We start from the raw sequence: 140,126 nt of genomic DNA on the forward strand, positions 1-140,126 counted from the left end.
ACTCCAAAGATGAAGTTTTTTTATATCTAAACTTTCATATGATTTCGATACATCATGCTCGTATTAATTGACTTTGAATCGCAATTTTTCAGTGTAATTTAAATTGTATGTATACTCATGGGCACTCATGAGTTGCTAGCTTTTGGATTATCCATATCGTTTGATGGAGTCTCGCGAGATAAGCTGCAGTGCAAAGTTTAGCCCACATTAACATAATCGAGGAGTAGTAGATATTGGTAATTAGTGTTTGGTTTCGTAATCGAAATAGCAATTTCCCCATTTGGCTTGACAGAGGAATAGCGAGACTAAAGTACATGAAATGTTTATATGGTTGTCTGTCTATTCTCACTATCTCCCACATCACTAGTTACCTTAGATTCGTTGCGGGCGAATATGTAACCACCGATCGAATGGAGGTTAGCTAAATGCATTACGGAGTCAGCACCGGGGTTGCCGGTATCCGTTTCACCAACTGCCTATAAATAGCGAGAGAGAGGGGTGGGGGATAGGTGAATGTATGTCGGAATTATGCTCTTTCACTAATTAACTCGCGATTTGGGATGATTACATGTGTCATTTGTGTTATGATCTTGACTGTAATAACCATTGAACATACTTCAACTTTATGCCAATCTCTTTGTTATAAGCAGGTTTCTGGCTCGCAGGAGCATTCACATTCGAACCCTAGAATGACTTTTAAGTCCTTCAATACTTGCACTGGTCCGTGAGTACAGTCATGAAAGATACTGTCATAAGTTCCAAAGCAGATGCGTGCATGATACCACTTTTGAACGCCCATCAACCAGTACCAGCGAAAGGGCACATCCTTTGGTGAAAAACGTAGAAGAAAGCAAACTTTTTTTTTTTTTGTGTTTGCTGGTCATCATGTGGTCAAACCTAGCTCCCCTTTATTTACTGTTTCCAAATGTTGAAAAGAAGCATGCAACCGGAGAAATCGGCTCAGCCTGTCACCACCCCACCCCTTTCCACGGGAACAGTCCAAAAAAGGGGGCGGGGGGTTTCGAGAGAAATAGAGTGGGGGGGTCGAAGGCACTGACACGTGTCAGTCACATTCCTGCGAATTTGGCCGCAAAACCTGAAACGGCGTGACGAGGAAGGGTTTTTTTCCTTTTCTTCCTTGGGGTTGGTCCAAATTTAATGAACCCCGTTTGGCCCCTTTTCCTCTTTTCCGCTTCAGAAAAATGGCCGGTGGCGAATCCCCACCAACACGTCATCTTCCCCTCTTCATTTCCCATCTTCCCCTCCACAGTTCTCGAGAGAGAGAGAGAGAGAGAGAGAGAGAGAGAGAGAGAGAGAGAGAAAGAGTCTGAGATTCTTGTTTCTTTGGCCACAGACTCCAATGGCAAGTTTTGCTCATATTCAAGCCTATCTCCTCTGCACTTCTTCTGCGGTCATCCTCGTTCATGACGTGTGTTGTTTTTACATTTTGCTTGCTTAGGTTATTCAGTGACAGAAAAAAAAAATGTTGTTCTCTTCTGATATTTTTTTCGTTTCCTGCCGTTTCTTCTAGGGTTAGGGAAAGTACGCGAAGCCCTGAAGCTGCTTTCTTTCTTTCTTCCTTCTTTTAAGGGCGTGAAGTGAAGTGTAGCGAGGGGCGTGGGTCCTGCCTCCACTCTTTCTGGTCAACATATTCTTTGTTTATAGAAGTGTTTTCTGGACAGGAATTTTTGGCGGGAAGTGCGGCATCATCGGACCGATATAAGCAGGTGACTCTGTTCTTTTTGTTTTGAGCCAAAGAAGTCGTGTCGTCTTTTGTTGTGTTGTTTTCGGATTCTCTCTTCGGCTGTTTTCACTTTTAATTCCAAAGGGAAGGCACGCACGCACGAGGACACACGGTCAGAGATTGATTTTTTTTTTTAATTTTTTTTCCAGTCCAGTTCTAACCACAGATTCGCTGACATATAAAGAAACTTTTGCATGTAAATTCCATTCGAAAGATGGCTCTTTGAAACCTTTTCATGATTCCATTTCGGCACTGTCTCTCTCTCTCTCTTCACATCTTGTATGTGTATGTGTGTGTCTATATATATATATACACACACACACATATATATATCAGATGGATGAATTCACAGCTATAGTATATCCCATGTATTTCAAAAGTATAATGCACCCAATCTTACTATGAAACATCATGGTACTGAGTGTAGGTGAAGCAACAAAGTACTACCACGTGTGTAAGAAATGGAATTGGCAAATTTTACGACTGTTGTGTCCTAGTTGCAAAACTCTCACAACCTTAGTGATTTGAAATTGATGCGGTCGTTTTTTGTAATAGATTTTGTTAAGAGGAAACTATGATATTAATAGGTCTTATGTATTTCGACATGTTTGACTCACTAATACGGTATGAGCGACATAATATAGAGAAGTCCATAATAACTATATGCTCAAAATCTCTTTACACTCAAATGTTTTGGCTAGCTATATGTAGGCATTCAGTTTTCACCTTATGACCATAGTGATGTTTTGGTTAGCTATTTGTAGGCATTTGGTTTTCACCTTATGACCATAGTGAGGATATAGGTTTGTTCCTTGAGAGCACCATTACATAAGGTCGCGGTCAAGGCGTGTGGTGTGCAGTCATGTATGAATGTTGGGTGCTTTGATCCTAATCTCTCTCACGACTGGCTTCGTCCATGATTAAGCTAGATCTAGTTTTCAAGTTGGCTTTTCGAGCGAACAACATTTGCCTCGGTCGAGGACGACAGAGCCTCGTTCGAGTGACCACCAAATCTATCTCCGCCAAAGTCATGGCTCCCCGATGACACCAAAGTGAATGCGAATTGGATCTATCCTCATTGAGGAGCAATGTTGCTTTTGGGTTGCCCTTTCACAACTTGTCTCTTGTGGAGTTTCAACATGCACGCGCGGACACATATAGCTCCTTTGGATTTTACTTTGTAGGCACATCAACAATGAACTATTCTGAACTCAAATATACAATTAGATTAAACTTTATGTAGAGAGTTTGACATAGCTAGCACCAGCTTTGTTGGTCATGCGTGGTTAGTTTGGTCCATTTTCATTTTTTTTTTGTTTGGGGGGGGGTCGTGGTTAAATTACTAAAAAATTGGCTAAACTTAATTACTCAAAGGTACAAAAAAGACACAATTAGCTGTGCTAGCTTGCTTCTAGTGTGTTATGAAGACATGCACTGGACCGAACATATTAAATTCAATAAACTAAGCTTTTTGCACATTTTGACCGGTGCGAATACCAATTAAGTGGTCAACAGATTTCTACTTGGGAAACCCAACAAAATCCTCCAATTTCTCTTTGATATTTTACTAGGGGGGAAGGGGGTGGTCCGAATATTTTACCGAACGTGAGCTTGGTGGCATTTGTTGAACAGGAGTGAATTTTACTCATCTCCCCTCCTCGAGTCCTTTTTTTCAATTTGATATGTCGGGTTCATGAAGCCAATAAGATAATGCACGTCCGTACACACACATCTTTAACACATGCATGACTCGGGGATCAACAAATCTTGGCTTGCTCGTGGTCGATGGTCCATGACCGTCTCCCCCGAACTTTAATATATATTTCAGAGAGAGATTATAGAAGGAGAAGGGCATTATTTCATAAGATAATAATGGTGATACTAAAGTAAATATATGATCTCGTGTCTTCGTGATTCATGAAGTTGCATGTGGCTATTAAAAAGCAGTGTTATGTACATGCAACTCGTGCCGGCTTATAACTATGACTGATGCGTGGCTTAACGTAAGTTTTTCTTCTTGGTACAATAGTATTTGTGAATATTTTTGGACATTTTGCTCAATATTTTAAGGAGAGGGAAGAGAGATGATGTGGCGAGTGTGGGCATGCTGGGCTTTGGGGAGTCATTAGTTGAAGAGAACGAGGACGAGAGTTCCGATGAATCAAGTGGGTATTGAATGGAGAGAGAGAGAGAGAGAGAGAGAGAGAGAGAGAGAGAGAGAGAGAGAGAGGATAGTCATAGTGAACTTAGGGTAATGATCTTTAAGTTGTTTCCAGTTGGAATTTGAGGGTTTGTCTTTCGCCCACACAAATAATGACTGAAAGAACTTTACCTCATTTTCTCAATCGGACATCCTTGTATGTGTGTACATATATACACATACATATGTGTGTGTATACCTATTTGGATGCACAAACAGTACAATATGTTTCTTTTACTTAAAGTAATTGCTTGGTTTTGAAGTTCTGGACCAAAGGGTTATGCTAGCATGCACTTGGTGTACAGCGTACATTCAAACAATTTATATAATATATGTGAGATTATTAGTGGATATCACATGATGGTTCACTTAACTTAAAGACTTTTACGTGCCATTTGGTGTACTCTTCTTTATTTTTAGTCCTAATAGGGTGGATAAGGAACACCCCAGTTGAAAGTTCAGCTGCCATTTTCAGTCTGTGCTTACTGCTTAGCACAGAGAGAGAGAGAGAGAGAGAGAGAGAGAGAGAGAGAGAGAGAGAGAGAGAGAGAGAGAGAGAGAGAGAGAGAGAGAGAGATAGGGTGGATAAGGAACACCCCAGTTGAAAGTTCAGCTGCCATTTTCAGTCTTTTTTTAGCACAGAGAGAGAGAGAGAGAGAGAGAGCGCATTTAAATAGCTGGTGTATTCATTCATGGTTTTTCCTTTTTCAGCCTCTCCTCTCCTCTTTACTCACTTCTGTCATGTTCTCAGAAACCCTACTTCAATAGAGCTCAAAATTTTCTTCTGCTCCTCCTGAGAGAGAGAGAGAGAGAGAGAGAGTGAGAGTTTTCCATCATCAGACAAAAGATGCGACCCTAGTTTTCGTTCTTAGGTGAATATGTCATATATCTCACCCCAGTTCCTTTCCATGAGTACTCTTTAGCGTTATGGATTGGCTTGTATTCCTCCTGATTATTTCTGACAAGAAGATCTGATTCTCTCCCTCTCTCTCCGCGACTATCTTTTATCATTGTACATGTGCAGGGAAGGTTTTTGTCTCTGGTATTTTGCTCAAAGACATCAAAGAAGTGCAGTTGCGACTAACTACTACTGATTACTGAGCAAGAAGAAGAAGGAGAAGAAGAAGAAGAGAAAGAAGATTTTTATGGGCTCAATGAATTCAAACAACTGGCTATCATTCCCCCTCTCTCCATCATCTCACTCCTCCTTGCAAGCAAATCTTCACTCCACTCAGCCTCATCAGTTTTCTCTGGGGCTAGTCAACGAAAACATGGACAACCCTTTCCACAACCACGGTAGAATTAATTAATTGAGGAACCCCACCCGGAAATCGTAGTTATTTTGCTGTACGTGTTCATGATTTATCTTGTGTATATGGTTTTCATCAGAGTGGACTGTGATCAATGCTCACGGGCCGAGCGGGGAGGTACCGAAGGTGGCCGACTTCTTGGGGGTGGGCAAGTCGGAGAACCAGTCAGATCTGACGGCCTTCAACGGGATGAACCAAGCCGGCGAATCCGATTACTTGTTCCCAAGCAGCAGCCTTGTCCCGGTCCAACAGAGCACGGTTGTGGCCGTGGCGACCTCGAGCAACTACGAGCTCCAAGAGAATGTAGGCAACCTGCAGTCTCTGACTCTTTCCATGGGCAGCGGGAGTAAGGGCTCGGCTTCGGAAATTAGCGGGGACAACACTAGCAACAACACTGTGGAGAATGCGCCGAGAAGGACCTTGGACACATTCGGGCAAAGAACTTCGATCTACCGGGGTGTTACAAGGTTGTCGAGCCTTGCCAAAATCCTCATCATCTTTGCAATTTCCTTCTTGTTTGTTATTATTATGATGAATGTCACAAAATTGAATGACATATGGTTGCAATGTGGCTTTTTTATTTTCATTTGATTTGACTGGGTTTGTTTTGGAGAAAATGCCTGCAGGCATAGATGGACAGGGAGGTATGAGGCTCATCTTTGGGATAATAGTTGCAGAAGGGAAGGCCAGTCAAGGAAAGGTCGCCAAGGTTTGCATCTTCATTTAGTCTTCTTGTCTAAATTTACTTCTATTTTCACTTTGATACTGTGTGGGCTGACAAGACACATAATTTTTCGTCCGTTGGTGTTGTTCTTGGTGGTTCCAACGATCTTCTGTTTCAGTCTATCTGGGTGAGTGCTCTTTCTCTCTCTCTCTCTCTCTCTCTCTCTCTCTCTCTCTCTCTCTCTCTCTCTCTCTCTCTCTTCTTTTTGGTTGACATTTTTGCATTTGATGATTTTGGTTTATTTTGTTTTTTGTGTAACTTTTTCTTTCTTACGTAGGAGGTTATGACAAAGAAGAGAAAGCAGCTAGGGCATACGATCTTGCTGCGCTCAAGTACTGGGGAACATCCACCACTACTAATTTTCCTGTGAGTTTCTTCTTTGCTCTTTCGATTTATGTTAATGAGTAATCGCACGGAATCAAAGACTTGAGTTAGCGAATAAAATGTCGTTTAAACGCAAGCGGGACTCGAAATTTTTTCGCATTTTCTTGGTCTGCAGATAAGTAACTATGAGAAGGAACTGGAAGAGATGAAGCACATGACCAGGCAAGAATTCGTGGCATCCATTAGAAGGTCAGATAACATATTCAAACTCGAAGACCTTCGTTTTTATCTCGATAACGTCGATACTTTCTTCGCTACGGAGCGAAAGCTTATGAAGTTTTATAGTTTGGTGTTGTGTTGCTCTTCTTGACAGGAAGAGCAGTGGCTTCTCCAGAGGGGCTTCTATGTATCGTGGAGTTACAAGGTACGCTTCTTCTTCTTCTTCTTCTTGTTCTTCTTCTTCTGCTGCTGCTGCTCCTCATGGATTTGAATGAAGTTTAAACAGGCACCACCAGCATGGACGTTGGCAAGCAAGGATTGGGAGGGTTGCAGGAAACAAAGATCTCTACTTGGGAACTTTCAGTGAGTCATTTAATATAAGATCTTGGGCAAATTTCCTGTTTTCAATTCGAAAAAAATAAGATTCTGAAGATGCATCATGGGTCAGCCTTATGTTTTATTAAACATAAACTTTGTGGAACATTCATAACTCAGAAGCTGCTCACACATAATATTTAACTGGAAAAGTTAGAACCTTGCTGAGAAAGTTTCCAAGGATCTATCATTTATATTTGGAACATTCCATGCATGCACACACACTCAGTCGGTCAGTAACTATCAAAGCCAAGGCACATTTTATTTGATTGAAGCACGTGCCCCTTTCTACTTTAGGGTTACTGAATACTGCCATTAACACAATGTGCATTGACCTTTCTTTTGGCTATTTCAGGCACCGAGGAGGAAGCGGCTGAAGCCTACGACATCGCGGCGATAAAGTTCCGGGGCCTCAACGCCGTGACCAACTTCGACATGAACCGCTACGACGTGAAGGCAATCCTCGAGAGCAACACGCTGCCCATCGGCGGGGGCGCCGCCAAGAGGCTCAAGGAGGCCCAAGCCCTAGAGTCTTCCAGGAAGCGAGAGGAGATGATCGCCCTCACCTCGGGCTTCCAGTACGGGCCGGGCTCAAGCTCGAGCCGCCTCCAGTCTTACCCTCTATTGCAGCCGTCTTTCGATCACCACCACCAGCCTCAGCCGCTGCTGACCCTCCAGAACCCCGAGATCTCGCACTATTCGCAGCAAACCGACCCTTCTTTCCACCATAACTACATCCAGACGCAACTGCAGCTTCATCAGCAATACCAGAACCACCCTTACTACAATAGCACTAATTATCTTCAGACCAACCCTGCGCTGTTGCACGGGCTGATGAGTGTCGGGGCTCCGACAGCGGTCATTGGGGATAACACTAACAACGGGAGCTCGAGCGGGAGCTACAGTGGAGGGTACTTGGGAATGGGCTCGAGCAGCGGCGGAGGTGGGAACGGGGTCGGGTCGGAGGAGCTTGCGATGGTTAAGGTCGATTACGACATGCCTAACACCGGTTATGGAAGCTGGTCGGCGGACTCGGTGCCAGGTTCGAACCCAGGAGTTTTTACGATGTGGAATGACTGATGATGGTTCAAAGATCACGGCGTGCGTGGAAGATTTTATATATAGCTTTTGAATGCTTCTTTTACTAACAAGTGCACCAAGGAAACCAACCTTTTCTTAATTTCTTCATTCTTCTTATCTCTCGTTTTTTTTTTCGTTGGTTTTTATTATCGGAATAGAATGTATTAGATTCTTGGATGAATCGCTAATCAAGTCAATCGCATTGTCAAAAATTATATCCGGTCGTGCGTTTGATGCGTCGTCATTGCAATGTTGATTGACTTGATTTTATTAGCGATGATGATCGTTCGTGCCCGAACGAAAATTTTGTTGCCTCGAATCTAATGAGAAAATCCAATTGTTGAAGACTTTAGATTATCGTTGTTTTTTATTTGAGTCTGTTCTAATCTATACACAATAATACTATGATGTAGCCTCGGTAGAGGAGGTGTATTTACTATGTTATCTTTCATTTACAATATGAAATAAAGCCTATCAATGCATTTTTTTTTCTAATCCGTAAATATAAGTCGTGAAATTTTTAATGCTTTTCGATATTAGACATTTTTCTGTGCGTACCTTTTATCGAAGACTTTGGATGTTTATTGTAAATAAAACCTAGTAAACTACAACGGTAAAGCCAACAATTAAAAAGACAACCCACGACACATTCGCGTAAGGTCCTAATAGTACAGCTCATTCATTTATAATATAATTCGATAAACGTCGGTGAACAGATTAGTCCAAGGAAGATCACATCACATGCTACGGCCTAATTCTTTAAAATACCCTCAACTTTAGGTCCAGTGTCAAATCTGATCCGAACTTTTTTTTTGTCTTAGAAAAAACCCCAAACTTTAAGTCCAACCCTAAATCTACCCCAAAGTTTATTTGTCACGGAAAAAAAGTCCCAATTTTATGTCCAGTCCCAAATTTATCCTCAACTTTTTTATCTCGGAAAAAATGCTCATCTTTAGGTTTAGTCTCAAATCTACTCCAAATTTTGTTTTGTCTAAATAAATCATAAAGTTTCAAGCCATGCTCCATTCGGGACTGGGGGCATGGCTTATATATGAAAATAGATAAATCGAATTTCCAAGTTGATTAAAAATCCACATCACCAAAGTAATAGGGCGATAATTAAGGATTGACGTGGCATTTCCACGTGGATAACTAACACACCCTAATATAAATTGTTGAAATTATCCAAAATGAAACCATTATATGATATGAAAATCGGAAGGAATAACGTCGATTTTTGGACATATAGCTAATGGGCGCAGATTTGATATTAGAGTAAAGATTATTGACTTTTCTTAGACAAAAAAAAATTTTCGGGATAGATTTAGGACTGGATCTGATGTTTGGGTTTTTCTAGAACAAAAAAAAAAAAGTTTGGAACAGATTTGGGACTACACCTAAAATTTGGGGTTTTTTCCGAGACCAAAAAAAAATTCGGGGTAGATTTGGGGCTAAACCCTAAAGTTGGGAGTTTTTTAGGGAGTTAGGCCATAATACTACCAATCAAAGAACTGTACAAAAAAAAATCTACATCTAAATGAAAGAAAAGGATTAAAAAAAAGTTCGCGGTGGTTGACTCCCTAGCTGGCGAAGTCGGAACGATGGTGGCTCCTCAGACCATCTGCAATCTCTTTCTCCTCTAATTTTTTTTCTTTTTATTTTTTTGGTTTTTTCTTTTGAATCTTTTTCTAATGTTTCAAGCGCCACATCAACCTAATTTATTCTGGAAAAATATAATAGTGCCCGTCAGATTTTTGACGATATTTATTGATAAAACCTTAACGAAGGGTAAATGTGTTACATGAGTATAAGTTTGGGCTAAATATATCACAATTGACATAGTTCAGAATTTTTGATTTTACAAAATAAAGTTTGGGATATATATGTCACAATGGGCATAGTTCGGGATTTTTCGTGGTATTTTCCTTTTAATTAATCGGTATGATGCTACCAGGGGAAAATTCCAAATTAAAGCCCGAAAAAACCCTCATTTTCCCAAAAAGGGCATAAAGTGAATATTATTTCTAAAAATGTCTTTAAGTGTTCTCATTATTTCAAAGAAAGGTCAAACCAAAGGTATTTTTGTCATTTTACATTTTTTGAACTTTTTTTCCTTTTCTTTCTTTCTTTTCTTTTTTCCTTTCCTTTTCATTGGTGGTCGGTCACCGGCGAGGGCCGGGCAAGGGTCGCCACACCCGTGCGAGGTTGGCCCTGCTGCCCCCGGTTCTTGAGGGTTGGCCTCGCCTCTGGCGGGTGAGGTCACCAGCTGCCAGCTAGCCCTCGCCGACCCGTACATAGAAAAAAAAAAGGAAATATCAAAAATTAAAAAAGGAAAATATTCAGAAAATGTAAAATGACGAAGATACCATTGATCATGCCTTTTCTTGAGACATTGAGGGCATTTTAGGCTTTTATTTGAGAAACCGATAGCACTTCAAGCTTTTATTTGGCATTTTTCCTTCTACCCACCTTCTTGTTCAAATTTGGCTTTTTCACCTCGCTTTTACTGGCCTCGTGCACTCGTGCCAGAATGCTTATAACTCATTCATTAACAGTTTGCTTAGGAAGATGACATAATCGGTACAAGACTACCAACCTAAGAACTTTACAAAAAAAAAAAAAAAAGATCTGCACCTACATGAAATGAAATGGATAATTGGTTCCTTAATTAATCGGTACAATGTTACCAACCTCCTTGTTTCTTTTTTTTTGTTGGCATATACCAACCTCCTTGTTCAAAATTGGCCTTTTAAAAGGGGCTTGACCGATTAGGCCAGCCCAATATTGTTCAAGCGACTCCCCTTTCCGAAAAATGTTTACTTAAAATAAATCCATTAATGAAATTTTAGGACTCAAATTCGCGATCATTGAATGATAAATATCACTTAATGAAACAAGCAATAAAATTTCGTGCGAACAAAAATAGCACTTTAACAATGATTTGAGCTCGTTTATTGCTTTGTTGGGTTTTCTAAATAATAAACAATTAGTTCTTAAGTTATAGATGGTTGTGGGCTCGAGAGTCTCGGGCCAAGTAGCTCAAAAGGAAATATGGATAAGTGCAATGGAAGTTCTAAAGTTTATTGTGAACATGTAATCGAATCTTAAAACTTTCAAAAAATGTAACTGAATCCTAAAACTTTTAAAAAATGCAATCAAGTTTCAAAACTTGTCAAATTAATGAAATCAAGTCTTTCCATTGATTGTAACTTTTGAAAGTTTTAGGACTCGATTGAACTTTCATGAGAAGTTTTAGGATTTGATTGCATATTTTGAATGTTTTAGAACTCGATTACACATTCGTGATAACTTTAGGACTCAATTGCACTTTTTAAAAGTCTTGAGACTCATTTACACTTTTATGACGAGTATTATGACTTCCAATTCACTTATTCCAAAAAAAAAAAATTAATAATAAAGAAAAAACGGAAGGCTAGATGACTTAACCAAATATTCAATCTATTTCAAATTGGTTAAATGTCAATTATTTAACTAACCGTCTGATAATAAGTCAATAAATTTGACTTTTGGAACTCATTTCTTATTTGATTTTTTCTCTGAGTTTATCTCAACTTCAGTTAAATAAATTCTCGACAAAATTGTTTCCATTTTCAATGTTTTGCTAAACAAATTCGCCTCGCATGAACTAAGGTAAATAAAACAATAAGGATCTTAAAAGTAGGAAACTTAAAACTAACGGTGTGTTTCTTTTGCGGAGAATAAGTGATTTGAAATTTTTTTTCAAAAAATGATTTCTCATATCGCTTAGAAAAATTAGTCAACGAAAAATATTTTCATCATTCATAACAATCTATACTTAACTATTTTCATGGGTGATGAAAAAATTAGCATTCATCTATTTTTCTAAGAAATATAAGCGATCATTTTTTGAATTTTTTTTTTCAAATTGCCTATTTTCTGTGAGACAAAGGCACCCTAAATATTAGATAAGTTGTAACTTTTGTTCTTTTTGTTGGAATGTTCAAATTTTATCAATGTGAGTTGAAATTTATTCGAGCAATAAAACAAACTATCTTACAAAATATTTTGACTAATAAAAGGAAAGTTGCACTTCAAAGATAACGAGTATTACTCAAGCAATATGATGTATAGTTCTCCCTTTGGTATCTGCTTCACATTTTCACCCACATCCCCTCTCTCACCTTCTCTTCGGCTAGCTCTTCGCCCTCTGCTCTACTATCGGCGAGTCCGCAGACAAGGTTAGCATCTGCTTCTTCTTCTTCTTCTTCATCTCGATTTTCTCCTTCCTCTTTGCCTAGATCGTGCTCGGATTCTTGTTCGTTGCGAAACGATTCGTTTTGGTGGGTATGTAGAGATTCGCTAGATTGTAACAGCATGGAGTGTGATTTCTTTCTGTCTATTTCAATTGGGTTGGCAAGTGAGATGGTCAATATGAACATGGATAATAGTCGACTAGGCGCAAGATAAGGTGAGAGGGTGAAAGAATCTCTCCGACATACTCCTCAACTTACAACAAGAATGAGGGAAGAGCAGAAAGGTTGATAGTTGGAAACCGGAACAAGCGATGTCATGTCGAAAGAAATAAGGACATAAAGTGGTCAAAACGTCACAAATAAAAGTCTGATGTGACCAAAATCATCTCGGATAAAGACTTCTGACCGGCCAACGAGCATGTCACTATTCCAACCATCGAAGAAAAGATATTTTAGTTCAAAAGATTATAAGAATATATATTATTTTTTAATTTTTTTAATTTTACTTTTTTTATTTTTCTTTTCCTCTTTCCTCCCCGTTGACGGCCGTCGCAAGGCCTGGCAATGGCTGGTAGAAGGAAGAGGGGAAAGAAAAAAAAAAGAAAAAAAAAAAAAGAAACAAACATAAAAAGGAAAAACTCATATAAAGAAAAAAATCAAAAAGGAAAGGACAAAAATGCCCTTCAATCAGCAAGGTCAAACCCTTCTTTAAGACTAATTAGCCACTTCAAGCTCTTATTTGAAATAAAATCTACTTCAGGCTTTTATTTGAAAAAATGAGAGCGCTTCAGACCCTTATTTCAAACAATGTTCATTTCGGGCCTTATTTGAGAAGATGAAGGCACTTAGACCCTTATTTGAAAATTTCCAAAATGATTTTGTAATTAACCGGACATCCGATATTATTTCGAGTTCGACTTAGATAAATGGCAATTTAATTGATGTGCGGGACGATTTTGTATTTAACCAAACATCCAATGTACTTCGAGTTCGACTTAGGCAAGTGGCAATTTAAACTAATTGTCAAGTCCGTTCATTTTTTTGTAAAACAAATTTCTCCGGATGATGTAAGCAATCGACATAAGTGAGATTTATGACGAGGATTTTGAAATTTTATGAGTTGCCTTTTTTGCCCTAAAAAAATTACCAGAAGTTCAATTTTGCCCATTTTCAGGAAAATAAAACCCTAGATCCAGCCCATCATTTTCCTTCTTCGCAAGACAGCCCCTCCTCTGTCGCTCGCCCTCTTCGCTCGCCGTTCGCTCGAGCTCAGACCAGTCGCTCGACTCCTCCTTACTCGCCACTTTTTTTGCTCGGGGAAAGAGGTACCATTCTGCACTTTCTCCGTTAGGGCATAGGATGATTTCGGAACGATTTCTTTTAGGAGATTTGTGTCGTTGGTGGTGATAGCGATACCGATTTGCGTTGGTGGAATTGTTATCGACTGTGTCTTTCTTGGAGCTTTTTCTCTATTCATAAATCTCGACCCGGATGGCCTGGCGTCAAGTTGGCTGGGCTTTGGACGTATTTTGCGGCTCTGATATCGAACGGTGTGCGAAGATTGAGTTATGATGGATTGGCATAGCTAGGGTGAGAAAAGTGGGGGTTTATGCGAGTTAACATGACCTGTAGCACCACGCTAGTTATCCTTTTGTCTGAAACTAGAAAAGCTTGTACCGAAATTTTAACAATTTAACATCGAAAAGTAGTTATGCAAGGCTCAGGGGAAGTTCCATTAATCATGGCAAGGCAATGGCGTTGTTGAATTGAGTTTTGAGGTGCTGCTATTTTGCCACGTGAAATAGTTTCTTCTGTCTGTTGTTTGCTGATGCCAAAGTAGTTTGCAGTACATCTCGCTAGGTTGCTTTTGCAATATTCGACATAGGGTGTATTCGAGAAAGAAAATTCATCGTAAATTGCAACATGCTTTTGGTGATTTTGAGAGGAATATGTTGCGATATATCACACTTTCGTTTGTCTTCGAGAGGACTATGTTACCAAAATAGAAATGTGATTTTTCTTTCGTTTATAAATTTGTTAATAAGTTTCTTTTACGCTGTTGTCAACATTTAGATTGTAAAAGTCGCGTAATTGATTTTGTTTTCCATTTTCAGAGAAATTTAAAATTGCAAAGCTTAAATTGGTCATCTAAAAGTCTTTTCTTCCACCAAACAGCCTTTTTGTCAAAGTGGCTTCCCAATTCACTTTTCAATTATAGTTTACCAAACAATATTTGCTTTGCACAAAAACCCTTTAGGCTAAAATCCTTTGATTTCCCCAAGGCTTTCTGCAAAAGCCGAACCAAACGCAGCTTTAGTACCCATTCTCTTTCTGTTATTCTCCTTCTTCTTTGCCTGAATCATGTTTGAATTACTGTTGTCAAGAGGCGATTCGGTTTGGTGGATGTAGAGGGATTTGCTCGATTGTGACGTCGTGGTGTCTAACACGAGATTGCAGTTCCATTTATCTTGGTTGATTGCGGTGTGGGAGTAGTACATATATCTTCTGCTAACTCACTTTCTCAATTTGTGATCTTCTGTTTGTGGCAACACGGTCTGTGGTAATCTTTCCGGTAGCAACACATGGGACATCCACTAGTTGATAACTTGACGGAAACCTCATAGAAATGTGTGGTTTGACAAGTAGAATTTTGTCTTGTCTTGAGTACTGTAAAATTTGATGGTCTTTGGTGTCTTTTGTTCTTCCAGGGATATTTCTGCTCCCAGTTGGATATGGCAAGAAGGCACGAAAATGATGATTCTGAAGATGGGAAAAAAGATAAGCGTGAAAGGGAGAGTAGACACTGGCATGAGGATGGTAATAGTCGACGAGGTGCGATAGAAGGTGAGACGGTGAAAAGATCGGATCGAGACGCAAAGGAAGACAATGATACGAAGGATGGACGGGAAAGAAGGAGAGATCATCGACATGAGCATGAGCGCAGGGAACGAGATTCTAAAGCTGGTCACAGAGACAGGGACAGGTATTCATCACGGGACTCTCAGTATGAATATGAAAGGGCCACACACAAGAGATCAGAGCGTAGTAGGACCAACGATGATAGACATGAGAGACGGAGGTACGATGATAGTGATGTGAAGCCTCGAAAAGATAGAGAGGTTAACAAAGGGCGAGATACCCCCACCGACAATGAGGAAGGGGGAAGAGATGGCAAGAAGGGTGATGGTTCGAAATCAGAACAACCAACATTGCGGGAGGGCAATATGAACACTGATGCTTCAAACTTGGGCAGAAGTGGAGGAGTTTACATCCCACCGTTTAAGTTGGCTAGAATGATGAAAGATGTCCAAGACAAAAGCAGTGTTGAGTATCAAAGGTTGACATGGGATGCTTTGAGGAAGAGTATAAACGGTCTGGTGAATAAAGTCAATGCAACGAACATCAAGAATATTATTCCAGAACTTTTTGCTGAGAATCTTATCCGAGGAAGGGGTCTTTTCTGCCGTTCTTGTATGAAGTCTCAAATGGCTTCTCCGGGATTCACCGATGTCTTTGCTGCATTGGTTGCTGTTGTCAACACAAAGTTTCCAGAGGTTGGAGAGCTTCTACTAAGAAGGATTGTTTTGCAACTCAAGAGAGCTTATAAGCGGAATGACAAGGTATCACCACACGCCTCTTGGTTCAGATTTCTTAGTTCACCAGAATCTCGTTGGTTATTCATACTTTGGATGTTAATTTTCTTTCTTTCCGTATTCTCAACAGCCTCAATTACTTGCTGCCGTTAAGTTCATAGCACATCTAGTTAACCAGCAAGTGGCTCATGAGATTATTGCTTTGGAGCTGCTTACTGTTCTGCTGGAAAATCCTACTGATGACAGTGTAGAGGTGGCTGTTGGTTTCGTGACTGAGTGTGGTTCCATACTGCAAGACCTTTCTCCTAAAGGTCTACATGGTAGGTATATTTTGCGAAGTTTATATTATATCCAGCTTGTTGCTCTTCTTTTTTTGCTTGTGCACATGTAATCATCAAATTGTGAGGCAATCTGTTGGATAGTCCTCTTTCATGGTTGGATATGAATTCATCAGATCAGAGTTGGAGATCATGAAGGAGATGGAAGTTTTGACTAATGATTAAGCTTGTACCATCCTCAAATTATGTGTGACCACGCCATATCCTAAGGCTTTGGATAACCTGTCATATCATCCAAACTCATATTCGTATGTAGTTAAGAAGATATTTTTGCTGTACAGTGTGCATGACCAGGAACGATGCTGGTGAACCTTGCTCTTTGTGTTTTCCTCAGTAATTTCTTGTGTTACGGCTTCTTAATTTTGAATTTTTTTTCAGGTATTTTTGAACGGTTTCGTGGAATACTTCATGAAGGTGAAATAGATAAGCGAGTTCAGTTTTTGATTGAAGGACTCTTTGCCATTAGAAAAGCTAAGTTTCAGGTCAGTAAATCCGATCTCTCTTGCTTGGTGAGAAAGTACAATTCTTGTTCTGGAGAAGTTAATTGAATCATAACTAAATTTTCCCGTGTACATACAGGGTTATCCTGCAGTTCGCCCGGAGTTGGACCTTGTGGAGCAAGAAGATCAGCTGACACATGAGATATCACTCCAGGAAGAGATCGATCCAGAAATTACTCTTGGTATCTGTCTGCCTATCCAGTTATGGGAAGCTACTTATGATCTGCATATTCTGTTGTCTGATTTTTTTTTTCCCTTATTGTCATATTTGTTTCTGGACCAGACATATTCAAGCCTGATTCGCAGTTCGTGGAGAATGAGAAGCGTTATGAGGATTTGAAGAAAAACATTCTTGGTGACGAGTCTGAGGAGGAAGAAGATTCTGAAGAAGGCTCAGAAGATGGATCTGCTGAGGAATCTGAGGAAGAAGAGGATGAAGAGATGAAAATTAAAGATGAGACAGAGACTAATCTTGTAAACCTCCGGAGAACAATCTATTTGACGATTATGTCCAGTGTTGATTTTGAGGAAGCAGGGCATAAGCTATTAAAAATTAAACTGGAACCTGGACAAGAGGTGAGACACCTTTTCAGTCACTGCAGCAAATTCGAATACCTATCTTCTTTCTTTTCCTTGATTTCTAATAAGGTTGTTCGTGGGATGAAATGGCTTTAGTCTATTTTTTTGTCATGCGATTTTGGAATTTGAGTAAATATTGCTGTTTTTTTGTCCCAAACTAGAAGTGGATTTAGCTGATGTGCAATTCTTCTTTTGACTTATCTTTTAGGCCTGTACTTTCACAGCTGATTGCTTTGCATGTTATGATAATCTGTAAATGAGGATGGACCGGTGTGGTTTTTTGTGTAGTGCATTGCCTTTAAAACTGCATCAATTGTAAATTCTAGATATCCAATTCATTGCGTGTTACGCAAAATTGGTGCTTTTGCTTCTCCCAATGTCGTCTCTGTATTGTATATACTCCTAGTATTTTGATAACTAATCAATTTTGTACTTATAAGTATTATTATTGGAAGACTTTCTTCTGCATTAGTTGTGCCAGATGAGTTTCGAGTAGATTTGGAGTTGAATGAAAAGTTGAGATCCTGTTGACTTCTGGTTTCTCATCTTCATTGTAATTTTTGCCTTATCATTCTGAGTGACTTAGTTGATAAGATAGCAGCTAGACCTGATAGCTTGAAAGTAGAGTCCTTTTATTTGGAAGCATTCACTGCCCACTGCAATTAGCATGGTAGATGGCGTACTATGCTACATTAGTAATGTTTTGCTTGGTTATGTGATGAAGTGTCAGGGGTTAAGTTTACCCAGAATGCAGAGATATCTAAAATTGACTTCTTCATACATTGACATGGGTTATCTTTCAGAGGAGGTTGACTTGTTCATACGCTGACATGGGTTAGCTTTCAGAGGAGGGGCTGGGCCTATTCTAAGCTAGATATTGGATATTGTCAATATCTTTAATTGCAACTTTTGCGATGATGCTAATTATAATGATTTTGTGGTGCTTGTAGTTTCTCATGCTGATTTGTTAGAGAGGTAAATTATTTTCTAGTTCATTTTAACATTTTGTTTTCTTCCAATTATGTGTCTTTTCCTTCTTTACATCATGGAATTCTTTTAGAATAATTATCTTAGTCTATCAGCTGCTTCATGCAGCCCTTGGAACTAGTTTTTTTTATACTTACTGTCTTATTTTTTGGGCTGTGTGCAGATGGAGTTGTGCATTATGTTGTTGGAGTGCTGCAGTCAAGAGAGAACTTACCTCCGCTATTATGGTTTGCTGGGGCAGCGTTTTTGCATGATCAACAAAGTCCATCAGGAGAATTTTGAGAAATGCTTTGTTCAGCAATATTCAATGATTCACCGTCTTGAGACAAACAAACTGCGAAATGTGGCAAAATTTTTTGCGCATTTACTTGGCACAGATGCTCTACCATGGCATGTCTTAGCCTACATACGATTGACTGAGGAGGACACCACTTCTTCATCACGTATATTCATTAAAATCCTCTTCCAGGTGAGTGAAAACCTAACTCATAATCAGACTTTCTCTAGGTTTCATTTGTTTCTTTCACTAAATTACCTATGGTGGGAACCACTTGTCAATGCTCTGAAGAATAGTATTTATGTTATAGATGTCTGACTGACAAATTGCTTGCTTAGTCTGCATTATGATTACAAGATTTTGGTTTTGACAATGATTTGTCATATGGACATTTAAATGCTCCCCAATAGGTCTCTCTCTACTTTGATTGTCGCACCACACTTCTGCGGTCCATGAAATAGGTCTCTGTGTCATTTTTCCTTTTATTATCTAACAATATTTATGCTGAGTGGAGCATGCAGTCATGACTGGGGAAATTTTTGTTAAATTGTAGACAGATGCAACACTATGGTGCGCCTGATGAGTTGTGGCATGTTTATGTTTTCGAGTACCCTTTTGTACTGCTCTATTCATGGGCAGATGTCAGTGAGTTCTTTAAGCATTTAGTACCTCTTTTGATCTTAAATTAAATGCTTCAGATTGCTGATGTAATTGTTATCCGCTAGGACAGAATTTCATCAGTTTTCAACTTAGAAGTATCTTTGGTTTATCTCAAGTGGACTATCTATTGATGGAAGTTCTTTTGCAGGAACTATCAGAGCATCTAGGGATCCGCCAACTTAATGAACGCCTGAATGATCCATTAATGCAGGATTCCTTTGAGTCAATATTCCCTAAAGACAATCCCAAGAACACAAGATTCTCGATTAACTTTTTCACATCCATTGGTCTTGGTGGCATCACCGAGAACTTGCGCGAGTATTTGAAGAACATGCCGCGTCTCATTATGCAGCAGCAGCAAGCCCCATCGGAAACAGATGAAGACCTGGGAAGCTCGAGCTCATCGGAGTTGGACGAATCTGATTCTGAACCTTCTTCTGAATCAGATTCAGGTTCATCTGAAAGCGACAGGGATAGAAAAGGCAGTAAGAGGAGGAGGAGAAATTAGGGGATACATCCATTTTGCTTGGGCCTTTCAACCAACTGTTGCGTTTTACATTTCTTTGCCGTCATTGTCATGGAAGGAATTTGTATGTAAGTTAGAAGAAAATCTTTTCCTTTTCCCCCCCTTTCTTTTGGTGGGGTTGGCTTGAGACGAACTGTAATTGTGTACAGCGGGCGACATCGCCGGAATTGCAATGGCGAGGATCCATGTGATTTTGTGCTACGCCGTTGCTGAAGCTCCGGTCATACCTTCAGGTACAAACTTGTCTCTCACTTTGAGAGCCATATCGTGCATACCATGTACATGTCTTAACTTGATGTCCGTGGTTCAATCGAGTGTCGGTTATGTTCAATGTCTGTTTTGGATTTACAGTGATCGAGCATCTTTGATCGGATGCATACGGCATGTGGCATTTGCATCACGTGGAGATGCTTTCCGCAGTAATTTGGAGTTCCAGGCATCGATGGTCATCTTTCGAACACGTCTCTGGTCTTCAATCTGCCCATGCCTCCTTCACATGCCCTTTCATGGCAACATGGGACCTCTTCCTGCTCCGCACTAATGGGCTTCACGTGCAATGTGTCGTCTTCAACTTAAATTCTTACGGCGTTTAACTCTCGTAGGGCCGGTTCGCTTGCGGTGAATTGAACTGGATCTACTGCTTTGATTTTGCCCGGTGTCCACCGCCGAAATTGCTGGATTTTGCCGCGGCCGCTCACCGACGAGACAGAGGGATTTCTCGATCCCTCGCTCTGTGATCCTCATGAATCTCCTCCACACACGAGTTCACCCCCACATCGAGATCCTAAACGGGGTTCACCTTCCCTGGCGAGTCTATGTTGACTTCATGGTACGTACCTTGGCCTCCTCGGGCTTTTCAACATCTTACCCTATGAACCGATGAACCATCATGACATTTTGGGGGAAGAAGAAATCGGATTTGACATGCTTTTAACTTGTCGAGAAAATTGTCCAAAATCTATTTATAACGGGGAATTCAGTCTTAAAAGCTTTTCAAATTTGACATTTATTTATTTCGGTCAATTTTTGCCGGAAGATCGGTGACTTAAACGTCAGCCGTTCTACGCGGCATGATCGCCACACAACGTGAGTGATTTTGAGTCAAAATTAAACGAAAATACTATAATGATAGATCGTCAAAAGGTCTAAAATTAAAATTTTAAAATTACAAATATTATGATCGAATTATCCGTCGCATAAGAGATAGGTTTACGGCTTTTTGGAACAGTTACCCCAGACTTGTCTACGTGCTATCATTTTCCATCATTTCACCTGAAGAATGGATGTTTTTCCCCGTCTGCAATCATTGTACAATCTTTTGGCGATGCTTAGCTAAGAAAAGGGGTTCGATAACTTCGTTTTTGGTCACATCGATTCGAACAGAACATTATCTTCCAAGTCCCACATGACTTGTCTTTTCTTGGTTGTCTGAAACCCCACATGAAATCAGATCCCCGCCGTAATATTATCAATCATCGTTATCTTATGCGACATATACCTAAGTAAACCACCACACGACTTTATCCTCACATCAACAGGTGCGCACGTACAAATTTCGGTAATATTCGGGTCGAGTATAGATCTGGAGCTCCGGGACCTCGATCGGGCTTAACAGGCTTTGAGGGGCTTCCCGCAGAGGCAGTCGTTGTACTTGAACGACGAGGCTTCGAGGTGGTCGAACGGCGGCCCGCCTGGGATCCGCCCGCATAAGTGGTTGTGGCTCAAGTCCATGTGCCCGATGAACGACGCGGATGATAAGGACCTCGGGATCGGGCCGTGGAGGCCGTTGTACGACAGGTCGAGCGTGGTGAAGTAGGACCTCGGCCCGAAGACGTCCGGGATCGTGCCTTGGAGCGCGTTCCTGCTGAGATTTAGGTTGCTCACCGCGGAGTTGATCAGAGTTTGGGGGATTGGGCCCGAGATCTTGTTCGAGTCGAGGTTCAGCGTGGCGAGGACCGCCATCTTGCCGAGAGAAGCTGGGATCGGACCTGATAGATGGTTATAAGAAAGGTCCAAGTCCGCCAACCGGTATATATCTGAAACCGAGTCGGGTACGGACCCGGTGATCTGGTTCCCGCTTAGCAAAGCCCGGCTCAACATCCTCAGCTTCCCGAAATCCTGGGGCAATGGACCCGAAATCCGGTTGTTCCTCATGTCCAAGTGCATCAAGCTCGAGAGATTTGTCAATGACCGTGGGATCTCACCCGTGATAAGGTTGTCCGCGACGTTGAGCACCGTTAGTCGGTGGAGCTTCCCGATGTTCGCCGGGATCTCGCCGGAGAGGCGGTTCCCTATCAAGTCAAGGACCCGGAGGAAGGGAATCGTGGTGATGCAGCTTGGGATCTCGCCAGTGATGCCCTTCCAGTCCGCAACCGTGAGGCTGGTGAGGCCCTTGAGCCTGCATATCGCCGGGGAGATGGTGCCTGTCATGTAGCCAGGCCGCTTTGCCCGCTCGAAGATTGGGTCCTCCGACTCGCCGCGGAGGTTGATGTCGGCAACCCTGCGGGTCTCGGCATCGCAGCTGACGCCATACCAGTTGCGGCAGCAGTCAGCGCCAGTCCAGGAGTCGAAGATGCCCAAGTAGGGCTCATGGAGGGCGGCTCTGAAGGCGAGGAGGGCTGCACGGTCCGACGGCTGGTAGGAGTCGACGGTGGACGCTGAGGCAAGAAGTAGCAGCGCGACGCAGAACAAGGTGAAGTCCATCGTCTTCCGTCGCGTGCGTGGACGTTGCTAGGATTCCTCTCTTCTAGCGTTATGGAACAAGACTATGTTCTTCGGTAGAGAGAGAGAGAGAGAGAGTTTACAGAGAGAAGAGAAGATGCATGCATGAAACGATAAGAGGGAGGCGAGGGTTTTATAGAAGGGGACGAGGGTAAGAGTCAAATCATTTTCTTGCGAAGTATTCAACCGGTCGTCGCATATGATCATGTCGGGGAGGTTCACGTTATATCATTATCTCTCTCTCTCTCTCTCTCTCTCTCTCTCATCTGACATGTTACGAGAATTATTGAATTGGTTTCGAGTTCGAAAAATTCTGTATCAAAGAAACTTACGCGAGGATGGTGAGATAGATGGGTTTAAAATAATTAACTTGCTTGTGATATCCAAATAACAAACAAAAAAATAGACTCAGATCTCTTATATAGATCGTCCAATGATTACGGCGTTCGTTGAGTCGTTGTTGCCGCCTCCGCCACCGATCACTGCACCGACGTCGGCATGGCGCTCTTCGTGTCACCGAGCACCACAATGGTTTTGTACATCCGACGAACTCCGTCACGGCAGACCCACCCATGGTCAGTACTAATTGTGCTCGAATCTAACTCGACTCCGGCTGAGCTCGTGTGTTTAGAGGGGGAGAGCGGAAGTGCGACGCGGCAGTGGTGTAGGGGAGGCGCGCGGCTATGGATCTACGCCGGCGGCGATCGCAGACGGAGTGATTATATTATGTACAGTAGTATGGATCAATTCATGGAACTTATAAGGTGTTTCTTGAATTTTTAGGTCCTAAGCCACTATTTCTGCACTCCTGAATTATTTATAATAAAAAATATTGATGCAAATTGAAAGAAAATAAAAATAAAAAGACATTGACGGCATCCAATCAGCGCGTTCAGAATTTAGCATAGTAGATATTTAAGAGGGCCAGAGCTTTTGAAATTATTTGGAGATTATGGTTTGAGAGTTTGTTCTTTTTAGGCTCCGTTTGTTTGGCGAAAAAAAATTTTAAAAATATTTTCTCCAATTTCTAGCGTTTGGGATGCGGAAAATATGTGGTCAAGGAAAAAAAATTTCAGTCAACGAAAAATTTTATAATGTTTTTCAGTCGACGGAAAATTTCCTTCTAAAATTAAGAAAAACGATTTCCATTTTTGAGAAAGGGAAATCATTTTCCCCTCTATCTTAGGCTTATCGCGCATGCAACTTTCTGAAATAGAGAAAATCTTCCTCTCTCTCTCTCTTCCTCCATCCCCGTTCTCTCTCCTCGTGAATTCCGATTGCTATTCTAATAATAGTTCGATAAGCAGCTTAATCAGACCATCGCGTCGATCGATAAAAGAAAAGTGTCGCTTCCAGTAAACCCTAGCAGGAACGAAGGCCGTACTAAAGAACAGATCGGAGGATGGAGAAAGAGTAATCGCAAGCTTCGATGGTGAGGTCGAGAAACGACCGTGAGACGGAGGCGTTGGGTTGGGCGAGAGTCGGCTGTTGAATCCCCCATAGCTGTATCATCTCCGCCCCCGCCGCCTCCTCTCCTTTCTCGTCGCAACCTTCGCCACCACCGACAACCTCGTCTTCCCTCCGTACGAACTCAGTCCCACCACCATTTCGCCGCCGTTGTGTTGTTCGAGCTCCTCCACACGCACTTCGCCCGCATCCACGAGCTCGCCAGATCTGGCGAGGCCAAGGCTCGCCTTATTGCCTCGAGCTTGCCTGCCGGTGGCAAGGCTCAGCGGCCGATCGCCTTGGCCACTCGCCAGCCGAAGAAGTAAGGAAAAGAAAAAAAAAAAATTAAAGAGAAAAAAGATTAAAAATTTTATTTTTCTAAAAAAAATTATTAAAAGAGGTATGCAGTAAAAATTGATTTTCTTTGCCAAATGGCGGGAAATATTTTCTGATTCGTTTTTAGATTTCAGCCAAATACTGAAAAATATCGTCATTTTTTCTGGAAAACAGCTTAAATGCTACATTTTTCACGATATAAATGGAGCATGTTGCACTTCATTTTCTAGTAGTCAACTTTAGTTCCTTCTTTATTCATAAGTGTAGTTACATAAATTAAACCACGTAAATTTTCTTATGAATTTTTCTCGTTCAAAGCAATTGTAGGGTTGAATGGACAAGGCATATCACGTTGCATGACTACAAAAAAAAAAAAAAAAAAAAAAGGAAATTTTTTCAAAAAGTCTTAAACTTATTGCACTTTTGTCTATTTAATCCTTGCCAATTAAATCCAAAAAAATTTCATGTTTCGCCAATTAAGTCCATACAAACAAATTTCTCCTAAAATCATTGTTTACATGGCACAACCGATACTTTCATAATATTTTAATATTTTTTAATTAATTAATTGTTTCTTAATGTGGTCGATCGGCTTCGCTCGCGATGGCCTCGCTATTGCCCGGATCTAGGCAAGATCGCTTCACCCGCGTACGCAATGGCCTTATCAGCCACTTTGAGAAAAAAAAAATAAGGAAAAAGAAAATAAAAATAATAAATTATTTTTAAAAAAAATTTAAAAATTATTAGAATATGTCCATATCAAGATCGACCATGCATCGTGGGATGGTTGACGTATGCAAATGCACTTTATTTGCAAAATTCAAAATATTTAGGACTTAATTGATGAAATCAAAAGATTTAGAACTCTTAATTGATAACATCAAAAGATTTAGAACTAAATCGACACAAATACAATAAATTTATTACTTTCGCAACAATTTTTCCCAAAAATCTGCATGCGTCATGTAATATGGTCCCGCAAAGGCACTTTATTTGCAACTGCGTGGAAGCCTCATGTCCCCTACATAGTTCACTTTTATAGGAGACCTAGAGAGTAATACCTATGAACCTATGAGGCTTACTATTCCAACAATACACAAATAATGTCCCTCAAGAATCTCTCAAAAAGAACAAAAAACGATCTTAAAAGGAAAATTCGTTCAATTGGAGACCTAACTTTGTTAGGTGTACAATGATATGAGTGGGAATAGATGTTTTCGTGTGGTCCGAGCAATTCCATTTTCCTATTGCTTTATTTTGCCTACTTTTTTTACATTATTTGGAGCGACACAATATCGAATAAAACAACTAATGTTTGACTCTAAGATGGAAAAGAGTGGGCTGCTTAAATGTTTCAAGTGCACTTTAGACATGACCCAACTTTTATTTACATTTGTTGTCTCACAACTGTAATTTGTTATAAAATAGGGATTTGAGCACGGTCTATGTGCTTGGAATAAGACGGAGTCCACATACTAATGATGTGAAAAATCGGGGGTTAATTTTGTTTATCAAATTTCACCACGATATTTTGTTAAAAGACCCATTATTTATATTGAAAATACCAAAAAAATAGGAGAACTACACTAGAAGTGCTAAAAGTTATGTATGACGTTCACTTTAATGCCCAAAATTTTCACAAATCACTTAACTGTTGATTTTTTTTTTGTTTGAAAAAGATGACTTAAGTATCAACTCTGATCTGTTTGGTCGAAAATCCGATGTGATATTTTTTTTATTTATATTTAAAGCTAACATGGCTCGTTGGAGGTCCAGTTAGCAATCAAAAAAAGTAAAAGTTCAAAGAAAATATAACATACAAAATTAATAAGATTAAAATAATAAAAAATTTAAAAATAAGCTAAAAAAACCAATAGACGGCGCCCCACCATCATGGCAATGGCCGGTGAGAATCGCCGAGCCCCTGTTGTCCTCACCTCCGCCGTCGCCCCACCATTGCTGAAAATGGCCGGTGAGGGTGGGGGATAGCCAGCCGGGTTGCCGAACCTCTCGCTGGGGCTCGATGACCGTCACCAACCATTGTCATCGATGGTGGGGCAGCGAGGGCTATGCAAGCCCTCACTACCTATGCAATCTTTCTTCTCCTTTTTCAAAAAAAAGATTCTTAAGTTTTTTCAAATTTAATTTAATTTTTAAAATTCTTAGCTTGTTTTTAATTTTAAAAATCCACGTGGACTGCATTTTTCAAAAATTTTGTTACGTCAAATTAAAAAATAAATTATAAATGTCACATAATCATTTTGGCCGGAATATCTCTTTGGAGGCATTTAAGTGATTATTTTTTTCTCCGATTTGGCATTTAAGTGATCCGGCGAAAACTTTTGGCAAGCATCGTACCCAACTTTGACACTTCTAATGTACTTCTCCCCTCAAAAAAGTGACATCGTATCTCGACACCAAGTATCCCGCGCGCTTGCATGAACACGCCGCCTTACACGCAGGCACATATAGAGGACTCCTCTATTAGTTCCAAGTGTAATTCTTACTTTAAAAAATAGGATTATAAACTAAGCATGATAACTTTGGCAGCAAAAAAAAAAAAAAACATGATTAATTGAATTACCCAATCAGTCCTTAATTTATTATATTGATGTCAATTCAATCTGAATTTTTTAATTTTTCCAATTTAGTAATAAATTTTTGCATGACATTGCGGTCCAATCATAGCCACGTTGACCGTGTTACATACACTCCTATATTGTAATCCTTCATGTGGCGATCTACTCACCACCGATCGCCCTACATGACACACCATCACGTCAGCGATTTTACGTAGAAATAGGCGGAAATGACCACATTGAAATTTCGCGCAAAAATTTAAGACTTAATTGGCCAAATTAAAAAATTCAAGATCGAATTGACATCCATATAATAAATTTATTCTCGATCGGATAATTTCTCCACGTGATAAATAATTCTTTAGATAACCAAATCAAAGCTCCAAAAAGCTATCGAAGTGATCGAATTGTCCCTACCGGTGACCTGAGCCCCCGCCTCGAAAGTCGAGAGCCACCAATTTCTGCTTGTTTGGTAAGCGGTCTATCACTATAATAAATGCAATTGGATTCAGTCCAAAGATCTGTAGACATCATATAATCGAGCATCTCGATTAGGTCCGTTTGTTTTTGGGTTGAACGAAAAACGTTCGTGCGGCAATTTCTTCGTTTCATTGTTTTCTCTCTTTCCCCCCACATGGTTTCGAGACGCTGATTTTCGCTTCGAAACACATTGAAACAACCCCGTTTTTCCGAAATTATAAAGGCGACAATTTACGACATTTCAAAATATCCGGGCTTATCCAATCCGTCTTTGTAGTCCTTGGTCGTTTTTCATATGCGGCTTGAAGTTGATATTGGCCCTAATCCAATTTGCACGCGATCACGGTACGTCGGATATATGGAATATGGTTAATGATTATTATTTGAGTTATGTATGGGAGCAATCAAACTCAGTCAAAGTACTAACAACAGAAAAAAAAAATATGGACTTCCGTGAATTAATCCTCGGGATTAAGATAGAGATAATAGTTCAAAGCTAGCTTGACTTGGTTGACTGAAACCAAAGTGCAGAAAACCAAGCATAGAGACCACAACCTCAACCACACAGCTGTTCTTGTTTCTTTGCTTGTAAGGTAAGTCTTAAATGTGGCATGCTCTGTCTTTTCCTCATAGTTAGGCCAATTTTTTTTTTTAAAAAAAAACTAGCATTAAAGTGGTTATATATGCCTCTTCATAAGTATGATTAGTTTTTTTTTTTTTTGTCTCTCCTATATCTAACTCTTCTCTTTTTTATTTTTGCTCTACGCAGGACCTCATCCCCCCAGTCTCTTTACTAGCTTGGCTGCATGCATATTGGCACATATAATTAGCTTTCAAATCATGATATTTTTAGGCAGTAATGTTGCCGAAAATTTATTATGTTATGAACCCAATAAGGGATTCTGTAGGCAAAATGCATTATACAAATCACAAACTAGCAAAATTGTGTGTATTGAAAATTTGCAAAAGGTTTTAACGAACAAGGATAATCGTGATTTGGATTATTCTAGGAAATCGATTTAGATTATTCCTTGATGAGAATGGTCACCTAAAATTAGATTAAAGTGCTGGTAAAAGAAATTGGAATCTAGTTGTAAGTTATTTAGTGGTTAATGTGATGGCTTTGTTCGAATTTGTCCATTATTTAGTAAAATATCACAATTGTTGTTTTTTTCCTTGTAAACATTGGGTAATTTGTGAAAAAAAAAAATTAGGCGAAAGTTTGAGACTATAGGTTTCTTTGATGTTTGCTTAAGTATAAATGTTAATCACGTCATACACACTACATGCATGCCCAATTCGAGTTGAATTTCGATGATTTTTACCAAGAAAAATTGGATATTATTAATTTCAAAGGTTAAAAATAGTCACTGCGATAAACTAAAGTGAACATCCGAGAAAAGTACATCAAAAGTGCTAAAAGTTGTGTACGGTACTCACTTTAGTACCAAAAGTTTGGAAACAATTACTTAAGTGCCAAAATCGGAGAAAAACGATCATTTAAATTTCGGTCAAACCGATTACGTGACTTTATAATTAAATTTTTAATCTGGCATGTCAAATTTTTTTAAAACCTCAGTCCATGTGGACTTCCACATGGATCTCTAGAATTAAATTTGAGAATAAGCTGAAAAAAGGGAGAGAGGGCTGCACAAGCGGCGAGGGTTGTGCAAGTCCTCGTCGCCTTTTAAATATTTTTTTAACTTTTAACTTTTTTTTTAATTGTTGAGTGGACCTCCAGTGAGCCGTATGGGCTTCAAATATTAATAAAAAATGTGACATTGGATTTTCGGCCAAGCATATCGGAGTTGACACTTAAGTGATCATTTTTTTTTAAAAATTAGCATTAAGTGATCGTTTCGAAATTTTTTGTACTAAAGTGAGCGTGATACATAACTTTTGACGTTTCTAGTATACTTCTCCCTAAACATCCATTCCTCAAGCAGACAGACCGCTTTTTTCACGTGCAAGGAGTAGAAAAATTTATTAAATCGCCAATAATTTCGGGGCTAATTAATTGACCAGTTTGGGTATCATCTGGTGGAGCTAATGCTCGTGACAGGTGACCCTATTACCAAAGGCTCAATTGAGAGCATGTTCCTTTCATGTGACCATGCATTAGGTTACATGACAAATTACATTATCCAAAGACAACTTTTTGCTAATTATGTATTCGAGACGTGCTTAAGGTATAATTATGCAAGTAATTATACGTCTGTTTTGCTTCATAGTTGCATTTAGTGTAAAATGCAAATTCAAAAGAATTAAATAGAAGGGAGCGTCGATAGTAAATTCGAAATCTTTCAGATATTTTTCTTGTCAATATCATGAAAAAGGAGAAATTTCTACGTTTAGTAGCCGATTGTGTCGGCTTAGTGATTAGGAGAGAGGTTTGGGTTTTTGTGGATTAGGTGGGCGGTATAGGTTCGATTCGCACATCAACCGCTGCAAACAATTTCTTGTTCGGTTCAGCCGCTAGGGTTTTGGTTGCGTCTCACCCGACTTATGCGGTCCGTTTTCAGCGACACGAGTCTAAATATGAATTATATAGAGAAAACCTCAACACGAAACGCCTAACTTTTTAAAATCAATAAGAATTGATACGTTCTCGTCGTAAATCAATCAGTCGGCGTGTAGGATGTTTTAAGAAATTAAGACGTTTTAAGCCGACGCCGATTGGCACGAATTACAGACACGATTACGATACCCCGATCCTAAATATCGGACTTGAAAAAACGGACGGCATCAACAGTTTGTAGGAGTAACTCTACAACTACAAGTTCGATAAGAAGTGGCCCAAGCCCATGCAAATGTGACTGGTTTGATCCATTGTGAACATTTTCTAATCTATCTTTTTATTGTTGCTTCTGGACCATGTTCTCTCTTTGTAGGCCCATGAAAGATCGGGTTTATTTTATTAGCTTAATTTCATATCAACAGGTAATTATTGGTGAGTAATTGACTCGCGAAACAGGATCAAGGGACTAATGATTTCGACTATGTGGATTAAATTCTGGTCATAACTCAACTCAAATTGCAACGATATGTTCTTGCTCATTCAATTCGCATGTTTCGACCAAAAGAAAAAAGAAAATGAAAAACTCAGCATGCGACATATATTGACTAAAATTTTCAGATCTTATGCGTGTGTAAAAGTAGTTTTTTTTTTTTTTTTTTTTGTCAGGAGGTACATAACTTCAAAACAAAGATGCAAATTCCACAAACCAAGTAAAATAGATAAATCTGAAAAGTAAATTAATTTGGTATAGCATGCATAAATTCATTCATTTCATTAATAGGATTTGTTATAGCATCAAAGCCTAAACGACGGTTGATCACCCAAACTCGCATCTTCATTAGTGATGAGTACACTCCGAAAAATCCCTCTCTAATAGCTAAAGTTTTGCCAAAAAATGGTCAGCCTTTATGTTGGGCGTCCCAGCAGCATCACCGTACAGACCACAAGCAACGCCAATACATTGAAAGAGCATATAAAATGCCTTGTAAATCCCAGAATTATATCTACAATCGGGATAAAAAAGCATCCAAATCAAGATCTAGTTCTGGATCGGGAGAAAAGTACATAAGTTGATAATAATAAGATGATTATTGAAACTTAACTTTACAATGAGCTGCGATGATAGGGTGTTTAATGTGCCGCAAATGAAGCATATTGATCCAATAGCCCGTCAATCAAAATTACCAAAGAGATACATATCTTTTTTGCAAGTGAAAAATCGTTGACGTGGCGGTCCATTCATTGTCAGCCCACGTCAGCAATTTAGATACAAATTGGCCGAAAGGACTACATCGTAATTTCATGCAGAGGCTCAAGACTAAATTCGCAAAATTGAAAAGTTCAAGACGAAGTCGCCATCCATACAATAAATTTCGGAATAATTATATAATTTCTCCCTCAATTGAATACTCATGGAGCAGGGCGAACAAAAATTGATTAATTCATATCACAATATATTTTAAGTTTCGTATGGTTATGAATGTCACGCGTCACATAATGGCTTGGTAAACTAACCTTTCGATGAAGGATTACGTTATCTTAGTGTGTCGGAATCACAATTAAGCACGGCTTAATTAAATGCTCAGCCTCCTCTCAACGAGGTTTAATTTTGTCGTTTAGGTAAATTCGATTACCGAAGTCAAAGGTGTCGATCTCCAAATTAATCAAAGCCGAGGCACGAATCACTTCTTCGCGACCTCATAGGTCGCAAGAAGCTGATTATAATAGCCAGCGAGTGGCTGGCTTTAGCTTCTTCTTTCTTATTCCAACTGCAAACCATTTCAGCCTCAAGCAAATTGGAATCACAACATAATTAGATTATCATAATTATTCTTTTTTCCCCTTAATCTTTGGAACGTTCATTTATTTTTTTCCAATATTTCTTGCTAGTAAAAGTATGAATTTACACATTTATAGTCTTAGTCACATCTCCCTCTAACAAAACATATGTGACGTGCTGGAAATATGAAAAAAAAAAAATGCGTGACCAACTGAGGAGAGTACTTTATCTATATAAGCTTTCATTGCGATTTCGTAACTCAGCTTAATTTTGGATAATTGATTGACCCGGACAAATTTTCGTCATGCATGGAAACGAAAATCTTCACAAATTGGTTTATGTCTTCTCTGAGTCAAGATCAAGAGAAATCTTGATGTGCCCATGATGGTATTGAATTAGAATTCGTCATTTGATTTTGTAAAGCCGAAATGTTCGAAATATTTCATATGAGAAGGAGAAAAAAGGGAAAAAAAAAAAGAGAGAGAAAATTCTGGTTTGAGGATGATATTTTCTCCTAATGTAAAACGGTTGTCAATTTTGTTCGTTCTTATTAAAATTAAGTCGTTTGATTTACGAAATAACAAAAGTTAAAATACCAAAGTTTTTTTTTTTTATCGAAAAAATATCGGAGTTAAGAAAATAGCTAGGCATATGTTCATCCCCACAATAAGTGAGGATTTAGAATCATTTTTTTTGGAAGTGAACATGTTAAGAATAACAAGTACTCACCTTCTTTTTAGCAATTTTAAACTCTTAGCGAATCGATGCGTACTCGGCTCTTACTTGCATCATATAATTAAGTGAGATTCAATTGGCGACTTTTTCTAATAGTTTAAACTTGCAAAGGAAATTTTTTTTTTATACTCAACTTACCACATAATTATGTCATAATTCGAGTTTAGCTTACCTAAAAATTCTATTAGTCGTGTCAACGAATGTCCATGAACGCTCATTAAGCTAAAGTTCGAATTTTTAAGATGTTGATTGTATGCATTCCTATAAAACTTAAAGATCTGAGGAATAACAATCTCTTCATTCATTGATAGAATTTAAGTATTTATCAACGCGGGCAAAGGAAAAAGCTAACATTGGCCTCGAGAGTTTACTTAAAATAGGGTGCGAGGCATTTTTAGAGTTTACTTTAGTCAGACAGAGACGCTGTCGGACACAAATCGGTGCACATGGGTTACTGCACAGAACGAGTAAAAAAAGAAGAAGAAGAAAGATCTGCAAGATTCGTATCTCCTGAAATCTAGGAAGGCCCCCGTCTTTCATCTTTTCATTAGTTACATTGTCAATTAAATAAGAAGACACATGTAATATCACACTCCACCTTATTCCCTAAAAAACCTTTGAATTTAAAATCGCTCCCGAATCTACCTAAAACTTTTTTTTTTAATCTCAAATAAAACCCACGACTTTAGGCCCGATCCGAAATCTGCCCTGACATTTTTTGTCTCGAAAAAAAAAATCCTAAACTTTATGTACAATCTTAAATCTACCCCGGATTTTACTTTGTCTAGAAAAATCTCAAATGTTTAATGTATTCTCAAATCTACTGTGCAATCCAATCCCAACTTGACGTGACATTTTCTTGTCAATAAAAAAATCACATTAGCAAAGTAATGGGTGATAGGTACAGACGGACATGACATTTCGACGTGGATAACAAATTCACCCCAAGTAAAGAAATTCATCAAAATGAAATCGTTTTAGGACATGAAAATTAGGGACGACTACCGATGATTTTTGAATAGAGGACTAATGGGGCATATTTGAGATTAGAGTAAAAGTTTTAGATTTTTTTTCTTAGATAAAAGAAAATTAGGGTAGATTTGAGGCTAGACATGAAGTTTAGGGTTTTTTTTTTTCTGAGACAAAAGAAGTTCGAGACAGATTCGGATTGAACCTAAAGTTGGGATTTTTTCTTAAACAAAAAATGTTCGGGATAGATTTAGGACTTGCGCTAAAGTTGGATTAGGCCCACCTAGGGGCAGGAGTCCGAGTAAATAGGGGGTCATGTGAATCCGTAATTTAAACATTAATGGATATCTTAATTCATTGGACCCAAAGAAAGGGACGTTTATTCCAATTATGGCCGTTTTAGCTTTCAAATGAAGTCAGAGATCAAATCATGAAGCCACTCAATCGACAATAATTACATTGGAAGACATTACTTTCGTCAAAAGATGACGTTTCGATGCTTTCGGACGACACTTGTTATCCACACGATCAGCCCGCTGCACCAAACGCTTCTCACGTGGTCGACTCCTTAATGTTAGCTATAATTCCTAGTTGACCTTTATATTTTCCTAAGGACATTGAAAAAACATATGTGGAGAAAGAATAGAATTCTAGGGTCTCATAGTCGCCAATGAGTCTTGTTAACCGCTATTTTCGGGGGCATCCATCGAGTATACTTAGCGAGAAATTTCGTGGATTACCGCGGTCTCGATTTATAGGTCTTCTTCATTCTCTTGCTCGACGAGTTTGTTGATGTCACGCGTCGGTAGTTATCGATGCGAGTTAACCATGGTGGTATGCGAGTATGTTGCAAAGCCAGTGCTATCGAGGTTGTAGAGCAATCATTAGGGCGGGAGAGCTCGAGCTATCCCCGGTTCCCGAAGGATTTATAGGTTGGCAAAAAAGGGAAAGAGCGCCGTTGGACAATCGAGGTGAAAGTGGACCGACCCCTGAAACTATGCATTTTGATACAATGGATTGGATTAGCATAGAAACGTTATGATGTAATTACGATGTTAAGCATGCAAGAGTGAGAGCCCTACCGGCTAGGACATGTGATTCTTTTGGGGAAGCTAAGGTCATGCTAACACCAATAGACAAAAAAACGCGAGATTTCACGTGGAATAAGCCAATGTTAACAATATCTCTCCAAAGAAAAAGAGCATAGTCCCTCTAAGGATAAAATCGCGAGTCTTACTCTTTGTTGCTTTGTGTATAATAAAAATATTGTTTGTTTATTTGTTTTTTCAAAACGTTATAAACAATGTTTTATTTAGATTTTTCTTTTGGATTGCATCGATTCATTTTCCGAAGCAAACAAAACCTTAGTACGAACACAATAATTCATACATGTTAGGCCCAAGCTGTCACCTTGACTTTTCCAAATTATTATGTCCTATTTTCTTAGACATGAGTTCTAAATATATTAAAAATTTGTAGATTTCGAGATTGGTCGTGGTCTTTCCACTCTAAAAACAACAAAATGCACGTGAACAGAGGCTTTGCATTTGACACTTTGAGAACGTAGGCCAATACTCATACAAATAGCGAAAGGTAGATGTAGAAGTAAAGTACTCTACGTTTCTTACTTTTGTAAGTTAACTTTTTGAAGGTCTGGTCAGATCAAGTAACATTACCACATCAAAAATCAAAAGTTTTTTTTTTTTGTCTGTTCTTATTCTATTCTATTTTACAAGCCACTGTGTATAAAAAACAAAAGAGCCTGTAGCCCCCTCGTTATCCATTGACGAGAACTCTCACATCTAATCAAGCGAGTGTTGAAGATGATCGTTCCGGTTCTTGTCACGGACACATGACCGATCATCTAATACTAATGATCTTGTAGCGTGGCCCGGCATGCGGCTCTCGACTAATACCTTCTCACTAAGTAGCAGCCGGAATAACAGAGAGCCGAAAAATGTCGAGAGGGGAAATTTTGGCTCGGACTCGGTATGTGGAGAATTGATGGTATCATAACTGCTTTTTCTTCGGACGAAGAAGGCAGCGCTTGCGATGCGTTCGATCCGTTGGCCCCAGGGTCACCCAATTTCCCATTTAAAGGGGGGCGTGGAATCCATTACCGGAGCTTTCACTTGCCCACCATTGAAAACCTACTAAAGTTCTAAAAGGAGTTGTTATCTTGATGAACCAAACTCTCACCATGAAAACTGAGGCACTTGGTGCAATGAGGAGCAAGTGCTTGGGGGTCACTCTGGCTCCCACTGTTCCTTTCTCTGTGCTGAAAATGCAAATAAAAAGAGAAGGTCCCCCCTTTTCTTAATTGACAAAAAAAGAAATGGAAAAGGACAATCATTTGGAGTTTCTAGTCTCATCTTCTCTCTCTCTTCACCCATGGCATCAACCACACACCACACCACTCCCAGCATCAACTGTGCCCAGAGAGAGAGAGAGAGAGAGAGAGAGAGGGAGAGAGAGTTTAGTCAGAGATTCACTGGTCTCTGTTTCCCTGTTTCTTGGTTGCTGTTGTCACCAGATTGAAACCCCATTTCAGTTACAAGAACCCTGCCTTCTTCCAATCGTGGTGGTTTGGAGCTCATTCTTGGAACCAAGAATGGTAAGGAAAAACCTGGGTTGCTGTCGGATTTGGCTGATCTGTGTGTGTGTGTGTGTCTCTCTCTGTTCACATGAAGAAGAGCAGAATTGGATGTCTGGTCTCTCTCTAGTTGTCGTTTGCTTGTGTTCCTGATCTCCCCGAGGAGACGCCTCCTTTTCGGTGCTTTAAGTCAGAACAAGCAGAGATCTTTTTCTGGCTCTGACTTTTTGGTAACTTGTCCGCTCGGGAAGCTCCTCTTCTCAAGGCTCTCTCACATTTTATCAACCATTTGGAAGGTCGAAACTCCTAGCTCATATTTCAAGAACCCGCCATGGAATCGGATCTTCAACAGCAGCCCGGTATCTTCTCCTCCAATTATCAACCCCAGCAGCACAACAACCAACCCGGCAACAACTCGGGGTTGTCCCGATTCCGATCCGCCCCGAGTTCATACTTCAAGAACTTACTGGACAGCTGCGAGGATTTCCTCAACAGGCCTTCGAGCCCCGAGACGGAGCAAATTTTCGCGCACCTCATGTCCTCCTCCGCCTCGGGCGGCGGCGGAGGCGGAAACGTTTTTGGGTCGATGAAGACCGAGGCAGACGTTCTTCAGCAAGAACAGAGCAACTTCTCCTCTGCTGCTGCTTCGCAAAACTTCTATCAGGGGTCGTCTCAACTGCAAAACCAGAGCATGGAATACAAGGTGGTGGGCTCGATGGGTATGGATCGATCGCCGTCCATGAAAACGGGGAGCAATAACTCTTCGAATCTCATCAGGCAAAGCAGTTCACCTGCCGGATTGTTCTCCAACATAAACATCGACGGTACACGAAATCTCTCTCTGCCTCTATGTTTTATTTTCTTCAGTTCTGTCATTTTATTCGTGGGATTCCTCTGTAGAAGATGAAGAGAAGCGAGGAAGTTCCAATTTTTTGGGGGGTTTTTGCAGTGCAAGTTGACATATATTATTCGAATCCTTGTTTTATTTTTGGGTCCTTCCTCGTACTTTAATTTTTCTATTGCTCTTCCAGAACCCCCGTAAGTACATCAATCATTCGAAATGGAACAACTTGGAACTCGAAAAAGTCCTAAAAAAGAAGAAAGAAAGAAAGGCAAAGTCTTGCCAGCTCTTAATCAAATCCGTTGAAAGAGATGTTTGGAAGCTTCTGTTGTCCTTGATTTTGATCTCAACGAACTGAATGGAATGATTTATGTGCGCGATCGATTTGAGAACAAACCTATGCGAATGGCAGGGTATTCTGCTTCGAGACGCGTAGAGGATTTCGTCAGCCGCGGCACTGCAGGAGAATCATCCTTCTCTCCGGCAAGCCGGCTTGGCAACCACGTCAACTTCTCATCCAGGCCGCCCCCTTCCTCGTCCGGAAAGGTGAGCCCGGTTGCTGATATGGGAAAGAAGAGCATGGATATCAATAGCCCTGAAGGGGGCGATTTCGGCGATGGCCATGGCAACAACTACATCACGGGTTTCCCCATCGGCTCATGGGATGACCCGGTGGGTCTTTCGGACAATTTCGCCAGCAGAGATGAGGATGAAAAGGGATTTTTGGGTTTAGATTCATCAGAAACCGAGGTGTTAGGTGCTTTTGATTCTTATTTGTTGTTTGCACTAAGGCCAGTTTATCTGATGAATGAACAAGTGTGGAATCTGTTCTTTTTTATCAGGAAGGGAAAGGCAGAGTTCCAGGTCTTTTAGCTCGCCACTTGAGTTTGCCGTTGAAAAGTTCCGCGGACATTGACAAGCTTTTGCAGCTCCAAGATTCTGTACCGTGTAAAATTCGCGCCAAGAGGGGTTGCGCTACTCATCCTCGCAGTATCGCGGAGAGGGTAAGTTCAATCAATCTTTTCTCGTGCTACTCGAGTTTCTTCATCTATGTTTCGTTGAGGGTAAGTACCTTTTTCAATGCGAACAGGTGAGAAGAACCAAAATCAGCGAAAGAATAAGGAGACTACAGGATCTTGTTCCGAACATGGACAAGGTACGGCTTTCGAATTCCTGGATATGAAACTGAGATGTGAAATTGAGTTTCGGGTTGTTGTTTTCGGCAGCAAACAAACACGGCAGACATGTTGGACCTGGCCGTTGAGTACATCAAGGACCTTCAAGAACAGGTTAAGGTAAGGCATAAACCAGAAATTTCGACTTGAAATTCACGAAACCCTCTGCAGAAAAAGAAGTCCGTGCGCTACGTACACAACGTTTTCATGATTTGTCCTCCTTGCTTTTTCTTTTTTTGTGTGTTAAGATGCTCTTGGACGATCGCGCAAAGTGCACTTGTTCAAGCAAGCAACAGCTATAGCACAAAAAGGAAGGCCAAGAAGTCACTTGCGTACAGAACCACATCGCATTTGGAGAGGGAGTGTTGAGTAGTGATGGACAAGAAGAGATGTCTCTGTCCATTGTAAAAGAAGCTAAAGCCAGAACAATGTGTTGTTTTGTTCCTTGCTCTGCATAGACTGAACCTCTTTGGTGCCCACTGTCAGTCCCCACACTGTTAAAAGGAAGAAGTTCAAATCAGTGTTTTTAGCCATAAATTCTGCAGCACTTACTGTGTAACGTTGGCTGCCAAGTTCAGCTAATTGTGGAAACATCTATGTATTGTGAGGGCAAGAAAGAGAGAGACATTGGTATGAATGGTGGAGCCATTAAATGGGATGGGGAAACAGCTGGGGGGCTACCCTTTTGTTGGGTGGATCATAATTGAAGGCAGGTGAGCGAGTGAAGCAGATCAAGGATTCTGCAGAAAGTCAATCTCCCTGTTGCATGATGCTTCAATAGGATGGTCAGTTTGTGGTTGGTCTCTCTTCTTTTTTTCATTTCTTTCCCAATTTGGGAACCAAAAGCAAATTCTCTGTGTTGTCATTGTCCTATTTTGTGCATCTTTCATCTCTCTTTTGGCTCATGATTGTGTCCTTTTCCTCTCTCTCTCTCTCTCTCTCTCTCTATCTCTCCATGTTCTTTTGCTTCTAAAGGTGGGAAAGATGAAAAAGTGGGCGGTGGAGTTTGTCCCGTGATGGGGTTAATGCTTTGATCGGGAAACTCCAAACCTCTGAATGTCAACGACTTTAATAGGTGCCCCGTTGGGAAAGATCTCCAATATGGTTTTTGTATATGGCTTTTTGTTGGGTCACAATAGGGTTTACATAATTCATTCACGATGTCATGAGCCACGACCCTTGTTGAGATTCGATCATCGTGCTGCTGCGGCAGCGTACGGGATGCTCTTGACTTTATTGTCGTTCGGCTTGATATGAAACTCTTTAGATCGGAACAGATGAATCCTAACGTACAGAATCGTATACTGTTCGCGCCGTTTGTTCTCTTAACGCGCATAGGCTTGCTCTCTTTTCTCTTCCTCTTTTTCTTTCGGAGCAACAAGGGCTGATTTGATTTTCAAGAGAGAATGACTCTGAATTTGTGTCCCACAAGTGTTGGGAGGCATTAAATGAGGACCCCACTTCATTCATATAAGGGTGCCAAAATTCAACCGAAAAATTGAACTGAACCACTAACATAACCGAACTGATCCAAACTAAAAATTCGTGATTTTGGTTCAATTTTTTTTTTCGGTTCGATTCATTGAAAAATAACTGTTCTTTTCTGTTTTTTTGGTTCAATTCATTTTGATTTGATTCGGTTAACCGAATTGAACTCAAAATCTCTTTTTATTTTTTTATTTTTTCTTTCTTTCTTTTGCTTTTTCCTTTTTTGATGGCGGAAGGCCGATGGAGCTGCAGGCCGATGGCCGCTAGTTGTCAACTAATGGTCGTAATATTCGATGAGTTTTAAGTTGTGGTCAGCCACCTTTGTAGCTCGTGTACAATTGTGATCTTTTCGTAGCAAGCAACTCTCATATTATAAGACCCCCCTTTTCTTTCCCCTCTGCCCCTACGGTTTCCCTTCCTCCCAAAGCTGCCGACCATCCCCACTTCTGCTGCAACTATCTGAGGATGAGGCCTCTCTCTCCTCTCCATCTCTTTTTATCTTTCCCTTTCTTTTTGATATCCTCGTCTTTTTTAAGATTTCTTCGTAGATTTCGGAATCGATCCCGTCGATTTCTTCTACGTAAAGAACTTTATCCGGTGAGCTCAAAAGTTCGAAGCGTGAGGATCCCGACGAATATGCTCGCTCGCTCCGGCTCTAGTGTTTGCTTCATATAGTCAATCTCATCTCATCTACTACTTCATCGGTTGGCTTATCTGAAAGTAATTTTGTGATTAGTCGACATCTTCTTTACTGGTCTTTTTTTCCGATCTAGAGTCAGATTTAGATTTGGGTACTCTTATATTCTAATTTGAAAATATATCGAGGATTTACAATGCTTTTTATGTATTTCAACATGTTGGGGTTGCTATCTTTTAACTTGTTGTGGTTGTTGTTATCTCAATATGATGATGACGGTGCTGGGGACGCCGAATCTAGGTATGCGCTACCGCCTTTTACAGGCTGGATCAAGTTGATTTATCTTTTAGATTTACTTGTTTTGTTTGATTTGCCTCTTTATCTTGAAGTTATGTACTTCTTTTTAAGTGAAATGAAAATTTTTCTTGCGACAAAAAAACAAAACTCTTTTTATAAAGCTCTTTCTTTACCGAGGGAAAGAGTAGCTCCTCTTGTTAAAGTCAAGCCCTAAACTAAAGACCAATTCACAGCTTATAAACCACCCAACACAGACTTATGTTGGCTATTCGAATTTTCTAAAAAGAGCCCAAAATCATGGGAAATGCATAGATCATTTCCTTCACGAGTACGTTCACCTACTCCTCCAAATACGGATACCAATTCATACGGAATTTATTATTATTGTTATTAGTACTATTATTAATTTTATTTTTCTTAGCGGCGTAATTATTTTTTTAATCTCAATATAGTGTTTGGGATTCTTTGAGCAACCGACTAATCCCCATCGAGTGCAGTTATCTCTCGGCATCATACATGTCGGATTATTATACCCGAGAAACACATATCCATGCTACTAGGTGTGGCCCCAGCAAAATGCTCGAGTGTGGTGATCCAAATTCACACCTTGAGCGGGAAGGACGAACATGCTTGCCAGCCGAAAACACGAGACAAAAATAATAAGACATCACCCTGATTCATATATTGAGCATAGACTACGAAATCAGGAGCCGTATCAGTATATTGATGTTTTGAACATAAAGACATGTTGTCTCCTGGATTGGTCCTAAGAGAACGACAAACGTAAGATCGGGACGGAGATTCATGCCATGAATGTTCAAGTTAAATCAAGTCGACCTTCTCGGTTCGACTTTCGTAGCCCATGATCTCTTACCTTGCCATCGAATCCTAAAGCCAAATGAGCTCGATGCACGACTCACCCAAATGCGAGTGTCAGACCTTGATTTCGATCTTTCTCTCTATATATAATCATTTAGGCTGTGGTTAGTCGTCCGGATTTCTAGTTAGAATAAGATTGGATATGAAATCTAGAGATTTTGCCATATCCTATCAAGTATTTGGTGAATCGCGGTAATAGAGCCGCATATGTTCATATCATATCATGTTCATTATTTGATATTTACAACATATCAATGTAAATGAATATAAAAATATACAAACGAAAACTGTAAGAATATTTCATAATGCATTGCCGGATCCGGTAAGAGAAAGAAAATATAACCATTCATCTTTGTAACTATGAAAAGTTTTGCATCTCTTGCTATATTTGTTAAACTTCAACACGAAACACAAAGTTACAAAGGAGAAGGAGGTTTGACTCTTTTTGAGGTTTGACTCTTTTTCTACATTTCTTAGACTTTAGATGTGAACTGCAAAGCTAAGAAAGAAAAGAAGTTTCAACTCTTTCGCTGTTTTTGTAGACTTTGATAGTGAACTGAAAAATTACAAAGTAGTCATGAAACTTCCACATGAACTAAAGATATAGATGAGAAGGAAATGGATATGCGATTTATTTTTAGGAATGTCATTGCCCCTCATTCTTCAAGAATTAGAAAAATCATTTTCAAGTTTGAATATATTCACTTAAAATCTGGGTTCTTCTACTCCATTTTTACTTATTTTTTAATTATAAATCCCTTTTTATCATTATTTTAATTCCCTTTCATCATTTATTAATAATTTTTTCATTAAATAATAACCTACACTATTATACTTAAAATATTTAATGATATAGATACTAGGATATATATGTATGTATATACATATATATGTATATATATATCTATATATAGACACACACATACAAAATACGTATTATAAGAAGAAAGAAATTAGATTTTTACTAGATAAAAATGAAAATTAGTTTTTTTTTTATTTTGAGTTTTCTTTTTAACATTAGAATTCAAATATATTAAAATATAATAATTATTTTAATTTTATTATATAAGAAGTTTGTTATTCGGAAAAATAGTTATTATACCATGAACAAAAGAAATCCTATCGACCTTTATATCTCACTATATCCTATCATGAGCAGGAACCAACACATGATAAAATTTATCTTATCCCGACTTTTATCCTGATCGCCAAACGTAGCCTTACTCTCTCTATATATATAATCACTTATAAAAAGAGATAATTAGCCAATCTTGCGAACGTGGGCCTAACGTTTGGGCCAGAATGTTAAATTGGGCGGCCCAATTAGCATGCAACATATTCCGGCCCCTTTATACTGTGGAGTGGACTCCACGAAAAGTTCAAACCACAAACCGAATCTCTTGAAAACTCGTGGGGCCCAAATCACGACAAACAAAGTGGGGAAAAAGCTTTAGTTACAAACGCACTTCTAACACTGGTTTCACTTTTGCACAAAAAGGGAGGGATTAAAATGAGCAAATCCACGATAATTTGAAACAATACTTACTCTATAACTTCTCATGCGATCTTAGTTTGTACATATGGCATGCTATAATTTTATGGGGAAAAGGGGATATGAGTCTTCTCCTTGCCCCCTTTTTTTTTTTTGGGTCGATGCGGAGATTAAGAAATTGGAGAGCTAACTCGATGTTCAGTACGTGATATTCTTGAATTAGCTCATTCGATGTATTGTTTGCTTTGGCTCATTTGATATCGCGACTCACGATTTTGTCTTTTCACTTAGAAAGTCGCACATCTCTTGTAGCACTCTCATCCGAACACGCTTAACTTGGAATTCCAATACTAAGCGTTGTTGTTATGAAAAAAATATCTTCTTTTGAGTTAATTCCAATGTCGCATATATATTCCAAAAACACTCTCCTCTATTTAGTGTGCAATTTGATTCATTCCTGCTTTTTCATTCTAGAAGTTGGCTACGAGTTGCTCAGTGCTATTGGTCCCGACAAACACCCACATTCTCATCGAATCGGGTCATCATAGGCCCACCATATTTCATGTGGCTTGTCCTTGAACCACACGCCTATTGGAGGGGGTCCTACTTTGATACCATATTGTAACACACTATAGTTTAACTCACTAGAGGTGTTGTCTGCTTTGGCCATCCTAATTTATTATACAAAGTCTCACAATTTTGTCTTTTAGTTTATAAGCAAACACTTTCTTAGAAGGTTATCGATTTTGGTAGTACTGTCAACTGAGCACTTTAAATTTCGAGGTCCCAACGCTAAGCATTATTGTTATGTCAAAAGAAGCCTTTTGTAAGTTAATTTCATTTTTACATATATATCCTAGAAACCCCCCTCCCTCTCTATCACTTCGATACATAGTTCGATTCATTCTTGCCACTTCGCCATTCTAAAAATCTACCAAGAGTTACTCTTTACGCAGACCTTCTAGCCCTAGAAAACACTCCCTGCTCTTGTTGGACAGGGTCTTTTACATAATATGCTTGGGCACGTGCTTTAAATTTGAATTTTTTTAAGCCTCAATGAGTTATTCAAATTGCAAGTATATTCGTCTTCACTGTTCAACATATGCCTTTTTTTTTTTAATCCGGTTTTATTCTATTATATTCTATTATACAAGTCACACTGTGTGCGCTATGTGCCTTGTGCAAGTTACAAAACCTGTTCAAAATATGTAATTGAATCACTATTTTTGTGCATTCTCTTGGAGCCTCCCAATGAGGTGGGATCTCAAAATGGATAGTTTTTTTTACTCCTAGAGAGAGAGAGAGAGAGAGAGAGAGAGAGAGAGAGAGAGAGAGAGAGAGGCCACGATGATGACTTAGATGCTTGTCGGAGGCTTCGATTAGTTATTTAAGCATGCGAAAGCTCGATCTCTTAATTGACTCATGTTCTGATTGGCCCATTTCAGATCATTGATCAACCAAAAAGCAACAATACTCAATCTCGAAGAGCACCTTTATTTCACATCTGTCGAACTTATTCCTGACCTATGTAGAATCGACAGGGTTTTGTCTTAGATGGTAAAGAGACTTTTGCTTCTATCCTTGTGGTTTTAGGTTCGAATCTTGGCAGTAAACACTGCATGAACAAAATCTCGAATGCATCAGGCCGATGTGGAGGAGTGCATCCCGGGAAGACAGACCGATTCAGGCCGGTGGAACTGGCCCGCCCGCCGCCGGCCATACAGACCTAGCAAAGGAAGGGCGAAAAGGACTATCCATGAAAGACAAGGGGGAACTCTAGGTAAATTTAGGCTGCTAAGTGCCATATTATCTGCAATCTCCCTTCTTCTACTTTGGGAGGCAACTTGATCAAGACGTGAGCAGCCACAGTTGACCCGTTGAAGAAAAGAGTTTGTGCAAAGTCTTGAAACATGTTGATCATGTCTACTAGTTTGTCTAGAATGGAATACACAAACCTTCCCATGTGGCTTGACTTGGAATATTTGTGTCCAAACCAAGAAAATTAATATGGCTTGTCACGTTCCATCCTTGACAAGAATAATATCCTCTCAACCAAAAAAAAAAAAAAAACAGAACAAAAACAGAAAGAAAGGAAGGAAAAAAATCAAATGATGATCCTTCATACCAAATTGGCTTCTAGAAACATTGTTTGAGAGCACCATATGTTGACTATGCCAAGTCAAGTAAAATGAAGGCTAAGTTAGGAGGAATAAAATCTACATTATATATATATATATATATATGAAGAAATCAAACTGTAAATGATTTTTAATATGCTAAAACGAACGCCGATGTTGAGGCAATCGCATCTTGAGAAGACAATGGATAACTCCTACAACACGTCTTTTATAATTTTATTTGGGATTTAGTAATATATCCTTATCGATTTATATTGTTCAATAATTCTATGATAAATTCTGCCTTCAAATTAAACATATCTTCGCCGACAAACAATCCGATTTCATTTCCTCAAATAACATGATACCCACCTTTGATCAACCCTCATTCTATTCTTCTCCATTTTTACAGCCTCTTCCCCCTCATTCTAATCGTTTTAGGAAATAAATCTAGATTGAAAAGTATGCGAGAGGCTTAAAGGGGTTTCAAGAAAACTCCAATGTGTAGCCGCATGATTCTATACAATAACACACGTTCTCGATCCGATATCGACCTAAGATAGCAAAGTGACAAACCATCAAACATCAAATAAGAATTGGTAATTTCGACAAAATTCTTTTGGAGTGCAATATACGATGAGAAATTTAATCAAATGAACGGCATGAAATCTTATCCTATCAAATTCGAAAATGAAACGAAGTAATTCCAAATCGAGATCCAATCCATGAAGTCCACCTTGGCATTCTTCCTCAGCAAGTCGGGGACCATTCCTGGGATTTATGAAGATTCATTGGATTTGACCCCTGATTTTTTTTCCAAAAAATTTCCTCAATCCTCATCATCCCCTCCTTGACTTTCCCTCACCCCCACAACATATATTAACCCCCCCTCCAATCAATCGAAAGAAAAAGGAAAAGGAAATATAATATTACACATTGTAATGGGCAAACGAGACAAGAAATCAGTCTCTTCAATCTCCATCCCTTGAATCCATTCTCTGAAAGAGCTCTCTCTCTTACAAAAGCATTGACTTGACTTACTTATAAGATATTTGGGCTTTTGGACAGCCGGCTCGAGATAATTTTGATTCGAATGCGACGGATCTCGAATACGCATTCTAACTCGACGTAATTTCGAGAGGTCGAGAAATCAAGTGAGCAGATCGATTCATGCGTATCGGTGTCAACTAAACTAAATAAAGGATTTCGAAAATCTAAATAATCGCATTATTCGAAGGGTCTTGTTAGCAATATCTGTTTTGGACAATATAATCATATGCAGTAACCGGATTCCAATTATGTATAAGGCAACATATTCTAAGGTCTTGTTAGCAATGACTCCATTTATTTGGCGGAAGATAAATGGTTTGGACAACTTTTTTTAGAATTCGATGGTTGTTTTATTTGAAATAATTAGTGATTAAAAAATATTATATTTAAATATTTTTTTACGGACGACGAATCTTTTTTTTTTATTTAGGAAAATGCATTATCAATATTTTTTAAGGAGAATTTTTAATTTTTTTAATTTTTTAATTTGATTTGATTCTATTTTATCCTTTTTTAATTTATTTTCCTGGGAATTTAAGGAGTGACCTGAGAGTTCCTATATGAGAAAGAAAAGGCTTTGGACATATGGAGTTTTCTCTCTCTACTGTGCTGACTTGAGAGAGAGAGAGAGAGAGAGAGAAAGCAGCTCCTCTCACTCTCTTCCAAACTGTAAAGAATACACAACTCGCTCCTCCTCCTCCTCTTCTTCTTCTTCTTCTTCTTCTCGCCTCTACTTCAATCTCTTTCTCTCTCTCCTCTTCTCTCTAGAAGCATACGTGCATGTCTCGCTCCTCTAGTCCCAAGGCCAAAACAAAAAAGTATATTCATTGAGGTTGAGGTTGAGGTTCAGTTCCATCCTATTCACTCTCTCCCTCTCTCTCCAGAAACTTGACACCAAAGGCCATGAATTGATATAGAGAGAGAAAGAGAGAGATGACAAAAATGGATCGAGGGGGCCAATCAGCAGCATCCTCATCGCCGCCGCCGCCGCCGGACTCGCCGTCGTCGAGAGGCCTGGCCAGCGTGCTGTCGATCGAGTGCCTGAAGGGTAGCTCGAAGGGGGACGAGTGGACCGGCGACATGCTCCAGACCGGCGACATCGTGGAGGAGCTCCGGATCGGGTCCTCGGTGCTGATCCGGTCGCCGTTCAAGAACGGGAGGAGCGGCGTCCAGAAGGTGCTCCACGCCTCCTTCAAGAGCAAGGACACCTTCATCCTCGTCCGGGTCAGGCGCGGCCTGGACGAGTTCGCCGAGCTTCAGGCCTGCATCGTACCCAACGAGCCCGCCGGCAAGAAGCAGTACATGCTGCGGTCGATCGAGGACCCCAACTACGCCGTCGGGTTCTGCGACCGCAGCGAGGCCGAGTGCCTCCACTTGCAAGGTCCGTTGTTCTCTTCGTCTTCGTCTTCATCTTCGTCATCGTCGTCGTCGTCTTCCTGCGCGCTCCACGTTTTCGCTTTGACTTTTCCTTCATCGTTCCTTGCACGTGGAACGACTTCGCGTGATTGACCGCACGCGTGGGGCCTCTCTGTCTCCCTCCCCATGCGCGTGGTATGAGAATTAGATTCTGCTTACAAAAATTAATCCGGGAAATGCCAACTGTATTCCTCATTGATTATTCAATTGCTCTTAATCATTTTTACTTTGAAACTTGATTTGCTGATCATTCTTGACCACGTTGGTGGTTGTGGTCAACGCATATGATTCAGTGGTTAGAACTTTGTGATGAGAAACGAAGCCATGGCTGAGCAATGAAGCCTTTACCGGAGACCATGGAACAGACCCTTTTCATCCAACATGGTTGTCCTCGTCTCTCTCAAATTGATACGAAGAAAAGAAGAACTTTTACATTCGGGAGTTCATTTTGGTCATGGTACTAGGAAATGGAATCCTAGGATGGTAACTTAAATTTCTGCCAAGCGTACTACTGCTATTCTTGGTTAGGCGGGACCAAAGTTAGATAGGCCCTGATCTAGGAATGAAAGTCATCAGATGATGTCCATGATTGGTAATAGCCGGCCACGTGATTAGTATTAGTTAACTGTTGTGTGTGCTGTGGTCTTGGCCACTTTAGTGCTTGATGAGATCTAGAAAGTTTTGAGTCAGGTTCGATATAAATGAAACCAACTCCATCACTGTTGCACATTGTCAACTAGGCAAGTTGATTTCACAATCGCCCTTTTCCAGGTACCAGGAGAGCGTCGCATTCTTTCTTGTGTTTCATTTTTTCCCCGTTCCTTTTGTTTTGGGTCGTAGAAGCAGTATCACTTTCAAGAATGTGGCTTGCCATCTGAAAGCAGCAGGTATTGTGGTGTAAATGGTCACTTGGTTTTTTGCACAAATTGACTACTGCATTGGTTGGGTCATCGCGTCCTCCTTTTCGGTTCACCTAATTCTCCATTAGATCATGAGCTTTCTGTCCAGAGTCGATGCCTGACATTTCTCAACTTGCTGTATTTCTTGGACTCTTTTTAAAGACCGAGAATGGATGAGGAGGGAAGTCGTCCAAGCCGGTCAAGAGCAATACTGCCTCCTTGAAATAGAATAGATGTGTATACGGACGTGTGCATATCAGATCTATGGAAAGCTGATGTGCCTCTGATGTATGCAATTATGTTTCCGGCTTGTGAAAACTTTTCTCCTTTTGATTGCCGACTGTTCCTGGGTATGCGCATGAGATGTATCTTGAAGGGCCTAGTTTTTATTCTCCATGGTGACTGCTAATATGGTTCGACAGATTGGCAGTTATGGATGGTTGTCAATGCTGACTTGCTTGAAAACCATAAACTGGTAGAAGCTACCCCATTTAAAGGATATACTGATGGATTATTGTCAGGCTCTACTTGCTCATGAGTCCAGTCCAGGCTTAAAAAATGGCAATCTGAAGAAATGCCCATCTATCCTCTTCATTGTTCCCAATATAAACTGAAGAGCATGGTTGGAATCGTACTCATTGTAAGAAGGATATTCTGTTTTAAAAAGCCATAACCCAATGAAAAGGTGCAAGGGGATTGTCCATTTTAAGTCTGATGCCTATCATTCAAAACAATGAAGTCTTCACCTGAAGTCCAACCACACTCTCACAACCGATTGAATGGAGCTTAGATGAACTGTGAAGTTATAATCTTATCAGTAAACATACACGTGTCGGGGATAATTATAAGTTACGCCAAGAGAGAGGGTTGTGCTGTTATATATACCTTCCATTTCTGTGAGGATCATGTGATTTTTCACTTCATTGTGTTTTTGGTCCATCAAATCAAAATATACCTGACAAGGAACTAATTGCATCAGTAATCATTTGAGCACTATCTTATCTCACTTGCAGACAGAACAATCTTGCTGATAAATTCATGATACAAACTATAGTTGATCTCTTTTGACCCATATGTATATAGTTGACCTCATTGATTGCGCATCTTGCTTCTATATCATTTATCAGTTTGCCAGCGACAAGTATATGACGTGAGGGCTCCATGTTATTCGCTTTCTGAAAAGCCTCACACTCATAGTTGAAATGATATACTTTGAATGTGACTGGTTTTAGTTATTTTTGCGGAAGAACAGCTACAAATTTAGCAGCAGAAAACTTCTGCTCAGAATATTTCTTTTGCCTTTCCAGTTTTGCGTCGTAATCGGTGCAAGTGTCAAACTTGCCTTGTGGAAACACAAGTTTCAAGATTGAGAGTTGAACTTCTTTCCCTCATTTACCGTTCTTTATAGAAGGTAGTACTACTTGAATAGATTCTTGGCAGGAAAAACTAATTTTCTGTTGGGAAGAATATTAATCCTTTGCATGGTTATTTCTTAGAGATTGCAAGGTTCTTTTTCTGCTGCTATCTGCTTCTTCATGCACTTTGAGATGTTTATTGTAATTTGCAGCTTCAAGGAGTACAAGGATTGTAAATGCACTGTCCAGGATCCAGCTTCAAGATGGATACGTTTCCTACCGATGGGACCGCAAAATGCATGAGTTGCTTTTGGTTCCCAATTCAAGCTGCTTTCTCTCCATACTTTTCCTTCCAAAAGCCTCTGATCAGGTTGCATCTCGTTATAATGACCTAGAAGACACACTTGCTAGAGCAAATGCTTGGCTCAATGCGTCCCAGCAGTCTGGGGTACCGATTGTCTTCATGAACATACAGACCGAATCCCTGCTTACCAAGGTAAACTTCTGATTCTTAAACCAAAATTTCACGTTAAAAAGCTGCATGTGTTTGCCTTACAAGTTTCTAGGGCCACTTTCTTGAAGCATTTAAGTAAATCAAGGTACTTTGTCCATTCATATATTTCCGGATCTTCAAGTTGTAGTGACTATGAAGTCAGGCTCACAGACACTTGGGTCCATACTTGTCCATATGACTGCCGTAACATATTTCCTGAGATGGTGTTTTTTTCTCTCTTTTTCTTTTAGATTTGGAATTGATGTTGCTTCGAATTACTGTGTATATGGATTGTTACAGATATCAGGAGAGACGGCTTCTTCCACTGTAAACGCTAGCTCATTATCTGACTTGTCCAATCTCGCCAATGCTAGTCTATACGGGTTCGAGGACTATCATGGGGTAGACATTGGTGTCGTGAGGGCAGTTCGTCTCTGGTTTGCTGCTCTAGGAGGAGAGTTTCCTATAGAGATTAAACTACAGGAAGGTGACACAAAGCTTGGCTTCGCCATAAGCCGAACAGAGGAAGTACGGTATCCTAATTTCTCATGCCTCTTCTGATACTTATAACGTTTTTCATACTTTTTAAATCCCACTTCTTTTTGTACTATTGTAAAATTTCAGGGGTTTATTTATATATCAACAGTCATAGATGGTGATGAAAATGTACCCTCAACCCGGTCAGGGCTTAGCAATCTGTATCGCGAGGCGACTAGCTCATCTAGGCTTCTTGTCGTCTCAAGAGTATCGAACCAGAAAGTCCTCCCTTGGATTGTCTCATCGACTGGAGCAGTCCGATGCTATGACACGGTCTCTCTGAGCCAGAAGCTCTCCTTGCACCGCCATGCCAAGGTGCCCATCCTCATGCACATCTTCCTATGGGACCGCTCGCTCGTCCCCATGAGCAGAGGCAGCTCGAGGTTAAGGATGGCCCACTCACGGCCGCCTGCCATGGCCTTGGGACCACCCGAAGCACACTTGTCGCAGCAACCCAATGAGAACCAAGTGCAGCCTCTGCCTTTCGATTTATCAGACGACGACATTGTGATCAACGATAACCCGCAGTACAGGCTCGAGCGCGACACGGCTGGCGAGGCGTCCTTTAGGTTCCATGATTTTGCTCTTCCAAATAATTGGGTCTGAAAAAACCGGCTCCATACTCGATTCCTAGTTTATCACAATGTGCACATAGGTAGAGAGGAAAAATCCCCATGAGGATATATGTATTCTGACTATGTTTATTTTTCAATACTTGAAGAGGAGGGGAAAAACTTTTACTGTCCCAAGCATATGAGCCATCACTGGTGACATTTATAGCTGGAAAACAGTTGTACATAGCTGCTAAGCCTGGAAGGCAAAATTTGGTTTGTGTGGAATTCCATCTATTTTGCAGATTGTTCAATTTATTCCGACCATAGGTGATCTGTAAAACTTACTGTCCTATGGAGAATTATAGACAACCGTAGGATGAATTGTCAGAACTGGTATATTTCTAGTCGCAGCCGAGCGTGAGAATAGACCGGCTCTGAAGGGCGCGGTGCTTTCTGTGAAGTTCATGGAAAGTTGTGGAGGTGATGGAGTGTGAAGTCTTGAGGCTTGCTATTGACAAAGACTAGAGACTGTGAACATCTTTGTTCTCTTGCACAGTCGATCGATTTGTTTAGTTATACTGTCTTTCTGTTGCTTACGTGTTAAATGTCTGCGGATGATTTTTTGTATTGGAGTAGGCATCATGTTAGGAGTGAAGGCTAGTTTACTTGATCAAATTAGTGAAATCAGTATATTAACAGGGTATGTCAATCCACAGTCGATCATACAGATACTGAGTAATAAAGAAACATTGATTCGACGACTTGGCGGCATGGTGCGGGGTCCTAGGAAATGTCTTCTTTGTTGAATATGTCTGAAGCAACTATGGAAGCAACAAGAGCAAGCAAGAAAGATAAACTAGTGTTGCAATCGAGAGGAAGCAGAGGGCCAGGGCAGTTCGTCAAGAATTGAGCTCTTTTCCTGTGTCTTTTCCATGAAGTAACGCTAGAAACACCTTTGATTTCTGAAGCTGATCTCAAGTGTTCCCTCATCCTCCGTTAGCAAAGCTTAGACTTTGGCACGGCAGTAGCTGTAGTTGGTGGAGCCGTCCTCTCCGCTTCGCTCCAGATACTACTCGACAGATTGGCTTCCCGCAGGTTGATAGACTATGTCTGGAGACGGAACGACGAGCAAGTTCTGCTGAAGAAGCTAAAGGCAAGCCTCGTATTCTCTGAGCCGGTGGTGTCTGATGCGCAGCATAAGCATATTACAGACCTGACTGCAAAAGGGTGGCTAAACCAGCTAGAAGAAACCGTTGCCGAGGCTCAGAATCTTTTGAACGCTATTGAAGACAGAGATTCACCGAGGAGGCTAAGAGGTGGATCGAGAAGCAAATTGCTAGAAGACATGCTCGACAGATTAGAGCCTCTGGCAAGGCAAAGAGATGCCTTTGGCGTCATAGAACTGGGTGCACAGACATTGCACACGTCCCCGACGACGTCTTTGATGCAGGAGCCTAACATCTATGGTAGAGACGAAGATATGGAGACGATAGTCAGCTTGTTCTGTCCGATGATGATGCGCCGGCTGACCCAATATGCGTGATTTCTATCGTCGCTGTCCCTGGGATCGGGCTTACTCACTCTGTCTACAACGATAACAGAGCGGAGGAGTATTCTGACTTCAGAGTTTGGATCTCTGTCTCGAACAGGTTAGATGTTTATTTGAGGCAAAAGTACAGCAAAAATGTCAATATTTATGTACGGCGCTCACTTTAGATAGCTAATATTTTTTTTTGGATAACTTAAGTACCAAATCGGAGAAAAAACGATCACCGAAGTGCCAATTCCGATCAAAAATGATTATTTAAGTGCTCATTCAAATCAAATATTACACATGGCATTTTTTATTAAATTTTTAATGTTATGTGTCAATTCTTTTAAAAAAAATCAACCCATGTGGCGTTCACGTGGACGCCATGTGGTGGTTCAACTTAAAAATAATTATTTTTTTTTAAATTAAGCAGAAAATAGCCTACAAAAAAAATAAAAATAAAATAAAATAAAAAAGGAACCGTAAGTTTGCAGCCGCGAGAGTTGTGAGCTCTTGCTGCGGCCACCCCCACCATCGCCGGCAACGGTCGGCGAGAGGTGGGGGATGGCCAAGGGGGGGTCATCGAACCCTAGCGACCCCTGCCAAGGCCTCGTCGGGGTCGGTGAGGCCCGACCGTGGTTGGCCTCGCAAACCCACAGTGAGGTCGACCTTGCCTAGATCTGGGCAAGGTCGACGGGGCTAGGCATAGCCGGCCTCGCCCAACGACCGCTTGGCAAGGCTGGCCATGCCCCGCTACGGCGAGGCTCGACCTCACCTAGATCCGGGTGAGGTCGGCCTCGTCGTGGGTTTGCAAGGTCGGCAACGGTCGGGCCTCGCCGACCTCGGCGAGGCCTTGGCGTCGACGAACCCCCTCAGCCATCTGCCACCCCTCATCAGCCGTTGCTTGCAATGGTGGGGGCGGAGCCCTCGCCGCTGCACCCGACTTCTTCTTCTTCTTTTTTAAATTTTTTGACTTTTTTTTAATGTTTTTAATGTTTTGCTTTTTTTTTATTGCTAACTCGGAAGTTCCGGCGAGCCACGTGGACGTCACATAGGATTTTCGGCGAAACTCGTTGGAGTTGGCACTGAAATAACCATTTTTTAAAAAAATTAGTACTTAAATAATTAAAAAAATATATTGATACTAAAATGAGCACCTTACACAAATATTGACACTCCCGTACTTTTGCCGTTTATTTGAATACCAAAACGATCCCAGAAGCAATAGCTATGCTGACTTGGGATATTAAGGACCTGAATCTTCTTCAACCGAGACTCAGAAGAACTAATCGGCCGGAAACTCTTACTTGTTCTGGATGATGTTTGCACCGGGCACCGCACGGAATGGACCACACTGCGAAGTCCTTTTAGATGGTGACTACTCACAGTGATATCACAGCAGCGATGACGTGCACGCTGCCTTCTTTACCATTTGAGCCCACCATCGTGCGCAGATTGCTGGCTGACCTTCGCTCAACATGAGTTAGATAGTGGACGTGGTGCTGCAGATCCAAACCTAGAAGCAGTAGGCAGAGAATTGGGGTTCAGTTCTGTTCTAAACCAAACCGTGGGGAGTGGATAGAAATCTTGACGGATAGCACATGGGATGCATCAGATGATCTCCTTTTATCTGCATTACATAACGCCACTCATGTTAATGATTCTTCTGCTTAAAGATGCGAGAGGCTCTTGCGAGCTACATGGATAGTGCTACTTCCGCACGTTATGCAGAACGGGCGGCTCATTCCGAGAGGGAAATTTTTTAGAGACGGCACGGATGGAAGATAAGGGATACGACCTTTGACAGCCGGCCTGTTCAAGAAGAGAGTATGCACCCGTTGTTTTCTGTCAAGAGGACATCGCTCATGTGAATTCACTGGACATGTTGACGGGAAAGGTACGTGATCTGTTATTTCCTCTTCACATGCGGCCTCTTCCGCTTTCCACAACACCGACCCTTCATTGGGGCGCGAGGTTGTGTGCTGCATGACGCAGGAAGATCGAGATAACGCATTGAAGGCAAGAGCTGTTGGAAAAGCTGTAATATCGGGGCCCTTACGGATGTTACGATCGAAACGGATTGGAGTGATTTTGACATATCCTGTTTACGGATCCAAACTCTCACCAGGCATCAGTGTGGAAGAGTGCATTAGAGCCACTGCAGGGTTTGTCGAGCGTTTCTCTTCCTCGCAGCATTCTTTAGCATCATCAGGATCGATCGAATGAGCATATGGTCGTCTCCAAATCATGGTTTCTCTGAAGAACTGACTAACAAAATGTTTGACTGTTAAAAGAAAGCACCTGATGATATGTAGGTTAGTCCATCCAATCAGGCGTCGTTCAGAGAGAAAGTGTTCCTTATTGGGCTGACACTAACCACGCAGGTATCGAGATGCGGCATCCTTGTCTTGGATCCCAGCCATTGTCGCAGTGGTGATCGTTGCCATCGGTTTTTGTTAGCACCATGAGTGCTTCATGCTGCGGCAATTCACATAGTGAAAATCAGACAAGCCTCGCTAAGAATTCAAGGATTGGAAGTTCTACTGCAAGTTGCAAACACGGCCAATTCCCAGGTAATGTTTTCAGGGAACTATCATAAGAGCAGTGTGGCTTGTCCACTTCCAGGTGATGACAGGTTTTATGCTAACCGCGATTGATTTTCTATGTCAATAACAGCTGCGAGCTGATGCTTCAGAGATTAAGCAGCCCGCTTATATCATCATCCGTCCGACAAACACAACTCCCTGCATCATCTTTTTTCCTTTTTTTTTTTCCTTTTTCATAGCTCTGGTACGATCAAGGGATCGAATCTTTACAGAATATGTGCTTTCATTTTCTGGCAGAGACTCTAGCCATGCTCCTCAATACTGAACCCACTTCAATAAAAAGGGGCTACGTTCAGATTGTTCAAGCTTGTGGCAGAAGGCAGATAGCATTAGTAAACAAAACCCTCAAATCACCAAATTCGCCAGTCATAACTCAGACCATCTAGAAAGTTGCCATTGCCAATCACAAGTCATTAACATATGAATGTTACTTGGACAGTTCGAGATCGAGTTTCATAATTCAGCTTTCAATTCATGAGAGTTTCCAGGGAGAACTATTTGCAGGTCAAACAGAAAACTTCTGGCATGATTGGCTACCCACAAGGTTTACGTAAATTTCTGCATTCGCACAAGAAAGGAGTAGACTTAAATTCGATCCTGAACATTGTCAATTCCTTGGAATCATCTCAGTGATCAGAAAACACAGTTACAATCATGTGATTTTCTATTGTTCTCCAGACAAACCAGACCATCATCTTGTCTTCCAAGAACATCAATTCACAGAATCAAACCCATGAATACTGAAAAGCACAGAAATTTGCCAGTAAGTCAAAGGGAAGCAAACCCACATTCCATTAATGGCCAAACATGTACATCTGCATAACACCGATTCAAATTCTTCATTACTAAGCTAAAAGAGAAATCAGCCTCGCCTGCTACAATCAAAACATCCCCTGTAACGATGACGATCTAACCACATTTCCTTTTACTAAGCCCTCTCTCCTCGGATCCTCCTGGCGAGCTGGATGTCCTTGGGCATGATCGTGACGCGCTTGGCGTGGATCGCGCACAGGTTGGTGTCCTCGAACAGCCCGACGAGGTACGCCTCCGCCGCCTCCTGGAGGGCCGCGACGGCGCTGCTCTGGAACCGGAGGTCGGTCTTGAAGTCCTGGGCGATCTCCCTCACCAGCCGCTGGAAGGGCAGCTTCCGGATCAGCAGCTCCGTGCTCTTCTGGTACTTCCTGATCTCCCTCAGCGCCACCGTCCCAGGCCTGAACCTGTGCGGCTTCTTCACGCCCCCGGTCGCCGGGGCCGACTTCCTCGCCGCCTTGGTCGCCAGCTGCTTCCTCGGGGCCTTGCCCCCGGTGGACTTCCGAGCCGTCTGCTTCGTGCGAGCCATTCCGATCGGCGAACTTTCTTTCCTTTTCTAGGGGGCGGTTTTTCTTTTTCTCGGGAAAATAGAGAGAAGGCGAGTGAATCTGCTTTCTTTCGCGAGTGAAGGAAGATATATAAAGAAGAAGAAGAAGAAGAAGCGAGCGAGGCGGGAGAGGCAAAGTTTCGTGATTCGAAAACGTTTCGAGGAGAGGGAGGAGATCTGGCCGTTCGATTGTGGACTGATTCGACGGGTGAGATCTGTTAAGACTGGAGTCATGCGGATCGCGATCCGTCAGGACAGCAAAGCGACCAATGGGGGCGCGCCCGGACGAAGTGTCGCGCGGGATGTCGCGCTGGGGTGTGAAAATTTTTGACTGACTAATTTGTTTTGCCTTTGACAAATATTTGGAAAGGTTATCTCTCTTCAATAAGTGGGAAAAAAAATTGAAATTCCTAGTGACAAATATGACTAAACAATAATAAAATATTAAATTTTTTATTGCAAGGGAAATGTCATGTCGAAGAACTCCTCAAACATTTGCTAAAACAACATAAAAATCAAAAGGATGAGAGATGGAGAGATTAGGCCCCAACTGTCCGGAGCGGCGGCCGCCATCGGCCACCATCAAGAGAGGGGAGAGGAGAACACGAGGTGGTGGTGAGGGGTAGTCAAGCTACCTTGGCAATGGTCCGATGTAGTTGTCGGAGCCCTCGCTCTTAGGTGGCACCACCCTCATCAATAGACGACTTGCGAGTTGATGAATCGGCATAGGCAAAACTGGTGTCAATGCTTCCAAGAAGGTTTCGACCGATGTCGAGTTTGTTGCTTTGCCCACGTCTCTCACGTAGGTCGGATATATGATGCTTGATTTTGATCGTCCTATGAATTCTCCCTCCAATTGGGGTAAGCAGTAGCTGATTCAACCACCTACTATTTTGTAGTAGTAGGAATGGATGGTAGCAATAGCTAATGGATGCCAATTCTGGATTTGGACAACATTACCGGGTGACCATAAAAAACTTCACGAGGTAAAATTTGATAAGCATCTAGCGAATGACCATAAAGGGACGGTGGCGACCATCGCCATCAGCCCTTTTAGGTCCTTGGCCACGGTCATGGTGGTGGTGGTGGTGGTGGTGGTGGTGGGTAGAAGTGAGGGGGCTCCCAATCTGGTCCAATCCCATCTTGGAACAATATGAAATTTACATATTGACATCTACAAATTTGACACTTTTACATTGACTGTGTTGAAGTGGAAAAGCTCAAGTTACAATATGAAATTCCACAAATTTTCTGTAACGACTCGTACCCTCGATCCTCCCTCTCAAATACCGCCTGCGGTAGTAGCCCGACCTTAAAACCTCAGCTCCGACACCCTAACAAGTGCATGTCACTTACCTAAAAAAAGGTCAACGAAGAGGGGTGAGGTAACTCAACAAGTCAGAGTTCTAAATCATCGATTAAATTGTATAAAGAAGTGAATAGGTAGAAGTGTTTAACCAAACAAATCACTCGACATGCCCATCTCGCTCATCACGCATAATATTCATGTACTCATATGTGAATGATGCTAATACATGTCATGTATTCGTGCACTCGGTTTAACGTCTCGTTCCACCACAAAGACGGGTCCAGATCACACAACAGGACCGCTCAAATTACACAGTAGGACTACCTAGATCACACAGTAAGGTTTTCCCATAAACTCCATGGGGTATAACCGGGCACACAGCCCATTCATTTGAGTTTTCCTCAATGCCGCTCCTTGAATGCATGTTTATGCTATGCAACATTCAACATACCAAGGCACATTACCAAGCAACACACGTTAACATACGCATACATTTCTAATAGCACTTCTAATTTAACCATGATTGCCTCAATCGTCATCAATTAGACTATACCACGTGATGCATTTGTTCCCAACTCAGACTCTTGCTACTTTTTACTGTTCATCAGCCACATTCACAGACCCTATTATTCTTCCAGCAAAACTGGAATCTGTACATTTCAATCCTTCCAACTACTTGTCCAACAAGGGTCCATACCTTCACGTCTTTGTGATGCTACCCCTACACTAGCCCAGTCAACCTAAGCATCCCATTCAATTAACCACTACTGCCATATCATCAAGTCCCCTCCCCACTCGTGTCTTTCAACTACTAGATCTTTAGTTCTTTACATTCTAAAACCTCACTTTGTCCCTCATTGTCCCCTCTCGGCACCGAGACCAACATTTTTTTTTTGCGGACTCGTGCTCTTACGTTTCGGTCACCCAAGCTTTTGTTCTCTGATCGCACCCGCAAATTCCAAATTTCCGATCCTGACATATTTTCTCGATGATTCCACAGCATTTCACGCTCTCTCGCACATAAAATCAGTCCCGGCGCCACCCATCCGCAACTACCGGTGACAACTCCGCGACAAACCAACACCCGAGACAGTCCAATTACGTCCATAAAAACTAGTTTTGAACAACGGGCAATGCTACAATGCGACTGGACAGAACCCGACTAAAAGCACCCGCACACTAACTTCAGGAATTTCAGTCGGAGAGGACCCAATTTAGTCGCTCACATCCACTGCAGCCACGGCACAGAATTTCACCTCACCGTTGCACCCACAGAACATGCACACGCCCCCTTTTCCCTCACAAGCAGCCCCAGCACCCCCAACCGAAATCACCCAACTCGTTCGTCTTCCCTCCACCCGACACCCATTACATAATCTAGTAAATGGGTTAGAACCTTACTTGCCTTGAGGAGTGGTAGTAGCTGAGTTGTGCGTGTATCGAGTAGAAGACGGCAGAAAACGTCGGTCTTGGTTGTGCAAACGTTGGTTGAACGAGAGGAAGTCACTAGTTGCTGGCGGTGCACACGAAAAGGGAAGGAGCAGTCGGTGAAAAGAAGATGCAAATGTGGTCTTCTTTTAAAAAGATAGGGAGTCCGATGAGCTGGAGTTTTAAAACAAACTGGAGAAGAATTGCTGGATTTGGGCCAGGTTTTGTTCAATGAGGGGACTCCAGAAAAGAATGGGCCTTCGTTCCATTAAGACCTAAAAGGAAAGGCAGTAATGGTTTTGGGCATGGTCCTACCTGGCCCAACTGTTAAATGAAGGAATGAGCAGCCCCTCCTCCTTCTGCCCTTTAATTTGTGCACCTAGGCCGGTTGCGAGTGGTCCACAAAGTTGGAGGCCTATAAAACGGGGGCGTTACATTTTCACAAGGTAATCCATATGCCACGATCGCTGCAAATACTAAGAGATCTCCATTGAGTTATTCAAGTTCATTTTCCATTTATCATGGAATTCGAGTCCAAGTCAAAGTAACTCGATAGAGAGCATCATATCGAGTTGATCTTATGTTTGGTAATGGTCATAAATAGAGTTGCTCAAAAGCTCGGTCGTGCGATTATTTCAGGTAGAAGGAAAGTGGCCATTGAGATAATTGGCCTCGTGGGAAAAAGGCTTAGCTGTCTTCTATGAAGTCACAAGTTTGATTCATGTCGTGGGTGAATCTCTTTTATCTCGTTCTGTACTACTTGCTGGGGAGGATGTAGAACCCGGGTCGCAATTGGTGCGGAGTAGTCATAGGTCAATCTGGATGTTTTGTAATGGGTGTGAGATTCTTACTGTCGATGAGTCATTTAGTGTTGGTTACCCGTCTCTGCCATTTTCACTTAGTAAAATTATAGCTGAAGCAGCTCACAAATCTAATTGAGTTTTTTATTATATTATCGATTCATGCTTTATGTACTATAACGATAAAGCTGCACATGAATTTCTACTCTTCTTTTAGTTCGTATCTAAAATCAATTTTCTAAGTCGAGTTGAGCTCAATATTAAGCATATGATATTACATTTCTCTGCTTGAGCTTGAGATAGGGCAACTAACTTGAATTCAATTCCAATCCGAACGTTATGTTTCCTATTCTCAAGTTTTGTTGAGCCCAAATACACAATGCACCATAATACCTCAAGGAAGCCGCTAGCCTGACGATCGACAAGTATTGTCGGTTATTTATGATCACGTGATCTCTCAATTAATTGGTGTTTTATGTAAAAGAAGCGGTGATGATGTGTGAATCTATGGTTGAGAGTGTACTGATCCTAATAGTATTGTCAAAGAAGTATTTCGCAATACCTCAACTCGACTAAGCTCAACTGCACCTCTACATTAGGCCCTAAATCATTTTGAGCATTGCTAGAACGTCGTGGCTTCATACTCGATAATTGTAATAGTACCAAAAAAAAAAAAAAAAGGTTCAGCTAGATAACGATACAAGATAACTTACGACCTTAAAAAATAGGTCATAAATACATTTCTTAATCCATATTTGATAGGTTGTATTGAATGGGTCATGAATAGGTTTAGAATAATGAAACACTTGATTTGGGTGTTAAACGAGTTCATAACTTACTCCAATCCACCTAGACTCTCTTTTTACATTTTCTCGCCATCATTCGATCTCACCCTCGCTCACTCCTAAATATGGGTATGAGTTTTCTAAATTGGGTTAAATATGCAAATATTTGAGCAATATGTATTGAGTTAGGTATGAATAACTAGATTTGTATTGTAAGAAAATGAGTCAAAACGGAGTAAATTTATATCGGGTCATTTTCGATCGGACCCAAACCCGGCTGACTCGATCTACCAATTTGACGGGTGTTTAAAGTAGTGCCGAATGCCATTGGCTTTACTAGAGATGCTTATCAAGTTACTTAATAAACTAGTCAACATAATCAGTACAAACACATATCAAACTATACATAAGTACACATATAAACTACCAAAAAAAAAAAAGCTGACGGCCATAAGGGAATCTGCTTTTGCCGGAAAGCGAACAAACCGGGAAGGACAAATCGCATAGCATTACACGAGGAAAGCAATGGACCAACTTTTTCTTATTTTTTTTTTTTTCACTTCGAGACTGTTCTCTTTCTAAGAAAAATGGTGAAAATTGCAGCATTTCGTAGTTCTAAAAAGCGAAATGCCAAGAAGAACAATAGTTTACATGTTAGATCGAAGCGTCATGTCGCTTTCGCTTTCGCAAAAAAAACAAAAAAACAAAAAAACCGAATTTCGCAATGTGTCTTGGTCGGACCGATTCGCTTCGTTACTGTTTTTGTTGTCCTCTGTATTCATCCTTGGGGCAGAAGAGCATGATTCGAGCTTTGAGTAGGGCTCCAGTTCGGGCTTAATTCAAGTTTCGAGGTGATACTAGATGACTAACTAAGTCGAGTTGAGCCGAACTCAGAGTTTGTTGAGAACTCATCTGAGTGGAGCTTGAGTTTGGAAAATCAAAGCTTGAACAGGCTATCGAGGCTTCAATATCGAGCTTCGGCTTGGATATCGAAGCTCGACCGATCAAACTCGAAGCTTCAGATCGCGAGTGGTATGGAGTAGTTATGTCATGATGGGTGTGAGACTCTTGTCGCAATTATCGTCGAAGAGTGTCGCCCCTCCCTCGCCCTTTTGTATCTATCAATTAATAAAAAGTTTCGGTAGAGTCGAGTTGGGGCATGCAGCACAAGATTGAATGACATTGAGCTTGAACTTGGTATAAGAATTTGCACATTTGTTTTTTAAGTGCGAATCTAAGATCAACTTTCTTGGTCGACATGAGCTCAATGTGAAGCGTGTGAATCGAACTCCGATCTCAACATTCAATCTCCAATTTTCGAGTTCCGTCAAGCCCAAATGTACGATCCACCATACCATGGTTCGACTTAGCTCGACACACCTTCATCTCGGGCCCTCACTTGCTTTCTCGCCCCGGTAAAAATGCTGTGGCTCCACCTCCGATAGTCGTTACGACATGGACACCGAAACAGGTCGGACGGGGACAACGACACAAGGGAACTCGCAACCTAGCGAAACTAATTACCGTGGTTAAGTTAGCAGCGGAAGAGGAGGGGGGATGGATGGCCATGACGGAATCCGCTTTTGCTGGAAAGCGAACAAACCGCGGAGGACAAATTCCCATCGAGGAAAGCAATGAACAACCTTTTCTTTCTTTCTTTCTCTGCTCGGAGACAAGTCTTTCCTAAGAAAAGAACGAATTTGCAGCACGAAGCGAAGCTCCAAGAACAAATTATAAGTTTATAACCTGATTTTAGATGGAAGCGCAATGTCTCTTTCGCCTTGCGGAAAAAGGCAGAATTTTCGCCGATGTGTCTTGGTTGCATCGATTCGTCTTTGTCGCTACCTGTGTTGTTCCTGTAAAATTTCGTTTCGGGACAGGCGAAAAGAAGAAGATAAAAAGGCTGCGAAGCCCTTCTCCTTTCTCGTGTTTCTACCCTGTCTTTCTAATCTTTGAGAGCGCGAAAGGCATCGAACAAATTAATTCGGGGTCGAAGTGAGCCGAGCCGCTATTCGAGTTCGACCCCCGGGTCATACTCGGCTTCGTCGTTTTTGGGTCCGTTGAGTCTAGCTTGAGTATTTGGGAGGGTTGGGCTCGAGCTTGCTAATACCTGATTCGAGCAGATCTTGTGTGAGCCTAATCGAGTAATTGCCAAAATGACTATACTAGCAAATCATCAAAAAATTGATGACTAAATTGGCTAAATCGAAAATTTTAAAACTAAATTGACGGCCTTACGACAAATTTTATGAATTTTTGGACAATTATTCACGCAGTTTATTTCTCTAATTCTTTCAATACTTTTTCTTTGGCATGCGACAGTAAAACAAAGCTGGTCATGCTTTTTCTTCATGACTAGTCAAAGTCCGTCGACGATGGAACTCCCCACATTGCCTGGAATGGACCCAACTATTCAACCTATCTTCGTGCTACATCAAAACGAACGAAGTTTTTTTTTTTTTTTTTTTTTTTTTTTGGTCGGAAACGAACGAAGTTTGTCGGCCGTTTAACATTGAAGTTCTTCAAAAGTTGGCAAAAAGGTAACAAAAAGACAACAAAAAATGAATTATTTCGAACCGCACATGGAACCAACCCAAGTACATAAGCAAGCAGTTGCTAGTCTACGAACATGTCGCCGGCCTAGGTTACATTATTATTATTTTTTCCTTTCGATCTTCCTTTTATTTTTCATTTTAAGATAGGTTATTGATAAGGTTGTCTTCAAAGCTTGGAAACTTTAAGAGTAGAAGGTCACACCAGACGGCTTAATTATTGGTGACGCCTCTTGTGAATAGTATGTAACATATGGGTGCTGGAAGTGAGTAAATTGTTGGATCAAATTGAGTATGCAACAAGATTATACCATATCGGGGGCGAATCAATTGCAACGAATGTAGTATTGTCCTTATTGTTCTTAGGTTGAGACGAGGAATGAGCGAGGGGACCGGGCCACTTGGTCCCATGCCACGTCTCCGAGTTCATCCAACACACATCGAATGTGCGTTGTGCCCTGTATGTCTTTACACATTAGATATAAAAGCTCCATAAAACCCTAACTCGCTCAATCCTCCCTCTCCCACTCCCACCCTCCTATTGACAAGGCTTAATGATTTTCATGAGCCTTGGGTTGAATTCTCTGTCACAATTTGGAGACTCGGCTATATCAGTCAAAACTAGATTAATTGATATTAATGTAATATGTTTGAGATTAAATTGGTCAAATTAAAAGGTTTAGTACTGAATCGGTACCAATACAATAGGTTCGGGACTTTTTTTACACTTTTCTCCAAAATTACATATTATACGTCGGACTTTATATTACGAACAACTATATAGATAATCATCCTATCCAAGCATGAAGCAAGAATCTACTCCAATAACTTAACAATTTATGTCATGTTTGGTCATTAGGATAAAAATCAGTATATAATATATTTTATCATATTATATATTTGGTAGATGTCCATGATAGGATAAAGAGAGATATAGAGAGATATATATATCATAAGGGGGTGAAACAAACCCGGATTGGATTTTTTCAATAGAGTTGACACGAGTATAATCTGATTTTTTTTGCAACCACCGCCTCTCCTTCGCACCGGGCCGCCTCTTCGGCGGCGGCGATTGCCAAGTGTGTGTTATGTTTGGTCGTCGGGATAAAAATTAGCATATAATATATTTCATCATATCAAATATTTGATAGATGTCCATGATAGGATAAAGAGAGATATAGGGGATATGGCCCATATAAAAATATCATAAGGGGGTGAAATAGACCCATATAGGATTTTTTCAATAGAGCAAACATGAGTAGAATCAGGGTTTTTCCGCAACCACCGCCTCTCCTGCGGCGGTGATCGCCATGTGTGATCGAAGCGGGGTATCTCCACGATCTCATTCTTTAATCGATATTTTGGGTGATATGAGATCATATCCCTCATTCTTTAATCGCTTGAACTTTTTCAACATTCGAAAGGGGTCTCGATATGTTATGAAGAACTCGGGGTTGATCATCAACTTTCAAGGTGCATGAGTGCGTATCCAACTTGCAAAAAAAGACTAAATAATTTTGTGGTTCAGCATTTGTTTACTCACTCGACAAGACAATGAGCAAGGCCAGCATGTCATTCTCAAAGGATTCGACTCCAAATAAAGACTCTTGGTTCTATTGGATCTGCTCGATCGATGTTGTGCCCGAATTTAGATGGCACATGCCTATACTCGACAATAACTCGCTCATCAGAACTCATCACTAAATAATTCTTAAAGCATTCTGATGTTTCAGAAAAGCAGTCGATCTCAATTGCGTCTTGCCTCTACTTATCAAACTTTATATCTGCAGTTCACCAAATAATAAATAAAATATGATAAAATCATTAAATTTCTTATCTTATTCAGTCTTACGTGGCAAGAGATCCAAACGATCAAATGTAGCAGGTGAATGTTGTCTTACCTATCGATCTTCCCCCTTGCTAGTGGAGCAGGTGAATGTTTTCTTTTTCTTCTTTTTTGGGACATGATTGAACTCAAGGACAGACCCAGACAAACAAACAAAAAAAAAAAAAAAGGGAGGGGTTCGGTATCGATCGGAAGTTGCGTTTTGGCTTTATAATGGAGGTTACGGTTCTTTGTCTCCTTCCCCACACGCAAGCCCTAGAGCTAAAGCATCCAAATTGCACATGTAGATATGACAACAAGCGGTAGGCCACAGCCAAAGAGCAGTCCTCGTTCCCCTTCTTTCTTTCTTTTTCCCTCGATTTACAATACATTTCAACATGAACATCGACAACTTGCTGTGATCGAATTACGATTCCATTTGGTAATCAAGACGGCGTCGCAAATTGAGTTAGGTACTCGTGCTAGGGATGGGATTTTGGCTCGGTTTCGGGATTCGTCATGTCTCGAAATCTCTAGTATAGATTATCTATTTCTTTCTTTAGCGAAGTGGGTGTCTTTTTATCCAGAGACGCACTTTCTCATCGGTTCGGGGTTTTCCTATCCTTTCCGGCTTGGAAACAAATGATCGTGGGTTCGAATCCTGTCCCGAGAAATTCGGATTTAATCGGAGGGTCACTGGGGCGGGCTGCCGGGCGGGTTCCCCTCTAAATAACCGGCTAATTTTGGCCGTGCCCATGGTCATAAAAAGGGAATTTCATTGGAAAATTTTCGGATGTTAGGACCAAAAAAAGCAATGACAATATGTGAGTTTTTGGATGATAGCTGTCTTTATGCGAGAGTGGAAGGAATTATATTCACTCTGTCGATGTTGTGGTGGGATGAACAAAAGAACAAGTTCAGTAGATTCCTTTGTCGATAAACGCATGTCGGGTGTTGGGTTTTCTCTAATTTGCTCATGCATTATGAAAATACCACGTGGCTTTGTCTTTTTTTTGAAGGAAATGAATGGTTTTGGTTGTTTTGAACGTGACAACTCGAAATGATCAAAATGGACAGCAAAATAAATTTCATTTGAGCCCACTTTTTTTTTTCCTCATTTAAATTTTTTTTTAATGATTCGAAATTTTTGCTGTACTCTAAATCTTGTGACCACGTTGAAACGTCACGTAATTTATCTGTAACTTTGCAGCCGAATTCATAACGGATCGATTTTTCGACCCAATTTCTCAGGGGTCAATTTTCAACCCGAATTCACGCTCGCCACGCTGGAATAAAAAAACGGTGGGGTTTTTTCTTTTTTCTTTTTTAAGGTTAAAATGCAAATGGGGTTCTACCCAACTGAAAAATTGAACCTACTACTGGTAAAAAGTTGTACGCTGACATATTATAAAACATAATGTCGTTGATTGAGCAAAGATTGAAGAAGCTTTTTGCATGTGGAGGTTGACAAATCCGGGTAGCTTTTTGGTAGGAGGGGGGGGTGGTTGGCTTAGAAAGCTAAAAATTTTCAAGTAGATTAGACTAAGGAAGTTTCTAATAAAGTTTTGATTTTTTTTCTAAGCGAAGTGGTTATAGAAAGGAAACGGACTCATTATTCAACATTTTCCCCCGTCCTACCTGGAATTCCATTTCCAGTTATATTATTCCTAAGTTAACCTCGTACTATGTTCTATTTATTCTCTCCCAAAAATGCCCTTGCCTTCCTTGCAAGCTATTCCAAAATGGACCAGCACAAAATTCTAGGACTGAGCAAATCGGACCACTCGAATCGGGACCGCCTAGACCGGACCGGGACTGGTGGTCCGGTTCCCGATTCTTGGGTCCTAGGACCGGACCACCCGGACTGGACCGATCGAAATTTTTTTTTATTTAAAAAAGTTACCCTCTCTTTACTCGTTAAGGGTGTCCAAAAAATTTTACCAAATTGAGAAGTTATTGGCACTCTCTATTTTTTATTCTTCTATGTAGAAGCCTTTTTAGTTACACTTTGTTTTATTTTTTGAAAGTAACCAAGCTCATGTGCTCCATGTTAGGAATGATGCATATTTTTCTTTTGGCATGTGTCCGGTCCAATGGAACCGCTCGGGAGCCGGACCGGATCGGGAACCGATCACTTCTACAAAATTCCAATAATTGGGACTTGAAATGCAAAAAAAAAAAAAAAAATACATATTTGGGATGTCACAGGCAATTCTAGCTTCTAGTGAGCTGCAAGGGATCCAAACATTAGGTCCCCCACTTGAGAAAGAAGAAAATGAAATTGGACAGCTCATTGGATTCTTATTTACGCTGTTACCCTCCAAAAATGCCAACTTTTCGGGGGCTTCCAATGCACTAGGACAGGAGGAAATTGGTGCACAATCAGAATGTACTCTTGAATTTTGATGTTGCAATGAACTCCATATAGTCTCGACAGATTGCAAGAACTTTGAAAACCCGGTTGCGAAATTTTTCCCCGATGCTGGCCTTAATGGGCACTCTGAGAAGGTCTCGAACACGACCCCTAAAGAGGTTAACGAAGAGCTGGAACTCGTTGCTCTTGGAGTCGGCCCTGACCGCGATTTTTGGCGAGGCGAAAGAACGATGTTCTCGATTCGGGGATTCGACGTCTTTGTGAAGCCTCTCCGGTTTCGGCTGCTAACGAGTCCTGGTGCGTGTTGAAATGAATCGAAAAGGTATGGAGGCTTTTTGGTTCCACCAGCGCAATGCATGACATGATTGCCCCCAACCCACAGCGCAAGGGGCTTCTAAAGGCCGCCAAAAGTGCACTCGAACACCCACCCACGCCATCATCCTAAGACTTTGTAGTGGAACGTATGATGATGGCCATGTAGTACCAAATGGCAATCATGGGTCACAGTGGTTCATCAGACGCTTGCGAATGTTCAAATTTGATCCAATTCAATGTCCTGTTCATCCTGACAAAAAAAAAAAAAGTCCTGTTCATCCAAAAAAAAAAGAAAGTCCTGCTGTGCACATCCTAGGAGACTTGCAAGGGGCAGTTTCGTGAATCTGCCCCCACACAGTGGCTGTCTCTTAGCTCTGGTAATGGAGTGCAAACCACTCGTCCCTCTCCCCTCTCTTTTGGCCTCTCTCTCTCTCTCTCTCTCTGCTTCACTCTCCTTCCATTTATCTTCCATGGACAGAGACAAAACCTCCTGAAGAATTGCAAAACTCTCTCTCTCTCTCTCTCTCTCTCTCTCTGTGAATTTCTGGTTGTCCAAGATTCTTCACTGGATATTATCACCATATCTATCTGCAGAACCCAATCCAGCCGTTGGATACCCACATGCCCAAATCTCTCTCTCTCTCTCTCTCTCTCTCTCTCTCTCTGAGCCATCACTGAAGAACAAATTTTCTGGGCCTTTTTTGTTTTCTGAAGGACTCTTCCTTTTGTTGTATTAGCTGGAGTTACATGCTCCACCACCGTCCTTTGCTCTGTTTTTTTTCTTCCTTCTCCCTCCCCTCCTCCGTCTCATGGCTGCGTCGACTCTGTCTCAAATATTTGGCGACCACAACAAGGGCCAGCAGGAGGTCAGCAGGCAAGAGATACAGGCCGCCATTGCCAAGGCTTTCGAGCTCCGGGCTCTTCACGCCGCTCTCATGCAGGGCAACAGCCCCGCCAACCTCAGATTCGCTGCTGCCTCCCCTGTTCCTAACTCCGCCGCCTCCTCTCATCTCTCTGCTCAAGACTACCCTGTCTTCACACCCGTAAGCTTTTTCTTCTGCTTCTTTCTTTTCTCTCGGAAATTAGTTCTTAGTTTCATATTTTTTGGCTTTTCACTGACTTGTTATTGAAGTTATGCTGCATGTGCTACTGGTGAATTTGGGTGCTTGTGAGTTTCCCTTTTCCCTTTATTTCTCCAATGCTGAGCGAGCCAGAGAATGCAAAGTTTGTGCTTTGCTTGCGTAATTGGAAATTGTGCGGACCCTTCATTGTCGCGGGGATTCACTTCATGTCTCGATTTTAGTTTTTTTAGACTGCTTTGAATTTTAAGTGGCTATGTTGGTTCGTCTGGCCTCTCTGTATGGAGTAGTGTATTCTATTCCTTTGCTTCTTTCTTAAGAAAAAGAAGGCGTAAATTTGTTGAATATTTATCTTCACGAAGCTTGATGCCCCAAACTTAGTTCCGGTGAGCTGAATTCTAAAGGTTTTGACAGAGCTATGAAGACGACCCCTTGCCAGGGTACCCTCAGATTCCGTTGAAAGGTCGAACAATGTCGGAAACTTGGGACGAAATTGGGCTGGGACAGGGGAGTATCGACGGAAGTGTTCTGTCCGACTACCGGAAGGAAAATTCGTCTTCAAGAAAGGGCTTCCATTCCCATCTGGCGAGCTTAGAATCCCACGTGTGTCCCACCGATGATCAGAAGTCGGTCACCGGCTCTTGTGCGAACAACTTGGCCATCCCCAAGACCTCCCCAAGGACCGATTTCTACAAGTCGTGCAGGAGAAAGAGCATGGACGATTTGAAATCCGTATCGTCCTGCAATAGGTGCAAGCCCGCGGTCATAACCTCCGGACCGGAGAATGTCACCAGGACCAACAAGAACTCCAACATTGTTGTGCCGCTTATGAATCCTCTCTCATCGGCTCATTCGCACACCAAGAACCGGGGAGTCTTCCTTTCGTGGTTGCTCCCTCGACTCAAGAAGAAGCATAAGAACGAGAATTCCCCCAACCGAACCGAATCCGAGGAAGTATCTCAGATTTTCAAGGACTTGGAGATGGTTTCGATCGAAGCACTGAAGAAAGAGCTGATCGAGGCAAATGAGCATAGAGATGCGGCGCTGATGGAGGTGGCTGAGATGAAATCTTCGCTGGGGGAGCTGAGGCAGAAACTGGAGTACTTGGAGACTTATTGTGAGGGGCTCAAGAAGGCTTTGAGGCAGGCGACACAATCGAAGGAGTCTCAAATTTCCGATAAGCCCGGGACGTTTCCCCCAAAGGGGAATTCCGCAAATGGGAGCGAAGAAAGCTTGATGCCGGTGAGCGAGGAAGTAATGACCGAGGGCTTCTTGCAGATAGTGGCTGAATCTAGGTTATCAGTGAAGCAATTTTGCAAAACCTTAGTCGGGCAGATCGAAGAGGCGGACAGTACGCTAATGGACAATTTGAATACGCTGCTCCGGCCGCATAAGCTTTCTCTGAACCCAAGGAACTCGAAGGCGGTGTTGTACCATCTGGAAGCCATAATAAACCAATCGCTTTACCAGGACTTCGAGAACTGCGTGTTCCAGAAGAACGGTTCGCCTAAGATCCTAGACCCTCAACAGGATCGCCAAGCGCAGTTCGCATCGTTCGTTGCCCTCAGGAACTTGAGCTGGAACGAAGTTCTGAGGAAGGGCACTAAGTACTACAGCGAAGAGTTCAGCAAGTTCTGCGACCAGAAGATGAGTTGCATCATCACGACCCTGAATTGGACCAGACCGTGGCCGGAGCAACTCCTGCAAGCCTTCTTTGTGGCCGCCAAATGCATATGGCTGCTCCATCTCCTCGCCTTCTCTTTCAGCCCGCCGATCGGGATTTTGAGGGTCGAAGACAACGGAAGTTTCGATCCGCACTACATGGAGGACGTATTCGTGGATCGGCAGAGACAGCACAGTTCAGGCCGGGTGAAGATCATGGTGATGCCCGGGTTTTACGTTCGCGATGGGGTGCTGAGATGCAAAGTTCTTTGCAGGTACAGATCAGGATCATAAGCAATTACAAAAACGGCTTTTCGCCGTCTGTACCCTTTGTTTATTCACTTGTTTTGCGATCGATTTCGACGTCGGATAAAAGTCTGTGATTCTTCACGGTGCGTGCCAATAAATGGAAAGAAGGGTGTTCTGTTTATTTGCTTCAATTCCCATCCTCGTGCAACGGTAGAACAGGAAAGCGCTCGAAGTCTTTGTATGCGAATTCATGTCCTGGCTCTTCTGGTAGAGAGCGGGAATCGTCGCTCGACAAACCGCTTGTCATTATTGACGATTGCCGCCGATTGTGTTGCCGTGTTCGAGCTCGGGACAGGAAAAAAAAAAAAACTTACCGGAGGGATGCTGGAAATGGTAATTGGCCTCCATAACCATCTCATGACAGAGCTCCTTGAAGCAACTTTCTTCGCTCACTTCCAACATTCTTTGGAAGAACTCAAGTCTTTGATCTAGTGACGGTTGAGCGGGCGGGGGCAGCGCTCCCAAAACAACAATGGGTTTAAGCTTGTGTTTAATTTGGTCGATCAAAGGGATTTGGATAGGTTTAGGTTTTGGACCCATTTTAAGGTCATATATATTGTGCTCGTATGAGAGATCATTGTAATGAGTTGTGCGGCTGTAAACCTAAATCATAGTAAAATCTCTTTGCAGGACGTAGCCGTATTCTGGAGTGAACCTGATTAAACGGTGCGTCATCTTATTTTCTATTATTTGTGTGATTGTTCTGATTCAGATTAGGATACAACCCATTAACCATTTCTGCATCATCGCTCTGGGATTGAACCGGTTTAGCCCACAAAAGCCCAACACGCCTCATATCCCAAACGGCCGAAGCTTGGTGGCAAGAACTACAGCTGAATTTGTTTAAAGAAAGCCCAAATTTTAAAGCCCAGATACTGCTATATAAGAATTGTCTCTCACTCATGGGAAAGTAAAGTATTGGGTGGTTCCATGACGCCACGTCAGCTGCCGATGTGGCATGCATTTATGTGTGATTCAATTATAGATTGACACATGGATAGTGATCGGGAATAAACATAACTTTTCTCTCTCTTTAGAGGTATCACCGGTAATTTATGATAGATGTGAATAAAAAATGGGCGTACATCGACATTTGATGTGATGCTATGGAACCACTCGAGAAGATACTCATATCGCACATATCAACGGTTGATGCGACATATGTTTATTTACTCATATCCAATTTTCTACTTAAGATCAACTTAGCAAGAAGCTAAAAAAATTTATTATTGTTTTATCTCTCTCTTCCTCCTCCATCCAGAACCACCACTCTAGTCGACCATCCATGGACTTCGGAATCTAAATTGTAATTTTGCCGCCCAAGTTGCCGCAACCTCCATCCTTGAGCCCATTGCCCCGCCATGACCGTAGCGCCACTCGACCGGGCCAATGCCGCCGTGCCTCTAGATCCGACCACCACTAGCTTGTCCATGGACGCAACAGGCGAGGTCTTCTAGATCCGGCCTCTGGATCTAAAGCCATGACAATGAGGCATGCCTTCGTAGCCGGCGATGACGGGCAAAGGTCAAGATCCCGACCGTAACTTTCATATCCGGCCATGACCGGCTAGTACATGGGCGCAATGGCCTAGGGTGGCTTGGCTTGGATGTGGCGCCAGCAACTCTACCAATGGCGACAGAAGTGGAGGCACGGACGTCCGACCCAAGGTAGCTGTAGATGGAGGAGGAAGAGAGAGAATAATCGGATTTTTATTTTGTTTTCAATGCCTATGTTTCCACGTAAATCTAAAAAATTAAATACCTGTTATCCTATATGGCGATACGAAAGCACCGAATATTTAAAGTAGAGTCACAAATTGAGACGACCTACGACATGAACTTTTTTTATTTTAATTTGATGGAGAAGTGATGTGCAATGGTTATAATGAATTACATATTTCATCGATCAAATTTTTGCGAAGCTTTTAAATAAGGCAAAGACTAAAACAAAAATAAATAAATAAATATAAAAGCCGTGAATTCATAAATTGGACCGGCGTTCATTATCAATCAGTTGGTTGCGGATCGCTTTCGCGACCAAGTCCCTCACCGTCCAACGGACGGAGGGAAGACGACGTCGCTTTCCACTTTTTCCAGCCAACTTATTTTGTGGTCCTATTGATTGAAAATCTAAAGAACTGGGCTTTGGATTTGACCCCATACCTGTATCTGTGTCATCTCCTACTTTTTAATGAACAAGAAATTAGAGGACCCGACAAGCTCCGTCAACTTCGATTCTCACTAATCGCGTTTCTATTTATCGCATAATATATGCTCGCACGTCAGCTGATCGGCGACTCTACAACGTGACCCACGACGATCGGAAGAAGCGTGTCCCGATGAGAGCTCATGGGGTCGCCCCGACGGCTCAACCCGGCGGTCTCACCCGATCCCAATCCCAATTCGATCTGAATCACGATGACGACCATGGTCGGTGTCATGTGGGGTCCATTCGAGCACATCTTTGTACTTTTTTTTGGAGGGGGGTGGGGGGTTGCACTTCAGGTTAAGGAAACTTCTGTTATAGCCCCAATTGGTGACTTTCCTCCGAGACTGGATGACGTCTCCTCATTGTTACTCTTCCTCGATTTGAGCATGGGATGGTGAAGTTCGAATCTAAAAGTGGAATGCCCTTATCCGTTTACACTCATTGTCTGTCGTGGATCTTCGCTAAATTTACACATTGACGTAATATCACGCGTTATCCCGATGCTTCATTCGTATTTTTATGTTGCGTCGCATCTTGACACCATATTGAGACGTCTCACATGCATGAACAGGTCCATGAATTGGCTACTACCAATCACCACCTCATAGCTCCATTGATGACAACGTCGACCTCCACGTGTTGTTGTCGATGGAGCCGAGGTTGCCTCGATCCTAGGCAAACCCAAGTCGATCCGGTCGAGGGCAGCCCAAATCGACGAAGGCCCTCGACGTGGACGAGGGGCCACCGTTGGTGGATGACGGTGGTCTCTGCCTAGATCGACGCCGCGGAGAGGGAGGAGCGATGGAGATAGGTGGATGTACGTGAACTTTCTCCCGTAACTTCTAGAAGAATACACGTACATTTATTCACATGACTTTTGGGTAGGATTGGAAAAAAAAAAAAATCGCTTTATGCAAAAGTTGATATGTCGTGTCTTAAACTGAGTGGGCGTATATAATTATTTTAATTTTTTTTTACCTTTGTAGAAACCAAATAATCCTTTAATACCGTGGCCGTCCGATGTGAGTAGTTAGATTAAGCGAGGATTAATTTCGTCCGTTGGATGATTTAGAGAAATAAGTAACTTACAAACATTTAAGGAAGATTACCAATTATAAGATTGTCAATGTTAGCATTGATTCTCAGGAAATTTATGACACGTGAGGATAGTTTCTCACAGATAGGGCCCAATAATCTACAGACATGTAAAAGAATCTTACTATAAACAAGGTAGGTTATTAAGATTAGGAGAAAGAATTGAGGTAAATTACGACATCACTTGTCATTTACAAGGCCTTAAGAGGAAAATAATATCGTCGATGAAAATTACCGAATAGTGGTGCCGCCTGTGATACTTTATTGTAGGTTTGTCATTAAATGTCAAACCGAGAAATTACCGTCCATGAAGGTAATAAAATCACTGGCTGAGTGAAAATGAGTTACGCGGCTGACCAAAATTAAATTACCATTACTGTAAAATATTTGTGACCGACCTTAAGATAATTTCAGAAGAATTACGAGAATTTTAAGGAAAATTACTTCTTGGTGATGTAGTAAGTAATTCAAAAGTAAAATCTAAACCAAAATAAAAATGGCAAAACATGTAATAAATTCTTCTTTTTCTTTTTTTGAAATACGGGGGTGGGTCCATCATGCCTCAACATTTTCCACGATTCCTTTTGATAAAAAAGAACAAAAAAAGAAAGAACCATATTCTTCTTCTTCTTTTTCTCCTCCTTCCTCCTTACTACCATTGATCATCGGCCCCCTCTCTGTGATACTTTACTGTAAGTTTGTCATTAAATGTCAAACCGAGAAATTACCATCCATGAAGGTAATAAAATCAATGGCTGAGTGAAAAATGAGTTACGCAGCTGACCAAAATTAAATTACCATTACTGTAAAATATTTGTGACCGACCTTAAGATAATTTTAGAAGAATTACGAGAACTTAGTAAGTAATTCAAAAGTAAAATCTAAACCAAAACAAAAATGGCAAAACATGTAATAAATTCTTCTTTTTCTTTTTTTGAAATACGGGGTGGGTCCATCATGCTTCAACATTTTCCACGATTCCTTTTGATAAAAAGAACAAAAAAAAGAAAGAACCATATTCTTCTTCTTGTTTTTCTCCTCTTTCCTCCTTACTGCCATTGATCATCGGCCCCTCTCCGTGATACTTTATCGTAGGTTTGTCATTAAATGTCAAACCGAGAAATTACCGTCCATGAAGGTAATAAAATCACTAGCCGAGTGAAAATGAGTTACGCAGCTGACCAAAATTAAATTACGATTACTCTAAAATATTTGTGACCGACCTTAAGATAATTTTAGAAGAATTACGAGAACTTTAAGGAAAATTACTTCTTGGTGATGTAGTAAGTAATTCAACAGTAAAATCTAAAACAAAAAAAAAAAATGGCAAAACATGTAATAAATTCTTCTTTTTTTTTTTTTGATATACGGGGGTGGGTCCATCATGCCTCAACATTTTCCACGATTCCTTTTGATAAAAAAGAACAAAAAAAGAAAGAACCATATTCTTCTTCTTCTTTTTCTCCTCCTTCCTCCTTACTACCATTGATCATCGGCCCCTCTCTGTGATACTTTACTGTAAGTTTGTCATTAAATGTCAAACCGAGAAATTACCATCCATGAAGGTAATAAAATCAATGGCTGAGTGAAAAATGAGTTACGCAGCTGACCAAAATTAAATTACCATTACTGTAAAATATTTGTGACCGACCTTAAGATAATTTTAGAAGAATTACGAGAACTTAGTAAGTAATTCAAAAGTAAAATCTAAACCAAAACAAAAATGGCAAAACATGTAATAAATTCTTCTTTTTCTTTTTTTTGAAATACGGGGTGGGTCCATCATGCTTCAACATTTTCCACGATTCCTTTTGATAAAAAGAACAAAAAAAGAAAGAACCATATTCTTCTTCTTGTTTTTCTCCTCTTTCCTCCTTCTCGCCATTGATCATCGGCCCCTCTCCGTGATACTTTTTACTGTAGGTTTGTCATTAAATGTCAAACCGAGAAATTACAGGTCCATGAAGGTAATAAAATCACTAGCCGAGTGAAAATGAGTTACGCAGCTGACCAAAATTAAATTACGATTACTCTAAAATATTTGTGACCGACCTTAAGATAATTTCAGAAGAATTACGAGAACTTTAAGGAAAATTACTTCTTGGTGATGTAGTAAGTAATTCAACAGTAAAATCTAAAACAAAAAAAAAAAAATGGCAAAACATGTAATAAATTCTTCTTTTTTTTTTTTTGATATACGGGGGTGGGTCCATCATGCCTCAACATTTTCCACGATTCCTTTTGATAAAAAAGAACAAAAAAAGAAAGAACCATATTCTTCTTCTTCTTTTTCTCCTCCTTCCTCCTTACTACCATTGATCATCGGCCCCTCTCTGTGATACTTTTTCGTAAGTTTGTCATTAAATGTCAAACCGAGAAATTACCATCCATGAAGGTAATAAAATCAATGGCTGAGTGAAAAATGAGTTACGCAGCTGACCAAAATTAAATTACCATTCTTGTAAAATATTTGTGACCGACCTTAAGATAATTTTAGAAGAATTACGAGAACTTAGTAAGTAATTCAAAAGTAAAATCTAAACCAAAACAAAAATGGCAAAACATGTAATAAATTCTTCTTTTTCTTTTTTTGAAATACGGGGTGGGTCCATCATGCTTCAACATTTTCCACGATTCCTTTTGATAAAAAGAACAAAAAAAAGAAAGAACCATATTCTTCTTCTTGTTTTTCTCCTCTTTCCTCCTTACTGCCATTGATCATCGGCCCCTCTCCGTGATACTTTACTGTAGGTTTGTCATTAAATGTCAAACCGAGAAATTACCGTCCATGAAGGTAATAAAATCACTAGCCGAGTGAAAATGAGTTACGCAGGTGACCAAAATTAAATTACGATTACTCTAAAATATTTGTGACCGACCTTAAGATAATTTCAGAAGAATTACGAGAACTTTAAGGAAAATTACTTCTTGGTGATGTAGTAAGTAATTCAACAGTAAAATCTAAAACAAAAAAAAAAAAATGGCAAAACATGTAATAAATTCTTCTTTTTCTTTTTTTGATATACGGGGTGGGTCCATCATGCCTCAACATTTTCCACGATTCCTTTTGATAAAAAGAACAAAAAAAGAAAGAACCATATTCTTCTTCTTCTTTTTCTCCTCCTTCCTCCTTACTACCATTGATCATCGGCCCTCTCTCGTGATACTTTTTCGTAAGTTTGTCATTAAATGTCAAACCGAGAAATTACCATCCATGAAGGTAATAAAATCAATGGCTGAGTGAAAAATGAGTTACGTGGTGACCAAAATTAAATTACCATTACTTGTAAAATATTTGTGACCGACCTTAAGATAATTTTAGAAGAATTACGAGAACTTAGTAAGTAATTCAAAAGTAAAATCTAAACCAAAACAAAAATGGCAAAACATGTAATAAATTCTTCTTTTTTTCTTTTTTTGAAATACGGGGTGGGTCCATCATGCTTCAACATTTTCCACGATTCCTTTTGATAAAAAGAACAAAAAAAGAAAGAACCATATTCTTCTTCTTGTTTTTCTCCTCTTTCCTCCTTACTGCCATTGATCATCGGCCCCTCTCCGTGATACTTTACCGTAGGTTTGTCATTAAATGTCAAACCGAGAAATTACCGATCCATGAAGGTAATAAAATCACTAGCCGAGTGAAAATGAGTTACGCGGTGACCAAAATTAAATTACGATTACTCTAAAATATTTGTGACCGACCTTAAGATAATTTCGGAAGAATTACGAGAACTTTAAGGAAAATTACTTCTTGGTGATGTAGTAAGTAATTCAACAGTAAAATCTAAAACAAAAAAAAAAAATGGCAAAACATGTAATAAATTCTTCTTTTTCTTTTTTTGATATACGGGGGTGGGTCCATCATGCCTCAACATTTTCCACGATTCCTTTTGATAAAAAGAACAAAAAAAGAAAGAACCATATTCTTCTTCTTCTTTTTCTCCTCCTTCCTCCTTACTACCATTGATCATCGGCCCCTCTCTGTGATACTTTATCGTAAGTTTGTCATTAAATGTCAAACCGAGAAATTACCATCCATGAAGGTAATAAAATCAATGGCTGAGTGAAAAATGAGTTACGCGGCTGACCAAAATTAAATTACCATTCTTGTAAAATATTTGTGACCGACCTTAAGATAATTTTAGAAGAATTACGAGAACTTAGTAAGTAATTCAAAAGTAAAATCTAAACCAAAACAAAAATGGCAAAACATGTAATAAATTCTTCTTTTTCTTTTTTGAAATACGGGGTGGGTCCATCATGCTTCAACATTTTCCACGATTCCTTTTGATAAAAAGAACAAAAAAAAGAAAGAACCATATTCTTCTTCTTGTTTTTCTCCTCTTTCCTCCTTACTGCCATTGATCATCGGCCCCTCTCCGTGATACTTTACTGTAGGTTTGTCATTAAATGTCAAACCGAGAAATTACCGTCCATGAAGGTAATAAAATCACTAGCCGAGTGAAAATGAGTTACGCTGTTGACCAAAATTAAATTACGATTACTCTAAAATATTTGTGACCGACCTTAAGATAATTTCAGAAGAATTACGAGAACTTTAAGGAAAATTACTTCTTGGTGATGTAGTAAGTAATTCAAAAGTAAAATCTAAACCAAAATAAAAATGGCAAAACATGTAATAAATTCTTCTTTTTTTTTTTTTGAAATACGGGGTCGGTCCATAATGCCTCAACATTTTCCACGATTCCTTTTGATAAAAAGAACAAAAAAAGAAAGAACCATATTCTTCTTCTTCTTTTTCTCCTCCTTCCTCCTTACTACCATTGATCATCGGCCCCTCTTCGTGATACTTTCTCGTAAGTTTGTCATTAAATGTCAAACCGAGAAATTACCATCCATGAAGGTAATAAAATCAATGGCTGAGTGAAAAATGAGTTACGCAGGTGACCAAAATTAAATTATCATTATTGTAAAATATTTGTGACCGACCTTAAGATAATTTTAGAAGAATTACGAGAACTTAGTAAGTAATTCAAAAGTAAAATCTAAACCAAAACAAAAATGGCAAAACATGTAATAAATTCTTCTTTTTCTTTTTTTGAAATACGGGGTGGGTCCATCATGCTTCAACATTTTCCACGATTCCTTTTGATAAAAAGAACAAAAAAAAGAAAGAACCATATTCTTCTTCTTGTTTTTCTCCTCTTTCCTCCTTACTACCATTGATCATTGGCCCCTCTCCGTGATACTTTACTGTAGGTTTGTCATTAAATGTCAAACCGAGAAATTACCGTCCATGAAGGTAATAAAATCACTTGGTGAGTGAAAATGAGTTACGCAGGTGACCAAAATTAAATTACCATTCTTGTAAAATATTTGTGACCGACCTTAAGATAATTTTAGAAGAATTACGAGAACTTAGTAAGTAATTCAAAAGTAAAATCTAAACCAAAACAAAAATGGCAAAACATGTAATAAATTCTTCTTTTTCTTTTTTTGAAATACGGGGTGGGTCCATCATGTTTCAACATTTTCCACGATTCCTTTTGATAAAAAGAACAAAAAAAAGAAAGAACCATATTCTTCTTCTTGTTTTTCTCCTCTTTCCTCCTTACTGCCATTGATCATCGGCCCCTCTCCGTGATACTTTTTTGTAGGTTTGTCATTAAATGTCAAACCGAGAAATTACCGTCCATGAAGGTAATAAAATCACTGGCTAAGTGAAAATGAGTTACGCTGGTGACCAAAATTAAATTACGATTACTCTAAAATATTTGTGACCGACCTTAAGATAATTTCAGAAGAATTACGAGAACTTTAAGGAAAATTACTTCTTGGTGATGTAGTAAGTAATTCAACAGTAAAATCTAAAACAAAAAAAAAATGGCAAAACATGTAATAAATTCTTCTTTTTCTTTTTTTGATATACGGGGTGGGTCCATCATGCCTCAACATTTTCCACGGTTCCTTTTGATAAAAAGAACAAAAAAAGAAAGAACCATATTCTTCTTCTTTTTCTCCTCCTTCCTCCTTACTACCATTGATCATCGGCCCCTCTCCGTTTCGCCGCCTCCGCCGCTGCCGGTAATGGAGGAAGACCAAGCCAACAACATCATCATCTTCCCCTTCATGGCTCAAGGCCACATCATCCCCTTCCTCGCCCTCGCCCTTCACCTCGAGAGCAAGCTCGAACGCCTCCCCAACCTCACCATCACCTTCCTCGGCACCCCTCTCAACGTCGCCAAACTCCGCTCCTCCCTCCCTCCCTCCACCGCCCTCCGCCTCGTCAACCTCCCCTTCCGCCCCTCCGACCACGGCCTCCCCCCGGACGCCGAGAACACCGACGCCCTCCCCTACCCCCTCGTCGTCCGCCTCCTCCACGCCTCCACCTCCCTCCGAGACCCCTTCCGCGACCTCCTCCTCGGCCTCGTCTCCGGCGGCCGGAAGCCCCTCTGCGTCATCGGGGACATCTTCTTCGGCTGGACAGCCACCGTGTGCCGCGAGCTCGGCATCTTCCACGCTGTCTTCAGCGGGGCCAGCGGGTTCGGCCTCGCCTGCTACTACTCCCTTTGGGTCAACTTACCTCACCGGAAGAAGCCCGAGTCCGTCGAGTTCTCATTGCCGGACTTTCAAGAAGGGTCACCGGTGCACGTCTCGCAACTGCCGATGAACATCCTCGAGGCAGACGGGACCGACCTGTGGTCGCTATTCCAGGCCGCGAACCTCTCCGCCTGGGTGGAATCGAACGGCATCCTGTTCAATACGGTGGCGGAATTCGACAGCGTCGGGCTCTCCTACTTCCGACAGAAGCTCGGCGTGGAGGTATGGGCAGTGGGGCCTGTCCTCCTGTCCGCGAAAAGCCGGCGGTCCACGACGCCTTCAAGGGGGGCTGGCGCGGGGCCGGATCAGTGCATAGCTTGGCTGGACACGAAGCCTCCAAAGTCAGTGCTCTACGTGTCGTTCGGATCCATGAACACCATCACCGCCCCGCACATGATGGAGCTGGCTACGGCGCTGGAGTCCAGCGGCCGCGACTTCATATGGGTGGTGAGGCCGCCGGTCGGGCACGACATAAACGCCGAGTTCGACGCGGGGGCGTGGCTGCCCGAGGGGTTCGAGCGGAAGATCGCAGGTAGAGGGCTGCTGGTGGAGAGGTGGGCACCCCAGGCGGAGATACTGGCTCACGGGGCGGTGGCGGCGTTCCTGACGCACTGCGGGTGGAACTCGGTGCTGGAGGCGCTGAGCAACGGGGTGCCGCTGCTGGGGTGGCCGATGGCGGCGGAGCAGTCCTTCAACGCGAGGCTGCTGGAGGGAGGCGGGGTCGGGGCGTGCGTGGAGGTGGCGAGGGGGAGGAGGTGCGAGGTGAGGGGCGAGGAGCTCAGGGAGAAGATCGAGATGGCAATGGGGGATACGGAGAGAGGGAGGGAGATGAGGAGTAGGGCGGAGGAAGCGAGGGAGATGATACAGAGCGCCACGAGAGATGACGACGACGACGACGACGACGCCGGCGGTCAGAGGAGGAAGAGGGGGTCGTCGGCGCGGGCATTGGATGAGTTCATCGAGGCGGCAATGCGGGGGAGGGAGGAGAGCCGAAATGGAAAGAAGAACGAGAACGGGCACGCGTGCATTCCCGAGGGACCGATCATATCTTCTGCTCCTGCATGCAATGGCTGGTCCAAAGAGCTCCTTCCAAATCCCAAATCCATCTGATAATTTTTCACCAAGTCAGTCATACGGCCATATCATATGTTCACAGTCAGACAGATCAGGCACTGGAAATTCTCAAATCTCAAAAGTCTTTTCTCCTCCTCCTCTTCCAATATCATCATCATCATCATCATCATCATCATCATGTGAAAGTCGTTTCGTCTAGATGGTCAAAAAGTCAATATTTACTGTAGAAAAGGCGAGCGGCAGAGTCGGGTCGGTGATGGGTTGGTGTCTCTCCGCAAGTCCCGGTCCTTTCTCTTCTTGCCGGATCTTGTCGGGCTTCTGTCATCGCTTTCTAGAATCTAAACCCACCTCGACGAGACAGCTTCGTTGCGAAACGAGAGGAGCCAATCCAATCCAGCACCGACCCACGTTCGCCTCCGCATTTCTTTGTCTGTCGACAGGTTTTTTCAAAGGCCAGCGACCTTCTTGCGACTTTGGGAGAGTGTGTCCATTTAAACGAACGGCGCGCTTTAAGCATCTTCCAATTGTGATTGACAATTTTGCTTGAAAGATTGGCTCCAGCATCTCTTAAAAAGTAGCTGAGACTCAGGGCTCACCAAGGCAGGCGAACTGGCGCCGGCGGCATCACTTTCTGTGCGACCAGGTCGATTCGACGAGAGAGTCTGATCGATCTTTTCAACATGATCGATTGCTTTTGCGAAAATAGAGTATCACTCCGAGCGTTAAACCGACCTCTATAGTTAATTCTTTTAAAGTTAAGGTCAATTGATCATCTTAACGAGAATGCCACACCCATATTCTTTTTCCTGAACTCAATAATTCTTATTTATCTACATTGCAATAGTAAAATATATCGCCCGACTATCGCTTGGAACTAGTCGATTTAAGTTGTGTGTGAATAGTAGTCTTATTTGTATTTCCTTTTGCTTGATTTTGTACACAACAATTGAATTTGGTCCGTTTTAGTTTTTATATTCTCGACTTTTCGCCACTCTAAACTAAAGTATAGACAAAATCTCAAAAAAATAAAATATAAAAAAAGAGGAGGAAAAACTCGACCAATCTTATCTATTCCTCCAATTATGGCCATTCGCTTTTTCTTTTGTGGGGGCAAGAGAGACCGAGGCCGACAGAATGAGGGTGCAATTAGGTAGAGCCTAATTAAAATCTTACAAAGTTGTTCACCAAAATTAACATAAAAAAAATCACACAAGACCCTACCAATCGACAAATTGAACATTAAATCCACATCTTAACTTCGACACCCCAGCCCCACATTTTCGCCAATCCTAGACTTGGATCTCGGGAGGCCGATGTCAAGGCGACACGGGTCGATGTCCTTTTCGAGGTTTCGAAGCATCGTGGCTAATCACAACTCTAATGCACAATGTGAGCTGGTTATGCACATGTTGCTGTTCGAGGAACCACGTCCTAAGATGTCAATTTCTCGAATTTAGTAACTCGGCATGGTACAAATGCACTCTAATCTCGATACGAAAACTTTTTTTTGATTATAGGTATTATCTCTCATGCCACATTTTTTTTTCGCAAGGCGAGAGCTAATAAACCATATCCTGTGTTCTCGTGTTTATTAGGCGAAAATCCCTAGAGATTATTAGTACACGAGACTAAATGAAACTATGTCCGATATCATGTGGTCACATAGTTTTCCCGGCTAAGTAACGTGCGCAATACTCTTCGACTCCGATCATCATCTTGATCTGATGACCTCTCCCTTCATGGCGAGCGAGAGAGCGCTCAAGCTCCCTCCGCTCTCCACCGCCACCCCGGGCATGGCCACCGCCCTGCTCCCCACGAACCCGCCCTCTCCGACCACAATCTTGCCGAACTTCACCACCCCGCCTTCCCCGTCGTACACGTGCCCGAACAGCAGGGCCTCCCTCTCCACGCTGCCGCCTCCCTCGACCTCCACCATCTCCGGGTTCAGCGCGGCTCCCATGGAGTCCACGTAAGTCCCCTCGTCCAACTCGACGTACGACCCCATCAGCTTCATCCACATCAGGAACAATCCCGACCCGCTCGTCATCTCCACAAAGTAGTCCCCGAACACCGTCCTGATGGCTTGCCATATCGTATCCATGAACACCCCTCTGCTCCATAGGTGCACCGTCTCGTCCTCTCGCTTCTTCCCCACGAGGATGTACTTCGCCGCCACACAGGCCAATGCGGCTATAACCCCGGTCGACACCCAGAAGAAGGGGAACATCCAGTGGACCGACATGTTCCTGGTGTTCTTGCAGTGGAGGAGCAAGTTCAGGGGGAAGTAGATGATCAGTCCGAGGAGGAAGTAGGGCAGTATCGTTTGCAGCAGCGGCTGAGCGAAAACGGCCCATGTGGTTAAGTACCAGGGCCTCGAAAGGGTCACTTTCTCGGTATCTTTTCTCTCGAGTGAAGCGGCCATTGGACAACCGGAGAGGTCAACCCTCACGTCCGACTGCTCCAGGAAGACCCTCCATGCCTCAGGAAGAGGATCTCCATTCCTCAGGTGCTGGCAGATCTCATAGACTAGGGAACGGCCGTGATCGATCGATGCGCTCTCGCTACTTGATGTGGCCCGGATTACATCCACCTCGTGGCATCGGAGGAACGGATTAAATTCTAGCCTTTCCGAGCCTTCTTTTGTGAGATTTTTGTTGATAATGACCTCGCCGGCATCGATGTAGGGGAACTGCGATTCATCCCAAGGTTTCGTGCAATCGAGAGCGATGTCGCGTGCAGCTTCGTCCTGTGGAATTGGCCTGACTTGAAGCTGGAATATGTAACGGACCCCGTTTGGAGAGTTCACACGGTTCTGGAAATCTTCAGCTAGGAAAAGTAACGGGCGGGTGTCATTAGCATCCCGTGGTATCGCACCAGTTTCAGGCGGAAGGATCCCCGAGGGTTCCACCTTACCAAAATCTTCTACAATACTTCCGTCGAAGGGGCTCAACTTGAACTTCACGTACATTTCCTGTCCGTCCTTAAAGCGGAACAGCCTACAGATATTCGAGAAGTAATGCAGGTCCGCATAGGAGTCAGCTTGACGGAGGGAGGCCCACACTGCATCGCGCACGTGCGGGACCCGCTTGACATGCTCCTCCCTTGCGGCAAGCCCGCACACCAGCCAGGTTGCGAAATCGGAGATTGTGCGTGCATAGAATGCCTTCCCTGTCTTCAAAGTCAAGTCGAGAAGTGGAGAAGCATCCTCGTTTTCATTCGAGAGTATCCTTAGTGCCGCTCCTCGTGCATCTAACCTTGCATCATCATCGGCACTCAAGCTATTGCTGTGGCGGACAATGACTGCATACTTCTTTGCAGCGCCAAAGATGTTGTGCTCTGGCAATCCTTCAACGTTGTCGTAGAGTTTCAAGTATCCCTTCCCGCTAACACCGATACGATGGAAGTATCTCGATTTCACCTTGAGAGTTGTCGCTGCCAAGTTCGCAGCCAAATTGCCAACTATCTTTTTATATCTCGGATCCATCTCCTCAATCCTGTCGTCCAAAGCGTGTGTTGTGTTCTTGACCATAACTGGACATTGAGACCCCATGTAAACACCACCACTCTGGAGAACTGAATTGACTGGAGCAACTGAAATTGCCCCGAGAATAACATCCTCTTCGACTACAGAGCCGGGAAGAATAAGGCTTTGGCTTCCGATAACTGAATTATCCTTCACATCAACATTACTCTGGATGTATCCACTCTGGCAATAAAAACCTGTGACGATCCTGCTAAAATCACCTAAATGCACACCGGCGCCTATCGAAACCATACTTGGATCCGAAACCGGGTTGATGGATCTGATGGAACAATACCTGCCTACTTTTGCACCTAACAAGCGCAAGTACACGCAGAAGGCTTCCGTTCCAGAAAGAAGCTTGGCAAATCGGAGGTGGCAAGCAATGGCAAGTCGGTGGCCAAGCCAGTTTTTAATGTGAGTCTGTGTTTTCTTTCCTTTACCAGCAAGCAAATGGGTAAAGATTGACGTCAATAAACTAAGGACCAGGCCGTGAGCAAAGTAGGCGATTGCCAAAGCAATGGCAAACTGGAATGGATTAGGCGGAGTGTTTGTAAACATGGTGGCATATGCCACGATGGTGAACGGAACCCAGTGTAAAGCGCCCGAAATGCAAAGAAATGCCAACTGTTCAAGGGAAGGAACTTTCTGCGATAGCCTCATGTAGAGCAAGTATACAGCAGCAGCGGACAAAGAGCTGAGGAAACCAACCATGTAGATGCCCATGAACTGTTGTATTGTCTCCTTCAGAGTTCCAGGGGAAACCTGAAATATTGCATCAGTAGATGCCAGATTATTTATTTGCTCAACCAAAAACAGGAAAAGATGCATGTATTATGCTTCCATCAGGTTATGATGTCGGTGCCCATGCAATCTCATACCTTTAAACTCCGAGCATCAAAGACCTCAAGAGCGATTGCCAAAACAAAAAATTAGGTTCACCGAGATGAACGAGACTAAAAAAGGGAAAAAAAACCGAGGAGTTCCAGTGACTATTTTCTACTGCAATCTTATACCTTTAAACTACTAATTTACCATCCGAACTATTACACAAAAACTATCATCATCCTGCAAATTAAGTCAACCAACAGTGCACTTGCTTTCGAAAAACTAAAAATAACTTCAAGAGTAATATGACCACGAAATTCCGCCCGCTCCCTTGTTAAACAACGTCAGGAAAACAATGACAGCTCAACTGGATGGTTCCATCAAGGGTTTGGAAATGTTTTCTTCATATCAGTACACATCAATTGAGTCTATTACTAGTTATTTGTAGGAGAATATTGCTCGAAGTAAGTATATATAACCTGCACTAAAAAAGTAGACATTCTTTTCCCTTCCGACCAGCACCAGTGAGGTAGAGCACCATTACAAACAATAACCACAATATAAGTTTCACTATCAAGGAAAGGTAATTACATGAGTATTCTTACTAAGCAAGTACATATGGTAGAACGTTATTAGATTTACTAACTAGAGACTATAGTTAGATTTTGCTAGCTGGAAAGCCAAAAACAGATATACAGATAGCTCTATGAAGGTGTAAAATGCGTATTTTGGTCGATTTGGAGCATAATAAGATTTTGCAATTAATAGATTTTGGTCCACTTGCTTTGCATGAGAGTGCAACTCTACGTGCTCAAACTAAATAATCGTCATAGTTACCAATAATCTAATCTATCATTGGGATGTTTCTATTGTTGAAATAAAGAAAGGAACCTCTCACAGCTGACTTTTGGACCTATTAATAATTAAACATCTAAGAATGGGGGGAGCACAGAGTGTTCATATAAATAAATGCAGTACCTATCGGAAGTGCTTAAAATTTTTTACCGAGAAGGCTACGTCTCTATGAGAAAATATAAGGAAACAGCACTTACTTTCAGTATCTTATCTGCCCCAGCCATCTTAAGGGCAGACTTCGCACCTTCACTTTTTTGCAAGGCTGGTACTTCAGCTCCTTCTCCTAAAACACTTCCTTTCTGGACAACAGCATAAGGGCCAACTGAGCAATTCCTGCCAATCCTTATTGGCTGGAATCTCAAGACGCTGTTCTGCACTTCGTGACTTTGAAGCAAAGCACCTTCTGCAATCACAGTTCCATCTCCGATTGAAACCAGAGAAGGGTCTGTTATGTCAACTGTGTCTAGTAAAACTGATGATCCAATCCTTGCTCCAAGCATCTCAAACCAGTGTTTAAGGAACACCGTTCCTCTGAGATGCACCGCGAGCACTTTGGAGGAAACCTCCTGAGCCTTGTAAAGAGCCCACCACTTGACAAAATCCAGAGACCAGACAGATACTTCAGGAGTCAGGGCGCAATTTATGCGCAGGAATAAATTACCGAAAAAGGCAATGGATACGCTGGTCAAAGCAATACAGAGGATCCAGGAAAGAGGTGCAAGAAGCACGACACTTGTATAATGCAACCAGGGAAGTCCATCAATCAGTTTTTGGCTGGCCGAAACCAAAATTTGAAAAATGGAAACTGATACATAAGCAGGGAAAACCAGAATGAATGTGACATAGAGAAGACCAAGAAGTTGGAAGGACCAGATACACCAGTGGTGAAGTCTGGAAATTTCCATGGAAAAGTCAGCAGTAAGGATTTCTGGCTCCGGATGGTTGGATTGGGTGGTGAGAAGATGGGGTTGAGACTTCATTAACAGATTCTCGGCAAAGTTTGCCAAGTCTGCTATGCAGGTTGCAGTGAATATATCTACAGCTCCAACTGGCACTCCAAGAAAATCCGAAAGCTTTTGAGCAGCTCTGACCACGCCTATCGAATCAATGCCATAGGACACAAGGCTTTCTGTGGCTGAAATGTTTTTGATTGCAATTCCTGTCTGTTCACTGATTAGCTGCTTCAGAAACTCCACAATATCCCTATTGCTTAATTTTGGGCTTGGTGGTAGAGAGCCTTTAGCGAGGTGAGGTCGAGGAGTATTTCCCTCCCTACATGTCGCAGTGGTGAAAGATCTAATCAATGATCTCTTTGTCACAATTGGATCTGGTACTGTGTTGAGAGTTCCATCAACAAACTGCTTGAGGCATTCGAACCTCTTGATCTTCCCTGAGGTTGTTTTACTCATGGTTCTAGGCCTGATCAACTTGACAGAAGCGACAGTCACCCCATGTTCTTCCACCACGCGGGATTCAATTTGCTTCACGATGTCCTTGTCGACGGGTTTACCGTCTCTTAACTCTGCAACTACAACCAAGCCAACCTGGTCAGAAGCATCTGGAAGGGAGATGCCTTTTGCTGATAGGACATCTTCAGGAACACCAATGACGGCACAGCAACCAGGGCGTAGAAGCTCAGATGAGCTCTCAACCGTCTTCTCAACATCTGCTGAATAAATGTTTCTTCCAGCTACAATTATGAGATCCTTGATTCTCCCTGTGATGAACAAGTTACCCTGGATTACCCGTCCCAAGTCTCCAGTTCTTGTGTACTTTCTTCCAGGGTACTTCTGAAGTTTGTTTCTGAAAGTTTTCTGGCTAAGTTTTTCCTTGCCCCAGTACCCAGTTCCAGCGCTCGGACTACTAATCCATATCTCTCCTTCCTTCCCATCTTCATCAGCCTCTAAACCTGTATCTGCATCAACAATTCTTATGTCAACATCTGCATCATCGTGATCCACGTATCCACAGCAAATTCTTCCCTGCCAATCTACCAAGACAGGCTTCTTTTTGCCATACGCACAGCTGACAAAGACACAATTTTCTGCCAAGCCATAGCCTGGAGCCATCACCTCCTGAGAAAGGCCAAAGGGACTCGTGAGCTCAACAAATCTTTTGAGCGTCTTCTGCCTCACTGGTTCAGCAGCGATCATGAGAAAGATCACGGAAGAGAGGTCATAATCGTGCGCCTTCGCCTTGTCTGCTTCCAGTCTTCGAATCACTAGCTCAAAGGCAAAATTGGGGCCCGCACTGTGTGTGGCCTTGTAATCGCTGATCGTTTGAAGCCACAGGAGCGGATTCCTGATGAACGTCAATGGAGAAAAAAGGATTGCTGACCCACCACAAACCATTGCTGTAAAAAGACCTCCAATCAAACCCATGTCATGGTACTGAGGAAGCCAACTTACTAGCACAGTATTTGAAGTGCTTCGATATCTCCTTCGCATCAATTTGACATTATGAATGAGTCCACTGTGTGTTATCATGACACCCTTAGCATCACCGGTTGAACCCGATGTAAATTGCAAAAAGCACAAATCATCTGGCTGAGATCCTGATTGAAAGCCAATGTTTGGAGCAGGCAAAACCTTAGAGCTTTTGATCCAAGAATCTGTGTGCAGCCATGGAAGACTAGGCCACTGAGCTGTGCTTTTCGCACTTTTTCCGGTGAAAGAGATCAAGTTCTTTACTGACCCTGCTCTTACTGCAGCATGATAGCCAACAGTTGACAGAATGGCCACCGCATTGCACAATTTGGCAATGTTCTCAATTTTCATAAGAGCCTGTCCACCTCTTTGCAATGGATCAGGTGGAAGTACTGGAATGGGTATGACTTTGGCTCTTAAACAACCAAAAAAAGCATCAACAAAGTCCAGACCTGGAACGTGAACGAGTAAAACCCTGTCACCTGGCTTGATAGTAGGTCTCCGGCTCGTCAAGAGGCTATGAGCAATGCAAGAAGCATTGGAGTCAAGCTCTCCATATGTCCTCTGGCACACCACTGCCCTTTCTTCTTTGATCCAAGTATAGAGAACCTTGTTTTGAGTAATTTCTTGAGCAGCCCAGTGCTTTAAATAGCCATCAAGCGTGGGGAGGTCAGGGAAAGCAACTCCGCATGTTTCACTCAATGTTTTAAGGCTGGTTGCATCTTGGTCTAGTTGCAAGGTGAACAGACTCTGCACAAGAAATGTATATGAGTATATCATAGCTGCATTAATGCTCTTTTCCTTATCAGTAACCTACTTCAGATTGTGGCTCTTGAGAGCTGACTCACCTTCACATAAGGTAATGTTGGGAGGGAATTTGCACTGGCAAAGTGCTTGCAGATTAAAGCCATGGCATAAGATGAATTTCTTTCTGTAAGCTCGAAAGCAAAAAGCCCTCCTACATAATATGTGTTTCGGTGACCCTGAAGTTCGGATTCTAGTCTCTCATAAAATCCGTCCTTCATAGCTGCGTCAAATCACAGAAAAAGTTTTAGGAAAATGTAACTTAGCTTGTGGCTCCCATGAATCACCCGGGTATGTGTTATTTAACATACCTTCACTGCCTACATGAGGAAAGTACTTGAATTGCCTCTGCAGAATGACCTTCTCAACTTCTCCACCCATTCTTTTAACTACTTCGATCACGAGATCAATGACGTTAGATCCCCTAATATTCACAGAGTCGCCATACGACCAGAACAAGAAGATATTGGTGTTCGCATAAAATCTTTGCATTGCAACCGGATGTCCGATTGTGGAAGGGTCGTCCATGTATTCACCCAAATAATAAAAGCCGACAGGGATGCGTTCAAGCCCCTTAATCTTCAAGACAGTGGTGTAATAATCTATTGTTTGCACTTTGCTGAAAAGATCCCTTTCAAGGTCGCTCACATCCAACAATCCGATCTCAGCTTCTGCAGTGACAGCATTTATTTGAAATCGCCCCAAATAAAACACAACAAAGAGAGTGGGAGTAAAATACTCGACGAACCTGTAGAAAACGGAGTTGATCTGTACGTTCTCGAATTTTTGAAGGGGAATGCACCTGAGATGATTATCTTATCAAACTCCTTATGCTCAGTTTCTCCGCTAGAATTGGTGATGTCAACATTAACACCTAAATCGTTCCGTCTGACTGCTTGTACTTCAGTATTGCAGCACACCTTTATCAGAAGAGACTCGCTGATTTTTTTCCAGAGGCTCATATATCCACCTTTCATACGTCGAATTTTTCCAGCCATGCTAGTGCGAGTGAACTCATGAATATAAGCATAAGGCATGTCTTGGACAAATCCATACCCGGATGCGGTGTATCCATATTGGACAGACTTGGGAACGCTTTTGAGTCCATGAGCCTCCAGATATGCTGGGGTTAAGTCTGATGCAATGTCACTCACCGCATGGATGCCTATACGATTTGAATCCTTTGCCTTATCCTGCACGTGACATAAAAAGCTGACTCCAGCTGAAAATATAGCAACAGCCAAAACCAATAGTACAGGTTACTAGTGCAAATGGACACTTCAGTGTATTACCAAAAGAAGGGTACCTGGATTTCTAAGGTGAGCGAGACTAGAGACATATAATCTTCTGCAACGTTTATATCATGATACTCCCCAGTAAAACTGTCAATGAGAGCTTGTTTGTGGAAGTCCATTTCTTCTAATTCAGTCCCAGATTCTTTTGCCAAGTGAAAAATGACTGGTGCGCTGTTAGCGGCAAGAACTTGACCACCCAAATCATAAACCTTTCCTGTACCAATGATCAAAAGATGTCAGCGAAGTTGCACAGTTGAAGAGCGAATAAGACACCCTTCTTTTCTGTACCTTCAATTTCTACCGATTCGCACATGCCTCCCACAGAATTGTGCTTCTCTATGACAGTGATGTCTCTATAACCGAGCTTCGCTAGTGCATAAGCAGCTGATAATCCACTTGGACCACCTCCGACTATCCCGATTCTGGTATCCAGTGCCAAGCATGGATGCAACTTGGAGAACTGATCTTCCACGGATTTTTGGGAGTCCATCCTTGATGTAGTTGCACACAATCAAGAACGCCTATTGGGATCAACAACACCAAACTGAGTCGATTTATATCTTTTGCATTGACACTTGCCAAAAGTGCCACACCAATAAGGGGGTTTATAGTGCTATAAACGCAAAGGACAAATTGAAAAAGGAGAGGAACAAAGAAATTTTAAACTTTGCCTTCTTGTCTATTCTGCTAAAAAGAAAGGATATAATCCAGCTCAGAACTCCTTTTGAGACGAAGGGAAGAAATGAACAGAAAATGTTGACAAAAATCAACAGCGTTGAAAACAAAGTTCCTAATCATCAACTGGAGGCAGACATGGGAGACAAGTGCATAAAACAATTTTAACGCCCAATAAGATCTGGATATACAGAACCACTACCTATACTCGCTGGACTAAAATCTGACATAGTCGACTTCAAAAGATAGGAAATGCATGAAAGATCTACAAAATGGATCACAGACAAAGCCAAAAGAGACCATCTGATAGTCTCACTTTGTTATAGAAAAGTGCCTAGGAATGATGCTTCAAGGATATGCTTTATTCTTAGATTCAACTCCCAGGATTGCGACAGAAACGAGATTGCAAAACGGAAGGATCCAAATAATGCCTTCGGGACATCTTTGAATTCAGAAAATGCCGATCTCTAGTCGAAAAGTAAAATAGCCTAAGCATGCCTGCAGCAAACCCCAAGTATCACATTATGGACATTTTTTCCACAACCACGAAATAGAAGCTCAGTTGAATCGAACCTTAAGATGACGATAGATCAAAACTCGCACTGGAGCCTCCTGCTGCGACCGCTCGACACACCATCCGCACCTCACCCTGTAATTCCACCGTTAGTGGGAGTGAGGAGACCGAACACTCAAAAGACCCATCAAAGCATAACCCATTCTTTATCACCCAGCAAAGCACAATGCATTCCTTTTCAGCCATCTCTAAGCAACTCATTACACAGATATTCCAGTGGCCACGCAGAATTCTCACTGTGAAAATTTATCAAATACTTTCATGGTATACGAGCATATATCTTCAACCCACATCTAGGAAGTTCGGAATAGCTGATAATCTTCTTTTCCTCTGTCTCTCTCAGTGCGTCAAAGTTGGTTGCAGGGGCACAAATATACCCAAAAAAAAAAAAAAAATTGTAAAAAGGCTCAACATCAGTTGATGGACTAACCCAAGAGTGCGGAAGACGTTGCCAAATGGCGCAGAAAGGTGAATCCACAGTGTCAATGACGGCAACAGCCGTTGTTCCGCATACCAGGAATGCTGAACTCAGGCTCGAATTTAACCAGTCGAGATGCTTCATCAGTCCAACAAGAAAACGACAAAAGCCACATGCGAAGACTTCGTAATTAACCACTCTCCTTCGGTAACGCCGATGGATCTCCCATCCGGGGCAACGAGATCCTTCCCCCCGCCCCAATTTGTGCTCCGTAAAACCCTTGTGCCGCATGAGATCGTTTGCCCAACAAGGTGAAAGAGCATCATAGGATGCGAGCCGACCAACAACAGCGTATTAAATACACGGATTGAGGAAATGGGTTGCGTCGGAACAGAGATCTGTGGGTACGAAGCGGCGACTCGGGGAGGCATTTGTTGTCCCTTGCTCCTTCAAACGGCGAAGATGATCCTCGCAAAACATGTCAAAGATTAAAAACAAAAGGAGGGAGGGAGCATAGAGCGCGCGCGCGCGAGAGAGAGAGAGGAATTCCGTTAGTTTTGGCGGGAAAAAGTCTTGGGCGGTTGATGACCGTTAATCAAGTCGGTTTTTTTTTTTTTTTTTAATGACGTGAAAACCTATTAATCTAAGCAAAAATCTGGATGAAGGGTCAGGCTCCATTCATTTCGCGAAAACCGACTTATTTGCAAATATTTTCGTAGAAATAATCGCTTGTAACACTTGTAATAATTAGTTATAGATGAATATTTTCGTGAACGATGTGATATTTTTCGTTCATTTATTGGAGCTTAAACATGAAATTCTTTGCCCTCCATGATATAAGGAAAAAGGAAGATCGTACGAGATTAAATTCTTTTTTTTTTGGTATTCCTAAGTGGGTCATTTATGGGTGGCTACTTCAGGCCCTTATTTTGAGACGATTTGTCCACTTCAAACATTTATTTAAGAAAATGAGGGCACTTCAGGCTATTATTTAAAATTTTCTCAGAAAAAGGTGGGGGAACTTGTGATAAAATGATCTAAGAGAGGATGTTCGCATTGGGTCTTGCGAGAACTTAACTAAGATCTGATGAGGGTTGAAGATGAATTGCCGAGCGATGTGTCGGCCAAATGGGCAATTTGATTATGTGGTTCTTGAGCTATAATAAACTTTTATGGAATATGTTGATGATGGTGAATGTGTAGTTTTTCATGTTAGAAAGATTGGCATTTGAGGCGGAACAAAATCTCAACTCCTACAATAGAAAGGTACATGTCATATCACACCCTTAACCTTAGGATTAAAATTGAGAATAAAGAGTTTTTTTTACTATAGATTAAAATTACATAATATATTTGACAATTACTTTTTTTTTTAATTATCAATCATTGAAGAGTGAGCACAAGTGGAAGGCTTTGACAATATGACTAGCAAGACTTCAACTTCCATTGAATATTTCATCAATTCAACCAATTAAGTCCTCGCTTAGTGCATCAAGTGTTTGTTTGTTTGTTTTTATTTTAATTTGTTTCCTTAAAACAATCGAATAAGTCATGTGTAATCAAACACGCTTATGACATTTCCTAACGTGTTTTCTTATCAAATTGCAATACTTAGACAGTAGTCTGACGTAATCTTACTCAAACATTAGCAGGAGCTCTAATTAAAAATGGTGGTGCAATTATAATTACTAATCTTACACCTTGGTATATATAAATATGCAATCGGCCAAAGGCAAGGGCCGGCGGGGTCCGGCGACTGGCTGGAGAAAAAGAGAAGGGAGGGAAAAAAAATAAAGAAAGAAAAATAAAAATAAAAATAAAAAAATGAAAAAGAACAATCATAATTAAGAAAATTTGAAAAAGTATCAAAATAGTATTAAAAATTGTCCAAGTCAACTCCGGCCATGTCACATTAGTAATTTCCAGCCAAAATTGACCCGATGGACTAAAGTGGCATAAATGCAAAAGGTTTATGACTCAATTGGTAAAAAAAAAAAAGAATTAGGACAGGATTGATATAATTATAATAGGTTCATGACTTTTGCGATAATTTCATCTTTATGATCAATTGTAACGACCAACCCTCATAAAAACATATGATAATTAGCTATAAGAGTAAGCACATTCTAGTAATTTTTCGACCTTGAACATGAAAATTAGGAGCAATTGGGGGTTGGTGCGCGCCCACACACACATATATATATATAAATATTTTGAATTCACCAGCTATCTTAGTTTTCCTCGTCGAGACATTTTACGTGAAAAGTTCACCTAAAAGAAGTCAAGATTTGCACTACCGGTTGAAACGTGCCCCGTGTCGAAAACCTATTCGCCGCGGTTAACAGTAAATATATTTCTTCTTCAGCAAAATATTTCAACAATTAAAGCCAGCATAGAGAATGACAACGAATGGAGTCCTATAGAGGTCGAGATAAGATGAAAAGTACAACCAGTAAGCCAAAACATTTGTCAGACGTTATCCTTGGGTTATAATTTGCGTTCACAATGTAAATTCTGGCATAATCAAAGGATATCATATGCTAACAATGTCGTACAAGGAAACGGGATGATGCAAAGTGTCCAACACCTTGAGCCAAAAAAAAACAAAAAAACAAAAAACAGGAGCGATTGGTGAAAGTTAACGTCTTTGGTGTTGATCACATTCACGTTGTTGTGAAACTTGAGATCAGCTTCGCGCATGACTCACCGAGATTGGATGTATCTCATCGAACACCGATCGATAAGAATGGGGCCCGTGCCCGTGCGAAACCCTTTTAAACTTTCTAGACGGCCGTCACGCATCATGTTAGTGGCTTAACTTGATATGTTCTCGCTGTAACGACTTAATCTCTAGATGTACATGCAATAGTCACCTTGTCGTTCCTGAACCACGGTTTCTATTAGTGATCGCAAACCCCGTTAGGTGATTGTAGCCGCCGAATACTTCTCCAGGTACTTAAACTCAAAATTTGTTCCAACAGTCACAACTTTGCTTGTTTTCGCAGGAGATATGGAAGAGGAAACGATCACCTCTCAAGTTATATGCGGGAGATCCATTGAAGTTCTAGCGTGTGAAATTATGTGCAGATTAGCATCAATTTTCTCTTCGTATTTAAAAAGAAAAGCTTCATTTTTAACTTGTTTCCATAGATGACAGAATAAAAGTTAAGCCCATCTGATATTTGGGAAGTATCTGGAAGTGCGACATTGAAGTCTGGGCATATGTTGAACCTTAAACGGGATATCTCGAGAAACTTCAAGAACACCCAGAGTCAAACCACTACTATTGTTATCCGCCCAATTGCCTTGAAAAACCCCGAACTTTAGATTCGGTCCTAATTCTATACTACTTTTTTCTCAGAAAAAAACCCTAAAATTTAGTTCAAATTCCAAATATGCCCCGAACTTTTTTTTTTATCTCAGAAAAAACCTCAAACTTTAGGTCTAGTTCCAAATCAATCTCGATTTTTTTTTTTTGTCTAAGAGAAATATCATCGATTTTTACTCTAATCTCAAATTTTCTCCCATTAGACCTTTGTCCAAAAATCATGGTTGGTTGTCCCTAATTTTCATATCTTAGAACGGTTTCATTTTGCCGAATTCCGATGATTTTTGTTTGGGTGCATTTGTTATCCATGTGAAAATTTTACTTCGGTCCGTACCCATGGCCCAATTACATTGTTGATATAGGTTTTTTTATTGACGTGGAAATGCCACGTAAAGTTGGAACCGGATCAAAGGCTAGATTTGAGAATAGATTGAAAGTTTGTGAGTTTTCTTTTTAGAGAAAACAAAATTCGGGTCGATTTTGGGACTACACCTAAAGTTTGGAGTTTTTTCTGAGACAAAAAAAAATCCCGGACAGATTTGGGACTTGACTTAAAGTTGGGGTTTTTTTTCTGAGATAAAAAAAAAAGTTTGAGGTAGAATTGAGATTGGACCTAATTTTGTAGTTTTTTAGGAAATTCAGCCTATTGTTATCTCTTTTCTTTTTCAATTCTTGAAATTGGACAACTCAAGTCAGAATCCTAGGAAACATCGAGGCATCTGATCCTGTTGTACGTTCATGCGGTGTTGTCATCTTATAATTTAAGATAGAGAGTAGGAGCAATTGATTAGGACCTCCCAAAACCTTAAAACTAATCTCATATCACACTATTCCATGTTAGAGGGCAATGAACCCCATTTTTTTTTTTTTTTTGTGATAAAGAGAAGAATTTATCCGGTTCAGCTTCTTCTGTGGGGGAAGATCTTAGTTGAACAGCTCAATAACATTCTCTCTGTCTAGTTGTTTGCTATAGAGCTGTTCATGAATGCAAACGCTAGCCTTTCTTCTTCAATAGGGGCACGTGTGCAACAATGATCGGGAAAATTGATCAAAAAGTTATAAACTTATTACACTTTTGCCAATTCAGACATAAACATTTTAATTGTGCCAATTGAGTCATAAACACTTTTACCGATTGAGTCCATCCGGCCAATTTTGACTATAGTTCTTTTTTTATTTGTTCGTTAGTTCATAATCATTAACTAATTCATAGTAGAACTGATTATCTTCCATTGGAATAAAAGACATTTATTTTTCTTTGTAGAAAACGCTAGCATATCTCACACTTTTCTTTCAATATCGGGGAGAAGAAATAGACTTAAAAGAAAAGACAAAATTACTAAGATGACTTTTACAAAATCGTATATCCTTTGATTAACTACTAGTTTAATTCGATTTTTTTAAAAAAAAGGTGTATTGCTTCTTCTTTTTTTCTTTTGAGCTTGACCAACTAATAAAAAATTACTCACGTGGACGTTGGCTGTCCTACATGGTATGGTCGACACTGATGTAGAGAACATAATATTTTATTAAGTATTTTAACTTTACTTTTACTTTTCCTTTTTTTCTTTCCTTCTCTTTTCTTTCGTTACTTTTTATTTAGTATGGCTGGTGAGGGCCTAACGACCCTCGTTGATCATAGTAAAAGAAAAAAGAAAAGAAAAAAAATTGAAAAATCATTTAAAATTATAAAAAAAAAATTATTCATGCTAGTGCCGATCGTGCCACATCGAATGGTTGGCGCTTATGTTGGAGATTTCTGATCAAAATTGACCAAATGGACTCAATTGACTAAACGTGAAAATGTTTAGAACTCAATTGATATAGTTAAAATATTTATGGCTGAATTGACAAATGTGCAATAATAGATTTAGGACTTTTTAGATAATTTTCCCACAAATCCTTCATCTGCTGAAATAGCAGTTGCACTGGATGGGGCATTTCCTTCTCAACTACAACCAGAAATGGAAAGAGCAGATAATAAAGACCCACCTTTTCAATCAAACCCATCATTGATTTTACAATTAGGCAAAGCCTGCATCCAAACCTTTTCAGATGCTACTTGAACCAGCAAGCATAAGCAGATCCCTGAGTAGTTTTAAGTACAAGAGGGTGACACGGAATTGACATTTCTAGTATTCTAATGCATAAATTTGCTTGCCTACATAGACCGCAGAAACGGCAGACGGATTGGATTCATCATCGCCGTCTCAAAGTTCAGATGAAGCTCTGTTCAGTGAATGTAGGGCTAAAACTAGTTTGAGACCCGTCATGTTCATGCTGTACTATCTTTCAGTTTGGTTAGCCAACTCAACTGCTCATCATGAGGCTGATGCTCCCGATGTGCGCATATTCATATTTCAATGACAAAGTTTAGGAAATTGTTAAGCTACTTCAAGTAAGGCTTTGCCTACATCTCTCCTTGAATCCGGAAAAAAAAAAAAAAAAAAAAGGTGATCAATAAGCCTTTGCACGTAATCTGCTCATTCTTTTCCCGCCTTTTCGTATGTTCTTTGGCCTGGTTTTGACCTTGATTCGAATCAGTTGAGGTGCAGGACCCTACTTGCTGCTGAATGCAGTTTTACAGTGGCATGTTCACTGCGGTATTATCGGGGTGAAACATAACCGCAGCCATTTTCTTCGAGACATCGAGGAATTGTGTCTATGAGACAACCATCTTCTGTGCCAGAAACACCAGGAGAAGCTCGTGATACGAAGAAAACATATTACAGAGCCTTGTTTCGAAAGAGCAAAACCTGTGCTAAGACGAAGTTCTCAGGGTCATTCTTCTAACCCACACTAAGCATATGAATCAGTGGAAGAAGATGCCAATTGAAAATAAATGCATGTTCTAAGATTTTGTCCTGGCACTTAATGTTTTCAAATGCCCTACTTCAGCAATCAAATCATTCCATGGCATTGTCAACTACAGTAACCCAACCATCAGTCTAGTCTTAATCTGCTTATACAATTCTCAATTGTGGCTTAGGTGGTGCCTGATCAGCATGGTGATTGTTAATTATCATTGAAGCAATCATCTAAAACAGCATCTAGTAAATTATATTTCCTGGCTAAGTATTACTGCTACGATATGAAGTGGTATATTTAGCAACAAGGATTTCAGCTCAAGTCATTAACTCTCAACTACTCCAAACTGCTAATTTACTACCTCCACCAAATCTGCTCACAAATAGGTTGTCTTCAATAACAGTTGATACGAAGGTATCTTGCCTTTAATCATCCATCGTTCTAGTTCGCCGTATGGAAACGGAGAAGCAACAATCAATAAGCTGTTTACAATCTCGTCCATAACCGGAATGTTCTAGTTTCACACTAAAATTTTCTCACCGAAACTACTTCTCCACATTTATGTCCAGACTCGAGCATTGCCTCGAGAACAGCAACGTCCCTGGCTCCTTCAAGATAAGAGCACCGCGGCTCAGCTTCATATCCGCTCTCCTTCTGAAACAGATCAACAAAGCAAAAGGTTAAAATTTTGGGTCTCTGCAACAGTCTGTGATCACTGCCTGCCTATTGAACATCCCCATGAGAATATTTCAGAAGGGGATCACGTAGAGTTTGATGTCCTCTTGCTCACCTAATAAAGTAATTCTTAGCAAAGTAAAACAAGGACAGTGCATGGTTTCGAGATGTTTACTTAATGAGAACGGTGAACTTTTCGAAAGAGAGTTTTTTAGGGTATATAAACCGAAGCAGCGAAGGTTATCATCTTCCAGTACCTTAAGTGTCATATTTGATATGTCATTTATAAAAGCTTTTAATTCTTCGGTCACTCCATTGAAAGAATAGAAGGTGCTTTTGCTTCGACCATCGGCACCATACAAGGTAGCCTGAAATAACAGCATCACTTGTTAGATTATGACAAATTTATAAGTTTGACTTGAATAAGAGTTTGCAACAAGCATCTATCAGGATTAGCATCGCTTGAATACAGCATGGATCATAGGTGAGTTATGAATACCAGGTAACCATGTCGACCATCCTGGCTTCCACGTTCAAGCTGCAGCGTCCCCTTCAAGCCTACAACTCGCCAGAATATCTGGAGGCACTGAAACATATCAGTGAGGACTAATCATAGCATATGCTAAAATTAGAGCGGATTATCAGCTCGAGACATGCCTTGGGTGATTTTGAAGATACGATCATCACAAAAACTCCAGAACAGCCATTATCCAATTGACTGCAGAGAAATGTTTCATTGTAAAGGCCGTCAAGAACCCACATATGTTTTCTCTCATATAAAAATTACTAGGTACACAAGACACTTACAAGGAAGATGATAAAATATCTGGAGGCGGCAAAGTCAAATCCACATGAGTAGTTGTAGCAGAAACTGAGGTTATCTCACATCCAACAAGCTGCAAGATAGTTAACCGTTGATGGAATTCCAACCACAGACTGCTGTTAAAAGACAGCAAAAAACCCATTATAGTTTCAGCAGATAACTTCAAGTGAAGTGGTATATTACCATTCTTAAACCTGCAATGAAGTGTACTCCCATATCGAGCATAAAGCCACCCTGCATTAAGGAAGCATATTGATCAAAGTGAGATTTGACCTCCAATTGAAGAGATGGGAATACGGATTCAGAAAATCCTCCGATTGAAGAGACGGGAATACGGATTCAAAAAGTATTCCATGATAAACAAGCGAAGGAGCCTTTGGAAATCCAGATTGCTGTGTTTAATGTGTTGTGATCCTTCAATCATAGTGAATACAAAAGTAATAGCTTCGGCATTAGCAAGTTATTGGGACATGATCCAACCTTACATTACATGTCTAATCCAATGTAAATCACGATTACCACCTCGGATGTTGTAAGCACAATATCCTTTTGAAATGGTTTAATTATAAGTACCAGAAATAAGATAAAGTCACATACCGCAAAATTGCGCCTCCAAGAACTCGAAAAGTAGGGATTAGAACTGTTCATCGATCCTTCAACTATGACTTGGACATTCATCATCTCGCCAATATCAGGCAATAGTTTTTTACACTGTTGATAGAATCATAAGGGTATTGCAAGAGCCGTGGCAAATCAACAAAAGAACAACAAGTACCTCAACGAAAGCAGGTTCAAATCTGTAGTTCTCCGCTACTGCCCAAATAGGCTTGTTGGGTGAACTAGCACAAAGAGCTCTATAGCTTGATAGTGCCATTTCTATCTCGGTCGTCGCTTCACAGATGAACCAACAGTTTAGAGGTAACTGATGCATGATTTTGCAAAATACAACTTCACTTGCAATTAATTGGAGACACTGATAATTCTATCTATAACCAGGTATTTGCAATAGAAACTTTTAGGTATTGAGTAAGATGCAGAAATAAGAGTTTGTACTCCCAACGCCATACACAACAAATGACACACAGGAGAAAAGTGTCACAAGTTAAATGAACGCTTGGATGTAAACTCAATTTCAAGAAACCAAAATGGATGCGAGATGCATTTATTCCCAATGGCTAATGCATATCAAAAAGGTTATTTATCTTATCAAAGACGAATATAGACTTGAAACTTAGTGACTAAAAGAACTGAAGATAAAAGAGACTCCATGACCTAAACAATAAATAGATCCAGTTTAGCATTGACTTACAAGCAGCCGCAGGTTTTTCTTCATACCCAATGAGTATGCCAGGAAGAGATTCAGCGCATCAAAACAATGAAAAAAATGGCCTTTTCAGTATACACAATGGAGGTAAAGTATGCAAGTAATACTGCCTAACACGCGCGCAATATATAAATAATTGTGTTTGACATATCTTCAACCGATACAGTCAGCTATAAATTTACATGATGCAAACTTCATGAGTTTCAGTCTATGCTTGGTCACCTAAACTTACTGAAAGATTTCTGTTTCCCCAAAAAGAGAAAGCTATTGGCATGAAACTTAGTTGTGCCATCTGAAACATAAATCACCTTGCAATACATGCTTTCCCGCCTTCAGCAGCCTAAGCGACATGTCAACCTGCACAAACTACCTAAGTGACATAATGGAAATGTAATACGTGGAAGCAAGTGATTGAAGAAAATTTTGTTGCATGAAGATGGGTTACAAGACACATGCTCATGTCAAGAACCAACTATATGTACCTATTACATTTCAAACGAGAGTTCATACTTCAGCCCATCACTTCTCTGGAAATACCAGGACATGTAATTTCATCCAATAACAGATTATTAATTATGTGACTCAATGGGCAAAGATTGGTTAATTTGTAGTATATAGTTAAGGAATCCAGAAATTGCATAGCAGAAAAAGGGGAACGGTGAAGAGTCAATGACCATCCAAAATAACATTAAACCTCTGTGCATTCTCACGTTCATTTTTTTGCCTGACTCTGTATAATCTCATTTAGCTGGAGAAACTTGCAGAGCACATATTACCGTGAGAATCATTAGACATAGCATAGAACCATCAAATCTGAGACAGAACGTGCATTAGCATAGAACCATCAAATCTGATACGGAATGTGCATTCCTTGTCTACCAAAGGATCATTCCCACTAGAATGTTACCACATTTTGGGGAAGTTACCGTTGCGAGATACTTCCAGAAGCACTTGACTAGGATCAGATAGCAATGAATAAAAAGCAAGAATGAAAAATGTGGCTTCGTTTCCGTGCCTTTTCAGAAGGCGACGAAATGTGATCAATCATGAATTAGCCACAGATCACCAACTTAATTTCAACACTAAAGTAGGACGTACTTGTGCCATTCTTTCAACTCACTCCTACTCCAAACATCTTTGTCAAATTCATCGTGCACACTGATAACATTGCAAGTAAAGTAAGAATGCCCATTACAAATTGAGGAGATATTTACTACTCTGGGTAGCGACACTGTGGACTACCAAATCTTTGATTATGGTGGGATAGAAGAACAGCAAAAGAGAACCTGAGCTTGTCCAGCCAAAACAACAGCAACAGCCGGTATTGAATCATCTCGGATGATCTCATCAAGACCCTCATCACCCCACTTACACTCCACTTCGGGAAAATGCTTCCGTGCAATCTCGACTGCACCTGTTGCCGATTCCTGCAACAACAAAAGATCAAAAAATCAAAGAATACAAAAGGGTCTGCCAATTAACTCATATGCAGGGCCAAGTTCTCCGCTCTTTTTTTTTTCCCGATCAGTCCAAACCAATATAACAGGTGTAGTGATCACTTGGCACGAATTTTCCACATCCGATACAGATTGAAAAACAGAGCTAATATCCAAACGGGTTTAAGCGTCTGATCGAGCTAAGCCTCGCATCCGCAATTCAATGTTTCATCCCACTGGAAGCTAAGACAAGCACTACGTGTTCACTAGTTCTGTCTCTTCTACTTCAGGCAACGAAACACGGCACGAACACAAATGGTGAAGATCAGGAAGAAGAAGAAGAAGAAGAAGAAGAAGCGCCACCTGCGTTCGGCTCCATATGGACTTGACAAGAACGAGCTGAGAGACCTCGGCGAGCCTCGGAAGGTACTGAGTCCTCACGAAGATGCCAGCTCCAAGAATGGCGATCTGGGTTCGCTTCTCCATCCGGACTTCCTCTTCCCCACGAATCAGGATCTGGGTGTGCGTTGTTGGTGGGAAAAAACGTGAATCGATTCGAAAGAAATCTCGCAAAATGTTTTAGTCATTCCATCAAACGAGAGCCCATCAATCCTCGGTCGCGCTAGATATAAATAGCGAACGAATGCTGGAAGAGCATTCCTCAGAAAATGAAAGGCGAAAGAAAAAAAATGCATATTTAACTTTTAAATAATTTATCCAACAAAGAAACCCAACTTTCAAAATAGGTGTTGGCACCCAAAATAATCTATCTATCGACACGTGCCGCACGCGTGAGAGGAACACATTGAAGCATCGACTATCTGAAGAACTTTGGAAGGCCTATCGACAATAATATGGGTTGATGCCACGTGTCCAACTAGCTACCAGTTTGAAGGAGGACAAAGTAGCAACAAATATTGTTCCCTTCGAATGCCCGGCGGGAGAACATTATTAGCAGTTGTCTGAACATTAAAACAGCCTCCTGAAGACTCGGCTTGGAGGCTCTGAAAGAGCAGAGAAGAAAACTGAACCGATACAAGGAAATTAAAGATCGTCGACGGTTACGTGGAACTTCTCACGGGGCAAAATCCGACGTTTATCTTTGGTTCGTTCCTTTGGTAGGAGTTGCATTTTATAGGCCACTCCGTCGAGTCAAACTCCGGACTGGTTTATGGTTGCGTAATTTCTTCTAATCTTTTATGTTTCGATTTCTTTAGAATTGTACTTTCTAAGCCTTCTCATTGCGTCAAATTCCGTTTGAGTTCACCTTTGTTTGATTACATCGGAATCTTTCCATAGTTCACGCGTTGAATATCTAACTATATAAATCTCCCCTGTCCGGCACCGCCACAGGACCGTTTATCACATTTAAAAGACGAAGAACGAATTTCGATGAAATATATTTTGTTGTGGATTCCGATGAAACAACAGAACACCCACTCAAAGTTAGTTGAAAGCATGTTTGTCGTCCTATTCTGTTCCTGAATTCTGGAAATACCATCTAATATTGCTGTGCCGAAACAAGTGAGGTAGGAACCGAAACCTGAGCCGAAACACGCGAACGTTTACATTTCTTACTTGGATAAATAATAGCATCTTGGAGCAAATTGAAGGAAAAATGGCATGTGCTCGTGGACACCCATGCAATTTCTGAGAAGGTTCGTCAATGTGCTGCTCTGACAGAGATGCTCGCGTTTTCCTGTTCTTTTACTTTTTTCATTTGCTAAAAAGGATGGAAAGAAGCATTCTCGGTGTTAGCGTAAAAGTCTTACACTCGATAGAAATATTCGATTCGAGCCATAATTACTCCGCACCTCCCGTCCTTACTGTTTGAGATTGGAGAGCCCCTCCTTGTCACAGCCCCACCAAAATACAACCGCAAGGAAGACTATGCACGAGGCCATCCAGAGGTCCGCTCGTGACATAAATCAAACACATGACTCGACAAAAGACAGGCAACCAGTTCACTGCTAGGCCAAAAAGCTTTTGAGGTTCCCCGATTGAACCAATGAACAGTTAAGTATGAATACGCCAACTTCATGTCCTCCATTACCAATGGCAGGTTTGGTTGGGCAAGCAAACTTGGAATGTTTCATTGAGACAGAACCGGATTGGTGCTACGCACGCATGTTTGGCAACTCACAAAACCAAACGTAAAATCCATCTCTCTCTACACTCCTACCACAAAAACTTCTTTCTGGGTGCAGGAGAGACCGATACCACAAAAGCAATATATTATAAAACCAGGAGGACCATACCATTAACGGGCCAATCATATACCCCACGGATGGAACAATCAAGAGACAAAAAGTCCTTCCTGTAAATATTACTATTTCTGGTTTCTACACTCAGTTTAACAAGTCTGAGAACAATGGCCTATACATTGACAAGTCCTTCCATGTACTGATACTGTGGAGGCGGGTTTCTACACACCCAACCATCCATGTTCTAAGGGGCATATTAAGGTATGCGTTCGCGGATCTCTATATCAAAAGAATGGTATTGGATGAGAAGGAGTATACCATGTCACGAATCGGAGGAACTTTCGGGTTTGCTCCACCAAAAGCTAACGGAGAAGCTTGTCGTTAGAGATCGTACATAGTGCCACCACTTCGGCGGTATATACAGCATCTCCCCTTCCTCTAAAATACAATCCATAAACTCTAAGCCCATAAACTTGGGGTATTCCTTCTCGTCTATGTCATCTAGATCAACCTTGAAACAAGAACACCATGGATATATAAGAAAACTTAGGCATGAAACAGTAGGACAAAGGACTGAGTAAAGCTAAACATGAGAGAAAGAGAGAGAGAGACACACACACACACAAAGAGAGAGAGAGAGAGAGAGAGAGAGAGAGAGAGAGAGAGAGAGAGAGAGATTTTTATAAACTTTCACCTAATGGATTCCACCTCCAGCTTTAGAATGCTTTCACGAAATTAAATGCCTCCAAAACACACAGTTGCATGCTACTCAGGTCAGAGTGTATGCTAGTGATGCTTTTGGCTACTGAACTATCACCATCTAGGGTGCAGCATTTCACTGCTTCGCCTAGTAGCATGACACTTGTCTACGAAAATTTTTATGAAAGCCTTTCATTTGCTTCTCTTCAATGGAAGTTTTATTTTCCCAGAATGTGTCCTAATTTTTGGCCACACCACTATCGCTTTCCTATCATAAGGCCCGTACTCAAGAGAAGTCGAAAAGTTGCAGTACAGATGAGGATGTACCAGTTGTTTCTTGGTCACCTTGATCACATTCCCAACATTTCAATCCTCTCACTTGAAAGGCCAAGAGCTACTTTGGCGACATCTCTCTTATTTGGACATAAAGGGGAAAAAAGCCCTCATGCAAGGAAAGAAATGCACTGTAGATAGCTCATGCAAGTGGTGATATTATGATGGTGATCCATCTGGTGATTCAAGACAAGCATGCCATATCAAGACGGTTCTAGATCAGCAGAAAACTTTTTCACTATATTAACACATTCTGTTAGATACCATTAGGTATCTGATGTGATTGACAGACTTGCAAGGTCAGAAAAACCAAGTACAGCCAGATTCTAACTGCCTTTTGATTTCAAAATTAAGGACACGGTTTCAGTTGGGCAATAGGTAGTCTAAGCACCACGTGTGACTGAAAGAGAAGGCACTCTAGACTGGTCGTACCATATCATCAGTAACCCATCGAACCACAGATAGTCTGCATATGCATCTGCTCTTTCCTTTCTAACCAACTGAAAAGTGAAGTTTACTTCAATCATTTCCAAACCACTTGAATAGTAGATTAATCAATTTTGTGTTTTTATTTGATCTTTTCTCTTTCAATCTCACTTGCTTCTTTAAATAAGCTATTTGACTTAGTTTACAGCGTGAATTTTGATAAATGAAGAAACAATAATATCATTAATGAACAAAGTATCCATTTGAGAATTTCTTTCCACAGAAAGCAGGGGAAAAAAGGGAACATAAATTGAATGTTGGAGGGACGTGATGATTTGAAAGGTTTGGTGTATATTTGCAAGGATAAATATGAGCAACAATTTGCAACAAAGCAAATAAGTTGGAGATATTTGCAATTAACTCATTCTATATAGATGGAAGAAAAAGTACCTTACTAGAATTGCAAAGCATGGTTTCACTATGTGGATAGAGTTCCTCTGAGAATGAAGAAGAGTAAAGCCTTATATATTTTGCACCAACAACCTAAAGAAAAGAGATCATCCTTCATTCAAACAGCAATGAAGACAAAAAGGAAAGACAACTCTGACAAAGCACCACTTTGCACTAATAGCAAAATGAGGGCACACATACTTATAGACACATTGACAACAAGCTCATTATGGCATTGCAGGCAGAAGTGCTGAACCACATCACTTATTTTTCTTATTACGTATTTGATAATGGAGCGTTTGCACTATGCGATTAATTAATCACTTCCCTTCCTCTAAAGAGTCACGTTACTATTTGCTATTCGATTTCAATTACTATTCAGAAAAGGAGACTTTGAAATCAGGATTGGCACCTGGATATGATAACTTTGATTATATGTCTCATAAGTCCTAAACCATATCATGGCCCTAGATCTAATGGAAAGCAAATAACCTGATTGTAATGAATATAAACTAAGAGACAGATGTTCAATTAGCTTTAAGGTTAAGTGCATCTTAACTTCCTATAAAATTTACTTGAACGCGATAAATGAAAGAAAGAAAAATAAAAAATATTATCGTCTACAGTCTGTGAAACAAATGCAGTTTTGCTATTTACTTCACGATAGAGAAAGCACCTGAGCAAGTATGTTATGGTGTGGATCATGGTGCAATGGCGTCACTGTGCCTGCTGGTCCAAACCAAGCATTAAGAGACTTTAGCTCTCCGCCCCCGGCAAAACAATAGTCAGGGATGAGAATATCCTTTCTCAGCTCATTTATCTACAATAGCAGACAAATGAAATCAACATAAATGTGCAAACATTTAGAACTAGTCTTTGAAGAAAAGCATCCAAATGCCACAACATAGAAATTGAAGGAACACCTGCAATCATAATGAAGGAGCATGAGTACCTGATCAAACAGTGGATGCTGCGCAAGATATGTAGGGTCAGCCGCAGAAGGATCGTTAGACTGTAGGCGCTCAAGAAATTGGGAAAACGTGATGAGCTCCTGCTTCCACTCAGAGCATAGATAGTTCTTTCCAACCTGCAGAGTGGTAAAGCTTTACCAGATTTCAGTGTACAGGAATAAATCAGGTTAGCATATACTTGACATTGCGTAAAAGGATCCCAACCACATTGCACCGAGTGCGGATCCAAACCAAGAGGTATTCCCAGGTAGGTGAACTTTGAGGTAAATGTGTCCAAAAGTTATTAGCATGAGCAATTGTTGAGTTGATTAATGTTAAAACCTACTAAGTATTCTTGCGAATTAAAGATTCTTAATGCCATTAACACCACTTCCTGATATGAACACTGTGCCAGTTGAAAGCAATTGACAAATATCAAATTTTTCTAGCAATCTTGCTGAGCATGCATGTTAGAGCTCCTTCTCTCTTTTCTTTTCCCTTTCTTCTTTGTCAGAAAAAGGGGGTGATTGTTGCGGTCAGGCACTACAAGGTTAATCACCTCAACTGGAACTGTGCGGTCACCAGCAATGGTTTTGAGATAATCCATGTCATTCCACTTCGTTCTGGCAGGCCACTGAGACATGCAATCCGTAATTACAACTGGACAATCTGATAGGAAAAATTCACGTAGGAACCCCTCCAAGGACAGAGCAGACCTCCTAGCCACAGTTTTCAGAGACAGAGATTTTATAGGCAATATCCGGAGCACCTACAAGTTCAAAGGGAGAAGATAACAGTCAGAAAAACTTCAGATTCTGGTCTACTAGTGCCGCCACGAAGATTGCCAACTTCGTTACATGCGATGTGATAGCAAAAACCTACATAGGACAAAATCTTTTATGAAAAGGAGATGAGAAGTGAGCAGGCATTCTTTCTGCTTACTTCGACTGAACAAATGCATAGAAATAGATGTCAAGAGGAAAGGCAACATTTCATTGACACAATCTTCAACTTAACAAATTAACTTTTGACAAAACAAAAGGAACCATCCACAACTTTAGAGCATTCTTTCCAGATGCTTTCTTGTTCCATCAAAACCTAAAATCAGAATAACAATAGCCAGAATAAAATTAAAGATAATTGGATAACTGAGTTTATCCACACATCAACTATCTAACCTGGGATGCGGAAATTATGCGTACACTGACTGAGGACCTAATAAAAATCCATGCAAAAATGATGCCTTTATATAAAGAAGGGCAGTGAGTAAGAGATTATACTGATAATCAAATCGGGTAACACAGGTAACAGGCAAAACTTCTAAGTGAAGGACCACTACAGGATTCAACTGGACCTTGGAACACCACTAACAAAACCAGGACGCAAGAACACATCTAATCTAAAAAGGGTAAGTGTAAAAGAGCAAGACACGAATGATGGGAGCAACTTCAGCTGCAAAATTAGCATTGCACATTCAGAAGCCATTTTCGAACAAAAAGAAATGAAGTGCATTCAACAAGAGAATTAGCATTATCCATTGAAAGCAATCAAAATTAACATCAGAGACAACTTAAGATTAGACATTATACGATTACGAACAGATTAGATATTACACGTCTCCGCATGCCGCCATTTTTCAATCAAATAAAAGCACGAAAAATAGAGAAGAAAATCGCAGACGAACCTCACCTTATCCAGGTCGATTCCCTCACGAACCAGCCTCTTATCCAATCCCTCTTCCTCACACTCTTGTCCTCCCAAAAACCTAGCGTCCCTCGCCTCCACGCTCAACCTCTCGACGGCGGCCTCCAGGTCCTTCCTCAGCAGCGTCCCCCCCATGATGAGCCCCAAATCCAAAACCCTAAGCGCCTCCTTGAGCTCGCCGCCGCGGTAGTGGAGCCTGGCCACGTGGAGGCACGCCATGGAGTAGGCGTCGCGCCACACGGGGAGCACGGAGTGCCAGGGCCCGGAGTGGAGCTGCTCCCACGCCATCTCCCGCGCCGCCTCCGCCGCCCGCACGTCGCCGGCGGCGGCGGGGCCTGACATGGCGGCGTAGGCATAGCCCCCGTGCTCGGAGATGTCGCGGAGGAGGCCGGCGGCTTCCCGGTCCAAGGTCGGGGTCTCGAGGTGGCCTCTGGTTGCGCCGCCGCGGGACATCCGGTGCGACGGTCGGTGACAGAGTGAGGGAGGGGAGGAAAAGCGCAGTGCAGTGTGGAGACGCCACGGGAAAAGGTTGCAAAAAAATATCGGCGAGATTCTCGGTTGTCAATTTGTCATGCGCTTTTTGGTACGGAGAGAAAATGGGAAATATCCCATGATTCCATGGAAACCCGGGGAAGATATTTCCAGCGTGTGATCGTCGCGTCACTGCGTCCATTGATAACGTGACACGTGGATAAGCGCGGGACTTCTTATTTGAAATCTTAATGTGGCGATTCCCCTCCATCAGCTCTTTCAGAACCGGCGAGTGCCACGTCATCGGAGGTTCCGGGTCCTCCAATCATACTCGCATAGCTTTGTGAGTGAAGCTTGATGATGTCATGTGATGAGCGATGGATAGGAGTAAAATGCTACTGATTCATGAAAGTGATGTCATAGTGATTTGTACTTAGGAGTCCTACGTTATAATGAATTTATCCTTAAAAGAGCTCTAAAGGCGTAATTGATCTATCGTGACAAACTAATCGGTAGTTGATGCTGCTCTATTAATGATGCCATGGCGAGCCAAAATTAGCTTGTTCTGCTTGTCTCGCTCGATGGACTATATATCCCGGCTTAATTAGGCGTGATACAATCGGATATGAGGAAGTTATTTACCTTATTGTTTTATGGGACAACATGAGAAGGAAGACTAATCGAGCGTGTTCTCGGCTTGCCAAGGGCCGGACGGGCTAATTCCGCGACCAAATTTATCGGCCCGTGACAAATAGTATCGAAGCGGGGAACCCTCCAGTAGGTGAGTGAGTCGGGGGAAACATGTGGTCCGCTTGGTCTCACGAGGACGGAGAGTGAATCGCTGGAGCAAAATGTCCTCAGACAAAGTGCGACTCTCGACATGCTTCTGGGATGCTAATGGGGGCACAAGCAAGAAATTGATTCCTCACTTAATAGGGATAACGCTCTTGAATTGATTTTGTAAATCTCAAAATGGGTCTACTACCGCGTTTTGAACGAGAGAAGAAACCTTCATTGGTTAGCTGAAAGTAGGAAGGGCTTTATGGGCAAAAAAGGGCGATGTTAAAAAGGCGTAGTTGGCTCAAAACGCCCCCACTTGAGAGCATAAGCCCAAATGGCCTTTGCTCAAAAGAAACTATTGATGGAGAGGGGTTGTTCTATTGGGCGAGCATGTGCCATTCATGTGAGTCCCCACTGCAATGTTGATGGTACCGGGTGGTGCAAAGAAGCGACAAAACAACCCGCAATGAGGATGTTGCGAAATTGAGTGGGGGAGGATGTCGCAGACCGGAAGATTAGTTTCCTTCAACCATACTAGAGTACCGTTGTGAGTGAAGCTTGATAGTGTCATCATGGGGAGTGAGCGATGCAAAGGGAAAGATGCAACTAGTTTGTGGGAGTGGCGTTAGGGTGATTTGTACTAGAAGTTCTTAGTTATAGTGAATATACTCTTAGGAACTCTGAAAGCAAGGTTGGCATCTCGCGTACAAGCTAGTCGAGAGCTCAAGTCGCTATCCCGATAAGATCATAACAAGCCGTAATCAATTGTGGTGCCTAAAGTGTTCTGCTCGTTTCACACGATGGACTGTATATCCGAGCTTAGCTAGGTGTGATGTGATTCGATATGGGAAAGCTATTCGTCTTAGGGCCTGCATAATAACCATTCTCATTCTCTGATTATGATTTTGAAAACAAAAAAGGATGAGAATTGCATTTGGTAATGCAAATAAATTTGATTCTAATTTTGTTCTCGGAATCGGTTTCGGAGAATTAGAATCGGTTTTAGAATAAAATCCGAACAAAAAAAAAAAGTTAGCTTCGAAAAAAAAGAATCACTTTTAAGAATTGCAAAATAAAATGAAGTTTCACATTTCTCACTATTCTTTTCAATACTCTCATCACTTTTCCCTCAACCTAACAAAAATAAAATAAAATAAAAATAAAAAATTTCAAAAAAATTGGAATTTTTTTTTAAAAATAACAACAAATTTAGAAAAACCTTAAAAATAGAATAAGGTTATATTAGGCTAGTTTGACCTAATTTTCAAAAATTTGAGCCCAAATTTCGTAGATTTCACTCTTACGCAAAAAATGTCACAGAAGATGATGACATCCAACATGTGGATGATAACATTTATACTCGTAGCCACGCGTCACAAAATATAAACATCCGCACGTGGAGCTGAAACGAAATACCAACTTGAATTTAGGATAGAAGCTGCAAAATGATAGTGAATGACTTGTACTTCGTATCAAGAAGGATAATTTTTTTTTTTGTCAGTGGATAATTTGATTATTCGGTTGCTATGTTTGTATGTATTTTGAACAACACAACATTTAAAGAAAAAAATGAGTTCTTAATATGGGAACTGTCTCATGCTTCGATCGAACTTCAAACGTAATGTATTAAAATTTGTGTTTCATTTATGACATGCTAAAAAAAAATGTATTTTAAATTATTTTAGTGAAATTAATCTTCAATTTAGGATGAAATTTTATAAAGTAACTACATATTTTTTTGACTTAAATGAAAAAAATTAGAAAAAGAAACAATTTTTTGAAACAGAATTTTTGTGTACTTATCAAATGCGTTTTTATTCTAAGAACAGAAATTTTGGACATTTATCGAACGCGTTCTGATTCTCTAAAACTCATCCAGGAACATAATAAAAAATAATCATTTTAATCGGAATCGGTTTTTCGGAACAAAATGGTGACCATGCATAGCCTTATTGTTCTATGTGACAACATGATAAGGAAAGCTACTTGGCGTGCTCTCGGCTCGCCAGGCACCCCACGGGCTAATTCCTTGATCAAATCTGCCGGGCCATGACACGTGCTTGTGCTTTTCAAACCAGCATCAATGAATCCACTTCCTTCTTTCGTAGATCGTTTCATCTTATTGGACTGGCTCGAGGTGCTTGGGCAGGCGAGCTCGTCTAAGCCTGCTCCATTTTTAGGCTACAGTTTATATGTCCACGGAATAATAAAAATGACAATAAGAGCATGCCACGTGATTAAGTACGAGATTTCTTATTTTTCTGAATTCGCATTACTCCTAGAAAATGAATGCACAAGTTTATTCAGAGTAAAAAAAAGCGCAAATGTAGGATGGATTGAGCCGAATTGAAGTCATGCATTAAGTATACATGGATGTGTTGAGTGACTTCTAACTTGGTTTTGCAATTCCTTCCGTTGGTTTATTTTATTTTGGAACTAGCTCTTAACAGGGTAATCGATTTTGATATGGATAGACGGCAGATCTAAAATCTGAAACTTACCACGTTAGATCCGATTCTTAGTTTTTGAAACCGTAAGGCTACCTTGTTTGCTGTGGAAATCAATCTTGAAACTTACTCTACTTTTTCGATTCGATCCTAGGGTCTACGCAAGAACCAGATTCTTTTTTTGTTTCCTTTCTTTTTGAAAGGGTTAATACCACGAAAAACCTCAAATTGGTATACATGTGATAAATTTGTATCAAATTATTAAACCGATACACCTTTGACAAATTTACCCCAAACCGGTACAATTGCGACAAATTTACTATCCGTTAGTTTTCGTTAAATTTAACGAGTTGGATGACACGTGACCATTGCCGAATGTGCAAGTTTGGGATTTTTACCATTTATTTGTCAGAGTTGTATTAATTTAGAATTCTTCGCGGTATAATCCAATTTAACGGAAACTAATAGAAGGTGAATTTGTCATATGTGTACCAATTTGAATTTTTTTTTTATGATCAAAATAAATAATTTGGGATAAATTTATTATAGATATACCACTTTGATATTTTTGGTGGTTGAAAAAATAGTTTCGGATAAATTTGCCACATCGGCTAGCCCACGTCGACGCACGCCATGGAGCAGGCATTGCGCCACACAGGGGGAGCGCGGAGTACTAGGGCCCGGAGTGGAGCTGCTCCCACGCCATCTCTCACGCTGCCTCGTCGCCGGCGGCGGCATAGGTATAGCCCTTGTGCTCATAGATGTCGCGGAGGAGGTCGGCGACTTGTCCAAGGTCGGGGTCTTGAGGTGGCCTTCGGTTGCGCTGCCGCCAGGCATTGGCCCCTGCGGTCGGTTAGTAGAGAGGGAGGGACCACGGGAGAAAAGTGAAATGCCGTGTGGAGACGCCACAGAAAAAGACATCGACGAGATTGTCGGTTGTTATGCACTTTTTGGTACGGAGAGAAATTGGAAATATCTCAAGATTGTATCAAGACCGGAGGAAGATATTTCCAGCATGCACATGACCGTCACGTGTCACTGCGTCCAATGAGGACGCGACACGTGGATAAGCGCCGGAGTTCTTATTTTTCATATTAATTTGGCTATTTCCCTCTATTATCTCTTTTAGACCCAAGGAATGTGATCTTCCCTTACTCACGTATCCTTGTGAGTGGAGCTTATTGTTGTTATCATGGTGAGTGAGCGATGCAGCCTTAAAATACAAATTGGTTCGTGGGGGTGGCGTTATGGTGATTTGTACTGGGAGTTTTAGGTTAGAATAAATATACTCTTATGAGCTCTAAAAGGAGATTTGACCTTTTATGTACAAACTGGTTAAGAGGTGATGTCGCTTTCCTAAAAATCAATTATGATACTTAAAGTATTCTGCTCGTCTAGCTCAATAGATTGAATGTGCAAGCTTGGCTGAGTGTGATGCGATTCGATACGGAAAAATTATTCGCCTAATTATTTTACGGGACAACATGAGAAGGAAGGCTAGAATGCCATCCTCGTGTTCATGCGTTCCAAACCAATGCCAATGAACCCACTCACACCTCATTCTTTCGGACATCGCCTTGTTTAATTGGATTGGCTCGATGACCTCGAGCGGGGCGAGCTCGTCCAGGCCTGTTTTATTTTCAAGCTAATGCGTAAGTGATTCGTCACGTGTCTATGTGTCCATGAAGCAAATAACACGTGGTTAAGTATGAGATTTCTTATTTTTCGTAATTCACATCGCTCCTAGAAAAAAAATGCGCAAGCTTTTTCAGAGGAAAACGGAAAAAAAAAAAAATTGGGTAAAACGTAGGATGGATTGAGCTGAATCGAAGCCATGCATTAGGTATGCATGGATGTGTTGAGCGACTTCTAACTTGGTTTTGTAAATGCCTTTAGTTGGTTTGTTTTGGAACTAGCTATTGGTTTCAAATTGGGTAGAATGTAGACCTAAAACTCGGAACTGGGCACGTTAGAATTGGTTCTTACTTTTGGAACCTCGAAACTATCGTGTTTGCCCTAGACATCAACCTTGAAACCTATCCTATTTTTTTTTTTTTTTCTGGTTTGGTTCTAGGGTCTACGCAAGAATCATATTCATTTGCACATTTATAACAAAATAGCACGAGCAACAAAGCAACTCAAAGTAAATATATCGATAAATAGACAATATATAGGGTAATAGGGAAGTTGAATTTATTGGAAAAAGATAAATAATCTTCTTCAAACTTGATAAAGCACATTTTAACAACCAGTTCCTAAGTAGGTGGGTGGGTTCAACACCCATAACCGACAAAATTGCCAAAAAATTTCTAAACCTATTGTAATTGTGTTAATTCGGTCATAATTTTTTTTTTGCCAATTCAAGTACTAAACCTTTTGTATTTGTGCCAATTCGGTCAATCCGACCAACTTTGGCTACCAATGCAGACGTGGCAATTTTTAATAATATTTATTAATATTCATTTGAATTTTTTCTTTTTTTGTATTATTCTTCTTCTTCCTCGGCCGGAGGAAGAAGAAGAAGAAGAGAGGGCCTGCAAGGGCTGAGACCTTGCCCTTGCCGGATCTGATGAGACTCAACCTCGCCATGGCCGGCCGAGCTCGATCTCCCCTGGCGACGGAGAGGCTTGGCCTAGCCGAATTGACGGCCGGCTAGAGAAGGGAGGAAGAAGGAAAAAAATTGAAAAAAAATATTAAGATATTATTAAAAATTATCACGTCAACCCTGGCTGGCTAAAATTGATCGGATGTACTAAATTGACATAATTACAAAATATTTATGACTGAATTGTTACAAATGCAAAAGATTTAGGACCGAATTGATTAAAAAAAGTTTAAAACCGAATTGACATGCTCATAGATTTAAATTTTTTTATATAATTTTTCCCTCATAACCTGAAACCTACCCTCACAAATATGGATTCCACATTTTTGGAATTGAAACTCGAACATGTGTTCATGGCTGGTTCGATCCTCTTGCCAAGCAGAAGTGGATCGATTGCACGGCCCTAGATCTGGCTGTGGATTCTATAAGTTCTTAGGACAGGCATTCAATGGGCTTATTTCGGGCCTACTCGGCCCCCAACCCGCAAAGGCATTTAGATTCAACGTAGTCCTCTGTCGAAAGAACTAATGGGGTTAGCTGACATGGACACCAAGGTCCTTAAGTTGCTAGTAAATCTTTTTTCTTGGTGAACTGAGGTTTAGAGGATTGGACAGGTCCAATCTACTGCCCATGCTCTCATGTTACGGAAGAGTTGCAGAAATTCCCTTCAAGAGATCTGACTGTTAAGCAGGTGCAGATATTTCTATCCCATGAAACATCGTCCGCATTTGAAGGCCATACTTCTCGAGGAATAGTGCGATTGTTTGAAGAATTTCATCTCATTGGCCACCATTTTTTTTTGTGAAAATGGATATGTCCTCTTTTCCCCGGATGCCGAAGTTTGTCGGGACCTGCATGATGAGAAGAACTAGATGGAAGCCGCTAACCCGACAGTATTGTCATTGTTTCTAATTCTACAATGTTTCAATTAACGAGTGCTTTATGCAAAACATACGGTGATAATGCGTGAATCTATAGTTAGAAATAACTAACAATCTTGTTAGGCTGTCATGTCAGGAAAGCATTCTCCATATTAAATAGCCAAGTTATACCAAGTTAGCCATGCACGATTTCGCTCATCATGCGACACGTGTCCCACGCGGCACACCAGCTACAATTCAACGCCGCTACCTCGGCCGCCACCAACAACCTGAAAACAGCCCGCCACTTCCACCTACAAGACGGACTCGGCGCGGTCGCCACCGCATCATGCAAGATCAGATGGCCCCGATCCACCACCATCATCTCTCTCTCACACACAAATCTGAGGCCGTCGAGAAGGAAAAAAAAAATGCAGTATAATGTTTAAGAATGAATTATGTGGCGGATGTATTCACGCGCTGTTGAAATTTTTTTTAATTATCATCGAAGGATTGCTCTTGGCTATATGATGTGCACAGACAGCTGGAGAAGAAGAGATCTCCAAGTTGTGGCCGTGCAATAGATCTTGGAGAAGGGACACTGCAAAAGAATTTAGAACCAGACTATCGTCCTACTTTGGAGCTGACTATATTCAAATTCTCAGAGTCTAAAGAACCATCGCCCGAGCATAACCATGGACGATGATGGAATTCGAGAGCAAAAAGGGTCAGATCGAAAGCGCTAGAGTTGGTAAACAAATCACACCGCTGAGCAGAATGCAAAATGCCACGTGAATCCGCTGCAACGTGCTGCCGCGAAAGAAGGCGACGTCGACAAGTTCATCGAAGCGCTCTCAGAAAAGGATTTCCGCCGGAGAGAGGGGTCTCTTCGTCTGGTGGTCATCGGGGGCCCTCCTGGGAACTTGTCACTCTGCGTCGCAGCAGTGGGCACCAAGAAAGCCATCGTCATCCGAGCCGCCTTCCTCGAGGTTATCCGTGATAAGCGGGTCGCCGCGAAGGTGAACTACCGATGGGACACCACGCTCTGCACGGCGGAGCTCCTCCTCAGCTGGCCGCAGGGTTGTGGAGTTGGCCGAATGGGACGGCGACGTGCGGCCACAAGTTCCCAGACCCCTCTTTGGTGGAATACTTCTCAAGGGCTCCGATGGACTTGCCAAGTTCGCCTTCTTTCACGGCGGCCTACAGCAGCAAAAATTCACATAATATTTTGAATTCTGCTTGGCGCAGTGATCTGTTTACCAGTTCTAGTGCTTTCGATCTAGCCCTCCTCTCTGCCCTCAAATTCCAGTTCGAGCGATCGCGATCCATCCTTAGACTCTGAAATTTGAACATCGTCTCCTCCGAAGGGAGACGACAGTCTGGTTCAACTCTTTTGCGGTGTATTTACAGCCACGGCTTCGAGATTTTCTCTCGCTGTCGGTGCAGATCATGTGGCCGAGAGCAATCCTTCCAAAATAAAGATTTGACTTGACGTGCGAAAATATCCACCACAGAATCAAGTCCGACAATACGGGCGCGTGCATCCAAAAAGGTTTATTCAAATATAATCTATATATTTTTAATTCATTCGAAGTGATATCTAAATTTTAACCAAATATATAATATTATTCACAAACTTTTAATTTATTCATGTGGTGAATCAACTTTTGTTTCACGTTCCAATCTAATCTCTAGACTATATGAAATTATTCGATATCGTCTCTAAACTTAAATAACTGGACAATCTCTTGAATCTTATGGTTTGGAGCAAGCGGGGCTTTCCTTTTACTTGGCACGAGACGCTGCATGCCACTATATTCTATTTACTATTTTGATTTAGTTCGATTAACGGAATAATAACATTGTATGTTTCGATATAGTGTAGGGAATAATTTAAACATTTATAAAAAAATTCATGTACCGCATTGAACAAATTAAAAGTTCAGAAATGACATTGCACATTATATGTCAACATGTAATGACTTACGCATGTTTTTCACCAGTGAAAATTGTTCTTTGATCAACGGTAATTGTTTGAGGGATAATAAACCGATGGATAATCTTTTCCTATATGAATCTCATAAACCATCTTTTGAGTGATATTTTTTAAAGAAACTGTTTCAATGCATTTTCGTAAAATAATCGTTTGCCACAAATGTCAAATTATTTTTTTAGGCAATGGTGGATATATTTTAGCAGGAAAATTTGTCCAAAAAATGCAACACTAATTGCAGCTTTGCCAATTCAGTCCAAAATCTTTTAATTTTGCCAATTGAAATCTCAACTTTTTTACGTTTTGCCAATGTAGTCTTCTTAAGCAATTTTGGCTTGAAATCGCTAACGTGGATACCGGCATTCTATGTGGCACGACCGGTGCTAACATAAAATAGAATGTTTTTCCTTACTTTTCTTTTTCTTCTTCTTCTTTTTTGAGGATTCAACTGTCAAAATTAAAAAGTTTATAATTGAATTGGCAAAACCGCAATAAATTTGAGACTTTTTGAAAAAAAATTTCCTATTTTACCGACCACATTTATAGCCCAACCTCTAAATGGCCATGTTTGATATTGGGGTTTAAGATCGATGTTGGTACATACTAGACACTATTTACATCCCTTATCAATTATCATAGTTGATGCAATCTATAGTTATTGTCGGCAAAATATAACCACGCGAACACAATAACCATTTCATTTTGATGCCAGCTTGGTGTGCATTGGCCATAGCTAGCATCAACTCTTGTTTATTTAAGCATCTAAACAGCAAACTCTCGACCATTGGTCGGTATAAATCTTCTCCGATCATAGCATAGTTCAATACTTTTTTTTTTTAGTGTGTCCTTTTAAATGACTATGATCTTTCAAGCATTTCACAGTCGGTTGCCTCCGATCTCTTTCTTTATCTTTGGCTTGGGCATTATTTATGTCGACCATCATAAATCTATCTTTAATAGATGGTTAATATTTTTATTCTTGTTATTATGATCCCGGCTAATTCTTTCGATATCTTGTACCCGAATGTCTTTTGGGTTTATTCGTCGCTGATTTCCGAATTTTTCATATCTTTTGATAGGAACAGATTCATTAGTCGAGAAATGCACTATTATCTTTTGTGAGATAACTTTATTCAATTTTCTATCTCTCTCTAACGAACCCACAAGTTACTTTCAAAAAAACGTATTTCATACCATTCATTTTACATGAAACCAACGGAGCCTTTTAATGAGATTTGCTTTTTATACTTTTTCCTGATGTTTAGTCACTAATAATAGTCAATTTAGCCTAGAGTTCCCGAATGGTTTCTAGATGTCTAAAAGCTAGGAGCGATTGATCTTTTTCATACACACATATATATCCGGCCAGAGAGATTATTTATTACACGAGAGACCGCCGCGGGACAGCATTGAGAGAGACTGTCCGCTTTCTATATCCCAACTACATTTATGTCTTCTTATATAGTTTCCCCATTAAGTGACGGCCAAAATTCTCTTATTGTATTGTTTCTTCATGACCATCATCATCATGTTGATCTAATGACCTCTCCCTTCATGGCGAGCGAGAGAGCGCTCAAGCTCCCTCCGCTCTCCACCGCCACTCCAGGCATGGCCACCGCCCTGCTCCCGATGAACCCGCTCTCCCCGACCGTAATCTTCCCGAACTTCACCACCCCGCCTTCCCCGTCGTACACGTGCCCAAACAGCAGAGCCTCCCTCCCCACGCTCCCGCCTCCCTCCACCTCCACCATCTCTGGGTTCAGCGCGGCTCCCATGGAGTCCACGTAAGTTCCCTTGTCCAGCTCGATGTACGACCCCATCAGCTTCAACCACATCAGGAACAATCCCGACCCGCTCGCCATCTCCACAAAGTAGTCCCCGACCACCGTCCTGATGGCTTGCCATACGGTATCCATGAACACCCCTCTGCTCCATATGTGCACCGTCTCATCCTCTCGCTTCTTTCCCACGAGAATGTACTTTGCCGCCACACAGGCCAAATTTACTATCCGTTAGTTTTCGTTAAATTTAACGAGTTGGATGACACATGACTATTCTTGGATGTGCAAGTTTGGGATTTTTATTCTCTATTTGTCAGAGTTGTATTAATTTAGAATTCTTCGCGGTATAATCCAATTTAACCGAAACTAATAGAAGATGAATTTGTCATATGTGTACCAAATTGAATTTTTTTTTATGATCAAAATAACTAATTTGGGATAAATTTATCATAGATATACCACTTTGATATTTTTGGTGGTCGAAAAAATAGTTTCGGATAAATTTGTCACACGAGCTTGGCCACGTCGACGCACGCCATGGAGCAGGCATTGTGCCACATAGGGGGAGCAAAAGTGCTAGGGCCTAGAGTGGAGCTGCTCCCACGCCATTTCTCGCGCCGCCTCGTCGCCGGCGGCGGCATAGGTATAGCCCCTGTGCTCATAGATGTCGCGGAGGAGGTCGGCGACTTGTCCAAGGTCGGGGTCTTGAGGTGGCCCTCGGTTGCGCGGCCGCCAGGCATTGGCCCCTGCGGTCGGTTAGTAGAGACGGAGGGACCAAGGGAGAAAAGTGAAATGCCGTGTGGAGACGCCACAGAAAAAGACATCGGCGAGATTGTCGGTTGTTATGCGCTTTTTGGTACGGAGAGAAATTGGAAATATCTCAAGATTCTATCAAGACTGGAGGAAGATATTTCCAGCATGCACATGATCGTCACGTGTCAGTGCGTCCAATGAGGACGCGACACGTGGATAAGCGCCGGAGTTTTTATTTTTCATATTAATTTGGCTATTTCCGTATATTATCTCTTTTAGATCCAAGGAATGTGATCTTCCCTTACTCACGTATCTTTGTGAGTGGAGCTTATTGCTGTTATCATGGTGAGTGAGCGATACCGCCTTAAAATACAAATTGGTTCGTGGGGGTGGTATTATGGTGATTTGTACTAGGAGTTTTAGGTTAGAATAAATATACTCTTATGAGCTCTAAAGGGAGATTTGACCTTTTATGTACAAACTGGTTAAGAGGTGATGTCGCTTTCCTAAAAATCAATTATGATACTTAAAGTATTCTGCTCGTCTAGCTCAATAGATTGAATGTGCAAGCTTGGGTGAGTGTGATACGATCCGATACGGAAAAATTATTCGCCTAATTATTTTACGGGACAACATGAGAAGGAAGGCTAGAATGCCATCCTCGTGTTCATGCGTTCCAAACCAATGCCAATGAACCCACTCACACCTCATTCTTTCGGACATCGCCTTGTTTAATTGGATTGGCTCGATGACCTCGAGCGGGGCGAGCTCGTCCAGGCTTGCTTCATTTTCAAGCCACGCGTAAGTGATTCGTCACATGTCTATGTGTCCATGAAGCAAATAACACGTGGTTAAGTATGAGATTTCTTGTTTTTCGTAATTCACATCGGTCCTAGAAAATAAATGCGCAAGCTTATTCAGAGGAAAACGGAAAAAAAAAAAAAAATTGGGCGAATGTAGGATGGATTGAGCTGAATCGAAGCCATGCATTAGGTATGCATGGATGTGTTGAGTGACTTCTAACTTGGCTTTGCAAATGCCTTTAGTTGGTTTGTTTTGGAACTAGCTATTGGTGGGGGGCTAATTGGTTTCAAATTGGGTAGAATGCAGACCTAAAGCTCGGAACTGGGCATGTTAGAATTGGTTCTTACTTTTGGAACCTCGAAACTATCGTGTTTGCCCTTGACATCAACCTTGAAACCTATCCTTTTTTTTTTTTTTTTCCGGTCTGGTTCTAGGGTTTACACAAGAATCATATTCATTTGCACATTTATAACAAAATAGCACCATCAACAAAGCAATAACTCAAAGTAAATATATCGACAAACAAACAATATATAGGGTAATAAGGAAGTTGAATTTATTTGAAAGGGATAAATAATCTTCTTCCAACTTGATAAAGCACGTTTTAACAACCAGTTCCTAAGTAGGTGGGTGGGTTCAACACCCATAACCGAGAAAATTGCCAAAAAATTTCTAAACCAATTGTAATCGTGTTAATTCGGTTATAATTTTTTTTTTGCTAATTCAATACTAAACCTTTTGTATTTGTGCCAATTCAGTCAATCCAACCAACTTTGGCTACCAACGCAGATGTGGTAATTTTTAATAATTTTTATTAATATTCATTTGAATTTTTTCTTTTTTTGTATTACTCTTCTTCTTCCTCGGTTGGAGGAAGAAGAAGAAGAAGAGAGGGCCTGCAAGGGCCGAGACCTTGCCCTTGCCGGATCTGATGAGACTCAACCTCGCCATGGCCGGGCGAGCTCGACCTCGCCGGGCGACGGAGAGGCTTGGCCTAGCTAGATCGACGGCCGGCTAGAGAAGGGAGGAAGAAGGAAAAAAAGAAGGAAACAAATTGAAAAAAAATATTAAGATATTATTAAAAATTGCCACGTCAACTCCGGCTGGCTAAAGTTAATCGGATATACTAAATTGACATAATTACAAAATATTTATGACTGAATTGTTACAAATGCAAAAGATTTAGGATCGAATTGATTAAAAAAAGTTTAAAACCGAATTGACATGCTCATAGATTTAAATTTTTTTTGATAATTTTTCCCTCATAACCTGAAGCCTACCCTCACAAATATGGATTCCACATTTTTGGAATTGAAACTCGAACATGTGTTCATGGGTGGTTCGATCCTCTTGCCCGGGCAGAATCGGACCGATTGCACTGCCCTAGATCTCGCTGTGGATTCTATAAGTTCTTAGGACATGCATTCAATGGGCTTATTTCGGGCCTACTCGGCCCCCAACCCGCAAAGGCATTTAGATTCAACGTAGTCCTATGTCGAAAGAACTAATAGGGTTAGCCGACATGGACGCCAAGGTCCTTAAGTTGCTAGTAAATCTTTTTTATTGGTGAACTGAGGTTTAGAGGATTGGACCAGTCCAATCTATTGCCCATGCTCTCATGTTACGGAAGAGTTGCAGAAATTCCCTTCAAGAGATCTGACTGTTAAGCAAGTGCAGATATTTCTATCCCATGAAACATCATTTGCATTTGAAGGCCATACTTCTTGAGGAATAGTGCGATTGTTTGAAGAATTCCATCTCATTGGCCACCATTTTCTTTGTGGAAATGGATATGTCCTCTTTTTCTCATATACTGAAGTTTGTCAAGACCTGCATGATTAGAAGAACTAGATGGAAGCCGCTAACCCGACAATATTGTTATTGTTTCTGATTCTACAATATTTCAATTAACGAGTGCTTTATACAAAACATACAGTAATAATACGTGAATCTATTATTAGAAATAACGGACAATCTTGTTAGACTGTCATGTCAAGAAAGCATTCTCCATATTAAATAGCCAAGTTATACCAAGTTAGCCATGCACAATTTCGCTCATCATGCAACACGTGTCCCACGCGGCACACCAGCTGCAATTCAACGCCGCTACTCGGCCGCCACCAACAACCTGAAAACAGCCCGCCACTTCCACCTACAAGACGGACTCGGCGCGGTCGCCACCGCATCATGCAAGATCAGATGGCCCCGATCCACCACCATCATCTCTCTCTCACACACAAATCTGAGGCCGTCGAGAAGGGAAAAAAAAATGCAGTATAATTGTTAAGAATGAATTATGTGGTGGATGTATTCACGCGCTGTTGACATTTTTTTTAATTATCATCGAAGGATTGCTCTTGGCAATATGATGTGCACAGACAGCAGGAGAAGAAGAGATCTCCAAGTTGTGGCCGTGCAATAGATCTTGGAGAAGGGACACTGCAAAAGAATTTAGAACCAGACTATCGTCCTACTTTGGAGCCGACTATATTCAAATTCTCAGAGTCTAAAGAACCATCGCCCGAGCATAACCATGGACGATGATGGAATTCGAGAGCAAAAAGGGTCAGATCGAAAGCGCTAGAGTTGGTAAACAAATCACACCGCTGAGCAGAATGCAAAATGCCATGTGAATCCGCTGCAACGTGCTGCCGCGAAAGAAGGCGACGTCGACAAGTTCATCGAAGCGCTCTCAGAAAAGGATTCCTGCCGGAGAGAGGGGTCTCTTCGTCTGGTGGTCATCGGGGGCCCTCCTGGGAACTTGTCACTCTGCGTCGCAGCAGTGGGTACCAAGAAAGTCATCGTCATCCCAGCCGCCTTCCTCGAGGTTATCCGTGATAAGCGGGTCGCCGCGAAGGTGAACTACCGATGGGACACCACGCTCTGCACGGCGGAGCTCCTCCTCAGCTGGCCGCAGGGTTGTGGAGTTGGCCGAATGGGACGGCGACGTGCGGCCGCAAGTTCCCAGAAGGGCCCAGACCCCTCTTTGGTGGAATACTTCTCGAGGGCTCCGATGGACTTGCCGAGTTCGCCTTCTTTCACGGCGGCCTACAGCAGCAAAAGTTCACATGATATTTTGAATTCTGCTTGGCGCAGTGATCTGTTTACCAGTTCTAGTGATTTTGATCTAGCCCTCCTCTGCCCTCAAATTCCAGCTCGAGCGATCGCGATCCATCCTTAAGACTCTGAAATTTGAACATCGTCTCCTCGGAAGTGAGACGACAGTCTGGTTCAACTCTTTTGCGGTGTATTTACAGCCACGGCTTCGAGATTTTCTCTCGCTGTCGGTGCAGATCATGTGGCCGAGAGCAATCCTTCGAAGATAAAGATTTGACTTGACGTGCGAAAATATCCACCACAGAATCAAGTCCGACAATACGGGCGCGTGCATCCAAAAAGGTTAATTCAAATATAATTTATATATTTGTAATTTATTTAATATGATCTTTAAATTTTAATTCAATGTATAATATTATTTATAAACTTTTAATTTATTCATGAGGTGAATCAACTTTTGTTTCATGTTCCAATCTAATCCCTAGACTATATGAAATTATTCGATATTGTCTCTAAACTTAAATGACCGGACAATCTCTTGGATCTCATGGTTTGGAGCAAGCGGGGCTTTCCTTTCACTTGGCACGAGACACCGCATGCCACTATATTCTATTTACTATTTTGATTTAGTTCGATTAACGGAAGAATAACATTGTATATTTTGATATAGTGCAGGGAATAATTAAAACATTTATAAAAAAAATTCATGTACCACATTGAACAAATTAAAAGTTCAGAAATGACATTGCACATTATATGTCAACATGTAATGACTCACGCATGTTCTTGACCAGTGAAAATTGTTCTTTGATCAACAGTAATTGTTTCTGGGATACTAAACCGATGGATAATCTTTTCCTATATGAATCTCTTAAACCATCTTTTGAGTAATATTTTTTAAAGCAATTGTTTCAATGCATTTTTGTAAAATAAACGTTTGCCACAAATGTCAAATTATTTTTTTAGGCAATGGTGGATATATTTTAGCAGGAAAATTTGTCCGAAAAATGCAACACTAATTGCAGTTTTGCTAATTTAGTCCAAAATCTTTTAATTTTGCCAATTGAAATCTCAACTTTTTTACGTTTTGCCAATGTAGTCTACTTAAGCAAAATTGGCTTGAAATCGCTAAAGTGTATACCAGCATTCTATGTGGCACAACCGGTGCTAACATAAAATAGACTGTTTTCCCTTACTTTTCTTCTTCTTCTTCTTCTTCTTTTAGGATCCAATTGCTAAAATTAAAAGGTTTATAACTGAATTGGCAAAATTGCAATAAATTTGGGACTTTTTGAAAAAAAATTTCCTATTTTACCGACCACATTTATAGCCCAACCTCTAAATGCCCATGTTTGATATTGGGGTTTAAGATTGATGTTGGTACATACTAGACACTATTTACATCCCTTATCAATTATCATAGTTGATGCAATCTATAGTTATTGTCGGCAAAATATAACCACGCCAACGCAATAACCATTTCATTTTGATGCCAGCTTGGTGTGCATTGGCCATAGATAACATCAACTCTTGTTTATTTAAGCATCTAAACAGCGAACTCTCGACCATTGGTCGGTATAAGGGTGGGTTTGGTTCGACATTTGGAAAGAGCTTTGGGGGAATGCAAATGCTGAAAGCTAATCTTGAGACTTCTAGTATTGGGCTTTCAGCCTTCCCAAGAGGAATATTTGGCCAAATGCTCCTTCGAAATGCTTGTCAAACGGTTCAACATTTTTCAAAGGAGCATTCGGGGCCAAATGCTACTTCTAAATGTCGAACCAAACTCACCCATGTTCTCCGACCATAGCATATTTCAATATTTTTTTTTTGAATGCGTCCTTTTAAATGACTATGATCTTTCAAGCATTTCACAATCGGTTGCCTCCGATCTCTTTCTTTATCTTTGGCTTGGGCATTATTTATGTCGACCATCATAAATCTATCTTTAATAGATGGTTAATATTTTTATTATTGTTATTATGGTCCCGGCTAATTCTTTCGATATCTTGTACCGGAATGTCTTTTGGGTTTATTCGCCGCTGGTTTTCGAATTTTTCATATCTTTTGATAGGAACAGATTCATAGTCGAGAAATGCACTATTATCTTTAGTGAGATAACTTTATTCAATTTTCTATCTCTCTCTAACGAACCCACAAGTTACTTTCAAAAAAACGTATTTCAGACCATTCATTTTACATGAAACCAACGGAGCCTTTTAATGAGATTTGGTTTTTATACTTTTTCCCGATGTTTAGTCACTAATAATGGTCAATTTAGCCTAGAGATCCCGAATGGTTTTTAGATGTCTAAAAGCTAGGAGCGATTGCTCTTTTTCATACACACATATATATCCGGCCAGAGAGATTATTTATTACACGAGAGACCGCCGCGGGACAGCATTGAGAGAGACTGTCCGCTTTCTATATCCCAACTACATTTATGTCTTCTTATATAGTTTCCCCATTAAGTGACGGCCAAAATTCTCTTATTGTATTGTTTCTTCATGACCATCATCATCATGTTGATCTAATGACCTCTCCCTTCATGGCGAGCGAGAGAGCGCTCAAGCTCCCTCCGCTCTCCACCGCCACTCCAGGCATGGCCACCGCCCTGCTCCCGATGAACCCGCTCTCCCCGACCGTAATCTTCCCGAACTTCACCACCCCGCCTTCCCCGTCGTACACGTGCCCAAACAGCAGAGCCTCCCTCCCCACGCTCCCGCCTCCCTCCACCTCCACCATCTCTGGGTTCAGCGCGGCTCCCATGGAGTCCACGTAAGTTCCCTTGTCCAGCTCGATGTACGACCCCATCAGCTTCAACCACATCAGGAACAATCCCGACCCGCTCGCCATCTCCACAAAGTAGTCCCCGACCACCGTCCTGATGGCTTGCCATACGGTATCCATGAACACCCCTCTGCTCCATATGTGCACCGTCTCATCCTCTCGCTTCTTTCCCACGAGGATGTACTTTGCCGCCACGCAGGCCAACGCGGCTAAAATCCCTGTAGTCACCCAGAAGAAGGGGAACGTCCAGCGGACTGGCATGTTCCTGGTGTTCTTGCAGTGGAGGAGCAAGTTGAGGGGGAAGTAGATGATCAGTCCGAGGAGAAAGTAGGGCAGTATTGTTTGTAGCAGTGGCTGAGCGAAAACAGCCCACGTGGTCAAGTACCAGGGCCTTGAAAGGGTCACTTTGTCGGTGTCTTTTCTCTCGAGTGAAGCGGCCATTGGACACCCAGAGAGGTCGACCTTCACGTCCGACTGCTCCAGGAAGACCCTCCATGCCTCAGGAAGAGGATCTCCGTTCCTCAGGTGCTGGCATATCTCATAGACTAGTGAACGCCCATGATCAATCGATGCGCTCTGACTACTTGACATGGCCCGGATTACATCCACCTCGTGGCATCGGAGGAATGGATTAAATTCTAGCCTTTCCGAGGCTTCTTTTGTCAGATTTTCATTGATAATCACCTCGCCAACATCTATGTAAGGAAACTGGGATTCATCCCAAGGTTTCGTGCAATCGAGAGCAATGTCGCGTGCAGCTTCGTCCTGTGGAATTGGCCTGACTTGAAGCTGGAATATGTAACGGACCCCGTTCGGAGAGTTCACACGGTTCTGGAAATCTTCAGCTAGGAAAAGTAATGGGCGGGTGTCACTAGCATCCCTCGGTATCGCACCAGTTTCAGGCGGAAGGATCCCCGAGGGTTCCACCTTACCAAGATCTTCTTCAATATTTTCGTCGATGGGCCTCAACTTGAATTTGACATACATTTCCTGTCCGTCCTTAAAGCGGAAGAGCCTACAGATATTTGAGTAGTAATGCATATCCACATAGGAGTCAGCTTGACGGAGGGAGGTCCACACTGCGTCCCGCACGTGCGGTGCCCGCTTGACGTGCTCCTCCCTCGCGGCAAGCCCACACACCAGCCAGGTTGCGAAATCGGAGATTGTGCGGGCATAGAATGCCTTCCCTGTCTTCAAAGTCAAGTCGAGAAGTGGAGAAGCATCCCCCTTTTCATCTGAGAGGATCCTTAGCGCCGCTCCTCGTGCATCTAACCTTGCATCATCATCGGCACTCAAGCTATTGCTGTGGCGGACGACGACTGTATACTTCTTTCCGGGGCCGAAGATATTGTGCTCTGGCAATCCTTGAATGGTGTCGTAGAGTTTCAAGTATCCCTTCCCGCTAACACCGATACGATGGAAGTATCTCGATTTCACCTTGAGAGTCGTCGCTGCCAAGTTCGCAGCCAAGTTGCCAACCATCTTTTTGTATCTCGGATCCATCTCCTCAATCCTGTCATCCAAAGCGTGTATTGTGTTTTTTACCATAACTGCACTTTGAGACCCCATGTAAACACCACCACTTTGGAGAACTGAATTCACTGGAGCAACTGAAATTGCCCCGAGAACAACATCCTTTTCGACAACAGAGCCGGGAAGTATAAGGCTTTGGCTCCCAGTAACTGAATTATCCTTTACATCAACATTACTCTGGATGTATCCACTCTGGGAATAGAAACCTGTGATGATCCTGCTAAAATCACCTAAATGGACACCAGCACCTATCGAAACCATCCTTGGATCCGCAACCGGGTTGATGGATCTGATGGAACAACACCTGCCTACTTTTGCACCTAACAAGCGCAAGTACATGCAGAAGGCTTCTGTTCCAGAGAGAAGCTTGGCAAAACGGAGGTGGCATGCAATGGCAAGTTGGTGGCCAAACCAGGTTTTGATATAAGTCTGCTTCCTTTCTTTACCAGAAAGCAAATGGGTAAAGATGGATGTCAATAAACTGAGGACCAGGCCATGAGCAAGGTAGGCAAATGCCAAATAAATGGCAAACTCGACCGGATTAGGTGGGGCTTTCGTAAACATGGTGGCATATGCCATGATGGTGAATGGAACCCAGTGAAAGGCTCCCGAAATGCAAAGAAAAGCCATGTGCTCTAGGGAAGGAACTTTCTGAGATAGCCTCATGTAGAACAAGTAAACAGCAGCAGCGGACAACGAGCTGAGGAAACCAACCATGTAGATGCCCATAAACTGTTGTATGGTCTCTTTCAGAGTTCCAGGGGAAACCTGAAATGACGCATAGTAGATGTGATATGCACAATTAAAACAGGAACAAAAGATGCATGTATTGTGCTTCCAGCAGTTTAAATGTCAGAGATACAACTATGAGCATCAGAGACCACATCAGCGACAACCAAAACCGAAAATTAGGTTAACCACAACGAAGGAGACTGATAAAAAAGAAGAAAAAACAAGGAGTGCCAGTGACTATTTTGTCCTGCATTCTCTTACATTTAGGTAAAAACACAACTTTCAGCATCCTAAAAACTAAGTCAACCAATACTGCACATGCAATGGAAATTCTAAAAGGAACTTCAAGAGTAGTATGAATCCGCAATTTCCACCTACTCCCTTGTGAAATAAAGCCAGGAAAACACTGACAGCCCAACTGGATGGGTTTGGAAATTTTTTCTTCATCTCAGTCCACATTTATTAATTCCATTGATTATTTGGAGGAGGATACTGCTTGAAGCAAGTATAGGCCCTTTATTGTCAGGACGAAACAGTACACATCCTTTTCCCTTTTGACACCATTGCAAATTGTAAACCCAATATACATTTCACTACCAAGATAAGGTAGGGCATTATTAGATATACTGACTATAGACTATACTGATATATATTTATATAAACAAGTAAAAAGCATATTTTTGTTGATTGGAGCATAATGAAAATTTGCAATGAATAGATTTTGGTACACACTTCGCTTGAGAGTGCAATCCTACGTGCTCTAATTAAGTAATTGTCATAGTTACCTATAATCTAATCTATCATCAGTTTATGATTGAAAGAAAGATAGTTACCTCTAAGAGCTGACTTTTGAACCTATTAAACATTTAAAAATAGGTAGTGCACAAATAGAGAGTTCATATGAATAAAACAAGTACCTATCAGAAAGTTGCTTAAAGTTTTTACCAAGAAAGCTGCGCCTCTTTTCATAAAAGATAAGGAAACAGAACTTACCTTCAGTATGTTTTCTGCCTTGGCCATCTTAAGGGAAGACTTCCCACCTTCACTTTTCTGCAAGGCCAGTACTTCAGCTCCTTCCCTTAGAACACTTCCTTTCTGGACAACAGCATAAGGGCCAACTGAGCAATTCCTGCCAATCCTTATTGGCTGGAATCTCAAGACGCTGTTCCGCACTTCGTGACTTTGAAGCAAAGCACCTTCTGCAATCACTGCTCCATCTCCGATGGAAACCAGAGAAGGGTCTGTTATGTCAACTGTGTCTAGTAAAACTGATGATCCAATCCTTGCTCCAAGCATCTCAAACCAGTATTTAAGGAACACTGTTCCTCTGAGATGCACTGCGAGGACTTTGGAGGAAACCTCCTGAGCCTTGTAAAGTGCCCACCACTTGACAAAATCCACAGACCAGACAGATACTTCAGGAGTCAGGGCGTAATTTATGCGTAGGAATGAATTACCGAACAAGGCAATGGATATGCTGGTCAAGGAAATACAGAGGATCCAGGAAAGAGGTGCAAGAAGCACAACACTTGTATGATGCAACCAGGGAAGTCCATCAATCAGTTTTTGGCTGGCCGAAACCAAAATTTGAAAAGTGGAAACCGATAAATAAGCAGGGAAAACCAGAATGAAAGAGACATAGAGAAGTGCAAGAAGTTGGAAGGACCAGATAAGCCAGCGGTGAAGTTTGGAAATTTCCATGGAGAAGTCAGCAGTAAGGGGCTCTGGATGTTTGGATTGGGTGGTGACTAGATGGGGTTGAGACTTCATTAACAGATTCTCGGCGAAGTTTGCCAAGTCTGCTATGCAGGTTGCAGTGAATATATCTACAGCTCCAACTGGCACTCCAAGAAAATCCGAAAGCTTTTGAGCAGCTCTGACCACGCCTATCGAATCAATGCCGTAGGACACGAGGCTTTCCGTGGCTGAAATGTTCTTGATTGCAATTCCTGTCTGTTCACCGATTAGCTGCTTCAGAAACTCCACAATATCTCTATTGCTTAATTGTGCGCTTGGTGGTAGAGAACCTTTAGCAAGGTGAGGTCGAGGAGTATTTCCCTCCTTACACGTCCCAGTGGTGAAAGATCTGGTCAATGATCTCTTTGTCCCAATTGGATCTGGTACTGTGTTGAGAGTTCCATCAACAAACTGCTTGAGGCATTCGAACCTCTTGATCTTCCCAGAGGTTGTCTTACTTATGGTTCTAGGCCTGATCAACTTGACACAGGCGACAGTTACCCCATGTTCTTCCACCACGCGGGATTCAATTTGCTTTATGATGTCCTTGTCAACAGGTTTACCATCTCTTAACTCTGCAACTACAACCAAGCCAACCTGGTCAGAAGCATCCGGAAGTGAAATGCCTTTTGCCGATAGGACATCTTCAGGAACACTGATGACGGCACAGCAACCAGGGCGTAGAAGCTCAGATGAGCTCTCAACCGTCTTCTCAACATCTGCCGAGTAAATGTTTCTTCCAGCTACAATGATGAGATCCTTGATTCTTCCTGTGATGAACAAGTTACCCTGGATTACCCGTCCCAGGTCTCCAGTTCTTGTGTACTTTCTTCCAGGGTACTTCTGAAGCTTGTTTCTGAAAGTTTTCTCGCTAAGTTCTTCCTTGCCCCAGTACCCAATTCCAGCGCTTGGACTACTAATCCATATCTCTCCTTCCTTCCCATCTTCATCAACCTCTAAACCTGTATCTGCATCAACAATCCTTATATCAACATCTGCATCATCGTGATCCACGTATCCGCAGCAAATTCTTCCCTGCCAATCTACCAAGATAGGCTTCTTTTTGCCATACGCACAGCTGACAAAGACACAATTTTCTGCCAAGCCATAGCCTGGAGCCATCATATCCTGAGAAAGGCCAAAGGGACGAGTGAGATCAATAAATCTTTTGAGCGTCCTCTGCCTCACTGGTTCAGCAGCAACCATGAAAAAATTCATGGAAGAGAGATCATAATTGTGCGAATTGGCCTTGTCTGCTTCTAATCTTCGAATTACTAGCTCAAAGGCAAAATTGGGACCTGCGCTATGTGTGGCCTTGTAATCGCTGATCGTTTGAAGCCACAGGAGGGGATTCTTGATGAATGTCAATGGAGAAAAAAGGAGTGCTGATCCACCAGAAACCATTGCTGTAAAAAGTCCTCCAATCAAACCCATGTCATGGTACTGAGGAAGCCAACTTACTAGCACAGTATTTGAAGTGCTTCGGTATCTCCTCCGCATCAATTTGACGTTATGAACAAGTCCACCATGTGTTATCATAACGCCCTTAGCATCACCAGTTGAACCCGATGTAAATTGCAAAAAGCACAGATCATCTGGCCGAGATTCTGACTGAGAGGCAATGTTTAGAGCAGGCAAGACCTTAGAGCTTTTGATCCAAGAATCTGTGTGCAGCCATGGAAGATTAGGCCACTGAGCTGTGCTTTTCGCAGTTTTTGCGGTGAAAGAGATCAAATTCTTTACTGACCCTGCCCTGACTGCAGCATGATAGCCAATGGTTGACAGAATGGCCACTGCATTGCACAACTTAGCAATGTTCTCAATCTTCAGAAGAGCCTGTCCACCTCTTTGCAATGGATCAGGTGGAAGTACTGGAACGGGTATGACTTTGGCTCTTAAACAACCAAAAAAAGCATCAACAAAGTCCAGACCTGGAACATGGACAAGTAAAACCCTATCACCTGGCTTGATAGTAGGTTTCCGGCTCGTCAAGAGCTTATCAGAAATGCAAGAAGCATTGGAGTCAAGCTCTCCATATGTCCTCTGGCACACCACTGCTCCTCCTTCATTGATCCAAGTATAGAGAACCTTGTTTTGAGTAATTTCTTGAGCAGCCCAGTGCTTCAAATAGCTATCAAGTGTGGGAAGGTCGGGAAAAACAACTCCTCGTGCTTCACTCAATGTTTTAAGGCCGGTCTCCTCTCGGTCCAGGTGCAAGGTGAACAAACTCTGCACAAGAAATTTATGTATAAGTAAAACATAGTTGCTTTAATGCTCTTTCCATTATCAATAATCATAGATCTAGAGAGCTGACTCACCTTCACATAAGGAAGTGTTGGGAGGGAATTTGCATTGGCAAAGTGCTTGCAGATTAGAGCCATGGCATAAGATGAATTTCTTTCTGTAAGCTCAAAAGCAAAAAGACCTCCTATGTAATATGTGTTTCGGTGACCCTGAAGTTCTGATTCTACTTTCTCATAAAATCCGTCCTTCATATCTGCGTCAAATCACAGAGAAAGATACAAAAAATCTGTTACTTGAGCTTGTGGCTCCCATGAATCACCTCCATATGAGTTATATTACATACCTGTGCTGCCTACATGAGGAAAGTACTTGAAACGCCTCTGCAGAATGACCTTCTCAACTTCTCCACCCATTCTTTTAACTACTTCAATGGCGAGATCAATGACGTTAGATCCCCTAATATTCACAGAGTCGCCATAGGACCAGAACAAGAAGATATCGGTGTCCGCATAAAATCTTTGCATTGCAACTGGATGTCCGATTGTCGAAGGGTCGTCCATATATTCACCCAAATAATAAAAACCAACAGGGATGCGTTCAAGCCCCTTAATCTTTAAAACGGTGGTGTAATAATCTATTGTTTGCACTTTGCTGAAAAGCTCCCTTTCAAGGTCGCTCACATCCAACAATCCCATCTCAGCTTCTGCAGTGACATCATGTTCATGAAATCATTCTGAACAAAAGACAACTATTAGAGTGAGAGTAAAATACTCAACAAACCTTCAGAAGACGGAGGTGATCTGTACGTTCTCGAATTCTTGAAGGGGAATGCACCTGAGATGATTATCTTGTCAAACTCCTTATGGTCGGTTTCTCCGCTAGTATTGGTGATATCAACATTAACACCAGAACTGTTGCGTCTGACTGCTTGTACTACAGTATTACAGCACACCTTTATTGGAAGAGACTCACTGATTTTCTTCCAAAGGCTCATATATCCACCTTTCATACGTCGGATTTTTCCAGCCATGCTAGTGCGAGTGAACTCATGAAGGTAAGCGTAAGGCATGTCTTGGACAAATCCGTACCCAGATGCAGTGTATCCATATTGGACAGACTTGGGAACACTTTTGATTCCATGGGCTTCCAGATATGCAGGGGTTAAGTCTGATGCAATGTCACTCACTGCATGGATGCCTATACGATTCGAATCCTTCGCCTTATCCTGCACGTGATATGAAACGCCAACTAACTGAAAATTTAGCAACAGCCAAAACCAACAGTAGAGGTTACGAGTGCGAATGGACATTTCACTGTAGTACCAAAAGAAGGGTACCTGGATTTCTAAGGTGAGCGAGACTAGAAACATATAATCTTCTGCAACATTTATATCCTGATACTCCCCGGTAAAACTGTCAATGAGAGCTTGTTTGTGGAGGTCCATTTCTTCTAATTCAGTCCCAGATTCTTTTGCCAAGTGAAAAATGACTGGCGCGCTGTTGGCAGCAAGAACTTGACCACCCAAATCATAAACCTTTCCTGTACGGATGATCAAAAGATGTTAGTTAAGTTGCAAGGTTGAAAAGCGCATAAGACACCCTTCTTCTCTGTACCTTCAATTTCTACTGATTCGCACATGCCTCCCACAGAATTGTGCTTCTCTATGACAGTGATGTCTCTATAACCGAGCTTCGCTAGTGCATAGGCAGCTGATAATCCACTTGGACCACCTCCAACTATCCCGATTCTGGTATCCATTGGTAAGCATGGATGCAACTTGGAGAACTGATCTTCTACGGATTTTCGGGTGTCCATTTTTTATGCCGTCGCACACTATCAACACCTGTTGGAATCAACCCCACCAAACTGAGTCTATTTATATTGTTTGCATTACCACTTCCCAAAGTACAAAACCAATAAGAAGGTTTATATTGCTGTACAACCACAAATTTGAAAAGAATGGGAAAAAAGAAATCCTAAGCTTTGCATTGTTGTCTATTCTGCTAAAAAGCAAGGACACAATCCAGCTCAGAACATGTAAGACAAAAAGAAGAAGTGTAGAGAAAAATCGAGTGTTGACAAAAATCAGCATCGTTTAAACCAAAGTTCCAAATCATCTACCAGAGTCAGACATGGCAGACAAGTGCTTAACACATTCTAACAAGATCCGGATATAGATTATAAAATTCTGCCCGAAATCCTGTGGCCTCCCATTAACTCATTTCTGCTGCACAAAAATTTGATTCGGTCGACCTTCAATAGATAAGAAATGTGCGATAGTTTGTTCCAATCTACCAATGGATCATAGCTAAAACCAAATGATACCATCTGATAGTCTCACTATGTTATAGAAGTTCTTAGTATAGGATGCTTGTAAGAATATGCTGTATTCTTTGATTTAATAGCTAGACTGGCAATAGTAATGAGATTGCAAAGTGGAATGATGCAAATAATGCCTTTGGGAACAACTTTGAATTTCGAAAAGACAACAGCTCCAAAATGACTCTACCACACACCCCAAGAATCACATTACCGACACTGTTTCCACAACCACGAAAATGAAGCTCAGCTGTATCGAACCTTAGGATGACGATAGGTCAAAACTCGCACTGGAGACTCCTGCCGTGACAACTCGGCGCTCTTTCCGCACCTCACCCTGTAATGCCATCGTCAATGGAAGTGAGGAGACCGAATACTCAAGAGACCCAGCGAAGCATAACAAATTCTTTTTCACCCGGCAAAGCATGATGGATTCCTTTTCGACCATCTCCACACAACTCATTACACAGACATTAAAGGTGGCCACGCGTAATTCTCACTGGGGCTATTTATCAAATACTTCTATGGCATGCGAGCATATATTTTCACCCACATCTAGAAAGCTCTGAATAACTGGAAATTCTGTCTTTCTCTGTCGCTCCCAGTGTGTCAAAGATTGTAGCAGGGACACAATAGTTCTAAAACACAAAACACGAACAATGTAGAAAGGGTCATCATGAGACAGTAACTAACCCAAGAGTGCGCAATATGTTGCCAAATGGAGAGGCATAGCGAAGAGATAAACCCACAGTGTCAGTAACAGTAGCGGCCGTTCTTCCACACACCAGAAATGCTGAACTCCTGCTCGAATTTAACCAGTCGAGACGCTTCATCAGTCCAACCAGAAAACGACAGAACCCACAAACTCTTTTTTTTCGGTTTTTATAAACCAAGGCAGACGCTTTGTAATCAACCCCTCTCTTCGGTAACTCCGAAGGATCTCCCATCCGGGGCGCGAGATATTCCCCACGTTTGTGCCCCGCAAGAACCTCTTATCGCATCGTCGTCATCTGCACAACAAGAAGAAAGAGCCTCGATCGAATCCGAGGCGATTCAACAGCGTGTTAGATGTCCGAACCGGGAAGATGGGTCTTGTCGGAACAGGTATCTGCTTTGCTCCTTCAAATGGCGAAAATCATCCTCAACCAGAGAACAAAAAAAAAAATGTAAACTTTCGCCGGTAAGGAGAGAGAGAGAGGGGCGGAATTCCAGTTAGTTTTGGCGGGCAAAGGCTTTTGGGCTCTTTTTGGCGGTTGATGACCGTTAACCAAGTCATGTCTTTTTTTTTTTTTTTTAAGCAAATGTCGAGGAAACCGTTAAATATAGCCAAGATGATCATGCTCAGAGGTCACGCTCCGAACTTTTTTGGTAGATGTAAATCGTTGCCGATATTAGAATTATCTTATAATCTCGACTAATTATTTCGGTCGATATAAACAATCGATTTACGGATTTTTTTTTCCTCCCGAATCATTTATTCTTCGTACCCTTTCAAATAGCGTGTTCGGATATCCCACATCGCCCGACAAAGAGGTTTACACGCTCTTTATATCACGTGCAGTCTCTAAACTTTCGTGTTGTTCGTTCTGACATGCTGTTGGAGCCAGATCCCACCCCACTTTCGCCCGTGCATCCGTGAGTTCGAACCCAACCCGGTCATTGGTGCCACCTATCAGCTTATCTTTTTATTTTTTTTTTATTTTTTTGGGGGGGGGGTAGATTATCCGATGCCAGCATCGCCCTTGAGAAGATGCCTGGATTAGGATTTTCTAATAGAGTGGTCGTTGCATTTAGGACGGAAACTTTCTTTCAGTAGGAATGAAAAACACATTCAAAAAACATGATGATTAGCAAAGATGAACGATCCCCAACGGCACCTAGGCCACAATTCGATTATGAAGGAATAACTCCTGAAAACACAAACGGGATCTATCAAACTCCGAGTGTAACGACAAATCCCCATCAAAACATCCGTACCTTAGCTAGAAAGAACAGCACATTCTAGTAAAAATTCTTACATTCAATACCAAAAGAATTCAAGGATAATTGGGTTGATTCCAATGGATCCAGATGGCACAAACTTTGAAAAATGGCGAATTTTTTCCCCGACCCTAGTATTGCTCGTCGAGACATTCCACCTGAAAAATCCCGCCAAGGAAAAAACAGTCGACATTCGCCGCGTGTCGAGATCTGATTCGCGGGGGTCAACAGTAAAAAGACAGCAATGAGAATGACGGAGGAATAAAGCCCCCGCAGGTCGAGATAGAGTGAATAATACGACCAGTGAGCCAAAACGATGGGCAAAATGCCAATGGCATCCTTTTGGAGAATCCACCATTTCAAAGGAGATGCCCAGCTTCTTAGATACAAAACTGCTGAGGTAATAGAGTTTTGCATCGTTTAGGCATATCTCTTAACTCGTCCTTGATTACAAGCCGATCTTGAATATGAAATGAATAAGGCGGCCATGGATGTAATAACGTCGAACGAACAGCCGAAAGGTGAGCAAGTTTGTGTTGTCGCGAAAGCGACCCCGACAATTCGCAAGCATATGATTGAAATGGGAATCGTTATAAAAGGACTAATCTCGACCATGGCGTAGCTTAGGTGGAATTGAAAGAGTCCATTTGGTCGGGAAAGGCTTGTCCTATGTCCCTTCACATGGAAAAGGTCTGCGATTGAGGGATTGGAGAGGTGCGGCCAACGCTATTAGCGATCTCTACGAGTAATTATCACA

The 140,126-nt window shown here is 41.4% G+C and overlaps 15 protein-coding genes across 20 annotated transcripts; 6 read left to right on the forward strand and 9 right to left on the reverse strand.

Moving 5' to 3' along the window:
• The first annotated feature begins 4,987 nt into the window (after positions 1–4,987).
• On the forward strand, positions 4,988–8,269 carry LOC115738211 (AP2-like ethylene-responsive transcription factor PLT2). The gene is made up of 9 exons (XM_030670762.2): positions 4,988–5,240; positions 5,334–5,721; positions 5,881–5,963; positions 6,097–6,105; positions 6,256–6,344; positions 6,478–6,551; positions 6,676–6,726; positions 6,808–6,884; positions 7,252–8,269. The coding sequence occupies exons 1-9, from the start codon at positions 5,090–5,092 to the stop codon at positions 7,974–7,976; spliced, it is 1,647 nt and encodes a 548-aa protein (XP_030526622.1). The 5' UTR covers positions 4,988–5,089; the 3' UTR covers positions 7,977–8,269.
• A 5,166-nt stretch (positions 8,270–13,435) lies between these two features.
• LOC115738252 (pre-mRNA-splicing factor CWC22 homolog) lies at positions 13,436–19,928 on the forward strand. Its single transcript, XM_030670831.2, has 8 exons — positions 13,436–13,536; positions 14,920–15,831; positions 15,935–16,124; positions 16,521–16,624; positions 16,722–16,824; positions 16,926–17,218; positions 18,372–18,677; positions 19,294–19,928. Exons 2-8 carry the CDS (start codon positions 14,944–14,946, stop codon positions 19,651–19,653), a joined length of 2,244 nt encoding a protein of 747 aa, XP_030526691.1. The 5' UTR covers positions 13,436–13,536; positions 14,920–14,943; the 3' UTR covers positions 19,654–19,928.
• Positions 19,929–21,113: 1,185 nt separating this feature from the next.
• Positions 21,114–46,445, reverse strand: LOC115738274 (DNA damage-repair/toleration protein DRT100-like). Its single transcript, XM_030670860.2, has 2 exons — positions 46,422–46,445; positions 21,114–22,431 (listed from the first exon to the last, which is right to left on the reverse strand). Exon 2 carries the CDS (start codon positions 22,372–22,374, stop codon positions 21,280–21,282), a length of 1,095 nt encoding a protein of 364 aa, XP_030526720.1. The 5' UTR covers positions 22,375–22,431; positions 46,422–46,445; the 3' UTR covers positions 21,114–21,279.
• On the forward strand, positions 35,580–38,347 carry LOC115738273 (transcription factor bHLH122-like). Of its 2 annotated transcripts, none has more exons than XM_048284640.1 (7): positions 35,580–35,849; positions 36,076–36,652; positions 37,082–37,419; positions 37,512–37,673; positions 37,760–37,825; positions 37,893–37,964; positions 38,093–38,347. In XM_048284640.1, exons 2-7 carry the CDS (start codon positions 36,160–36,162, stop codon positions 38,144–38,146), a joined length of 1,185 nt encoding a protein of 394 aa, XP_048140597.1. In that variant the 5' UTR covers positions 35,580–35,849; positions 36,076–36,159; the 3' UTR covers positions 38,147–38,347. The 2 variants fall into 2 exon arrangements, with proteins under 2 accessions (XP_048140597.1, XP_030526719.1); XM_030670859.2 differs by having other exon boundaries at positions 35,584–35,849; positions 37,896–37,964.
• Positions 43,950–51,369, forward strand: LOC115738285. Of its 3 annotated transcripts, none has more exons than XM_048284636.1 (5): positions 43,950–43,978; positions 46,732–47,185; positions 49,687–49,970; positions 50,268–50,495; positions 50,592–51,369. In XM_048284636.1, the coding sequence occupies exons 2-5, from the start codon at positions 46,738–46,740 to the stop codon at positions 51,108–51,110; spliced, it is 1,479 nt and encodes a 492-aa protein (XP_048140593.1). In that variant the 5' UTR covers positions 43,950–43,978; positions 46,732–46,737; the 3' UTR covers positions 51,111–51,369. The 3 variants fall into 3 exon arrangements, with proteins under 3 accessions (XP_048140593.1, XP_048140595.1, XP_048140594.1); XM_048284638.1 differs by lacking the exon at positions 43,950–43,978 and adding an exon at positions 46,428–46,444 and having other exon boundaries at positions 46,740–47,185; XM_048284637.1 differs by lacking the exon at positions 43,950–43,978 and having other exon boundaries at positions 46,540–47,185.
• Positions 51,370–55,970: 4,601 nt separating this feature from the next.
• On the reverse strand, positions 55,971–56,633 carry LOC115738286 (histone H3.2). Its single transcript, XM_030670875.2, has one exon. The coding sequence runs from the start codon at positions 56,532–56,534 to the stop codon at positions 56,124–56,126; it is 411 nt and encodes a 136-aa protein (XP_030526735.1). The 5' UTR covers positions 56,535–56,633; the 3' UTR covers positions 55,971–56,123.
• Positions 56,634–68,347: 11,714 nt separating this feature from the next.
• LOC115738284 (IRK-interacting protein) lies at positions 68,348–70,982 on the forward strand. Its single transcript, XM_030670873.2, has 2 exons — positions 68,348–68,983; positions 69,434–70,982. The coding sequence occupies exons 1-2, from the start codon at positions 68,750–68,752 to the stop codon at positions 70,973–70,975; spliced, it is 1,776 nt and encodes a 591-aa protein (XP_030526733.1). The 5' UTR covers positions 68,348–68,749; the 3' UTR covers positions 70,976–70,982.
• A 9,245-nt stretch (positions 70,983–80,227) lies between these two features.
• Positions 80,228–81,978, forward strand: LOC115738140 (UDP-glycosyltransferase 92A1). Its single transcript, XM_030670667.2, has one exon. The coding sequence runs from the start codon at positions 80,345–80,347 to the stop codon at positions 81,965–81,967; it is 1,623 nt and encodes a 540-aa protein (XP_030526527.1). The 5' UTR covers positions 80,228–80,344; the 3' UTR covers positions 81,968–81,978.
• Positions 81,979–83,461: 1,483 nt separating this feature from the next.
• On the reverse strand, positions 83,462–85,967 carry LOC125316389 (linolenate 9R-lipoxygenase-like). Its single transcript, XM_048284644.1, has 2 exons — positions 84,282–85,967; positions 83,462–83,771 (listed from the first exon to the last, which is right to left on the reverse strand). The coding sequence occupies exons 1-2, from the start codon at positions 85,704–85,706 to the stop codon at positions 83,643–83,645; spliced, it is 1,554 nt and encodes a 517-aa protein (XP_048140601.1). The 5' UTR covers positions 85,707–85,967; the 3' UTR covers positions 83,462–83,642.
• Positions 85,754–93,759, reverse strand: LOC125316327. Its single transcript, XM_048284357.1, has 10 exons — positions 93,339–93,759; positions 92,908–92,983; positions 91,948–92,272; positions 91,671–91,873; positions 91,113–91,557; positions 90,676–91,035; positions 90,409–90,587; positions 87,332–90,310; positions 85,938–86,216; positions 85,754–85,765 (listed from the first exon to the last, which is right to left on the reverse strand). Exons 3-10 carry the CDS (start codon positions 92,147–92,149, stop codon positions 85,754–85,756), a joined length of 4,659 nt encoding a protein of 1,552 aa, XP_048140314.1. The 5' UTR covers positions 92,150–92,272; positions 92,908–92,983; positions 93,339–93,759.
• A 6,040-nt stretch (positions 93,760–99,799) lies between these two features.
• On the reverse strand, positions 99,800–104,360 carry LOC115738233 (uncharacterized protein YMR315W). The gene is made up of 12 exons (XM_030670806.2): positions 104,084–104,360; positions 103,571–103,711; positions 102,593–102,641; positions 102,270–102,287; positions 101,736–101,851; positions 101,558–101,671; positions 101,144–101,194; positions 100,945–101,033; positions 100,795–100,855; positions 100,637–100,714; positions 100,395–100,505; positions 99,800–100,116 (listed from the first exon to the last, which is right to left on the reverse strand). The coding sequence occupies exons 1-12, from the start codon at positions 104,204–104,206 to the stop codon at positions 99,988–99,990; spliced, it is 1,080 nt and encodes a 359-aa protein (XP_030526666.1). The 5' UTR covers positions 104,207–104,360; the 3' UTR covers positions 99,800–99,987.
• A 1,583-nt stretch (positions 104,361–105,943) lies between these two features.
• LOC115738232 (lysine-specific demethylase JMJ30) lies at positions 105,944–111,047 on the reverse strand. 2 transcript variants are annotated; one of them, XM_030670803.2, is made up of 6 exons: positions 110,472–111,045; positions 109,342–109,551; positions 108,785–108,919; positions 108,509–108,652; positions 107,833–107,925; positions 105,944–106,435 (listed from the first exon to the last, which is right to left on the reverse strand). In XM_030670803.2, the coding sequence occupies exons 1-6, from the start codon at positions 110,937–110,939 to the stop codon at positions 106,247–106,249; spliced, it is 1,239 nt and encodes a 412-aa protein (XP_030526663.1). In that variant the 5' UTR covers positions 110,940–111,045; the 3' UTR covers positions 105,944–106,246. The 2 variants fall into 2 exon arrangements, with proteins under 2 accessions (XP_030526663.1, XP_048140596.1); XM_048284639.1 differs by lacking the exon at positions 107,833–107,925 and having other exon boundaries at positions 110,472–111,047.
• A 9,953-nt stretch (positions 111,048–121,000) lies between these two features.
• LOC125316388 lies at positions 121,001–121,608 on the reverse strand. Its single transcript, XM_048284641.1, has 2 exons — positions 121,162–121,608; positions 121,001–121,095 (listed from the first exon to the last, which is right to left on the reverse strand). The coding sequence occupies exon 1, from the start codon at positions 121,556–121,558 to the stop codon at positions 121,169–121,171; it is 390 nt and encodes a 129-aa protein (XP_048140598.1). The 5' UTR covers positions 121,559–121,608; the 3' UTR covers positions 121,001–121,095; positions 121,162–121,168.
• A 6,778-nt stretch (positions 121,609–128,386) lies between these two features.
• Positions 128,387–136,696, reverse strand: LOC115738225. Its single transcript, XM_048284358.1, has 7 exons — positions 136,407–136,696; positions 135,851–136,295; positions 135,414–135,773; positions 135,145–135,323; positions 132,083–135,055; positions 128,548–131,125; positions 128,387–128,481 (listed from the first exon to the last, which is right to left on the reverse strand). Exons 1-6 carry the CDS (start codon positions 136,512–136,514, stop codon positions 128,555–128,557), a joined length of 6,636 nt encoding a protein of 2,211 aa, XP_048140315.1. The 5' UTR covers positions 136,515–136,696; the 3' UTR covers positions 128,387–128,481; positions 128,548–128,554.
• A 7-nt stretch (positions 136,697–136,703) lies between these two features.
• Positions 136,704–138,545, reverse strand: LOC115738234. Of its 2 annotated transcripts, none has more exons than XR_007199617.1 (2): positions 138,083–138,545; positions 136,704–136,913 (listed from the first exon to the last, which is right to left on the reverse strand). XR_007199617.1 is itself a non-coding variant. In XM_048284642.1 (2 exons), the coding sequence occupies exons 1-2, from the start codon at positions 138,334–138,336 to the stop codon at positions 137,636–137,638; spliced, it is 345 nt and encodes a 114-aa protein (XP_048140599.1). In that variant the 5' UTR covers positions 138,337–138,545; the 3' UTR covers positions 137,577–137,635. The 2 variants fall into 2 exon arrangements, 1 of the variants encoding a protein (XP_048140599.1); XM_048284642.1 differs by lacking the exon at positions 136,704–136,913 and adding an exon at positions 137,577–137,726.
• Positions 138,546–140,126: the final 1,581 nt, after the last annotated feature.

The sequence above is a fragment of the Rhodamnia argentea genome, chromosome 8 (assembly GCF_020921035.1).
Source record: "Rhodamnia argentea isolate NSW1041297 chromosome 8, ASM2092103v1, whole genome shotgun sequence".
Lineage (NCBI taxonomy): Eukaryota > Viridiplantae > Streptophyta > Magnoliopsida > Myrtales > Myrtaceae > Rhodamnia > Rhodamnia argentea.

Coding starts and splice junctions, on each gene's coding strand:
- LOC115738273 (XM_048284640.1), top strand. CDS start 36,160: ATGGAATCGGATCTTCAACAGCAGCCCGGTATCTTCTCCTCCAATTAT. Junction 37,420..37,511: donor TAGATTCATCAGAAACCGAG/GTGTTAGGTGCT, acceptor CTTTTTTATCAG/GAAGGGAAAGGCAGAGTTCC. Junction 37,826..37,892: donor TTGTTCCGAACATGGACAAG/GTACGGCTTTCG, acceptor TGTTGTTTTCGG/CAGCAAACAAACACGGCAGA.
- LOC115738211 (XM_030670762.2), top strand. CDS start 5,090: ATGGGCTCAATGAATTCAAACAACTGGCTATCATTCCCCCTCTCTCCA. Junction 5,241..5,333: donor CAACCCTTTCCACAACCACG/GTAGAATTAATT, acceptor GGTTTTCATCAG/AGTGGACTGTGATCAATGCT. Junction 6,345..6,477: donor CCACCACTACTAATTTTCCT/GTGAGTTTCTTC, acceptor CTTGGTCTGCAG/ATAAGTAACTATGAGAAGGA.
- LOC125316388 (XM_048284641.1), bottom strand. CDS start 121,558: ATGGATACCGTATGGCAAGCCATCAGGACGGTGGTCGGGGACTACTTT.
- LOC125316327 (XM_048284357.1), bottom strand. CDS start 92,149: ATGGACTCCCAAAAATCCGTGGAAGATCAGTTCTCCAAGTTGCATCCA. Junction 91,874..91,947: donor CGAATCGGTAGAAATTGAAG/GTACAGAAAAGA, acceptor TCATTGGTACAG/GAAAGGTTTATGATTTGGGT. Junction 91,036..91,112: donor ATCAACTCCGTTTTCTACAG/GTTCGTCGAGTA, acceptor CTGTCACTGCAG/AAGCTGAGATCGGATTGTTG.
- LOC115738234 (XM_048284642.1), bottom strand. CDS start 138,336: ATGGGAGATCCTTCGGAGTTACCGAAGAGAGGGGTTGATTACAAAGCG. Junction 137,727..138,082: donor AACATATTGCGCACTCTTGG/GTTAGTTACTGT, acceptor ATGGCATTACAG/GGTGAGGTGCGGAAAGAGCG.
- LOC115738252 (XM_030670831.2), top strand. CDS start 14,944: ATGGCAAGAAGGCACGAAAATGATGATTCTGAAGATGGGAAAAAAGAT. Junction 16,125..16,520: donor TTCTCCTAAAGGTCTACATG/GTAGGTATATTT, acceptor ATTTTTTTTCAG/GTATTTTTGAACGGTTTCGT. Junction 16,625..16,721: donor TTAGAAAAGCTAAGTTTCAG/GTCAGTAAATCC, acceptor GTGTACATACAG/GGTTATCCTGCAGTTCGCCC.
- LOC125316389 (XM_048284644.1), bottom strand. CDS start 85,706: ATGGTTTCGATAGGCGCCGGTGTGCATTTAGGTGATTTTAGCAGGATC. Junction 83,772..84,281: donor CCTGGTACTTAACCACATGG/GCCGTTTTCGCT, acceptor AAGTTCGGCAAG/ATTGTGGTCGGAGAGGGCGG.
- LOC115738284 (XM_030670873.2), top strand. CDS start 68,750: ATGGCTGCGTCGACTCTGTCTCAAATATTTGGCGACCACAACAAGGGC. Junction 68,984..69,433: donor ACTACCCTGTCTTCACACCC/GTAAGCTTTTTC, acceptor AGGTTTTGACAG/AGCTATGAAGACGACCCCTT.
- LOC115738285 (XM_048284636.1), top strand. CDS start 46,738: ATGACAAAAATGGATCGAGGGGGCCAATCAGCAGCATCCTCATCGCCG. Junction 49,971..50,267: donor CCGAATCCCTGCTTACCAAG/GTAAACTTCTGA, acceptor GGATTGTTACAG/ATATCAGGAGAGACGGCTTC. Junction 50,496..50,591: donor CCATAAGCCGAACAGAGGAA/GTACGGTATCCT, acceptor GTAAAATTTCAG/GGGTTTATTTATATATCAAC.
- LOC115738232 (XM_030670803.2), bottom strand. CDS start 110,939: ATGTCCCGCGGCGGCGCAACCAGAGGCCACCTCGAGACCCCGACCTTG. Junction 109,552..110,471: donor AGGGAATCGACCTGGATAAG/GTGAGGTTCGTC, acceptor TTGAACTTGTAG/GTGCTCCGGATATTGCCTAT. Junction 106,436..107,832: donor TGCTTTGCAATTCTAGTAAG/GTACTTTTTCTT, acceptor TCTTGTTTCAAG/GTTGATCTAGATGACATAGA.
- LOC115738233 (XM_030670806.2), bottom strand. CDS start 104,206: ATGGAGAAGCGAACCCAGATCGCCATTCTTGGAGCTGGCATCTTCGTG. Junction 101,672..101,735: donor TTGAACCTGCTTTCGTTGAG/GTACTTGTTGTT, acceptor TTCTATCAACAG/TGTAAAAAACTATTGCCTGA. Junction 100,856..100,944: donor GATATTTTATCATCTTCCTT/GTAAGTGTCTTG, acceptor ATTTCTCTGCAG/TCAATTGGATAATGGCTGTT.
- LOC115738274 (XM_030670860.2), bottom strand. CDS start 22,374: ATGGACTTCACCTTGTTCTGCGTCGCGCTGCTACTTCTTGCCTCAGCG.
- LOC115738225 (XM_048284358.1), bottom strand. CDS start 136,514: ATGGACCTCCACAAACAAGCTCTCATTGACAGTTTTACCGGGGAGTAT. Junction 135,324..135,413: donor TCCTCATGTAGGCAGCACAG/GTATGTAATATA, acceptor GATTTGACGCAG/ATATGAAGGACGGATTTTAT. Junction 131,126..132,082: donor AGGCAGAAAACATACTGAAG/GTAAGTTCTGTT, acceptor GCGTCATTTCAG/GTTTCCCCTGGAACTCTGAA.
- LOC115738286 (XM_030670875.2), bottom strand. CDS start 56,534: ATGGCTCGCACGAAGCAGACGGCTCGGAAGTCCACCGGGGGCAAGGCC.
- LOC115738140 (XM_030670667.2), top strand. CDS start 80,345: ATGGAGGAAGACCAAGCCAACAACATCATCATCTTCCCCTTCATGGCT.